General features: G+C 32.9%; 10 protein-coding genes across 23 annotated transcripts in view; 4 read left to right on the top strand and 6 right to left on the bottom strand.

Annotated features, from left to right (window-relative positions):
- Positions 1 to 7483, bottom strand: part of LOC123717255 (Krueppel-like factor 3) — a 31109-nt gene extending 23626 nt beyond the window's left edge. The window contains exons 1-5 of one of the 3 annotated variants that reach the window (XM_045673150.1): positions 7431 to 7483; positions 6908 to 6932; positions 6273 to 6438; positions 5925 to 5967; positions 100 to 150 (exon numbers count right to left, since the gene is read on the bottom strand). In XM_045673150.1, coding sequence (XP_045529106.1) covers positions 100 to 150; positions 5925 to 5936 — 63 coding nt within the window. In that variant the 5' untranslated portion in view covers positions 5937 to 5967; positions 6273 to 6438; positions 6908 to 6932; positions 7431 to 7483. Of the gene's footprint in view, positions 1 to 99; positions 151 to 5924; positions 5968 to 6272; positions 6439 to 6907; positions 6988 to 7430 lie in introns of those variants that run through there. The other 2 variants (XM_045673152.1, XM_045673151.1) reach the window with 2 other exon arrangements.
- A 1064-nt stretch (positions 7484 to 8547) lies between these two features.
- Positions 8548 to 12382, bottom strand: LOC123717162 (tRNA pseudouridine(38/39) synthase). Its single transcript, XM_045673021.1, has 9 exons — positions 12184 to 12382; positions 11987 to 12111; positions 11459 to 11660; positions 10623 to 10792; positions 10328 to 10530; positions 10054 to 10201; positions 9548 to 9697; positions 9164 to 9360; positions 8548 to 8645 (listed from the first exon to the last, which is right to left on the bottom strand). The coding sequence occupies exons 1-9, from the start codon at positions 12271 to 12273 to the stop codon at positions 8578 to 8580; spliced, it is 1353 nt and encodes a 450-aa protein (XP_045528977.1). The 5' UTR covers positions 12274 to 12382; the 3' UTR covers positions 8548 to 8577.
- Positions 12383 to 14364: 1982 nt separating this feature from the next.
- Positions 14365 to 47530, top strand: LOC123717475 (anoctamin-4). 2 transcript variants are annotated; one of them, XM_045673476.1, is made up of 26 exons: positions 14365 to 14508; positions 25662 to 25896; positions 27002 to 27123; positions 27662 to 27802; positions 27878 to 27910; positions 29423 to 29569; positions 29643 to 29726; positions 30067 to 30201; positions 31164 to 31340; positions 31537 to 31688; positions 31752 to 31854; positions 33833 to 33940; positions 34530 to 34735; positions 35759 to 35925; positions 36010 to 36086; positions 36702 to 36842; positions 37489 to 37653; positions 37832 to 37975; positions 41351 to 41520; positions 42422 to 42561; positions 43024 to 43183; positions 44262 to 44307; positions 44583 to 44688; positions 45463 to 45638; positions 45712 to 45889; positions 46113 to 47530. In XM_045673476.1, the coding sequence occupies exons 2-26, from the start codon at positions 25695 to 25697 to the stop codon at positions 46214 to 46216; spliced, it is 3384 nt and encodes a 1127-aa protein (XP_045529432.1). In that variant the 5' UTR covers positions 14365 to 14508; positions 25662 to 25694; the 3' UTR covers positions 46217 to 47530. The 2 variants fall into 2 exon arrangements, with proteins under 2 accessions (XP_045529432.1, XP_045529433.1); XM_045673477.1 differs by lacking the exons at positions 14365 to 14508; positions 25662 to 25896; positions 27002 to 27123; positions 27662 to 27802; positions 27878 to 27910 and adding an exon at positions 29100 to 29149.
- A 5508-nt stretch (positions 47531 to 53038) lies between these two features.
- On the top strand, positions 53039 to 70009 carry LOC123717081 (lysosome membrane protein 2-like). Its single transcript, XM_045672879.1, has 12 exons — positions 53039 to 53289; positions 61400 to 61491; positions 61862 to 62025; positions 63753 to 63891; positions 64180 to 64289; positions 64753 to 64852; positions 65691 to 65818; positions 67219 to 67339; positions 67849 to 67999; positions 68326 to 68476; positions 68754 to 68850; positions 69130 to 70009. The coding sequence occupies exons 1-12, from the start codon at positions 53061 to 53063 to the stop codon at positions 69334 to 69336; spliced, it is 1689 nt and encodes a 562-aa protein (XP_045528835.1). The 5' UTR covers positions 53039 to 53060; the 3' UTR covers positions 69337 to 70009.
- A 150-nt stretch (positions 70010 to 70159) lies between these two features.
- Positions 70160 to 73820, bottom strand: LOC123717082 (40S ribosomal protein S3a). The gene is made up of 8 exons (XM_045672880.1): positions 73699 to 73820; positions 73301 to 73397; positions 72794 to 72879; positions 72431 to 72526; positions 71797 to 71944; positions 70908 to 71069; positions 70463 to 70523; positions 70160 to 70261 (listed from the first exon to the last, which is right to left on the bottom strand). The coding sequence occupies exons 1-8, from the start codon at positions 73758 to 73760 to the stop codon at positions 70179 to 70181; spliced, it is 795 nt and encodes a 264-aa protein (XP_045528836.1). The 5' UTR covers positions 73761 to 73820; the 3' UTR covers positions 70160 to 70178.
- A 928-nt stretch (positions 73821 to 74748) lies between these two features.
- Positions 74749 to 89604, top strand: LOC123717320 (sphingolipid delta(4)-desaturase DES1). Of its 2 annotated transcripts, XM_045673243.1 has the most exons (8): positions 74749 to 75091; positions 83282 to 83458; positions 85601 to 85740; positions 86616 to 86829; positions 87314 to 87379; positions 87680 to 87825; positions 88520 to 88691; positions 88867 to 89604. In XM_045673243.1, exons 1-7 carry the CDS (start codon positions 75010 to 75012, stop codon positions 88658 to 88660), a joined length of 966 nt encoding a protein of 321 aa, XP_045529199.1. In that variant the 5' UTR covers positions 74749 to 75009; the 3' UTR covers positions 88661 to 88691; positions 88867 to 89604. The 2 variants fall into 2 exon arrangements, with proteins under 2 accessions (XP_045529199.1, XP_045529198.1); XM_045673242.1 differs by having other exon boundaries at positions 88520 to 89604.
- Positions 89605 to 92340: 2736 nt separating this feature from the next.
- LOC123717442 lies at positions 92341 to 95202 on the bottom strand. Its single transcript, XM_045673428.1, has 6 exons — positions 94937 to 95202; positions 94596 to 94728; positions 94124 to 94253; positions 93741 to 93835; positions 92948 to 93184; positions 92341 to 92660 (listed from the first exon to the last, which is right to left on the bottom strand). The coding sequence occupies exons 1-6, from the start codon at positions 95002 to 95004 to the stop codon at positions 92565 to 92567; spliced, it is 759 nt and encodes a 252-aa protein (XP_045529384.1). The 5' UTR covers positions 95005 to 95202; the 3' UTR covers positions 92341 to 92564.
- Positions 95203 to 95702: 500 nt separating this feature from the next.
- LOC123717212 (cysteine and glycine-rich protein 1-like) lies at positions 95703 to 97642 on the bottom strand. 2 transcript variants are annotated; one of them, XM_045673097.1, is made up of 5 exons: positions 97451 to 97642; positions 97198 to 97377; positions 96744 to 96875; positions 96258 to 96554; positions 95703 to 96111 (listed from the first exon to the last, which is right to left on the bottom strand). In XM_045673097.1, the coding sequence occupies exons 1-5, from the start codon at positions 97563 to 97565 to the stop codon at positions 95717 to 95719; spliced, it is 1119 nt and encodes a 372-aa protein (XP_045529053.1). In that variant the 5' UTR covers positions 97566 to 97642; the 3' UTR covers positions 95703 to 95716. The 2 variants fall into 2 exon arrangements, with proteins under 2 accessions (XP_045529053.1, XP_045529054.1); XM_045673098.1 differs by having other exon boundaries at positions 95974 to 96146.
- A 622-nt stretch (positions 97643 to 98264) lies between these two features.
- On the top strand, positions 98265 to 131182 carry LOC123716971 (protein diaphanous). Of its 9 annotated transcripts, none has more exons than XM_045672704.1 (28): positions 98265 to 98272; positions 99912 to 99975; positions 110302 to 110472; positions 111028 to 111129; positions 111442 to 111638; positions 112806 to 112971; positions 113650 to 113790; positions 114170 to 114278; positions 114680 to 114791; positions 115446 to 115574; positions 116528 to 116658; positions 116733 to 116914; positions 117725 to 117779; positions 118126 to 118164; positions 118538 to 118576; positions 119081 to 119232; positions 119579 to 119707; positions 120220 to 120320; positions 121030 to 121207; positions 121622 to 121798; positions 122213 to 122365; positions 122444 to 122562; positions 124442 to 124577; positions 125317 to 125481; positions 125969 to 126126; positions 126502 to 126581; positions 128611 to 128689; positions 128945 to 131182. In XM_045672704.1, the coding sequence occupies exons 2-28, from the start codon at positions 99913 to 99915 to the stop codon at positions 128964 to 128966; spliced, it is 3285 nt and encodes a 1094-aa protein (XP_045528660.1). In that variant the 5' UTR covers positions 98265 to 98272; position 99912; the 3' UTR covers positions 128967 to 131182. The 9 variants fall into 9 exon arrangements, with proteins under 9 accessions (XP_045528660.1, XP_045528659.1, XP_045528657.1 ...); XM_045672703.1 differs by having other exon boundaries at positions 98267 to 98373; XM_045672701.1 differs by lacking the exons at positions 98265 to 98272; positions 99912 to 99975 and adding exons at positions 101247 to 101336; positions 103058 to 103228.
- Positions 131183 to 133091: 1909 nt separating this feature from the next.
- Positions 133092 to 143344, bottom strand: LOC123717321 (myogenic factor 6). Its single transcript, XM_045673244.1, has 4 exons — positions 142934 to 143344; positions 137053 to 137184; positions 134692 to 134788; positions 133092 to 133460 (listed from the first exon to the last, which is right to left on the bottom strand). The coding sequence occupies exons 1-4, from the start codon at positions 143138 to 143140 to the stop codon at positions 133384 to 133386; spliced, it is 513 nt and encodes a 170-aa protein (XP_045529200.1). The 5' UTR covers positions 143141 to 143344; the 3' UTR covers positions 133092 to 133383.
- Between the last annotated feature and the right edge of the window lie 835 nt (positions 143345 to 144179).

Raw genomic sequence — 144179 nt, 5'->3', positions numbered from 1 at the left:
ACTTTTCTCTCTTTCCGACAAATTATATTTACGCTATGAAGAAAACATATTTGTACTTTTATAAAAAAATATAGTGTTAATACATATAAATTACATTACCTCCATAGTGGGCAGCATGTCGCATTTGAGCCCTGCGCCCTCGAAATCATCCTGCAACAAATATGTTATTATATAATATATATAGATAATTGTTATATAATTATTATTAACCAGTTTCAGTGATAAATATAGTTAACAATTAGAAAAACAGATATTCTTTAAACACTTTCAGAGATTTAGGGTCTGTTTCACAATGTGTGGATAAAGTATCAAATAGCTCTATGCAACACATAAATCATTTGGAGGATAAAAGTTCCGAATAAGAAACTTCGCGTTTCATCGGACTCATAACTTATGATGGACTTTATGTGACGAATCACGCTATGTGACAGTCGTGAAACAACAATAGCGTTTATCCTACCAATAAGTAATAAATAGCTTATTTGGAACTTACGTAGAACTTATCCGTAAATCGTGAAACAGACCCTTAATGTCATAAATACGGACTGCACACATTCTCTGCGTATATAGTATTGTTGTCTGTTTTAATTGTCGTTTCGATTCAATATAAATTTTGTACTATAATTAATTAGACTGCAAGGTTTTTCTAAATAAATTTATTTCGTTTAAAATATTACGCGAAGGAGAAGGCTAATCATATTAACAATAGTTATGTGTATGACTTTTAACGCAAACATCTTCATTGCGTAAATACAATTATTCTACACGTACTACTTGCCCGGCAGGTGGGTCTTTTATTTATATTTTTTTCACTCTGTTGTTTACATATTATATAAAATTAAGCGCACATTGCAACGCGATGTTAAGGTTCAAAATGTACTCTGTACGGTAAATATTGCTATTGGCCAGGAAGTTTCAAACCAGCTCGCGATTTATGGTATTTGTTTTTAAAAAAATATACAGCAGAGCAGTGTTGGTTTAGTGGCTTCAGCGTCCAACTCTCATCCCTGAGGTGGTAGGTTCGAACCCGGTTATGCACCAATGGACTTCCTGCCTATGTGCGCATTTAACACGCGCGTAAGATGAAGGAAAAGAACGTGAGGAACTTTGCCTTAGAGCCAAAAAATCGAGGGCGTCTTTCAGGCCCAGTTGGCTGATCACCTACTTAGCTATTGACAAATAATCATGAAATAGGTATAGAAATCTGAGGCCCAAACCTAGAAAGGTTGTACAGATTTTTTATTTTTTGAAGTGAAACTTCTTTATCGGCGTTGTAAAAAATTTACCGTCACATTTTTCCGTTACGCGCCATCTTTTTCATGTCCCTACCGCGGTTGATTCGAAGCCATAACAAAAATATATAATAACGAATGATAGTAATAATTCTATTAAAATTAATGAAATTCTGTAATAATCTTAGTTGTAATAAGGTAAAATGAAATAATTGTATTCATGTTATGATAATAAAAGCCTTTTGTTAAACTTTATCTATTTTAACTTTATTTAACCAATTTCTGCATATAGTAGAATATTTTTTGAAAAATAAGATCATAAAGAAGTTTCACTTTTTACGTGTACACTAGTACACGCACACATTTTTCTTATTTCTACTTATGTACCGTTTAATGACGTTGTGGTTTATGACATTTTCCTTTGAACCAGTAATGTAGAGGGAGGGTAAAACTTGCTGAGTTCCTTGCCCGTTCTTCTCATAACAAGGCTTCCTGATAGTTTTGGAATGGAAGGCGTAGTCTTGCTCTTTCGCGATGTTTATAAACCTTTTTGACATTCATAAGCATGCGCTAAGACGCAACTAAACCGAATAAAGGTATTTTGAATTTGATTTTGTAGCGCCACTGATTTATTTTGTAACTAATTTGTATGAATTGTATTGTACATATATCTGAACAAATAAAGAATTTTGAATTTTTGAATTTGAATTTTGAACTAATATGAGTAAGAAAACATTCAACATACAATTCTCAAATCAAGGTAAGAACCTACTAATAAAATCTCCGTCACGCTAAATTTATTAAACAGTTCGATTCCAATATTTCAATCGAATCTTAGACTTATTTATTACGAGGTAGCCATGTGTAGCATCACTTTACATAACCTCCTCAAAACCAGTTAAAGATATATATGTTATTGAATATTAATCTAATAAGTTTTTATATGCAATAATACTGGTCATATCAGAATTATCACGGAAAAAGTAAATGGTTCGGTTATTGACTATAATTCAATTCTACTTACATAATTTATAATCTACATTGTATGGGAAGAGACGAATGGATAAAAAAAGAAAACTGAATTAAGAAGAGTAACTAAGGTTGCTGATGTCACAATGAAGGCTTGCCCAAGGCAAGGATAAGAGCAATAGGGGAAGACAATTCAGAAGGACAAACAAAACATCAGGTGGTACATAGCAGAGTGACACAGTGCAGACATAAATAGTGGCATTTGGAGGAGGCCAATATGAAACACAGTTATCTAGAAATGAAATGATTATAGAAAAATAAATGTATGTAAATGTAAAGTATTTGAAATAAAAGGCTTTTAAAGAAAATACTTTTTTACAGAATTGAAGCTATGTATTATTATAAACTTATATTACTATAAAATAATTATTTTACATAATTTTAAAATTTTCCGACGTTTCGCGTGGTTTACAGCGTGCGAGGTCAAAGGTAAAAAAAAGTGTTTTCTTTAAATGTGTAAAAGCTATGTTAACAAATGACAATACTATAAATGGCTTTTATTACTATTATTTACGGCATCAATTTTTTTAGATGATACAAAACTTGCTAGGCTATAAAATATTGAGATACGAGAATTCCTACAATGGTCCACTATGTTTTAATTTAGCAATAATGATAAGATATTGTTTCTTATCTAAACTCCGTCTACATATTCTAGTGCACCATTTAAAGCGTTTATGGTTTATCCCTACGCATTTTCAGTGCGAGAGGTGGTTGCGCAAGCGCAAGGATTGGAAGAGAAAGGCGACAAATGGGAGCACAAATTGGACATCGCTGTCCTTGTCTGTGAGATCGCCGTGGGAACCTAGCATTTTGCTTTCACTACCCAAATTTATTTGGAGACCCTGACAAGGCCAGAAAAATTGTGTATAAACTTCCTTATTGGTTTAATATGTAAATTTGGATCTTCCTTTTATTTTAATATTGTTCATATTCATAAGTGTACACGATTATTCTTATTATTCGTTTTTGCCGCGCACCGCAGTGGCGGTGGCATCACATAGTGATGTGAAACCAGCTACTGTATTACCAATTCGACTTAGGGCGCTTCGAGAAAAGAGCGTACCAATCCGGCAAAGCACTCAGAGCCTTCTGGCATTGAGTGTCCACGAACGTTGGAATCACTTAACATCACATGAGCTTCCTGCCCGTTTACCAACAATAAAAAAAAATTACGTAAAAGTTCGATCGTATCATTAAAAAAAACTAAACATTTACAAACTCAAAAGTCGCAACCAAAGTCAAACATAAAAGCTGTAACAGGCATTAACACACTATGGCATAAGATGTACTTCATTATTTATAACTCAAAATACTGTAATTATGTTGGTAGATGTAGGGAGACAAGTGTACGTTAATTCATTTTTAATTTATTTGTATTTGTTGGTACTAAAATAAGTCTTTCAGTTATGGACTAAAATAGAATGTTATTTAAATGGAATACATTATTTATTTTATTTAGGTAAAATCACAGGCGGAAGTAAATATAAAAATGTGCAATAGAAACCGTGTGGAATCAAGCAAGATGCTATTAGAGTTGAAACGAAGGTCGACAGATGAGCGGGCACACCTTAACTGTAAGGTTGCCTTCACATATAAGTTTACAATTAAAGCATATATATTTATACTACTAACATATCTTTAGTGATATAATAATACGAAATGTCTGAACATTTCTTTATTGAACTATATTTTTGATACGTGATAAAATCATTTCTAATGTCGTAAAAAACTGTACATTGTTATCGGATATCTAAACACAGTTGAACGGTCTTATAAAACGCGGATTAAAGTTCGTTACCATGGTAACAATTTAAAGGTAACCATGGCAACAGTGTTTGGATTGGAAATTGAATATTAATTAAAAATTTATTTGTAAAGATCTTAATCTGATACATAATGTTTATTATATTGTCATAGTTTAAGGTATATTAACTTTATGAGAATCTATTAAGTTTTAGGCAAGCCAAATTGCGATATATATATATCATTTTTTTGTTTAGTTCAGTGTTTCTCAATCATGATTGTGCCATACATAATTATAGAAAAATTAATTGTCACTTAAGAAACTTAGATAGGTTTTAGGAAGAAATTACTAGGAATTTGTTAACAAAACACAATAAGTAAACTTTCCAAACTACATAATGGAAAAAATTAATTCAAATTCCAAATAATTATAGTAAATTTTAGGATAGGCACTTAACAATCAAATTATCCCCAAGTGGGACATGGGCCCCACGTTGTAAAACACTGATTTATGTAATTCTGCTCCCAGTATGCACGATACCTAAGGTAACGACTAGTTTTTGTCTGTCCGTTCTCACCTCAAAGTCGGTCACGTAATCATTAATCACGATTGTGCCTTTAAAAGGACACGATGCAACTAATTTAAAAATAGATGATTCCGTAGGTTTTTAATAGATATTAATTCTACAAGAGTGCTCTCTTAACTCGTCAACTTCTCAAACGTGGCGTCAACAATTTTGGATTCCCCAATTCGTCGGACTACGAATTGTTATCAGCTACAACATGATTAGATCAAAGAAAAGCTATTTTTTGCTAGGGTTATCTTTCACCAGGTCTATTCATTGGTAAAAATATATGAAATTATATGTATTATTGGATAAATTCAAATATAACTGTAAACTGAAAATTGTTATCAGCACCTTCTGCCTTGTCGAGTTTATTGGCGAACTCATTTCTCACTCTTGACTACAAATCGTCATAGAAAATTAACGAGTGTTTTGTGAAATTTCGTATGGAAGTGAAAAAAAATCGCTACAAGGTCTTAGAATAGTAATTTTGCATCGTAATACTACTTGCTACTGGCTGAGAGCTTTCCTGATGCTCGCTTTAGTATTGACACTGTCTAAGTAATCTGGAGTTAGGTTTTTATATTAAATGATATAAAGTTGTGTAATGACCGAAGTAAATAATGGCTTAAAATGAAAATCAATATAGATATTTTATAGATTAACCAGATGGAGCTGGATGCTTGAAGAAGTTGTTTAAGGATGTCCTACTATAAGCACAAGAACTTTTCACCACGCCAAAATTGACAAAGTTACGCGACACATTTATTAATAAATATATAATAATATAACGGTGTTTCAAAAACTGCCCTCAATGACCTTACAGTGAGGCCACAGCTGATCAGTAAGATGTTAGCCTCAATTAAGTTGCATAATATCTAATGTAAAAGTTATTAGTACAGCAACATAAATATAACTAGACTATGATATAGAAAACCGGTGAGTTATGTAGTATCACAGAAACATGGTTAAAATCCCTAATTTTAATTTGCTTACTAAAATACTTACTAGCCAAGAAGAAATATACAATGAATAAAGTTATGTTATTAAAACTGAGGACTTCTTAGGAAAATTAAATATATATATATGTGTGTGTGTATATTTAATAATATATAGTCACTGTTATAAAAAGAATATCATTATGAGTTTAATATTACAATTTAATTGCCTAATTCTGTCTTCTTCAGCAAAAAAACCACTTAGAAAGTATACATTTAAAATAAAAGAAAGACAAGTAAATATTTTGAGATATTAATCTTTGTACTGTATTTTAATTTTAGCATATTTTGATAAATCATATAAACAAGAAGGGGAAAGGCATGTGCTATTAGAAAGTAAGAAATGTACTTACCATGTAAACCATTAAGTGTTGTTATCAGTTAAGAGATTTGTAACTGCAAAAAATAATATACAATAAATTATATAGAATAGTGTAGTATGTTTCTGTTACTAATTTAAATATACAAATAATGGTTTTTCTTCGTTTGATTTGTTTTCTTAGTAATAGAGAGCTAAAATATACTGTTATAAAGGCAAAACATTTGTATTTGTAATGAATAAACTCAAAAACTACTGGCCTATTTAAAAAATTATGTTATTCTTCCATCATTAATATGCTACATTATCCCTTAGTAACAGGCCTTTTTTATTTTGTAATACTAGTATTTAAAAATATCCAGATTTGTTTAAAAATACTTACAAAGTAAATACTCCTTCATTATCTTCATAATACTATATTGATATACTTAATTCACGAATACTGGCCTTAAAATAGGAATGTTTGTTTAAATTTCACATTTTTATATTCCTTTAAAAAAATAATATAAGTTTGCTTTGTTGACTATAATTTCTAATTTCTTGAGAATCTGAAACAAAGATATTGTTTACAATGTCAGATATATGTTCCAATACATTAAAACATACTGACTTACTACAACTTTCTATATATTGTATCAAGTCTTAACCTCCTCACCATCACAAAATAAAAAAATACCACCTCATTTGCAATGTTTTGGTATTTTTTTATTATAAAATAATCATCATCAGCAAGCCAGAAATTTTTTCATTAAATATGATTATTATTTAAAACAATGATATAACTTAGATTTTTTTAAACTAAGCCCTTTAGATCACATAAGGGGAATATAATTATTATACACCCACATCAACAAGTAGGAAGTTGTTTGAATAGTTTTTAGAAATGTAAAAAGTGTGATGGATATTTCTTACAACTTACTCTGAAAAATATATATTAATATTTATTATTATAATACAGGAATAAGTTATATATAGTTAGTTATGTTATATTATTATCTTTGGATTTAACTATCTTACCCATCTAAAATATCCTCAGTTTTCACTTCAAAATGCACAAAATATGAAAATTAATACATACTAACACTTATTAACGTATAATGATAGATGTAAATCAAGTTTAAATTATCTTTTTTGTTACATAAATTTTATATACTTTTAAAAGTATTTTAACTGCATTCTTGTAAGTTAAGTTCAACTTAGCTAAATGAAATAAATAATAATACTCAAACCGTCATAATAAATATCTATGTCAATTGTCAAAGTCAACAATTAAAAAAATCATCTGAAAGCGATTATATATATATATATATATATATATATATATAACTATGTAACTGAAACGTAAGTATGAAACTTAATTTAAATAATCACACAAGTTTGGAAACAATTATAATTAAAATCCAATCGGTTTGAATATAATGTTTACATTCCTTTTTTTTATATTACGTGCCCAAATATTATAATATACAGCTTACAAAAAAGGCAACTAAAAAAAATATTAAATTAAAAGTATTATAAAATCAAGTGTTTTCTTATATACCGTAATATATTTTATAAACCGGATTTACGCACGGCAAAGACCGTTACGCGCCCGTAGCAGCCTTCTATTACTGCATAACTAATGTTCAGTGCGATAGTAAAATATGACCAGTAGTTAAGCAAGGCTGAATTAACTTTAGTACAACGCTCCGCACATTCACAATGCCAGCAAAGACAATTACATACAAAATACTCAGAATGGTCGGTACTTTTTGCTTTATTAAATTATTTCAATTTTAAATTAGGAATCGTGTCGACCGCTCGCTATTAATAATTATTGCTTATAGCCAATGAATAATTTATAAAATGACTCGGCCCTAATTGTACACTATAAAATTATAATGGATTAGTATTTTATGGATTTAAGTTATTGCTACGTTTGTTGATAGCGCCCTCTTGTATTGCCTAGAGAAATTACTTGTTTTTGAGAAAACCTTACTTTTGCGTTTAGATGTTCATTATATTATATAATATATTTTTTATCTGTAGACATTCTGACAACGTTACATATAACAATCAAAAATACAAAACTCCGCTAATCTTATTATAACAAAAACTTGCAACTGTGTACAATTTTAGATGGCGCTGATTGACAAAAAGTCCATCAACCAGAATTAAACTGTATCGATACAATCAGTGATATACACCTGTGAAGATTTAAATCTGGACATGTTAAGCATACTTCAATTATTGCTTATAGCCAATGAATAATTTATAAAATGACTCGGCCCTAATTGTACACTATGAAATTATAATGGTTTAAGTTATTGTTATGTTTATTGGAAGCGCCATCTTGTATTGCCCCGAAAAATTACTTGTTTTTGAGAAAACCTTGCGTTTGCGTTTAGACGTTCATTATTTAAAATATGTATTATCTGTAGATATTATGACTACGTTACATATAACAATCAAAAATACAGAACTCCGTCAATCTTATTATAAAAAATTTACAACTGTGTAAAATTTTAGATGGCGCTGATTGACAAAAAGTCCCTTAAGTCCCCCGCCTGGAGCTTTATGTCTGGTGTTGGTCTATAGATGTCTTTGGATCGCCCGGAGATAAAATATACTTGTTATGATTACTGTTTTTCTGTCACTTATGGGTTAATAAAACTAATTTAATATGTATATACATATATTATGTTACATTATGTACCAATATTATCATCACATTTTCTTTTCTTCATATAATGCTCAATCCGCTCTTCTAAGCTTGCTAAAATAACAAAAGGTATTAATTCAGATGCATATTAGTATTAACAAACAATTTAGTACAGACTACACATATTTAGATTTTAACATCTACAGTACAGCACAATTGACGAAACTATGAGAGTACTTAAAAACACTATAAAAGTGCTGGTATTCAAAATGCAACTAAAATATATAGCTACTATGAAAAAATTATATGCTGCAAGGTTGTCATGAGTTTGCCAATTAAAAATAAATTATAGGTTTATATGTGTTTTCAAATACACAAAGTAACTCTATTCATTCAAGTTGGATTCCCATTCAAAATTACATATCAGTCGTAAATTTTCGTTATATGTAATGAGGGAATGTTGCGAACTACAGAATAAAATATTGTACTATAATGTATATATGTGGTACCCAAAATCTAAACCATACCAATGGAATAGACAAAAAAATGTGTCTGCAACTGAGGAATTTATTCAAAATTATCATTAATTATATAACTTATAACTTGAATAAAATTTTAAAAAATATACTTACAACAAACTTCCCTTTTCAACAAAGGTACATATTTTCTGGGTTTAACACCTTGAGTTAAACCATCAGAATACACCATAATGCTATCTATTCCTACAACATTTGATTCACAATTCTCCATCTCTGTCACACTCTTATTTTTATTTATTGAATAATGTATATTTTCTAAATTTTCAATACAGTCCTTTATCATTGTTGCTCTGAAAAAGAGTAAAACATATTATTACATTTTTTTTTATAAATAACATATGCCCTCATAGGTGAATTAATATTTATCATCAAAATGAGAAGGACACCACATATATTAGCTAAATGAGTTGCGTATTATAAGAGTTAGTTAGATCCAAAGGCATCAAATAATCTTTAAAAAGTAACATGAGTACTAACTTTACATTTTGCAATGCCCACATCTTTTGCAAAATCTCTATAACAGATTTTAATTCATCTGTATAAACCCAATTAGAAGCTTTTTCCAAATCATATGTGCATTCAAATAAATTTAACGGCACATCTATAGCCATGTTGTACTGTGGTTTTCTGAAAAAGAAATAGTGTTTATTTGTAAAGTAGTCCGATGATGACAAATTAAAGAAGTTAAGAAATGAATGTCTTTATTATTGATGTAATGTCTTTTACACAAAAATATAACAAATCTTTGTTAATTCTGATGTAAAAAAGAGATTAGTGAATATTAATTAATCATTAACTGAATGTCCCGATAATATATATACATATATATAACTGTGTTCTACATGGCATTAAACATCTTGATTTTTTTTCCACAACTCAATTATTAGGCAATTATGGTAAGTTGTCATTCTGTTTCAATACAAATAAAACATATATTTTTAAATGTACATTCTAACATCAATATTGCTTCTTATTATTCTAACCTTTCATTTGTTTCTACATCAAGTAGGTCATTAATGACCCTTGGCTCCTCTTTCCCTTCACCTATAAGTAGTAAGACACCCATGATGCATCTTATTTGATGCCATAAGAATGCATTGCCTTCTAGGATTAATACATACATAGAAGTAGCTAAAATGTAAGGTTTTATTATTGTTTAAACTTATACTATTTGACACTATTGTAAAACTTTTGGTAACCATTATAAAAGCAACTTAAAAAAATGTATTTAAGAAATCGCAAAAAGAAGTCACTTACGTTCACCACCTTCATTCACCGCTACTATATCAGCTGTCAAAATTTCCCGTCTAAATTGTGTAACACCATTACCAACGTCCATTTTACAAAGATGGCGGAAATCGTGAGAACCAATCAGGCGTGAGCAAGCATCCCGCATTGCAAAAATATTTAATGAAGATTTTGGAAAATAGTATTTATATTTGCGTTTTTTGCAGTCGAATCTGTAAAAAGGTTCCAATCTTAGAATAAGTTCATAAGGCATAAATAGTATATTCATCAGACACTTAAGTTTTCATATTGATTTTTGTATTACCTGGCACTGTAGCTTTCACAATGATCTGGTATTGGCATCCATGTAACAGCTCTAATATCTTTAGGCAGTACTCGATTCAATAACTTACAATACTCTATCTCAGTTGATAATGATTCTGCCAGATTTTGTATATCTGATGGGTGTTTACTCCTTACTGTTATTGATATAACCTGAAAATTATAGAAATAATTGTAAGTACCACATAAGAAGTAACATTCTTCTTTTATGATTTTTTAAAATATATTTATAAATGGTTGCATAGCAATTGTTTTTAAGGTTATATCTTAAATTCAATTTTGAACTTATGGTCATTGCTTTTGAAGAACAAAATTACAGTGTAAACTCTATATAACAACACTGAAGGGACTATGCATTACATGGGGTTATAGAGGGTTGTCGTTAAATGGAGACAAGAAACATATAGATAATCCATGCCTCCTACTTATAAGATGGTCAAGAACAGACTACATGTACATCTACAAGCAATCATAATTTGTAAACAAAAAAATTAATTTCTTAGACAGTTTGTATGCATGATTCAGACAGTTAAATTATTGCAGGCTAGGGTAATAAAGCAAAAAAAAGCATCATCTTAATATTACTTTATTAATAAGTTGTTGGCGTTATTGAGAGAGGGTGTATTGCTTTGTAGAGTGTATTACTGTGTGAAAGACAAGCTTAACCAACCAAAGCCAATTGATTACGACTCTCTACAGTTCAAAGTTAAATCAAGGGATGTTACCTGGAGTTTACACTGTATATTTAAAGTTAAATTATACATAATATAATAATAAATTGCAAAATAATATAAACTTTTTCTATTCCTGTACACTCACCTGACCAAAAGCACTAACACCCTTATCTGTCCGTCCACATCTATGATATTGTGATTTTTCTCTACTTTGTATAAGACAGGTTTTAACTAGAGCTTTGAATAAATGATGTTCTATGGTCTGTGTTGTATCTTCCTGCACTGCTAAGCCATGGTAATCCCACCCAAAGTACAGGAACTTTAGTAGTATCCGGCGATGGTGGCATCTATACAGAATAATTTTTAGTTATAGTTGTTTGTTGAAAATAATATTTGTAAATAGCAATTAAAAATGAGATAAGTCTTCAAATCGTTTAATATAATGAAGGAACTAAATGAATGAACAAACTTTGTGATTTAAAAGAAACTTCATGAAGTAAAAAAAAAGTTTCTGCAAACAATTATTATGATAACACTTTATTTTCATTAATTCTTCTTTGAAAAATTTGTATCATAAATAATATGTTTATTATATTTTAGCTAAAACAATGAAAGCTTTGCCGACACTAAACCATAACTAGTATATTTTATATTTGCAAGAAGTTAAACTTACTTTGAAAAGTCATACTGCTTTTTATTTTTATTACCAGTTTCATCAGTTTCAGAAATATTTTTACTGATAATATTCTTTAATTGTGCATTATGAGCTTCCAACTGTATTATTCTATCAACTAATTCCTGAAAGTACAAATTTGAAATCTTACATTTTGTTAAGGTTATGTTATTAATGTTAATCTCCAATTTTTTTACTTCTTTATCCAATTGTAGAAGTTCATCCTTTGTTACGTTTTTGGTTTTCTTTAGTTTTGGTGGTATTTTGATAGGATCGTTATTTTCCATTTTCTTGAAAATTGTAATTAGCTATATATTTTTAAATTTTAATTTATCAAGTATCAACATACTTCAACTATGAGCATCAACTTTAAAGTTGGAAATAAATAATGGTCAATATACAATTAATTGTTTGTCAAGACTTAACTGACGAATGACGTTAGACGTATCGTCGCCGTCATTTATCAGGGCATCGTATGTCAAATTGACATAAATATTATTCCTACTATAAAATTAATTGAATAGGCATTTTATAATCTGTACCTTTGTAATTATAGCAATATGTACCAAGCAAGTCTGCAAGTTTATTTTAATAATAGTATTTAATTTATTAAAGTAACATAAATTACCAAAATAAACCATAAAGCTTAATAAAGCTTAGATTTTCTAAAATTTTATTACTGGCAAACGGATATATTTTTGCAATTTTGCTTTAAATCACACGTCAATTAATCAGTGCTTTTCGCTGATGGCGATGCTTTAGATATCTCGTAAAGAGATACAACGGCAACAATTAAGAACTTTTCAACTAAAGACGTGTTTCCGCGACTAAGTAATCATGCTCCTTATCACCAGTTCGACTAGCACACTAGGTACACTTGGTACCTAAAATTTCGCCTTAAAGCACTCAACTAAGTGAAGTATATATATACTTCAACGCAATTTAATAATTTCAAAATTTACAACCTCAGATTAAACACAAAAGTTCAAATTGCGTGTCATAAAAATTATTAAATGCGTGCTTAAAAATAATTTAACTTATTTGATAAATTAGGCGCCGCTTGCCTGCGTAAGTAGGTTATGTTGATTTCCTAATACCTTAATTTACATAATTTGAAATATAACATAAGTATTTAAATAAATAGCAACATATTCAATATATTCTTTGGTAATTAAAAGTTAAAGGTAATTACTTGTTCTACGTTTTGTTTAAGTCACGTGCCATTTTTTAAATCGCGTAATCATCCCATAAATTGGGAGAAAAATAAACGTTTAAATAGTACCTTTAACATTTAATACTTATTTTGCTATTACAACACGCCATATAATATACGCGTACTGTTAGTATTCACTAAAAAATGGTCATTTAAATAAAAAAACAAGGTTTGTAGAGATGATTAATAATTATTATATAAAAGATTAGATTAAAACAACGAACACAATTTGAAACAAAGAACTATATAGGGTTGTCGAGCCAGATAATTATTATTAATTTGAGCTGTATTATCCTTGCGGCGTGATCGTGTTCAAACTCCGTAAAATTTTTGTATGTGTGCAATTACTAAATACCAATATGTTTAAGGAAAATCGTCCCAGACCCAAAAATCGACGGCGTGTGTCAAATTGACCATTGTTAAGAAAGGAATATTATCAAGGAGACTTCCAAATTCTAAGGTCAAAATTAAAGGTCACTTGGATTTTTTATACAATTGTTTGCAATGACAAACCAAGTAAAACGTTTATCAAATTTAAATGTATAATTACCAATTATATTTTATTTTACCCAGGATTCGAATCTATATATTTCGCTGCAATATACGTGCAGTTATAAACGCTTTTAAAGGGCTTTTTCAGGCATGAAATAATTTATTCTCGTATCGTGCCATCAAGTCAAAAAGGCTTTTCCGATATCCATTAATAGTGGTGTAACAATGTCGATAAAACACATTTAAACATTAAAATATTTAGCTTTTTTATATAATTAAAGTTAAATATTATAACGGTTTTTGTACATTGCAACAAATTTTTTTGCATAATACCCCGTGGTAAACGAGCAGGAGGCTCACCTGATGTTAAGTGATGCCACCGCCAATGGACACTCTCAATGCATGCATGCCTTTAAATTGTATTTGCGTGTGGATTTTTTGTATAAACAAATAAATATGATAAAAGAATTAATTGTTAATTTGGCATCCTCACTGAAATTCGTCACCTAACTATAATTTATCATCTATCTAGTATGTTTGTATAGCAAATCTCTCTTCAACCTTGTATTTAAAATCTATTTTTATAAAAATATCGACATATACGTAATAGCAGCACTAGGTCATAAGTGCGGCCATATTGAATGGTTTATTTGAAAATCGAATTTCATCGGAAGCGCGCGTTACAAAATCGCGAATAATGTTTTGTTTTTCTCATAGACAACTTGATTTATGAATACTTATATATTTAAAAGCATGTGATTTATAATCTTTATGGTGAAAAAATTTTGTTTTTCTGTGATGACGAAATAAGTTTTGTGTGAGTATTTATCATTGCGTTTAGCATTTTTATCATTGTTTTCTCATGCGTGAAATATTATAGCGCTTTGGTATTGTATTAATGTAGTAATCTAAATAATTAGGACTGTGCGATTTTAGTAACAGAAGTTGTTTTATTTCCAACACACAAATAAACAGTATTTACAATATTCTTAACCTACATTTTGACAATAATAATAATTAAAAATTTATAAACAACGTTGACTTTGTTCCCTTTGCCGTATAGACTCTTGGGCCGTGGGTTCAAGTACACAGGTGCTAATAAACGATTTAAATTGGCGCCTGGTAGACAGTACCGGTGACAACCATAGCTGGTGCTTTCCTCGCTCAACGAATAAATGGGGGAAATGCAGCTGCATTAAAGTTGCACTGCCACAGGGACCAAACTTTTCCTATTATCAAGTTTAATTATTAATATTACTATTGCGATTTTATTCATAATTTCACTTACAATTTTAGTAATATTAACGAAATTTCAGTGCGTCTTAATCGAGATATAGTTAATCTGGGATATATGTTTATGTGTACTGAATACTAGCAATGGAGACTTTTATCATTATCTTATATGTACAATATGATTCACCAAATTGTTTAATATGAATTGTAGTTCAATGTTAAAAACGTACTTTAGCATCTTATATTATATAATCAAGCTTTAGGTTTATTATATTTACTTTACTTTCAAATTAAATGCTGCTAGATACTAACAAAAAACTATTGTTTTAAATCGTACATTTGTTAACTCGTGTGTCAAATAAAAAAAACTGTGAACTATGTTCATGTCAAAGTGTTGACAATTCAAATTTCAGCAATCATAAAGCGATTTTTTTCCATTCAATCTATTATTGAACCACAACATACAGTGTAACGTCTATATAACGACACTGGGGACTCTGCTTTTTATGGCGTTATAGAGAGTTGTTGTTAAATGGGGAGAAGAAAATCCATGACTCCTACTTATTTGCAATTGTCAACAACAGTCTACACGAGCAAGCAATTCTAATTTGTAAACAAAAGAACGAATTCCTTAGAAAGTTCGTATGAATGACGCCGACAGTCGAGTTTATAGCGAGCTAGAATAATAAAGCTACAAAGCTGTGCAGTTTTAACTAACTTTAGCAACTTAAAAAGGACTTTATTTCCCAAGTGTCGTTATTGAGAGTGAGTGTAATGCAATGCAGAGTGTATTGAAGCCAAGCTAAACCTTTAGGGAGTTCGTCGTTAAATCGAGACGTTACATAGAGTTTACACTGTATTTCTTCATAGGGATGAGAACAGAAGGGTTTCCTTCTGTTCTCACCTGATAACCCTTAACGGGCAGGAGCTTTTTCTCACTTAACATCAGGTAAGCCTCCTTACCGTCCTTGGACACCCACATTGCCAGAAGTCTCGTTGCCGGCCTTATAAGAATTGGTACGCTTATCTTGAAGGTTTTAGTGTTGATGGTTTTTATTTTAGCTTATCTATTTTGTTAGTAGCCGTAAATTAGTTAAAACATAGTTGAACATAACAATGCGTTATGTAAATAATTATTTTTAGAACTACACTAAAACTTGTATTGAATTTAATTGTATCGATTTTACGATTTCTCCGATGTAATCGTTAATACTGGGTTTACTGTTAGACTAGCCTCGCGTCTGATTTTGACGCAATATAAAAACATATATTTTTCGTAATGTACAATGTACATTTAAAATGAAAACATTCAATACCAGAGCTGAACACGTGAAACACAATTAATTATTTACTTCATAATTTAAAAATATAAATTATTAAGGAAATTTACGTTCTAAGGTTGATTTCTGTTAATTTAATGATTAATGCCGTAGTATATTTATTATAATCGCGTAAATGAATACGCGTGAAGTGAATTCTGACAATTTTTTTGATAATTTTATGAATTCTTTAAAACCAATGTGCACGCCCAAACAATGAGTATTCGGCGATAAAGATAATAAGATTTTTTTTAATTAAATTAAGTTACAAATGTAAAAACCTAATAACGTGTGTGACCTTTTGCCGACATCACAGCTTGAATCCTTCTGGGCATACCACGATGCTTTGAGGAATACGTACCCACTCTTCTGTAATTACTCTTTTTAGAAAAGAAGAAAGAAGGTTATTTAAGAAAAATCAATTAGAAGTGTGGATTATACACATTACAGAAGCCTAAATAAAACACCAGCGGTGCTACCACCACTTAGTTCTGGGCGTCATATTTATGTATCTGTTACGTGATGATTTGTGTTTTTCCAATAAAAAAGTAGGTCACCTGCCATTGAGGCCAGTCTCACGTCGTCGTTATTTTGGGTATGCCGATTTCTTCAAGACGTTTTCCTTCACCCACCGTTCCCCACACGATTTTCAAACCGCACATAGACACAAAGTCCATTCGAAACTCGAACTCAAGGATGAGAGTCGCTCGCTGAAGCCACTCCGAAGCCCAAATTCTATTTAAAAGAAAAATTGATAATTTCATGAATTGGCCACCAATTTCACTATAAATTCTATTAAATCTAGTTATGACCGTATATGATCGTGGATAATTCAAATTTTTGAAATTTCATACATAGGACTTAAATTAATAATGCCAATCTGAGCCAGTCTCAGTAAACTAGCCCAGACTGGCACAGTCCCTTGGGTAGGATGCCTGACGAACCCCGAGGGCCCATCTTAACGGCGTGTGAAGGTGGGGTGGGGTGGGGGACCCACTAAAAACACCTCAGCCCGCTACCCGTCTGAATAGCAGAGGGATTTGAGTGTAAACCCAGCCCCACAGACCCCGCGTCAAGCTCGACATCCTTGACGCGGACCTGCGTAAGCGGATTTTCAGCTCATTTTAAAAAAGTCTCAGTAAACTATGTGGAACTATCTACAAATACTTCCCTCGTTCACAATCGTCTCATATCAAACATTTAAGTTTCCACAAGACTTTTAACAAATTATCAAATTTAATTAGGTGGATTCGCCTTGAATGCGAATTTACTAACACTCCAAATTTCAGTACATGTTTGATCTATTTTTATGAATTATAAATTGTGTAATATAATTTATTTATCATTTACATAGACGTGCAGATGGCCCTATATATCTAATACTGAAAGTGCACTAGATTTACCTCGGAAAAGTGCGTCATTCCACAAATATTCCCGCGGCTTTTATCTAAACCTGGTAAACGGCCATGTCGTTCTATATTCAAATTGCCATAAAAATAGCCTGTATTCGAGTACAACTGTAGTATTAAATACATATATTTATTTTTATATTATTAAATTATTTAAAAAAACTAGGTAGATGTAGAGGTAAATGTAATCCTGATACATTAAGTTTGTCATGTATACGACCTCCAACAGAATGAAGGCATTCTCCAAATTCTTCCACTTGTATCTAATCCTCTCCACCATTTTTCAATCCTACCTCGCTATATCTATTCCATCTTTTAACGTCTCTGGTAGCCGTCCTTTTTTTCTTCCCACTGAGCCAAGTTAGTGTATTTTTGACCCATCTGTTACCACTAACGCGGGCAGTGTGACGGGCCCATTTCCACATTAACCTTTTGAATGTGTTTCGACTTCTGTTTTGTTTGTAAGGCTTCGTATTACACCGTTTTCAACTTTGTCTTTAAGTTTCAACCAAAGAATAGAAAGCTCCATAGACCTTAAGGATACTCCAAAGTGTAATAGAAAAACAAAAACATTAAAACAACCTTGTCCGACTTATCCAACCAAGATATAGATTAAATTGAATACGGGTCGTAGCTGTAACGACTCGTTTTTTAGATATAAAAGGCTGTAGGTCCATTTTAATTTTGTAAAACCTGGCGTCAATGTTGGCAGGCATGTATTAGTAAACACGCGATGTTATCACTCAACAATAATTATGCACATCCAATACTAATTTAACTTTATGCCTAGTTTGTAATAGGTTTCATTAGTGTTCGGACTGAAATATAGGTCGACAGCTCATCAATGATTGATGTAATTTAAAACCTTCCTAGTGTAGTATATATATATATATATATATATGACATGCAGATTGCAGACAGCTTTTTGCTATTTCTCAGTCAACTTTAAGCAACAGAATATACAGCTTGTTTTATAATTTTGAATTCACTTTATATATAATAACTGCCCCCGGCTAACTTCGTTTCTCCTTAATATGATTTTACTTAGCCTATCTTTGTAGTTCATACCAACATGGAACATTTTGCTTTGCTACTCGAGGTACTGTTTGGTTTTCCGGTTGTTCTTTTAATTTTTGAGAGTTTTATTATTTATTAAAAATAGGGGTTGATCGTAGAGGGGTGAAGTTTTTGTCTAAAAATAAAATATAAAATTTAAGAGTGGACCGACCACCCTTAACATATTTATGGATGAAAAATTTTGTAGATAGATGTTGTCCGATTCGACACTAAATTTTACTAAAATCAGTCGAGCCATTTCGGAGAAGTTTAATTACAAACACCGTGACACAAGAATTTTATATATTAGATTACATTATTCTATATTTATCGTTAGTTTATATTAATGACTTATATATTCTTTTTTCTTGATTCGCTACCTCTAACCAAGTAATAATTTATAATATATGATATAATAATCATAATATAAGCCTTTATTCAGACAGAACTTTACACAATTTAAATCTTAAACTAGTGTCTCTAGTGAGTTGGTGACACCGACAACCCATCTGTTTGCCCAACTTTGGCAAAGGCCTCCTCCATTTCTTTCCACTCTGCTATGTGACTTTCCATATTTTCCCAGTTAAGGTTTTTATTTCGTCCCCACCTTCGAAATTGACTACCTCGTTTTCTTCTCTTATTTCTTGGGTACCAATATATGATCTTTTTGTTCCAGTATTCTATACCTCTTATTATATGACCATCCCATTTCTATTGGAGTAGGTTTCCTGAGCAAGTAATAATTTAGTCAATCACAAATACTATATATTGATGAGGTCCGAGACAACCTGAATCGGTGATCAATATCTTATCAAGTAATACCTTTGCTAGTTAAGAATACTAGGTTTCGTTGATAAATGTATATTGTTGAAATATGTAGTATAAAAATTAAAACGCATGTGTAACTAATACTTTAAACAACTTCGGTCACGTTCATCGGGCATGATCTAAAGAAAAGCGCTGAAAAACTAGCTGAAAACTGTCTTGTCGAGCTTTTTACTCCAGGAAGTTATAATAATGTAATTTAAAGTTGTTCTTAAAACTTGTAAACTTCTAATTGTAGTTTGATTTCCGCTCAATTCTTAGGTTTTTATTATTCTGTGGTTTTTATTCAATTAACCCCTTTCGATTTTAAAGACATTATTCCAACAAAACATTTATTGCACAGCAAGTTAACATAATGATTGTCTTAGAGAGATGCGCTCAGGCATTGCTCCATCATCATCTAGTGCCTATAAGGCGGTGGTTGACAGTGCCATGGGCAAAACGTTTTAATTAAAAAAACACAAAAAATGAAAGGACGATTTTCTTTGGAACATTTATTTCTTTTGAAACATGTTCAATATAATGTACCCTTTTATGTTACTAACTACTTTTAGCTAAATATAGTACAAAAAATAAATTTTATAAATAAATGGCACCACAAGCTTTTTAGGTCTAATCCTCAGATTTATGTATCTGTTTCATTAGAAAACTCTAATAGCAACCTACCTGTGCTTGACACACGCCAGGCCGTCGACTGTTTGGGTGTAAGACAAGCCAGTTTCCTCACGATGTTTTCCTTCACAGTTCGAGTGAATGTTAAATGCTCACACAGAAAGAAAGTTCATAGTGCGCAACCGGGGATTGAACCTAAAACCTCAGGGATGAGAGTCACACGCTAAAGCCAAGCCCAAAATATAATATAAAATCTTTTCTCTATTAGTTGTATGGACCTCTTCCTGTTCCAGGTTTTATGTATAAATTTTCTAAAACCTATTGAAATAACAAGTAGTTGGTAATACTTAATACAATTCTCTTCAAGTCGTGTGAACCGAACATACGCTGTGAAATGCCACACCGCGCATTAATATTATATTATTTATCGATTTTTCTCGGCTATACTAGTCACTAGAACTATTTTCGAAGGCCAAATATCGAAATAATTGTGTTTTAATTGGTACACTTAGTTTTAGAATGAGAGGTATGGGACGATAACTATATTGTTCTAGCCCTTGTGCCCTTGAACTCATAAATTTTGTGTACCTCTTCAAATACTGTTAGCCTATAATGTGTGCAACGGATGAGTCTGAGCTCTCGAAATAAAAGTTTATACGGGCATACCACATCCATTATACATGAGGTATATGACTGTCACCTGCGGAATGGCACTGCGCGTGCTAAGTCTTTATTTTTATTTTTATGAAGGAGGTAAAAATGCACAACTGCAGGCCCGCGAGTGCATGCAGTCGCTATCGCGGGGACTGTGGGGATGGTTAACTCTTATCCCTCTGCTAATCAGAGGGGAGAAACCCGACCCAATAAAATTTCCTCCTGAGCCCTCCATATCGCACACATTCATTCTAAATGAATGACGTCTGGCACCGCATTGAGTTCCCCGGGGGTTGCACTAGGCATTCAACTCAGGGAACTCAGGCGAATATGACTGCATACGGCCGCAGCGACGGCGCAGGGGGATGCTGTTGGGCAAACGCTCCTCGCGTCTTGCCCCCGCACCCCCGCCTCGCCGCCGCCGAGCACAACCCCTCCGGCCATCGCCACGCACCTCCCGCTGACGCTCGGCAGCCTCCTTCTGCAGCAGGACATGCTCACAGAAGAAGGCCACCGCACGCCATGCCTCTTGGCTACCAAGCATTGCTGCAACAAGGCTCGGTAGCGAGAGGTCCGTCCCGACGACCGAGACTAGGTCATGGCGTTGCCTCGACCAAGTGGCACAATCGGCCAGGGTGTGCTCCGCCGTGTCCTCTGGGGCACCACAATGGTGGCAGATGGGAAGGGTTTCCCGCCTCGCCACCTTGTGCAGATACCACCCAAAGCACCCATGCCCAGACAGTATCTGCGCTATCCGAAAGGACACGACTCCACTCGGGCGATTCACCCATTCCCGCAGGCATGGGCGAATCGCCTCCACGGTGCGTACTCCCGCCCTAGGCATAGCCAGATCATGGGCCCATCTATTAAAGGTGGCCTCCCTGGCTTGCCTCCTTGCCGGTCCGACCAGTTCTGCCATCGGCCACCTGCCCTAGTCTCACACTTGAGACGATACAGGTCGCCTAGGGCCAACGCCTCTAACTCCCAGGGGGGAGTCCCCGCCAACAGGCACGCCGCCTCGAACGAGACGGTCCGGTAGCATCGAGCCGCCCGAACCGCCATCACTCGCTGTGGCCTCCTGAGTAGGGTGCGGTTCCTCGCCCTCAGCCTATCATCCCATATAGGGGCCCCATACAATGCCATACTGTGATGTGACCATCATTCCGCAGTACAGCCTCCGCACACTCTGCTTAGGGCCCCCAATATTCGGCAATAGCCTTGCAAGCGCCCCCTCCGCCCCTACAACCTTCCCCGAGAGCTTCAAAGTGGGCCTCGAAGTTCCAGCGGCCATCCAAGACGAGACCAAGGTACTTTATCTTGGACGCCACCGGAACCCCCACTCCTTCTACCATCAAGACCGCCCCAGGAGGTAGACCATTCCTAGGGCCATGGAACAATAGGGCGTCCGTTTTTTCAAGAGACACCCTAAGGCCCAGGGCCCTTATCCGTCTCACAACAAGAGAGGTGCCCACCGTTGCGAGTCGAGCCACCTCCCCATAACTTGCCCCGTTGGCCACTACGAGGGTGTCGCCTGCATAGCAGAAGACGCGCAATCCCGGAAGAAGCGCGCCCCTCAACACCCAATCGTAGGCCATGTCCCACAGAAGCGGCCCAAGGACTCAGCCTTGAGGAAGCCCACACCGCACAGGATGGTAGGAGATCGTGCCCTCCATGTTGGAGTAGATCCATCTTTCCATAAAATAGTCCCCCACTATTTGGCGCAGATACAGTGGGACCTCGAAAAACTCAAGTGCCTCTCTGACCACACCAAAAGGGAGACTATTGAAGGCATTCGCAATATCTAACGATACTGCCAACAGTCGTCCCGTCTTCCAAGCCACCGGGAACCGTCCACTGCGTAAGCATGCAGTGTACAGCTCCCTGGGCGCGTGCTAAGTCTAGCGAGAAAGCGGCAACGCCGTATCATCCTTTTCTTGAACCTGTTCAGGAATTTTCAGTTACTAAGTTGTATAAGCACTGTATATATAAATTTCATTCAATTTGAACCAGCAGTTTATGAATTATTTTATTTATTTATTAACTTCGTTACACTACAGAAAAATAAATAAAAGAATTGAACATAATTAAATCAAAAGGCGGCTTTATCGCTTTCGAGCGATCTCTTCCTGGCAAATTATAAGGATTCAAATTTCTTAATATTAGGTCCTTACATATGAAATTGTCGTTTTATATGGGAGGAACAACAAGTCGAATATTTTTAAATATAATATATTTAATCTAAATAAATTTATTAAATAATATTTTGCCATCTCATAGGTAGTTCATTGATCCCTTTACTAAAAAAAACCAGTCGGACGGGAATCAATAAAATCTGTGAAGGCGATTTGTACTGCCCCATCAGAGTTAAATTTTTTCCCTTGCAAGAAGTTGTCCAAATTTCGAAAAAAATGGTAATCTGTTGGAGCAAGTTGGAGTACGGAGGATGTCTTAGACATTCCAATTGAAGCTCTTCTAATTTGGTAGCCTTCTGTTGCGCAGTGTGTGGTCTAGCGTTGTCGTGAAGTAGCAGTGGCGTGGAGCGATTGACCAGCATAGGTTGTTTAGCCGCTAGCTTTTCCATCATGGTTTGCAATTGGATTGCTGAGCCGTAATAGTCTGGCCAGATTTGAGAAAAATGCAATGAACAATACCGGCACTAGTCCACCAAACGCTTACAAGTAACTTTTTTGGGTTAATTTTCGCTTGGGGCAGGATTTGGCTGGCTGGCCAGGATCCAACCATTGCGCTGAGCACTTCCGACTATCGTAAAGAATATTTTTCATCACAGGTAATGATTTGGTTTAAAATACCTACCATTATTGTGCCGGTTCAGTAATGTAACGCAGCAGTCGATTCGCGTTTGCCGGTTTGCTTCAGTCAATTCGTGAGGTACCCACCTTTCAAGCTTTTTAATCTTCCCAATTTGCTTCAAGTGAAATAAAACAGTTTTATCACTAACACCGCAGCCTGCAGCTAACTCGGACGGGGTTTGCGATGGATCCGCTTCCACAATAGCCTTCAATACTTCATTATCAACTTGGGTCTCAGGCCGTCCACGGGGCTTGTTCTGCAGGTCGAAATTTCCAGAACGAAAACGTTGGAACCAAAAACGAACTGTGATTTCTTTTGCAACATGAGCGCCATACACATAGTTCACCCTTCGAGTCGTTTCCGCAGCACTAGTGCCACGGCGGAACTCGTACTCGTAAATAACGCGATATTTTAAGATTTCCATTTTGTAAAATGAGTGACGCAAACCGAAAAAAACAGAAGAAAAAAACAAATGAATGACGGTCATCGAAGCACAAATACATGAGTAAATAGCTGTACAAATTTGAATTTGAAATTCCTAACCAAAGAGGAGGTATTTGAGGTCAAAGTGGCCAGTACGACAAAACGCCAATTTCATATGTAAGGACCTAATATATCACTCACATATATTCTATGTGTCACTCACTGACTGACCGATCATAACTCTAAGGCACTTCTGGTAGACATAGACACTTTAAATTTAGAATACTTACTAACATAATGTATAAAATTATTCATTTGTAATTGATGTGTATGTGTATTAAATTGGAGAAGTCATATTTTCTTGTATTTTTAGGCATACGCATTGTTTTAGAATATATATGTAAATAAATAAAAAAAAGGAAAATCTAAAATATTATGGCATTTTCAGTCCGGTAAAAAATTAAATATGTATTTATTGATAATGTAAAACATTAGTAATATTGATATGGATACTATAAGGCCTTGTTAAGTTAACTTATTTCGTAAGGCTTGAGGCGTACGGTCCTTTATGTAGGGAAGTTTGGACGGTAGAAGTTGTGAGACTAAGTTAAGTTGTGAGAAGTTAAGTTTTTCATGGCATATATAATGAAAACATTCACTCTTATGTTTCTATTACAGTATCGTATTGACATACATGTGATACACACGTGCGTAAAAATACATAAAATATTAGATGTTTCTAAAAATAGGCAAAGTTGTTATAATATTGATTGGCTATTAAGGACTGAATCTAATATGTTCGTGACGTACATGTCAGCATTTTGAAAGTAATTTGTTTCTAATATTCTGTACTTATTGTTACATAAATAAAGTATACAACTTTTTACCGCGCCAAAATAGCTAACATTATACAGTCTACATTCGGTATTAAAGGAAAAATATAGGAATTGATTTTTTTTTGTATTTAAATAACAATAAATAGATGACCAAAGTATCGAAGGGTCCTCATCAGAATCAGTACTTGATCGTTACGATAAGTGATACCGCCGACCACAGACAGTCACATTGCCAGATGGCTCACAAGTGTTGCCAGGCTTTTAAGAACTGGTAAACTCTTTCCTTAGTCGAATTGGTTCGGAAATAATTCAGTGGGCAGCTGGTTTCACATAGTGGTGGTGCGCGTCAAAAACTGCCTTAAGAAACACTCAGTTGTGGACGGTGGCCTTGACGTCATATACATTACCATAAAAGCCTTATTCGTTTCTTCCATACATCTCAATTCTGAACAGTGTTAGCCTAGCTGTGTTGGCTTCAGCGTGCCACTCTCATCCCAGAGATCGTAGGTTCGATTCCCGGATGTGATCGAATTTCTTTATTTGTGCGCTTTTATCATTCGCTCGAGCGGTGAAGGAAAACATCGTGACGAAATCGGCTTGCCTTAGATCCAAAAAAAGATAACGGCGTGTGAAAGGCACAGGAGTCTCCTCACCTACTTGTCTATTAGATTAACAAATTACATTAAACGGAATTAGAAATCTGAGGCCCAGACCTAAAAAGGTTGTAGTGCCACTGATTTATTTATTTTAATTCATGCCTAATCTAAGACAAATTATAACACTTAATTTCAGTTGCTGTAGCGGTCCGGCTCTTATTCCAGAACAATGGATGGTACAGCTGCAGGAAATGCTCTGAACTATCTTAACCGCCATAAAGGATTCAAACATGGAAAAAGCAATAGGCTGGAACCTAATTTGGATAGAATTACCTTTGAGAGTGAAAAGTTTAAAGGGACACAGAGTGAAACGTCGTCTAGAAGAAATAGTGATGATGGCGGAAGAGCGAGACAGGAGGGTTTTAGACAAGGTATTGCCTTAGAATTATGTTTATGTTCTGTTAGCGAAATCATATGTATATATGTCTAATATTTGTAGATCTATGTATGTTTATAGACAAACTTCACGAAAACTATAAGTCATATTGAGATGATCACTATTGATTATTTAGGTAATAAAAATAGAATAGAATATTTAATTCCAAAACACAAATATACACTATTTACAATATTCCTAACCTACATAGTATTAATAAAAATTACAAATTGATAAATTTAAAACAAATTTAATAAGTCCCTGTGTACACTGTAATAAGGTACACTACGTACATTTAAAGCTGGCAGCATTCCATTTTCCATAGCTGGCGCTGTATTGCGTTACTTATAGTTAGTTGAGCGTGGAAAACACCAGCTCTGTGGTCATCGGTACTCTATACCAGGCGCAAACTTAAATCTTTAATTAGCACCTGTGCATTTGAACGCCACGGCTCGACAGCAGAGTCTATACTATGAAGGGGACAAAATAAAAGTTTGACTTATATTTGAGCCGTTTATTACTTTACTGATTTGTGGCCGCGCCATCCTTTGTGCTTGTCCCAGGGTGGTGAGACAGGGCTAAGCTCTCCGCATAAGTAGCATCCCATCCGGCCGCTTGCCATCGTCTCCATAGATGCTTGTTGGCTCCAAAAATTGTATTTTTAAATTATATTCCAACTTAGGAGACAGCCCATTTTTATCCATTATTTTATTTATGGTAAAATCATAACCTGGACCACATTCAGGATGTAATTCAAATTCAGGTACTAGAGAAAGGACCAGCTAAGAGTACCTATAACTGACGAGCTTGCATGAAGAATGTCATGAAAGTGGAAGAAGCGAGAGAGGTATGTCAGGATCGTAGCAAGTGGTCTCTGTCTACCCCTTAGGGAAAAAGGCATGACGATATATATGTATAAATATTCTTTTCGTATTTACACGAAATTTAAGCTCAATCGGGAGAAAAATCAAGTTAACTTTCGGTCTTAGTACTTTATTAACGGTCATTATTTTTAATCTATCCCAAAATCAGGTGACTTATATGTCAAACCGTCAAGACTTTTTTATGTAGACTTAGCGGTAATCTGAATTAATTTTCAGATGGAACAAGTTCCGAGCCACCAACCGCTTACATCACGACTCAGAATGTGTGGAATGACCTGGGCAGCTCAACGTCCACAACTAGAACTGAACTCAGTTTATCTGACACTGTTGACGAAGAGGTAATTAAACCACCTTAGTCAGGCAAAAACTTACAAATTTCTTCAAATTTATTACTTTCACATAAAAAACTAACTCCGTTGGCGCAACAATACAAAGTCTTGGCTTCCGAGACGAGACAGAAAGCCACCTACGATGATTCTGCTGGCTAATCAGCCACATGTAGCATAAGAGAGGTAGAGAGAGAGATTGACATGAGGAGATAGAGACGATGGTACCTGAAACTAATATCATAGGTGAACCCCGAACCTGTAAATATCTGAGAATACTTACCAATTGGCCGTTGGACGGTCGGCCTGCCTAGAATCACTAGATTGAAACCGTGGAGTGCCTATTTTTTTACATAATCACACAATTGACATTATTTAATAAATCGGCCGTAGACTTTTAACTATTTTTTAGTTTCAGCTGGTTCACTGGTGCACTTATCCTTTGGGTATTTGGATATCCCTGTTAATTTATTTTCCTATTCCTATTCCTATTATTATTTCCTATTATTTCTATATGAACATAGTTCTGCTATTTTTTTTATATCTTTAGGTCCACAGACGTCGGAGTCAAGACCTTACTCTCCCAGGTACACCACTGCATCCTCGAACACCGTGGAAGTCAGCCGACAGCTTAGCGTGCGATACTGCTTTTGGAACACTGGCTAATATTATAGAAAGTCCAGCTAATAAGGTGACTGTGAATTTTTGAATTTTTGAAAACAATAAATGTTTTAAAGTATTTAAGGGTATTTTTTATTATTTTCAGAGCGTGCCCTATATTGAGAGATGCGATAAAAAGGTATATATTACGTGGGTAACATTGAATAATAGTTAGACCACGTTTAGAAGTAGCCAGTTAGAAACATTGCTAATGAAAACCTTTTTCGAATTTCAATTTTAGAACTCTTTGGTAACCTAATGTATATTGCATTCATTTGTCATTTGTTTTTGTGAATTGGCGGCAAATCTAAAACTCTTGTTACACGAGAAAATTTTCGGTCAATGATTTATTATGACTTTCGTTGTGGGCTTACTCAACAACAAAGCTATGATAGGCTGCGATTGGCATTTCTTAATGAAGCCCCATCTCGTGCCACTATTCACAATTGATTTAACCAGTTTTAGCGTGGACGTAGCAATCTTAATCATGATCCGCGTGAGGGACGTCCTTTAACAGCGATTACTGAAGATAACATCAGAGCTGTGCGACGCATGATAGAGGAAGATAAGAGAGAGACCTATCAGCAAACACGGGCAAGCCAATGCCCATGCTCAATGTATGAGTAAAGTTAAAAAAAATACACGAACATTTAGGCGTCAGGAAGCTTTGTACAAGATGGATTCCCCATACTTTAACCGACGACCAGAAACACCGTCGCATGGACTGGTGTCGCCAAATGTTAGATAAGTTCAACGGCGGTGACTCAAATGCTGTATTTGGAATGCATGTCACAGGTGATGAAAGCTGTATATATTGCTAGGAACCCGAAACCAAAAGACAATTAACTCAGTGGGTGTTTCCTTTCGAGGATCGGCCAACTAAGGTAAAGAAAGGAAGAAGTTAAGGAAAAGATGATTGCCTCATTCTTTGGTCGGAATGGTTTGCGCATTTCGCAACAGTTGTGTTAGAAGATGAAAGGACAGTTACTGCAGACTGGAATGTCAATCGCTGTTTTCCTGTTGTCTTGGAAAAAAACTCGACAGCAGCTCCCTCGAAGCAGGATCCTCGTTCACGACGACAATGCTTCAGCGCACTCCGCAAAATGGACTGTTGAATATTTGACTACGGCAGGTGTCGAGATAATGAGTCATCCACCATACAGTCCTGTCCTGGCGTCCTGCGACTTTCATTTATTCCCAATAACTAAAGATAAAATTCGAGGTATTCGCTTTACGAGCCCTGAAGATGCGGTGAAAGCGTACGAAAATGCCATAGAAGAGACCACAAGAAAGAATGGGCCCACTGCTTTTCTCGGTGGTTCCATCGAATGCGACGATGTGTACAGAAGAACGGAGTTTAGTTCGAAAAACACTAAAAGTATTGTCAACTTTCTACCTTAAGCCGTTTTTCATTGTCTAAACATTTTCAGTGCCACCTAGGTAACTGCCGCGACTTTTGTACTCTAGAATAAAATTGCGGTATAAGCCATCTTAAATAAATATTATAAGTAGTATCAACTAAGTGGCTTAGGTGTGAGTATTTCCAAACAAAAAATAATATTCTAAACTGTTAGATAACGGACATATCACACATGGACTCTCACTCAAAACGAACGAAAATGAACTGTTCATAAGTTGAATTACATTGCAGATGTCTCTAAGAGAAGAACTTTCAAGGGACAGTCCAGAAAGGCCAAAACGCGGATGGAGGTTAGTTAGAAACGTGACATCAGCAGCTAGTGCTTTCATACCGAAGTTCAAGGAATCTGCTTTGCCCGGGACACCACTGCCTAACCAGGTACTAATTCTGAATGTATTTGAAAATATTTCTATGAAGATTTTTATAGTTTATTTTTCTCTTAAATCACTAGCACAACACAGACCATGAAAATAGCAAGCCATCGCTTCCGAGTTATCCAAACGAAAAAGAGAATGTTGGCGAGACCAGTCTTGATGTAAGTAAGCTTTATTATCAATTAATGAAGTAGGCATTTCATGGTTTTCCCTTTCATTAGTCTGTTTATTTACGGGGATTTATAAAACAGAGTGCTTCTCGCCCTTGGTATCGCAAATAAAGAAATAATATATACCTGTAGCAGCCAACTAGCTTAATCAGCCATTCAAAGTTAAATAACGCTGTACGTTAAATAGCTGTTAATTAACGGCGCCGTTTAGTTAAACGGCTAGGCTGTTAATTGAACGGCTAATTAATTTAGTTGGCTGCAATTTACATATATGGTATATCGTAATCAGTTAAAACGCTTATATATGTGAAAGATTTTTAATGGGTTTTAGGGACTTGATCCGGATTCGCTGATGTTCAGAGATGGTAGGAGAAGAATAGACATGGTTTTGGCATATGAGGAAGAAGACTACGGCGTGATGACGGAAGCCGAGGCCCGAAAACGAGAGCACAGGAGGACATTTCAGGTTTGATTATTATTTGTATCATTTGATTTTTCTTCTTATAAGTAATCCCATTTAAAATGAAGAATCTTCGTCTTATCGGTTATTGGTAATCAGATACGCGCTGTATATTATCAAATATCTTGAAATACTATAACTAAATAATAATACAATATAAAAGTTATTAATATAAAATTAAACTAAAAACATAATATAAAAAAAAACAAGAAAAGATTTAACCTAAACCTTTTTATAACTAATCATAAATAATGCAATTCTTGTGAATTCAGCTAGTGTACACCTAATAATATTCAGAGTGCGCAAGACACGCGTTAATGGCGCTTATCTGTAATTTAAATGCTATATAGTTGATATTCAATTCAATGCACTCAATACCGAGCACTACCTCTTTGTTGAACCAGCTACCAGTAGAGCTATTCCCAAACCTAAACGAAGAAGCGTATCAGTAGATAACAGCCGTTAGCCCCCGGCGTTGCAGAGGACCCGCCTGATCGTTTGCCTCCTGTCCTATGAATAACTCACGACGAACTAATAGGCTTAACCAGTAACTTCAATAGTGTCTCCGATCAAAATGTTTTGTATGTTATGAGTTATCTTAGAAATTCAAATATTGTTTGTGTTAAGTTTACTCTGTGGAAAGTGACTTAGACTTTTTTTTAATTTAAAAAACAATACATCGCCTAGTAATGTTCACAGAGTAGGTAGAAGGGCAAAGATAAACGAGAAACAGACTTGACATGAAGTCAATGAAGCGAAAGGCGCGAAATGTAAATATTACAACAGTTTGACATTGAAGGTAATAAATCAAAATTAGGTTGCATTGTTATGATGACGATGGCCGATATAGACGACGTCGTAATTAATTGTAAACGTTAAGCCAAAATACTAAAAAATAACATTTATTTATTACGTTGAAGACAATGTCATAATTTGAATAAGTGTAATATATGTTTTATGTTTTTCAGGAAAACCTAATAAAAGAAGGCCTGGAATTGGAACTGGAAAACAAATCCCTGTCTTTCGATGGTAAGACCTGGTTTCTCAAGGTCCACATTCCTTGGAAGACTGAGATGAGACTGGCTGAAGTTATTGGAATGAAATTACCTACTAAGCGGTTCATTACGATTTCTGTTAGAGCTTGGGTAAGTTTACGCAATTTAGTAGCATTCATACAAAACTTTCTTTTGAACTATTTTCTCAGAGCGAATTCGCAAAATCGACTTTAAATATACTATGTTACGATAATTATGTTACACAACTATATAATAAACAAATTTCTCTAAAGTAAAATGTTTCACATCCGAAAGAAATGTCTTACTAATTATTTTTGATGTTTAGAGTGACGAAAAACTAGCGGAGAAAGACAAAAAGTTCTATTCAAAATGGCGTAAAAAATGGAAACAGCTTTACGAATACGACCATAGTAGAATAGAACCTGAGCCCTCGTTCATCACATCCACTGAACGGCCGGGAGTTAGGAGGGACGAACAGTAAGTCAAATTATCATTTATATAGCTGTACTATAGCGCACTTATAAACTTTGTTTTTCGCAGATTTTTGGTTAAAGACAGACACACACAATTCTCACCGGCGCAAAGAAGCCTGCTTGTTATGCAAATATTACTTCGAGCGCGATATGACAATAATGAAACCAAGGTATGTCTCTGAAAGAAAAAGAAGTAGAATACTCTAGAACGAATATGTGGCCTAAAATAATCATAAACAAAAGTCCACTTTCGATAATTTTCTCTCCTACTAAACAGTAAAAAACATCTAACTTCAGGTGGTTATTGACTCAGAACGCTTTGACGTTTTAACAAAACTTTGTTAATTTTATTTATGCTCTCAAACATAACACATCTTATAACGAGGACAATCGATTATAAAGTATTTATGAAATAAGATATACGTCTGTAAATGACATGAGAACTTATGAATAAGGCGCAGCACTAACCAGATGCATGTAACATTCGCGCAACATATCACTGTATTGACATTATTAGTATAGAAATTTGATCGTATTTATGAGGAAATCGTTTTATTGGTTTTATAAACCTAGTCCATGTTACAAATGAAAATGAATTTTTAAACGAAATAATGTAATATTATAAAAATGTATGTACATAATTATAAAAAGAAAAGTCTTCATGTAACAGTATTTATGGCCTAGTTATTTTGTTACCAATAAAACAAATCCCTTTCCTAAGTGATTTAGACGGCTATAAGTTTATGTGACGGTCAGATTTGTAGCATAATTAGGTAGATAACAATATAGTATTGTCTTTTGTTAACATAGCTTTTACACATTAAGAAAAGATGACGGGTTTTTGCAAAAGGACACCGTGAGTCACTTTTGCAAAAACCCATAATCTTTTAGTCGATATCAACTTCGGGGCAATAAATAGAGATAACACAACTTTCTCTGCAGTTGTGATACTTTTGACATTTAACACCTTTTGTCTTCAGTCACCGTGACCACGCACGCTGAAAAGCACGCGAAACGTCGAAAAAAATTTAAAATTTAAAATTATGTGATTAATTATAAGTTTTTAATAATAATACATAGCTTCAATCCGTTCAAAAAGTGTTTTTCTTAATAGATAACAATATTTTTGTTAAAATATTGAGATAGGTCGTAGATTCGATAACCGGTGCATTGGCAATTCGACTGACCGACCGATGACTTTCTTTCTATGTGCGCATTTAACATTCGCTCGAACGGTGAAGGAAAACATCGTGAGGAAACCGGCTTGCCTTAGACACAAAAAGTCGAGTGTGTGTCGGGCACAGAAGGCTGAACACCTACTTGCCTATTAAAAAAAAATCAATGGCGCTACAACCTCTTTAGGTCTGAACCTCAGATTTCTGTATCCGTTTCATGATCATTTGTTAATCGAATAGGCAAATAGGTGATCAGCCTTCTGTGCCTGACGTACGCCGTCGACTTTTTGGGTCTAAGGCAAGCCGTTTTCCACACGATGTTTTCCTTCACCGTTCGAGCGAATGTTAAATGCGCACATAGAAATAAAATCCAATGGTGCACAGCCGGGGATCGAACTTACGATCCCAGAGATGAGAGTCGCACGCTGAAGCCACTAGACCAACACTGCTCAATATTAAAACTGGTAATTTTATAAAACTTATTTTTAAATCACAATGAATTAGCCAATTTTGCCTATTAGATTGACAAATAATTATGAAATAGATACAGACACCTGAGGCCCAGACCTAATAATCTTTTAGCGCCACTGATCAAATTTATTTTTACTTACTTGTTACACTGTACATATTTAGAAAATTCTGGCAACATTAGATCGAGTCTATGCTAAGGTGTTTTATTTATAGCATAGGCGGCAATCGAGCCTACGAGACGCGCAAATAGGGCAGTCGTCGCCATGCACATTTTAGTGAGTGCGTTGCTGGCCTTTGAGGGACGAGAATGCTCTTTTTTTAATAGATGGAGGACGGAGGTATCTCCTAGAAAAAATCCCCACCGGAGTCGATTCAACAGTTCACTAGTTCGTAAAAGACAATATCATGTGAAGCGGACCGTGGAAGACCAGCCATCTAGGATAAAAATTCCACTAATAAATATTTTTAAACATTTGTTTCACTGATGATGAATGCTTCTTAGATGGGTATACGACGGCTCTTAAACGATGGGACGTATCTGGCATGTTTCCCTCTACACGAAGGCAGATACAATACGGATAACCCGGATAAAACACAGACAGATAGACGGGTGAGTATATAGTTATAACTACATAAATACAAATAGACTATATCCTAGTAGTATAACAAGGGTTAATATATATTTAACTAGCGGACCCGACAGATGTTGTCCTGCATGATATTTAAACGATTAGGATTTTAAACAAAGTATGAAAGTACCGAGTGCAGCGCCATCTACCGGGCTGATTTGTGAATCTAAACAATCTAGGGCGCGACCCAAATGCCTACAAAAAATTCATTCAAATCGGTCCAGCTGCTTAAGAGTAGTTCAGTGACATACACACGTACAGCATATACATTTATATGTTTATATATATATATATATATATATATATATATATATATATATATATACAATTTAACGGACATTATTTCTCAATGAAGAAAAGAGCACTCCAATTCAAAAGGTCGGCAACGCACTTGCAAACCTTCTGGCAATTACGCTGGGCGGCACTATCACTTAATATCAGATGAGCCTCCTGCCCATTTACGTAAATATAAAGTTACTGAAATTGTTAAATGGCTAGGCTCTTGCAAAAATATAGAGAAAACACCTTAACAAATATTAAATAAAATGTATAAAAATAATATAATTCCAGCTCCTTTACCTGGAGTGGGCTCGTCCCGCCAAATGGTATAAAAAGCAGCCATTGTGGTTAGTAAGGAGATACTTCGGGGAGAAGATAGCGTTATACTTCTCCTGGCTCGGATTTTATACCAAGATGTTATATGCGCCTGCGATTGTTGGGACACTGTGTTTTCTATACGGCCTGGCTAGTATACATTCGGGGGATAACATACCTAGGTAAGTGGTTGTTTGTATTTTTATTTATTTATATCAGAAATGCATAATATACATTATAGTTATAGTTTTTCGTACTCTACGATAGCCAATTATGTTTCCTTACGGGGAAAGGCTTTCCCCATTGTAATCCATTTTTCCTTATTGTATACCAATTTCGTCCAGGTCTTAGTCTTTCCAGCCATTTCCATAATTTAATTGGACTCTGTTTCTTTTATGGCATCTTGGTTGCCATAGGTTGTTCTTAGATCCAAAGTTTGTAATCCTGGCTAAAAAAATGTGTGCGTGTACTAGTGTACACACGTAAGAAGTGTTGGTTAAGTAAAGTTAATTAGATAAAGTTTAATAAAAGGCTTTTATTATCATAGACATGAATACAAATAATACAATTATTAAATTTTACCTTATTACTACTAATATTATTACAGAATTTCATTAATTTTAATAGAATTATTACTATCATTGTTATCGTAATTATATATTTTTGTTATTAATGGCTTCGAATCTCTTCAAATCAACCGTGGTAGGGACAAGAAAAAGATGACGCATAACCGAAAAATGTGACACGTAACGGAATAATGTGACGCGTAACCGTAAAATGTGACGGTATATTTTTTTACAACGCCGATAAAGAAGTTTTACTTCAAATAGATGGTCCTTGTGATGGTTCTTGCCCAATATTATTAATATGCCGTTTGATTTGTGTTTCTCTTATTATTTATAAGTATAAATTGATATATATATATTTTTTATACAAAATGCAGCCTTTACTGTTTGTTATTAATATTAATGCAGAGAGGCTTCACCAGAAACAATGCGTACAAATATAATAGCTATTCTAATAGTGACGATAAATGTTTATCACTCAGAACTGTCAAAATGTTAAATTATTTTCATTTAATACATTGCTTAATCTGATTGTAAGCCCGTTTAACTAGTACTATTTTGTTTTTGATTCTTGTAAATTGTTTTATACGTTAAATTGTCATCGGCGTCAGTTCCGCTTAGTTATATAACAATTTTCAGTAAAGAAATCTGCGATCTGTCAGGCCCTGGTAACATTACACTATGTCCGCTCTGTGATAAAGCGTGTCAGTACCAGAGTTTATCCGATTCGTGTCTCTTCGCCCAACTAAGCTACCTCTTCGACAACCCCGCGACTGTGTTCTTTGCTATATTTATGTCGTTTTGGGGTGAGTTATTTTCAGTTTATTGTATTGATATGTTTTAGTTTTATTTTTTTGGAAATCCAACAGACTTTATATATACATTTTCAGCAACAACATTCTTGGAGTTATGGAAAAGGAAACAGTCTGTTCTTCGGTGGGAGTGGGACTTGGGAGGTGTTGATCAAGTAAGGAGTCCATAGGTTTTATGAATTGTTTAAATTAGGTTATATACTACCGCCTACTTCGTGCCGCCTAACAGTCAATGAATGTCGTGTACAGATGAGATGAACTTCATTTATAAGAGTAATACAATGCATGCAAAATAAATATTTATTTTAATAAAGCAGCAGAGTGGCAACGACTTGATTTGTTGTATCTTTAAGGGGCTTGATATATTTCCTTAGTGTACACAATATAAATTTCTGGACGCAGCCATTAATATTTGACAACCAATATATCTGTCAATCCTGTTTCATGACTGACATGCATACATTTTTTAAATCAATACAATTTTACGAATATTGAAGATATATGAAAACTTTATTTAAATATATTCTTTTATTGAGGGTACAGTTTACTTTATCGATGGGATGGCCATTAAATATTTGGCAGTTGCCAAACTCATGAATAGATTGGATTTACTTTTTCGTAAATTTTCCAATGTTTTTAATATATATTTTAATTATAAATAAATAACAATTACAATCGGTCCCTCCGTTCTTAAGTCATAAGTGTTTCTATAATCGGGGCTTTGTTCTATATATGAGACACAGAAATGCATATTCTAATTATCTGTCTAGGATGAAGACATCCGCCCAGAGTTCGAAACCTCGGTAAAAACATTTCGCACAAACCCGGTCACGCGTGAGAAAGAGCCCTTTCTAGCACCGTGGCAAAAGACCATGCGTTACGTCGCAACTAGTTCTGCTGTGCTGTTTATGGTGAGATTTTGTGTATATTCTCATTAGATTTAAATATATGTATAGAAATAACATTTATATTAAAAACCAGTGGCACTACAACCTTTTCGGTATACATATATATATATATATATATATATATATATATATATATATATATATATATATATATATCAGAACAGATTCCCGTTAACAAACACTTTGCGCTTACTGATTGCTGTCTCCGGCACTATCGATATCTTTATATTTTCAAAGAGTTTACAGTAGCGATATTGTGTATCTTATGTATTTAAGAATTATAAATCCCTTCGAATAAGAACATTGAATATTGTAATTTTTTTTGTTATGAGTTGTCAATATAATACCGGGAATAGACGGCGTGTTTGACATTGTTATGACGTCTGTTACAATCCCAACTCTCCAATAGAATCAAACGGGTTATCATTCGTTTTATATTATCACCTTTTTAGGCTCATAATTACTTGGACCCAAAATGCGTGCAAAAATAATGTCAAAAATATCGTTCCTACCTAAAGGACCATGAATACCTGAACAGTGCGATTGCGAACTTCTGTAACACTCAGAATTGTAATTTTTCTCCTTAGTGAACGAATTATGTATTAATTTCGCAAAAACATTGGGTAAAATATAGCCATTTTGCCCACAGATAACGGTAGTAATGGGTGCAGTGTTAGGCACAATAATCTACAGGATATCTATGGTGTCTGTTATCTATGGTGGTAGCGGGTTCTTTCTCAAGAAACACGCGAAAATCTTCACCGCCATGACTGCAGCGTTGATCAACTTGTCAATTATTATGATTTTGACAAGGGTAAGAAAAAAGACGTAACACTTTTAAAACGTTAATTTTAAATATATATTGACTATTATAAATGAATGAGTTTTTATATCAGTTTTATACAAAGACAAGTTTACGAGGAAATAACTTATTTGGTTTTTGGTACAGATAGGACGATCGCTTAATTAAGTATATTAATCTTATTTTTTAGATTTACGCGAAAATAGCAGTATATCTTACTAATATTGAGAATCCGCGGACACACACGGAGTATGAGGATTCTTATACGTTCAAAATCTTCTTTTTTGAATTCATCAATTTTTATTCATCCCTCATATATATCGCATTTTTTAAGGTAAGATATATTTTTTATTGGCTATATATCAACATTTTCTTTAGGCCCCAGTGTACTTTAAAAAAATAGCTAATAACATACTGACAGGCATTAATAAAAAGTAAATCTCTTCCGTTTTTAAAAATAGACTTCATTTCTTTGCGTCGTCTCGGAACGTGTTTTTATAAATTTATAATTTTGAAGTTCGCGCAGTTATTAGATACAAACTGCTTGAAAAAGTTTATGACGGACCTGGTAGATTTATGACGGTCAAGACTTTAGCAACATTGGGAGTTCATGCTCTATTATATTCTACGATCGCGCGTGGAAATTTTTCCTTTAACGACGAACCTAGAACGGCACGCCTTACATTGGCAAATTGCAGACGCTAGACTGAACGAATGATTTGAATGCTGTTTAAAACATTGGCATTACGTATCGTCTGTTATGTTCGTATGTTACTGTTTTATAGCCGAAGGAATGAAGATATCTATGGGAAGTGTCTATAATATTATACACAACTGAAATGAAAAAAGATCCGCGGAACCCAGAATAGTGATATGTGATATTCCTGTCTCTTTTGTGTTTGTTATGTGTTTGGGTTTATTCATAACTATGGACAAAACATGTCTTCTACATACTCCGGGTATCAAACAAATTGTCATTTGGAAGGGACCGTAATCTCGTCACTTCGAAGAAAGTTAAAGTGATTCCATCAGCCGTTAGACCATGTATATTCTGAGACAATTTTTGGTAATGATCGAATACTTTAAACATGGAACCACTATTAATACACACGTCTAGAAAGGACTAATAAAAAAATCGAATAATTTCCGGGAAAACCCTAAAAACAGCCCTTTTCTATTTCCCATACAAACGTTTTCTAGAGTCAATTTGAACTTTATTGCTATTCAATAAAGTTCATATTAAATTATAATCACTCACTGTTGTCTAACCAATTTAGGTGTGTTCCTATCGTCAAAGAGTCAATTTGCAATTTATTACTGCTAGTTCAAATTCAATCATATCTATGAAAATAGTCTTCGCGTGCGCTTTGGAGGATCTAATGTCGCGTTCCGAAAATAAACAAAAGTGAATCGCGAACGCGACAAAAAATGTAATAATTCAGAACACCGAGATTTATGGCTTAAAGGTAAACTCCAAAAAAATCAGAACACGGAAAAAGTATTACGATTGACGATATTGTGTTACGATCATGTAACGATGAATGTTATTATTTGCGATTGTTGTTGGTGAATGTTCGTGGTCCGACATCGTTCAAACAACTGAGAACAGTTAAACAGCTGTGTGCGACTCACCGTGAGGCATGCCAACAATTACATTTATTTGAGAACAATTCGCACTGATACGCTCAAGGATTCCGTAATATCTTCATCGCCGCATCAAATTCATACATTGTTTGCGATTATCATATCGACATGTTTCCCCCCGAATCCAAAAGATTTGTGGGTTACGTATAGAGATGACATGTCTGAGAATGTTTTGCATCGTGTGCGCCGTGAAACTTTGAATCCTACACTACAAATGACTAAAGAAATTTACAATGAGACATTGATCATGATAGAAGATATGTGTTTATTGATAGCAAATAAAGTATTGTCGTGTTTGGGAATGACAGTACCCAATCGTCATATGCACGATGCATTAAACCACGAGTTGCAAAGGGAACAACAGTACGACATTGAAGCATTGGCCGAAACAGTACGTACAAATGTTCCACAATTAAATCAACAACAAAGAATTGCGTACGACACTTTGATAGAAGCTGTGAACAGTGGATCTGGAGGAATTTATTTCCTTGATGCTCCCGGAGAAACCAGAAAAACGTTCTTAATTTCATTGCTTTTGGCGAGGATCAGATCGCGAAATTATGTTGCTCTAACGTTGGCTTCATCTGGAATAGACTCTGCTAGAAGACCGACGAACTGCGCATTCTGCCTTGAAATTACTATTAAACATGCACATCACCGAAACATCAATTTGCAACATCGCCAAAAATAGCGCAATGGCCAAGATCCTACAGGTATGCAAATTAATTGTTTGCCATGAAGGCACAATGGCCCATAAGAGGTCACTGGAGGCGCTGGACAGAACATTGAAAGATCTTCGTGACAACCAAAATATTTTTGGTGAGGCCATGATTCTGTTGTCAGGTGATTTTCGTCAGACTCTTCCAGTTATTCCCCGATCAACTGTTGCTGATGAACTAAATGCATGCCTAAAATCATCGAATTTGTGGCAGTAAGTAAAGACAATCCAATTAACAACTAAAATGTGAGTATTTTTGCAACATGATGAAACTGCAAATGTGTTTGCGAAGCAGTTGTTAGATATTGGAAATAATAAAGTTGCAATGGACATCTCGACTGGATTCATCACATTACCCACAGATTTCTGTCACATCACAGATTCAAAAGAGGAGCTTATACAGCGTGTTTTCCCAGATATAGCGCAAAAGTTCAATAACCATAATTGGCTGGGTGAACGAGCAATATTGGCAGCGAAAAATAAAGATGTCGAGGATCTCAATGCGAACATTCAGAATTTTCTTCCAAGACAGTTGGTTTCCTTCAAATCAGTCGACACCGTTATGAACCAGGATGACGTAGTCAACTATCCCACGGAGTTTTTAAATTCACTGGAGTTGCCTGGATAACCTCACAATTTGCAGTTAAAAGTAGGATCAGTTGTCATCATGCTGCGTAACATTAATCAACCTCGACTTTGCAATGGAACAAGACTGGCTTTGAAAAAGCTGATGAATAACGTCATTGAGGCAACAATCATAAAAGGAAAATACAAACGAGAGGATGTCTTGATCCCGCGAACACCGATGATTCCAACGGATTTACCATTGGATTTTAAACGCTTACAATTTGCAGTACGTCTGGCCTTTGCGATGACGATAAATAAATCGCTAGGACAGTCTTTAGAAGTTTGCGGAATCAACTTGGAGTTTCCCTGTTTCGCGCATGGACAATTATACGTCGCGTGTTCGCGCGTCGGAAAACCGTCTTCTTTGTTTATTTACGCACCACAAAACAAAACAAAAAATATAGTAATATAATATATGTATCATAACAGTGTGTGTCTTTTAATAGAAATTTAAACCTTTTAAATAGCCAGTATTTCAGGAAAACTCAGTTAACTCAAGTCAGCTAAAACAGTTAAAAAGTAAGCAACATGATGTGTCGAAAATAATAATAAAACTTCATGCTTCATTAAAAAAATGCTTTTTTTATTCAATACGTCAACATATAATACAACTATACAAAAGTTTAGTTTAGGTCGATTAAGGCAGTACGAAGTCTGCCGGGTCAGCTAGTATATATATATATTTATTTTTGATAACTATTTTTTCCTGAAATTCTTTAGGGCCGTTTCTACGACTACCCTGGCGATGATCAAGCCAGAAAATCTGAGTTTTTCAAATTAAAAGGTGACATTTGTGACCCTGCTGGCTGTCTCTCTGAATTATGTATACAATTAGCAATAATAATGATTGGAAAGCAATGTTTTAATAATTTCGTGGAGTTGGGTTATCCGTAAGTATGCAAAATGTGTTTTAAATACTATAGCTGTGCTTATTATTCTTCGAGTGCATATACATATATTTCCTTTGTATATGGCGAAACGTATCTAAATACTGATTAGAACAACAGATTTTTTCGCTTGCTTTTCTAAAATTTTCTTAAGTATAGTAATAATAATAATAATAAAAATGGATTAATAGAACACGTCTTAGTAACTAAGTATAGTCCTTATACAAGTGAAATGTAAATGCTAGTGTGTTTAAATAGTTTTAAGTAGCGGTCATAAGCTATCAGGAGGATGATTTTAAAACTTTAGTTTTAAATTTATATTGACTATATATATATGTATATCTTAGTTGTGTCCGAGGCTAGTATCCTGGAGTGACGCAGAGTTTATAAAGAATAAAATATTTGGTTAAAATTAAGGATGGACACACGAACATAGTGTCAAAACGTTATAGAACACCTAAGACTGTTAGTGAATAATACGTTAGTTTAAGCTATTCTCTAGTATTGTAGAAAATTAAGTCAACACAATGTTACTTCTTAACTATAATTATTGTATAGACTAGATTGTGATTCATATAAAGAATCAGACTTTTTTTTAACTTTATTGTAGGAAAAAAATAAAGAAAACAAATACAAAGGTGTATGTATTTGCATCTGCAACTTTTTCAAGTTCATACTGTTATGTAGGTTGACACCTTCAATGTTCAAAACAATATTTTTAAATATCAGTTGCTCTGAATTTCTTTGAGCTTTCTCGATAAACACAATATTTACGTCTTGTAATTGCTACGTACCGTAAATTTTTCATACTAATTTGGAATCGAATCTATAATAGAATTATGTATATAAAGTGTGTCATACTAGTTATTTTGAATAACAGCTATTTAAACAAAAAAATCTTTAGCAAACTCCAGAACTGGTGGCGGCAGAGGTCTCACAGAGCGGTGACCCGGGACCCCAGTAAGCCCCACATGGCCTGGGAACAGGACTACCACTTACAGGACCCTGGTAGACTTGCGCTCTTTGACGAGTACTTAGAAATGAGTAAGTATTGACCTATAATAGACAAGTTTATTAAAAACTAGCTACCCCAGGGAACTTTTGCCTCAATATATTTTTTTATTATTTAGCCAACCTCTTTTGTCGCTACACACAAACATATTAGACACGTTGCTCTGTTACCCCATAAAGACTTAGATAAAGAGAGGGAGAGAGAGTTTTTTTTTTAATTTTCCGTCCACAAAAATCTTCATTAAATAAATAAAAAAAATACTGTAATTGGTCCAGTGGTGTTCGAGGTTTGCGCTTAGCAATATTTTGTTATGTTTTATTTATTTATATAGGTTTAAGGAGGTTGATCTGGAAAGGAGACGATTCTCACATTGGATTTTGGGGAATATTTTGACTGTTCTTTGGGCATAGATTGAGACTCTATAACTGTTTTGTTATTCAAGTATACAAACTACGATAAATGTCTGTTTGTAATTTATGCTTTAATTTTTTCAGTACTTCAATATGGCTTCGTAACATTGTTCGTAGCTGCGTTTCCCCTGGCACCTTTATTCGCGTTACTGAATAATATAGCTGAAATTCGTTTGGACGCGTATAAGATGGTCACACAGGCGAGACGCCCTCTAGCGGAGAGGGTGGAAGATATTGGTGCTTGGTAAGTGCGTTAATAGTGACGTTGACATATAGATCTCTCTATTCCCTCTTGCTCTTTCTTTGTGATTTTTGGCAAAGCCTCATTGGTGCATAAAAGTAGGCATTGTGGGGTTGCGACGCTAACAGAAAACTAAGTTGTCATTTTTAAGGGCTCTTAAATCTAAATTACATTTCAATATAAGTGTAGTCGACCTTTTTGGACATTATCGGAAACATGAATGCGATAATTGCCATTTACGGTACTAATTATTAACTAAAATATATATATTTTATACCTAGTCCAGCCATAAGTTCTGTTACAAATAAAAAAGCATTTTTATTAAATATTATGAAAATGTATACCTACATATTTATAAATATTTTATTCGAAATGGCCACCTTTGGCCATATATGACATACCAGTCTCCAGTAACTGTCCTTCCATATTCTAGCACAACTGTCGCGAAATGACCTAACCTAACCAACCAAAGAATGAGTCAATCATCTTTTTCCCTTGACTTCTTGTTTGAACTTGACTCATGCCGATACCTAGGCTTGCCCGTATCTGCTGAGAGAGAGCTCTCTTATCTTCCTCTATAATGCGTCGCACATCACTGATGTTATCTTCAGTAGCCGCTGTTAAAGGTATAGCTTTGTTGTTGAGTAAGTCCACAACGAAAGTTATAATAAATCATTGATCGAAAATTTTCTCGCGTTAGGTTAATTTTCACGTGTAACAAGAGTTTTAGATTCTCCGCCAATTCACAAAAACAAATGACAAATGAATGCAATTAGGTTACCAAAGGGTTTAAAATTAAAAATTCAAAAAAGTTTTCCTTAGCAATGTTTGTAACTGGCCAGTTCTAAACATTTTCAGTGTTGCCCACGTAGTTGCTAAAACTACACAAAAGGATACACACCTAATAAAAATAAAACTTAAGTGCCGGTGAAAACTATAAACGTTAATGCTAGGTTTATAAATTATTTAAAGACCTGAAGTGGACTTTAAATCATCACATTACCATAAAAGGGGAAAAATAATAAGATAAGTTAAATTAAAAAAAAACTTTTCTTCGAACTCTTTTTCGATCTTTTTTCAGGTATGGAATTTTAAAAGGGATTACATACGCAGCAGTTGTTTCCAATGTAAGTTAGAAAATGAATGACTTTATAACACTTATATACTTCTCATATCCTTATTAGTAGCGAGTAGAATAGTCTAAAAATATATTTTCTACCGCAAAATTTACTTAAAGCGTAAACTTGACGCACACCGCAAAGATGCATGACTGAAATCTCTTTAAATTTATGAATAATGAAATCCATAATAATATATATTAAAAGGCCATTTGCAATATAACTCAAAAACCTGAACCATTTTTAAATGATTAATATGAAACTAAAGATCTTTAATTTTCCAGGCATTTGTTATAGCTTACACAAGTGACTTTATACCTAGGATGGTATATAAGTATGTATACTCGCCAGATAATACCCTGTCTGGCTATATAGACCATTCATTGTCATGTAAGTATTTAAAATAATAATAATTTTCACCAAGGCTCTTAATCTGTAACTTCATAATAATGTATTTTTCTATCGCACGATCCCGACATCAAGCTAGAGACAAAGTCGTTTATCGACAGGCGTGACCAACTAACGAGAAACGAATTTGTATTAAAGTGGTCACGTGATAAAATGTGAGCTATTGACATGTCAAGCCCCAGCTCTACGAATACTCGGCTAGGTTGGGCTTGGTATTACTGACGTTTTTAAATGTTACAGAGAGCTCGATGCCGGTTGTTATAGATATGTGTCAGATATATGATAAATAAAACACTTTGTTTGAAGTTGAGTAACAACTGACTTTTATGGTTTAAAACATGAGCTTATACAAGAAATAACTAAGCTTATTTAAGGGTTCGTAAATCTAAGTGATACTTCAATAGTAGTCGAACTTTTTGAAACTCGAACAGTGACATCTATAATTAGATTATAATTCACTAGGAAAATGCAATGCATGACCTTACTCACGCATTTTCTTTGGTATTTTTCGATTTATAATTCTTATTTAATTAGTTCGCAACCACCTTAATTACCAGTTACAAAAACACTATCCTATTTCTTTACATTGATTTTAAATAAATAGTGTCTTTGCCATGTCTATTTATTATTAATATTATGACTTTGCTATACATATTACGTAATAAAGATATATTTTAACACAAGTACGCAGTTACTTTCTCTAACTTAATCAAGACTCCGTGTTTGATTGGCTTGATCTTTTTCACAATTTTTCAGTATTCAATACATCAGACTATCGCGAAGATTGGGGTGCGGATGAGACTGAAATTGATCCGCCCACGTGTGCATATCGGGGATATCGTAACCCCCCCAGTCATAAGGATCCTTATGGTCTATCCCCCCACTATTGGCATGTATTCGCCGCTAGACTTGCATTTGTTGTTGTTTTTGAGGTAAGTTATGAAGAATATATGTCCAGAGTCAATTTGCTAGTGTTGCTCAGATAAACATATATTTAATTTCCAGCACGTCGTATTTGGTCTAACGGGTTTGATGCAGCTGTTTATACCAGATATACCCACAGAACTGAAGACGCAGATACAAAGGGAAACTTTATTGGCCAAGGAGGCTAAATATGAACATGGGAGACGAAGGCTTAGTACTGAATATCGGCAGCTTATCAATCAGAAAGGAGAAAATTCTGGTAAATTTACATTAAATAGGTAGGGAGGGAGAGAGTAGAGTCACAGTTCCAATTAATAAAGATTTTTTCACTATAATACTAGAATTCCATCACAATCCGGCGATAACGATAATTCTTTCGTATAAATTAGAAGAATTGACATTTTCATTTACTAAAAGAATGGTCCATGAAACAAAGCAAGCTCTTGTCTTGTACTCTACTCAAAAAGCTTTATTTCTCTTAGAACGCCAAGGTCCGTGGATGAGACGCACTTCCCGCGCTTCAGACGGCCTTGACGCACACGTTGCGGTCTCACAACGCCCGTCTTCACCACAGATAACAGACTGATGTTGACATTTGATAGAATGATATTTGACAACTGATGTATAATATTAGTCACTTCTTTGAGATAAACACGTAATTTCATAACATCATTCAACAATTATTATATATGTTGTCTGTGTATAGTCATAAATTATTGTAAGTTAATTTATTAAAATGACCGTGAATATGTAAAATAAGTATTAAATCGGGTCCAATACCTAATAATTATGTAGCATATTTAGAAAATAATTGTTTTTATTTTTGGGTTAAAATGGATCAGTGCTATGTATGTATCTACTGTAGGTTCAAATATTATAATTAAAATTATTATATAAAAGATACGGATTACTAGATTTTGTAAAGCATTTATTTCTGCACAAAAAGAATCTCAATAAACAGTTGTTTCAAAGAGAGAACAATGCCAGGAAGAAAACAAATTTACAGTCTTTTCTGTATATAGTTGTTGTAGGCAGTCGTATATGTAAGAACATGACCATATTACAAATTTTCAAAGCGTCAGTCTCGCTTGTCGTTTTTTTAGCTTCGGGCGCTTAACAAAATCACTTTACGACAGCCGTGTTCCACTACCGCCAAAGGAATTTGTATAAAAAAACATTAGCTCGCTTTTTGTCACGTGATCTTTTTCATAAAAACTCGTTTGGTGTTAGTTGGTCACGCTTCAAGCAAAGGGATTTCGTCTCAAGCCTCTGGCCCATTTGAAACAATAATATGTAAATCCTAAGACTTACGAATTTTACACATTTAAATATAAACTTTTTTACTAATTATTAAATTAATAAAGTGTGTAGTAGTGTGTGTGATGTCAAATTGGGGTAACTATTTGGTAAACTCCCAATATTGAAGATATTTAAATTAAATAGGTTCACAATGTGTTGACTACCTTGATGTATGAAAAAAAAACAGATTAAACATATTTTAGAATCGATTTATTTTTTTGTTATACATCTCCTTCATAAATATTAATAGACGCTATTAATAATTCCAAGTGACGTAATTAGATATCCTTCAAATTATTTTGAGTTGTCAAATGTTCTTAAGATATACGTATGTCTTTCTTTTTTTGACAGCAAACAACAATAAACAAGGGCAAACTGTCAAAACAATTGCGTCACATATTAATTGTCTTACAGCTCCTCTCGTGGCTATGAACAAAACTAAATTTTTATACAAATATTTTAAAGAATTTGGTAAGAAAATGTTAATCAAATACCATAGAATTTTTAATATAGATGTCAATTGGTTCTATATTAAAGAGTGATGTAATTTAATATGTTTGTACTTTGTAATAAATGTATGTGAACGTCCAAATATATGTGATATTAGTTTTACGCACGTGTAATACTCGATGTTAAATAAATTCTGATGTTGATTATATTTGTTCTTTATTATACGTTATTCTCTATTTGCTAAACAATTCATCATATTCGCAGAAAATATACGACTCACTTAAAAGACAAAACACAAATACGGAATGTACTTTGTTTAATATACCTATATATTATAATGTTTTCCACTCCTTCCTTCCTAACTTCCAATAACCGACAGCGATTCAGATTTTTTTTTAAAGCGCATTGTAATAATAATAATAATTTATTTGCAAGAATATAGTTCAATCGAAATTTCGCACTGCCACACGTATTTGTCTTAAAAGGAATTTTACATACTTTGAAGTAATATACTTTATGAGTCATATCAATTTGTCAATTCTTATATTATTTTTAGTGATAAAATAGCACATTAATAAAATATATAATAACGTTATCAAATAATGTAAGTAGCATAGACATTTAATGTACCTATATTAAGAGAACTACTTCGAACTTCTAAACAAAAACTTTGGACACAGTATCGCCATCAACCCAAGATCTTATGGTCTGCAGTGAAACTTGTGTTACAGCCCGCTGGCTGGGCTCTGAGGCTTCCACAAAAAAAGGCTTATTGTGAAACCGAGTGTATATACACTTACTTTGTTTCACAATAAATTATTTATTTGAAAACTCGACTGCAATTTATTTTTTCCTTTTTATTTGGAAAATAATTTGGGCTCCACTCATTTGTTGCGTCGAGGTCTCTTAATACGACATTATCTTCAACGTCATAGTAAACAAGAAGGTAGAGCACTTATAGCTTTATAATAAGCGGCACTGAACCCTCTTAAGTTCTCCTGTCATTTTCATACGTATATATCCTTTCTATAACATATTTGATAAGTAAATGATTGTCCTCATTTAGCAGGTTTAATGTGTGACAGCAACTAAATACAGACTAAGAAAAAGTAAATGCAATCTGGTCTTATGATCTTTTTATCAATTGTAGATTTTTTTTGTATCCGTCGTTATATGTCGAAGACAAAGGATCTGAAACAATAATGTCAACGGGCATTGACCTAAATGTTAGTAATGTGGTGCGATTGTGAATTTCCTGTCTTAAAACCTGGATTATACTGGTGTTTGAGTTAACCTTTGCGCATGAAACATTATTATATTGTAACCTTGTCCGTTAAATTATTATTAGTAAAGATTACTAATTTATCTTAGGTATTATGCAACAAATTACAAAATAAATCGACTGATTATATTTAAATTTATTTTGCTTTGTTAAAGACTCTGAGTAGAGTAGAGTTATTATTCCTAATAAAGCCCTGTTAAAAATGGGTCAGTGTTGTTCGTATTCGTGTATTTTAATATTAAATAATTTTCCTATTCTCATGTTGAAGTAACTAATAACTTTTATGACGGAGTCACGGGTTTTAACTCATTTGTCCTTGTTTTGGAAAATATTGACTTACACACCTACCTGGAAGTCTTTTAATATACTAAAGTCACACCTTGTTCTTAAAGAATATATTTGTCTAAAAGTTTGTGCTTATATAACGATTTCGTTGAGAGGAACTTTGGTAACATTTCATATTTTATTTTAATTGTTAAAATTTTTGTCACTGCAATATAGCATGAGACCACTGAAATGTGTTTCTGGTGACAGCTACTTAAACTGATTGTGTTTTTAATTTTTCTATATAGATGGATGTGTGATTTAATAAAAAAATGTGTTTTCTTACTTCTTGTTCTCTGTTTATTTATACAATATACAACTATGAAGACTGAAGCTAAGTTAAAAGACTCCAAAAATTCAAAAGACAATTTTGTTCCGAAAGTTACGCTTAAACGTTTCATACGACTTATTCTTTTACGAATGTATAATGTTTTTACTTTCGTCAAGTTCCGAACACGGCCACAGGGCGCTGTAAGTATTCCGTACTATTTATTGTACTCCATTAACTATTTGATTTTAAATTCACAAAAATGGATGTATCTGGATACATTTGAATTTTTAAATATATGTCGATTTTTGTGTGCATAACGCAACGCACAGAACTATTTGCGATTTATTTGTCAAGATCTATACCATGACAAAAAGATTTATGATAAATTTTATTATTTTTATTAAATACTATTATACTCGCCAATAGTATTTTGAAACATAAGCGTTACCTTTATGGCAAAAAGATTTTTCAAATATTCATCATTGCTATATGTGAAAAATAATTCATAAAAACGATGTCAACATATTTGCACGGGTATCTTAGACCATAACATACGAGTATATTATTAGATCTAGTACAAAAAGTTAACGGAGGACAGTGCCCCGCTTTTGATAGTTCAATTCAAAGTAATTATAGTAGGTTGTTACTCAATCTTGTTGTATTCTTTATCACAAACTTTACGATAGTCGTCGTGTATCTTCTTTTGTTTTTAAGTCGAAATGCATGCTGTACAAAAATTAATTATTGTATTACGAAAAGCCTACGGTTCAGTGAAATTTCCGCAACACTCCCTATAGCCCCCGGGGCTGCAGTCTGCTAAGTTCGGTTACATCTGCTCGTCTGACCTAGACCCTTAAAAATCTAGATTTCTTCAAATTGTTCAAACTAAGGGTGCTTAATCTTCTATGATATAAAAATGAATCGCAAAATGTGTTGGTAAGCGCATAACTCTACAACGCCTGGAACAATTGTACCAATTCTTTTTTTTAAATGTTCGTTGAAGTCTAAGGATGGTCTTAGGAAGTCTTTTCTTTTTCCCATACAAACGTTTTGTAAAGAAAATGTAGAGTCAATTTAAACTTTATTGCTATTCAATAAAGTTCATATTAAATTACATGCACTCACTGTGGCTGGTTGGCTTCGCGATATTATTTCTTTTATTTCAGTTTCGGCATGCGACATAAAATGCAAATGTTTTCACGTCATTACATCTGTCAAACACATCGCGTTAAAAAAAGGATTTAATTTTTGAATTATTAATTTAATATCCCTATCTGAGCAAAATTATTTGAATACATACTAATAGGAAAATATATCAATGAGGCACACAATATTTAAATATTTGTCAGTTTTAGAACAAAACACTGCCTCATTTCAAATCTTTTTGACAGAACGAAGTCTGTGGTGTCCGCTAGTATAAAATACAATATAATTTGATATTATTTTTCTTCTTACGAACATCAGTAAATCATGCTTCTGAATTTATAAATCAAGGGCGTAAAATGGCATGGAATCGCTTTAATTTTTTCCAAGTTTCTATTAGAATTAACACTACAAGAAGTTTATTACTCGTAACTCGAAGACAACTGGACCAATGCGGGTTTTTTTTAATTCTTTGAAATATGAATTATGTTATTCTTACGGGGAGGATAATAGAAAAATGGCTTTATTTAGTACTTTATTCCGGAAAAGCTATAGGCTCAATCTGTCATTCCACAACTGAGCGTTTCTAAAGGCTATTTTTTGCCGCGCACAATTCGACTTAGGGTCCTTCAAGAAAAGAGCGTACCATTCACTTCTGGCAATGTTAGTGTCGTTTAACATTATGTAAGCCTCCTATTACATAAAAATGGGGTAGCATATTGTGTGATACATACATGTCACATAGGTGATTTAATTTTTAAGAGTAAAGTGCCTTTTCAGCGAAGTATTTGTAGTATTTGGTTCATAGATTTGAGACCGATTGTAAATAATTTAACTTTGACATTTTTATATATTCTTAATAAGATATTGTAAAAATGTATATGACATTTGCATGTCTATTTAATTTGAAATTGATCGATCTAATCACTGTACCACTATCTTGGCAAATAAACGATTATTATTATTATTATCAAAATATTCCATATGTTAAGTATGTACCTACTAAAAAGGTAGGCTAAATAAAGCAATCATATTAAGTCGCTAGCTAGTACTATATGCTTTCAAAACCACTGCTATATAATAGAACGTCATCTAATACCACAATTAATACCGGTCTTTAGGTTCATAACATAAAAAAGTTATAAAAACATGTCATTCTCAGATAAGAAGTTCATATGTCAGTGGTGCGGGAATATTGGAAATCTTTGTTTAGCCGTTGTGTTCGTTATATAAGATAAATAGATAAAAAAATAGCTATTTTTTTATAATATTGATTTCATTAATAGAGCGAAGTTTAAATTACATAAAACATTTGTGTAGTTTTTACAAAAAATATATATTACGCTAGCTGGCCCGAATGACGTTGTCCTGTAGACACATCTTACGTATCACAAAAATATCTAATAATGCAAATCACAAAAAAAATTCATTCAAACCTGTCCAGCCATTGAGGAGTTTAATTACGAGCACAGAAGATAAATAGAATATTTAAAGCAATCATAGGATTTTGTTTGTTTTTAATTACGGTCCGTTAAGACTGTAATAATAATTATTAAACCTCATTTATTCTTTGAAACGTCTTTACAACTGTATAACGTCATTACACTTAAAATTTTACACAATTATATTCCAAGGACTTCTTATATAGGCCGTCTCCAACAGACTCCATCTCTCTCTATCTTGAACAATTTCATTTCCATCTTTCCCACCAATTTCTTTAAGCTCGCTTTCACTTCTCTGATGGCTCCTTCCACCTTGTTACCAATCTGATATAGGTAATGCGAGCGGTGTATTTCGCCCATTTTCACTTAAGATTTATAATGAAATATAATTTGGCTGAGAACAGTGTTGGCCTAGTGGTCATCATCTCATCCCTGACGTCGTAGGTTCGATTCCCGGCCGTGCATCAATGGATTATTTGTATATGTGCGCATTTAGCATTCGCTCGCATCGTGAGGAAATCGGCTTGTCTCACACCCACTCGGGGTGTCAGACACAGTAGACTGATCACACTTGCCTATAAGATTGACAAAAATAGATATCTGAGGCCCAAACCTAAAAAGGTTGCAGCGCCACTGGTATTCTTTCTTATAATTTGGCTGATAACAGTTACTAAATACGTAAAAACCTTCATGAAATGGTCCCAAGTGATTACTGAAACCGATCCATCTTCCTTTGTAGGTCATAGGCCTTAAAAAAGGCCAAAAGAGAAGCATAAGAGTGTCTCGTGATTATGGAACAATACTTTATGGTTTAATTTTGTATCTGATGGCCTAGTTCCATACAATGTAAGTATATAAATCTTCTGTGCGTTTTGTCTGTAAACCTGGACCGATTTTGATGAAATTTGTGTGTGTTCAAGTAGTTTTGTGACCTGCAAAATATGTGTATCATCTGTACGTGTTACTTGTCATAACGTTTTTTTAATATTAAAGACGTGTGGACTGTCTGTCCATTAGTCTGCCTACAAATTCAATATGACATAGCGTACCTTGCCTCCATAGAACCTAATAAAAAATCGTCTAATTTTCATAAAGCATAACAGTATCATATAAATTTTGACCCTACACATCTACACCATACTTTGATAACCTCAACGTACTGATAACACAGATTTTGACCCCAGTCTTCACCCAACCGCCGTTGCGGTTCCACGTCAAAATGGATCACGAAGTATTGGATAAAACAACATCTTCATCATTAATTCTACCAAAAGATGACAATAAAGTAGTGATAATATCTCCTAGTAATGGAAAAATATTAATTCGTGAGGACACTGTGCTACAAGGTTGCGTGGGCTGTGGAAGAGCCCAATTTACATGTACGGGTATCAAAAAGCAATGGTCTGTTTTGTGTTGGGGCCAGCAGATGGACAGGAGATATTATTTATGTGAGTAACATTGGCCGGAATCGGAAAGATATTTCAAATATTTATTTATAACTCCGATTAAGTATCGGTGACTCCAGAGCTGGGCTTTCCTCGCTCAACGAATGAGTATCTCAATATAGCGAGGAAATGTAAATACTGTATATTTGGTTGTTATCATTACTAATAAAATAATGTTATTCCGAATAGATTAGAATAAAATTTTCGGAATTTCAAAATTCGCGTTCGTATGGCGGTAATTGATTTCTATGTGCGTTTATAAATGTTTGTAAACCAACATAATCTTACAAATACAACTTTAAATTCCAATAACACACGAACTTATAGCAATTATTTTTGTAGTAGAATTAAAATAATTAATAGATTATTTATTGAAGTAAAAATAAATCAGTGGCTCTTTAACCTTTTTAGGTCTGGGCCTCAGATGTCTGCATCTGTTTTATGGTTATTTGTCAATCTAATAGGCAACTAGGTACACAGCGTGTGCCTCACACACGCCGTCGACTTTTTGGGTCTAAGGCAAGCCGGTTTTCTCACGATGTTTTCTTTCACCGTTCGAGCGAATAACAAGTGCCCACATAGAAACTTCATTGGTGCAAAGCTGGGGGGATCGAACCTACGACCTCAAGAATAAGAGTCACACGCTGAAGGCACTGGGCCAACACTGCAAATTTGATTAGTGCTGCACAGATAGATGGATAGATAGCACAGATTATTTATTCGTGACTATAAAACGTACACAAATTGACATAAAAAATTCATAGAACAATAATTTTAAGACCCCGCCAAATTTCTACGCAAGATGGCGTCGCACCAGTCCACATGACGTCCTTGTAAACACAAATATCAACGTGTTAATTATTATCGTTCGAAAATGACACAAACACACATATTTTTGGATCAATAGTCTCCGTCAAATGAAAATTAACTTAAACATTAGACATGCAAAGAAGTATTTGTGACCATTTTGTGTCACATGACTGACATGTATAAAATAAATGTTTTTTTTTAAATCAATGATTATTAACAAGTAATTTTTCTTGCTTTTTAAAGCCACATATTACTCTCAATAACACATTATTAACTTTCAAAGGGCTCATTAAGGGTTTACGAACTACATAAATATTAATCAGCTATTGAATTTCCTTTGAAAGTAACTAAAGGACAAAGCATTATACATAAACATTATTTTGTAAATTTATAACCAAGTCGTGGGCTCAGACTCGTCAACAAAGATTTAGGAATCTAAAGCAAAAATAATTGTAATATTCAAGCCGAAAAAGCAGACGGAAAATACGTATTTGGTCGTGACGTTCAAGTGTACAGGCGCTAATTAAAGATTTAAATTGGCGTCTGGTACTTATACCGGTGACACTAGAGCTAGTGATTTCCTCACTGAACGAATAAGTATCGCAATACCATAACGTAACCAAACTTTTTAAATTTGTGTTAGTTTTCTATTTATCCATTTTAAACTATTATTACGTTGGTTAATAATATTGTAAATCTCTATATTTGTTTTTAATGTTTTAACGTTCATAAAGCTGTTCCTATATGAAGAATTGTGTGTAAATAATTACATATACACTTACATTATACCTAATACAAGTGTATATGTGTTTACTAACTTTGTCCCGTCTTTACTACGAACATTGATTTCGAATTGGTATAATTAATAATAATGCTTTATAATATACAAAATTCTTTGTTTGTTTTTCTGGCGCGTATATAGTTTTGTTGGTATTCCGACATATAACTGGACATGTGAAAAAAACATGGTTTTCGTGATTAATGCCACAAACAATTAGCGACTGTAATTATTTTATATTTTATCAATATAATAACTCCGATCGAAGTATTACTTTTAATGATTAATTAATATGGTGGTTAAGTATTCTTAATTTATTATTTTTATTAATTATTTCTTCTTCTTTTCTTCTTTCGTGAGAGAGAACCTTCTCCTGTCAATAACAAACACAACAAAAAAGAATAAGCGAAATTGGTCCAGCCGTTCACGCGTTATGCCGTGACCAAGGGAAATAGGGGTTCATTTTTTTATATATAGATTATAATAATAAGGGCGGATTTTAGTGACTTAGATAAAAATATTTATCAATATATATAAATATAAATCAAAGTATTAGTTTATGGCGACATCAAATTTCTTCAATCTTCAAAACAATCACAAAAATTACTGTTACTTTGAAGACGGCTTTCGGCTTTTATTTATGTATTAAAGAACACCACAGCATATATAATGCATTTTCTGTAGTATATCTATCTATTCTAAACATTCATATTCATATACATGATAATTACGGTGAATATAAATTTTTCAGAAAAATTTAAAATTATTGTACTTGTAATTTTCATTTAAAAAATTAATTCGCAGGATACTTATTGGCTTAATAAAAATCATCTTATAGGCACTTAAAACGTTTTTAGTTAATAAATGAATAGCCCGAGGTACATAAATCACTACATTAGATAAACAGTTTGACGCCTATTTTTTATATTCCTAATACATTTTAATAAATTTTTAACTATATACAAAACCTTTATAAATCGCTTTGTCTCAAGAACTATCAATGCCAATGTCATACTAATTTTGTTTCTTTTGTAATTGTCGCGTGACTTAACATAATTAGCTTCAAATGGATACCTTTTTCAGACATATGTAATAATAGAGTATTAGACAAGAGGTATTAAAAAAACCGAACAAAACCTGTTTATATTATACGTTCAATCTTTATTAGCTTTAGAATAGGAACCTTTGCGCAATATCTCTCCATATACATATTAAGTAAGAGAAATTTTCGAGTTAGCATTGTCCTAAAAAATATTTTGTTAACTAAGCTACATGTGAAGCCAGAACAGAACGGGGCAATAATTAGTCTTAGATATCGTTAGCTTATGACAGATATGATATAATTTTAATCTATATAAATAACAATTAATCGCAAAATATGGTAAGCGCACTCAAAGACGGCTGGATCAATTCGAGTATTTTTAATTTATTCCTTGAACTATGAGAAAGGTTTTTATACAGACAAATATTTAAATTTATTATATTATAAAAATAATTAGCTTTGTTCAGTACTTAAAGTGTTATTCTGAAAGAGCGAACAGCCTCTTAGCAATATAGTCTAACAGCATAGCAAAATGTTCCACATTGGTATGTATGGCTTCTAAAAATGTAGGGTAAAAAATCATATTAAGGCGAAATAAAGTTATTGTAGCTAGTGTTTAATAAAAATAAAATCGCGTTATTTAAAAGATCGTTTTTTGATAGTAATTACATTTTGGTTAACAATAAAAATTAGTTTGTCGCTTATTGTTGGCGTTTCCCGCTGTTTCCTGACCCTTGAACGTAGATAGTGAACACACGAGTTTGAAAAACCGCTATGACTGCATTATTTACTAGATACAGTAGGAATTAATACTATGAATTTTGTGCAACTTATTCTATCTTTTATCACCTTTGTAAAGTCTTCCTCAAATTGTACATCCTTTTAACTTCGAGTTTTATTATATAAAAAGCGTATCTAAATTAGCGTAATTAAAAAAGCGTAAAAAAATTAAATTAAAAGCTATAAAAACGCATTATCTTGATATACCTAATGCGATAGTGATCCCAGTCATAACAAATAGTGATTATATATTAAAGACTATCTTTCTAAATTTCACCTAAAGATCTGATATTTTTCACCTAAAGATATGATCTGATAAAAAAATTGTACAAGAAAAGAGCGTAACAATTCTCAAAAGCAAGGCTTGGTACTTGCGAGTCCTCTTTCAATGCGAGTGTTACAAGTTAGGTAAGCCAGAAGGCTTAGGAAAAGGAAGCGGGCAGAAGCCCGTTTACTCCCAGTTATATATAAAAAATCGTGTACGTTAGAACTCAGGGCCTGTTTAAGTCTTCGTTGTTGATGTCAAATGGGGTCAAATTTTGTATACATTACACAAGGGTCTTTAAGATTTTTATACATTTAAACCGAAGGTTATCTCAAACACGTGATTAGGTGACGTCGATTTATACACACAAATCATTAATTAGTTTTCTTAATATCGCGATTCTTAAATAAATATTGACTCTCAAACATTATCCATACTTAAACCTCAACCTAATTACGTATATTGTTTTATGAAAACTATAAAATACGTAAATAAATATACTATTGGACTGTAATTGTGTTGGTAGAGGCTTCAGGGTGTGACTGTTATCCCTGAGGTCGTAGGATCTATCCCTGGCTGTGGATAAATGGACTTGTGTCTATGTGCGTTTGACACGGTGAAGGAAATCATAGTGAAAAATCGGCATGCCAAGTGGCGCGTGTAAAAACAATTGATCACGACAAAGACACCGAAATCTCATTTGGGTCTCAGATTTTCATTCGAAATAAATAATAAGATTGTTTTTCTTTATTATAAGAAGCTAAAGCTTATAGCGTTTTTTGTATATATATTTTCCAGTCCCTTTGGTTTTTTAGGCGTCTCGATTAAGGACACATTCATAATAATATTGAATACGTGTATGAACATTTAAAATTTAATACTCTGTGATCTCACTCAGCTCAGCTCAGGTGGTCTCTTATACTGTATTATGTCTGGCCTATGCATTAAGTAGACGATTACAATATACCATTACATATGAGCGAACTTTATTTCACCATTCGCATTTTTTTGTACGGCTTTATTTGTTGAGTATGTTTGATTACTATAAATTTTAATTTCCTTATTTGTTATATATATACGTGATTTCGATTCTTATATAAATATTATAAATGTAAGACAATATAAATTTAGGTTTAAATATACGCACGTGAAACTCATGGAGCGCAATTAGAATACTCATATATATTTTTTTAAATTATAATTCTAGATAATTCCGCGACTATGTAGTCGTCGGAGGTATTAAATAGCTTACGTGGGGTATTGCTAACCAGAATGATTAAACACTACTATCTGTTTCTATTAACAACTTTTGTATGACTTTTACAGCAAATCCCAAAAAGATGCCTCCTAACCTATTGTTGAACATAATTGTCCTTAAATTCGTCGGTTCCTTTTATGCCCATAGCTTGTTCACTGTTATATCTGTCGTATCCATACATTGGACAGTCGGTCAGAACATGTAACACCGTCACTTCAGCTGTATTGCTAGGACAGGCAGCACTTTGTCTAACCCTGAACCAGTAAAGATACGACAAGAATCCACCGTGACCTATCAACATCTGGGTAATCAATCCCGTTGGTTTTATTTGTTTAATTATCGAAAAGGCCGAAATAACGTTTGGAAAGAATAACTTAATTATTGCAGCTGTTTCGCTGTTTCGATATCTGTAATTCCATTTTTCTGTCGTGTTTCCACGTAGACAGTCCTTCAAATGCGATATGTGGAATATATTGTACACGAGCGCCTCTTCTAGATGCGCAGCTTCCTTTGCCAGTTGGTCTGCTCTTTCATTCCCCTCCACGCTCGCATGCGCTTTAACCCAAAGAAGATCATTTTTTTGTTGATGAAACGCGCTTTATTTATATTCTTACGGATTTCAACTACAAGGGGATTGAAAGAGCGACCATTCGCAATGCTTTCGAGTGCACATCGGGAGTCACTATATACGCCGTAGGTGGCTTCTGGGTGACAAAGTCCTTTAAGTTGCTTTAAGAATAGCCACCAGTTCAGCTTGATGCACGAAACAGCGTAGTTTCAGTCTATAAGTCTCAAATTCGTCACCAGTTTTCCATAAGGAAACACTGGCTCCGACCAATTCGTCTGCTTTACTTCCGTCCATATATATCTTTACTGCTAGTCCTATCCCAGGACGGTCCTGTTCTCTATATGCCATAAATTTGATATCAGGGATGAGGAATACGCATCCACGATACTCTTTGCTCTAGATCACCTTCCAATTCAGACTGAAATAATCCTCACTTTGCTTCGTAGAGCACAGCTGCCTCTGTAATGCTGCCGAAGCAATATTCGAACCATGGCCTTTCTCACAATTATCGTCGCAGCATTACTGCACTAATTAGCATTAGGCAAATTGATAATATCTTATAAAACTTAAATATATTTCTAACACAGAAATACACATTATGTACAATATACTTAACTTACATAGAATAATTATTAAAAATAGAAAAATTAAAATATAAAAGGTTTGGTCCCTGTGGCTGTGTCTTTATTGTATTATTATTATTATACTTAATGGATTAGCGAGGAAAGCACCAACTCTGGGATCACCGGTATTAGATTCCTAATTGAATCTTTAATTTAATTATTAAATACATATATATTTAAAAAGATAATGTCACGAAATTCATCTACTAAGTCTTAGATGGGCTAAGTTTTATTAATAGATAATGTCAATAAATACATGTTCAACTGTACTAACAAACACAAATTATTGCAACATTTATTATTTTGCTTTTGATGTCATTTATCAACGGACCCCGTTTTTAAAGTGTGTCATTCCGTAGCATCATTTCAAACTTAAAATAAATATAATTAGGGTAATTTTAGGGGATAATTTACTCAAGAAATGTATTTACTATTTCTTAAATAAAACCGCAAGGTTCTATATACGTAATATACATTAATCCTCGTACCGAAACAGGTTTTTAATCGATATTTGAAGTTAGTCCTAGTCCTAGTCCAAATTTCGTAAATGTTGGTACACTGCACCAGACAATTTGTACAAATCACTTAACGAATGTTATATAAAAACACTATTCAATACAAAATTTATCATGGTCAAATGTGTCGTAAAAGCTCATAATGACCAGATAATATTAATTTTTTGTTTATAACTGCTTCGAGATAAGGCTTGTATAGTCTAGATAAGACATAGTAGCTTTGATAAGAATATCAAAACATGGTTGGGTCATTCATATTATGGCACAGACATTTTTTAAATTAAATTATTTAATGCATTTAGAAGACGCTTGAATATAGGAAAATTAACGTTAAACGGACAAGGAAGAGAATGTTAGGATTCATTTTGTGCAATAGCATCTAAATATATGACATACATATATTATTATTTTTATCTACTTCCACATATATGCACTTACGAAACCATTAAAAAGTTGGAGGAACATATTTTAACAAGGGTAGCCATTTCGATTGAACGTAAACAATGATTGTGTGAGAACAAAAAAAACATTAAAAATGATTGAAGTTTGAAATTAAAATTCATTGAAAGTGAATTTGATAAGCGCAGGTTGGCTGGAGGTTTACTACAAAAAACTAAATACGAAGTTTCGGTTGAGGGAACGTACATTCTCCTATTAGGAAAGTATTTCGGATCTGATGATGGCTGCGAAGTTCTCAATTATCCAGTTTGTTTTTCGTTTACCTTATTCACAAATTCGTTTTGCAATTTCTTTATATCTATGGTTCCGTTTCGGTGCAAAACTTCGGCGTTCGTTTTTCTTAATAGACCTCCTGGTGTCTATGTAGAGCCAACTAAAACCAACGTATCCCTTAACCAAATAAAGCACCAAACCACGTATAAAGTATACTATATAGCTACGAAGTGCCCGGTCCAAAAGTCCTAGGTCACAGAAGGAGGAGCCCTACGTCTTGATTATTAGTTGTGCGCACTGTCTTAAAATCGTACCTTGTTACTGATAAGGCTTTGAATACGGAAATGTAACGTTACGAGAATTCTGTAAATCAATAAAGGAGAAAAGGACAATTGAGAATAATAACACAATGTATATGCATACTATTTTAAACTTATAAATATGTCTTTGTTTTAATTTTAATATGTCAGTTAATTTTAATGAAAACATAATGTGTATAAATTTAATTACTTGTATATTTTATCACCTATTAATTGATTTAATTTACTTACAAGTAACTTAAAAAAAACAAAGAGAAATTATTCTACAGCTTATAATAGATTTGATACTACTTTATAACACTAATACAGATTTCCTTGCTGGCAGCACAGCCCGAACTGTCAAGGTCAACAGCAAAATTCCATTCCCAAAAAATAAATGCTGGCCGCACTAGCTTAGTTGTGAAATAAGCACTGTTTAAAAGAACCACAATTCCAAAATAGTAGGGATATTATGGCTATTTTAATTATGGTATTTTTTTCAGTTTTAACACTTCTTTCGGCAACATTTGCACTTAGCCTTATAGGAGCCATAATCTTCTGTTTTACAAACACAATCAACGATGCTATTTTATCTGTAAGTACTACTTGATAGAGTATATGAAGTAATAAGTCTTTTGAATACCTTATAATTAAGACTCTTATTCTCACTCAATCTGTATCTTCGTTTAAAGTTACAGAGTACCTCTGCAGTCCTTGTACTACACTAACTTGTAACTATATATACCAAAATTAATTGAATACTAATGTAAAAAAAATCATTGTTATTAATATTTCATTTTTATTTTTCTTATTATGTTTGACAAAAGTATTTGTGCCTAATGAGTATTTGTGTAATTCAAACAAACTAAATTAACCTACAGTTTTTATTAAACAAAAACAAAATTCCAAAACTAATAAACTAAATCCTTGATGAATGAATGTAAAATATTTATCATATGTCACAGAATATGGCGATCCGAAACAACTCGATCGCATTCTCCATGTGGCGTAGACCGACGGTGCGGCCTATAATGAAAGTTCATCTCTTTAATTACACTAACTGGGAGGACGTACGAGATGGTAGAGCTAGTAAACTTAAACTTCAGGATATTGGGCCGTATGTTTACTCGTAAGTAAATACTTTTCTTTTATTTCAGTGCATGCTACTTATTTTAATAATAAAATCGATCAAATTTAATGTAGTAAGTTTAGTAAGCAACTGTAGATGGCACTGAGTAAACGTTACGCGAACTGGTAATACACTCTGTCTCTGAAAAATATTTATAATAACTATTATAGCATAATCGCATGTGTTCCCGCAAACACATAGCCGCCGTTCGCATTAAGGCCTCGTTAGTCCTCTCTCATCTCTACTTACTCCTGAATAAAAGAAGCCCGTTCCTTGAACAAAGGAGACAAGGTGACAGTTCAAGGCGAAGGCTCCTCGCCCTTCGTCGTTGTGCCCCCTTCCATATCCACCGGCTACAGGTGCTCTAGGCGTGATTCATAAAAGTCGCAAACGACAACCTGGAGCTCCTTACCTTAGCCCTATGGAGTTTGTGTCCAACAGTCCACACGCCACTTCGACAAGACTAAACACTAACTAATAATAATAATCGGTGCGCAAAAGCATCAATTACTATCCTTTCTACTAGTCGCCGGAAAATCCCAAGCAAGCTTCGCTGGCGAAACAAGCCCGAGCTGAGCTGATAAGGCCCCTCAGGCCAACAGCGAGATTACATTAATAAAAAAAAATTATAACTATATATAGTACACCTGAATTATCTAGTAACACTAATATTAATTTAATTGGCCCGTGCATAGTAACAATTCTGATGGTCCTGATCCAAAGAAAAAATATTGAAATCTCAGTGCAACGAGTGCAGTAACCCATATTGACATTTATCTGTAAGGTGACAATACCAATAAATCGAACAATTGATTCTTTAAGTGCTCCGATTTATTCATGTCAATGTTTTCAATTAGATAAGAATTATTTTTCAATATGTTTCGATGAAGACATTCGTAAATATAAACATTTATGTTTTGCCCGAAACGCCCTCAATGTAAATAACTTGGCCATTTTATTAAAATACATGTGTCTTCACTGAAACATCATGAAACATAAAGATCTAAAGACTAGTAATTAATTTACTAATAAATTTTTAATATAAGAAAATTTTCAATAATACTACTTACAGTCTCTGTTAAAGGGGATACACTCTGTTCTTGTGTTCAATTTTTTCACTTACCAGTGGTATTTAGACCACAACTAACATGCACTAACACACCTTGGTTGTGAGAATGTAAAACAAAAGTTGAAATGGGACACGTTTTCCTTGTGATTGGTCGGTCATCTTGATAGACGCGATACCTTCCGTTTTTTTTACTGTGATAAAAGAATTCCATCCAAAGTTTGATCACATTAGAACATGGAATAGAATTTAAGAGGAAACTTTGATGTACAATTTATTTTCTAGAAACTATAAGCTTGTATGGATTACTCTAGGGTTATAGGTCGGCGTGGCGTTAAGATAATGTTATTAGAATTCTCGGAAGGAAATAGTTTATCCATTGACTTAGGAAACTTTATTACACTTGTTTATCAACTGAACTATTTTTTTTTGTCTCTTAGATATATTTATATGTTTAAGTATGTTCAGTCTAAACACAAGAATTTGCAGCAAACACTTTTTACAGCAATAAGTAGTATATTTTGTTATTATTGAGTAAACAAGATTTATTGTAACAATTAATACATTTATTGGGAAAGTTATTTGGGGGACGTTGAAACTCATTAAATCCCTATTTATTTTTTATGGTTAAAGTCGGGCCTTTAAATAAATATATTTGCAGCCAGCAGTTGGAGCGAGTGAACATAAAATTTGAGGGAGACAAACTTACATATCAAGAGAGGAACAATTTTCAATATTTGCCAGAAATGAGCGCTGGACCACATTTCGACCAAGTGTTTGTTCCTAATCTACCGTTAATTGTAAGTTTTTTATTTCTATTTACTGTTTCTTATATATGGGGGTGTCAGTCTTCGCAGCCCATGCACCCATTTTTGTGGGTACGTTGCCGGCTTTTAAGGGAGTACACTCTAACTTTGAATACGTACGTCGTATCTCTCAGGGAAGACTAGGAATCGATTCCACAGTTCGCTAGTTCACAAAAGTAAGTTGCCTTGTCAAACAGACTGTGGACTGCGGAACACCAAACTTAATTCCCCTCATGAAAACAATTAAATCTAAAACTTCTTAAAGTGTGTTTTGCTTTACAGGGTGTTATTTCCAAATCGCTGGATCTGCCAAATCTGATTAAATTCCCATTATTAAACGCATTGCGGTTCACGAACCATCATGACGCATTTCTCAAGTTACCGGTTCATAGGTAAGAAAAATTATATTTGCTATTGAAATCAATTTATTGAATTGAAAGATAAATTAATAAATTGCATAAAGTTATAGCCGCTCTCATTGGAGCCCGGGGATACCCGGGGAAATCAATTCGGAATTATTAATATTAGTAGGTTTAGAATTAAAATATATATACATTTTTATGACTTTATCGCATTAGTTATGACTGTAAAGAATATTCGGCCTGAAATTAAATATGAAAAAGGTTTCCACACACTCATACATTAATAATTTACATAAAATAATATGCTACGTCTACTGTGCGAAAAATATTGACAAACGAATAGAAAATAATCAAGAAAATTATGGATGAAAAACTTAGATCCAACTTTAGATATCAATTTGAACATCTCGTTCTTCGGAATGGAAAGACATCAAAATACACGGATTGCCTACAGTTTTTCTGGATTAAAAGCCCAAACTAATTTTGATTTCAGGTTCCTATGGGGCTACGATGACGACATTATAAACACAGCTAAACCGTTTTTGAGTTTAAATGGAAAACTTCGTTTTGACAACTTTGGGCTTCTTGTTACGGTAAGTACCTTATTGCCATAAACAGACTGAAAGATTTTTCGTACATGTGTCTTTACTAAGGCATCATGGGATATTACGATCTAGCCTAACTTAAGACTAATAAGTTATTTAAGACAAACCTAGTTTACTAATAAGGATTTTTAACATAACATTGTAATATTAGTATTTACAATATTCATCAAAGTAATAATAATTTATAAATAGAAAACTAAAACTAATTTAAAAAGTTTGATCCCTGTGGCAGTATAATAACTAAATATAAATTGAGTGTATGACCAACCAGGCTCTAGAAGATAAACCACTCCATTTTTGGAAATTGTAGTCGTTTATACAACAAACTCCCAAGGGAAATTTGAGAACGATCACTAAATAAATTGAAAGCCCTCGTTAAACGTTAATTAATCAATAAAGCTTTTTATAAATTTGACGAATATTTAAGATAATCTTAATCCTTGGGATTGATTTGCTCCAGTTCAAACAATTTGTATGATTCAATACTTGGCGATTAAAAAGAGTGGCGAAAAGTTTCTTGTTAGTTCTTCTTACCCGCTCTACGCCCTTGAACTGGTAGTAAATGTAAATTTACAATTAATTTAAAAAAATATATATATATATATAAATTTTGAGTTTGAGTTATACCTTTAATGGCAACATTTCCTCGCTGTATTGCGATACTTATTCGTTGAGCCAGAAAAGTACTTGAAGGGAATATTGTTATGTTGTTACTGCATAAAGAAAGGCAACAATGCAATCTTAATCTATTTTCCAACATATGAACAAGTTGGGATTCTTTTGTTAGGACACTTCCATTCATATTTCAAATGATATTTGTTTACAGAAAAACGGCACCGTTTCCGACAGGCTGACGATAAATACCGGTGAGAATGACAAGGACAAGATAAATATTTTGGAAAAATTCAATGGTGATACTAAATTACCGTATTGGGGCAGCAGTGAGTGCAACAGGTACGGTGTACAGCGATATGCAAAACGAAACCTAAAAATTCCGATTAAGTAGAGAATCGTATTATATTTGTTTTCTATTAACCCGATTTCATACAAATGAAGTGAGTTACAATGCAGTTTTGGTCATCGAAAGTGTGTTGTGTGATTGCTTGTCGCTGGCCAATTAAGGGAATTTATTTCGTATTTCAAAAGTGTTTACAATAACATGTTATTGTATACGTCGTGGAATTCCGATCCCTTAGTGTTGCTTAGAGAAATGGGGTCTTCGGCATTTTGTACCGCATTTACTGCAGAGAGTGTTCATCGGACGTCGTGGTAGAATACCCTAACCTAACCTACCAACCGTCACCTCGACGTCCGTCAATTGGAGTTTTTTGCCTTGCATTACCACTATATGGTACCAGCTGCCCACTAAAGTATTTCTTGACCTAAGGCCCTTCAACAAAACAAAATACCAATTCTTAAAAAGACTGGCAACGCACTTGCGATCCCACTGGCAACGGTCGGCGGAATCAGTTAACATCAAATTGCTCCCAATTAAATGAAAATTTGATTTTTAAGTCCGTTGTTATTATATTTCTCGCTGTTACAAACATATAAGAAACAAGGGTTAATGGATACGATTGCGGAGAAGAAAACACTATTAAAAAAAACAAATCAGATTTTTTTATTCTGCCTAGGCTCTAATATTTAAAGCAAATGCTATGATGTGATTCAAATCAGATGATAAAGATTTTCGGTTAGACATAAATGTTACAGATAACATACATAATTACTCATACTCAACACGTGATTTAAAAATATGGAATTATATTTACAACAATTTTTACATGGAATTTATCCCTTATCATTGTATAGTTCAAAAGTGTATCGTGTATGGGTGACGTCTAAACACATCATCCAACATTATTATTCTTAAAATCAAAATTAATTACTTCCGAGGGTTCTTTACTGTGTTCAAGCTATTTAAGGAATAGAGAAAAACCAGATAGATTTTTATGTGCGCAATAAATATTCGCTCGAACGGTGAAGGAAAACATCGTGAGGAATCCGGCTTGCCTTAGACCCAAAATGTCGACGGCGTGTGTCAGGCAGGAGTGTCCGGAGGCTGATCACCTTGCTTACCTATTAGTCTGACAAATTATCATGAAATCTGGGGCCCAGACCTAATAAGGTTGAAGCGCCACTGATTTATTTATTAAGATAAACCATTCGCTATCTACTTTATGATTAACACATGCCCTACTACAGGACAATGTTTCGCATGAAAATAAATTATTTAGACTTCGCTGAGTATACCCAGTAAAACAGGATTTATTTCTGCCTCTTTTTTTATGGTTAGAATTTTAATTAGGTATTATTGGCAACGTAAAAAAGTTAAAATATGCCTATTGTTACAGTATTGAAGGATCTGACGGAACAATATTCCCCCCCGCGATGTTGGATAGGAACAGAACAATTTATATATTTTACGGAAACTTGTGTCGGCGACTGCCTTTTAACTACGTGAAGGATGTAGATGTAAGAATATGTTTTACTTAGAAAGATTTGGTAACAATGCTTTCACTTTTAAACCCGCATAGACACTTGACACGCACACTGACACGAATTGTACAATGTACGATTCCACATCTTTTCAGGTTGCGATATCATCACCAGTCATGCTGGAAATTTAGAAGAGAGGCTTGTGTCCATCAGTGGACATCAACAGGCTAAAACGAAGATATCAGGGTGTTACATCAAATATTCAGTTTGAAAGAAAACACCTTTTAACCGTACATAATTTTAAATTTAAATAATTATAAGTTTATAATAATAATACATAGCTTTAATCCGATTAAGAGGTGTTTTCTTTCAATGTGTAAAAGCTATGTTAACAATATTAAATATTCAGTTTCTACTGTTACTGAATGTTATATCACAGTTTTTGGAATTTACACAATTTATTCAATCACAATCGATATCGGGGGATCTTCAACCCTAAATTTATATGTGTATATATATGAATAAATTCCTTGATAAAAATGCAGATTGGCGATGGAATTGAATTACTCCGTTACTCAATGCCTCGAACAGTCTTCGATGATCCTGATCACTATTCACCGAATCAATGTTATTGTGACATTGATACCGCTAGCTGTCCGCCAAGAGGAGTCATTGATATTACCAGTTGTACTATGGGTAGGTTTATTATTTGGCATTGATACGCATGCATAATGTCGTTTAACTTTAGGCAAGCAATCGACCCGTCTTGGATTCGATCCGATTTGATTAAAGGTTAAACCAACCAAAACCAAACTTTACAATAATACATGCAGGCGGTTCAAATAAAATAACATAGTTACTGTTACGGTTACTGAACGGCCCTTTTTACAATTAACATAATTATTACGATTATAAATATTTAAGAATTCGAATAGTATGCACGCGTCCTAGCAATGATTTCCACGAATATAACCGATTATTCAACACGCAGGAAAACTCAAAAAATTTCTTTCTATTTCCAGGTGCTCCATTACTTGCGTCCTTCCCTCACTTCTACCTCGGAGACCCCAAACTCCGTGAGCCGTTTGAAGGACTGGAGCCTAATCCTGAACTCCACGATTCGTACCTTGATATTCACCCAACTCTGGGAATTTCGCTTAGTGGAAAATCGAGGTGATTAAGTTTTATTGAGAAGTGCATATTACACAACGATGCCTCCTTATCTCCTACAAAAAGAACGAACTGCTAAGATACTCAATATTATAATCTCCAAGTCCAAACAAATCCGACTTTTTAAAATAAACTACTCACCTGTCTATTTTCATCACAACTTAAATACAATTTGACTGAAAAAGACAAAAAGTACTTTATAATAACTCTGATTTAGTTTTTAAGAATAATTTCAACAATTAAATACAATATAAGTAAATGAAAACCTTCTTATTTACAGTTTACAACTCAACATAATTGTACGAAAATCATCATTGATTAGTACACTAAACTTTTTGGAGGAAGAAATGATTCTGCCAGTTGCATGGATTCAAATGGTAAGATTGAAAGCCAAACATGAATTGATTTATTAGAAGTGTCAGGCTTTATAGTAACAGTTTGCAAGACTTCAAAAGAATTATAGCAATTCGAAGTTATTACTCGTCATAAAATAAGAAGTAATAATTTGTCCATATGTAATTAGCAATCAACTTTTTAATTTAGTCAGAAGCCTATATAAGCATTCTTGCTACATAGATTTGACACAAAAAAGTGATAAAATTAACTCAAGATTTGCAGAAAGCGGAATGTTCCTATGACATTATTCTTAATTTCAGACGGTTGAAGAACTCCCTGAAAGCCTCCGATCGCTCGTGTATCACGGAACTTTCTCAACGGCGGCGGCTCAACTAGGATTAACTGTATTTTTCATACTAACATTGATTATTTCTGGTCTATGCATTCTCATAATGTTGGTAACTCGAAGGAAAAAGCCATGCGCGACTGTGAAAATTCTACCAAATGATGAGGTCAAACTTAGCTGATAATGCATTTATTTTGGGCTAGTGCTTTAGATTACATATAGGACAACCAGAATGACATTGTCTCGGAAGTTTACCTTATAATTAAACATAGGTATTGTAACACATTTTAATTCCATGTGCCATTTCAATGTTTAATGTCCTAATTGGTGTAAATCCCCTTTCCCACTGAATAATACATTTGATTTTTCAATGTACAATTTTTAATAGTATTTGTTGTATAAATTTTTATTTTCAAGGTATAGTAAATTGGCTGTGCCAGTTTTGCTTCATACATGACTACTTGGCACGATACTACTTAGGATTTCATAAATTTAAGTTCATATTAATAAGACAGACATTCCAGAAGTAACTTTAATATTTTGGTAAGATGTTTAGATTTTAAAAAGTTCTATTTGGAGATGAAAATCTCTTTGAAATAAAGCCTTGTTATGTAATATTATATAGATTTAAAATTAACTGTTATTGTAATATTCACAAACGTTTTTATTGTGAATCGAGGAAAATAAAACAGCAATCTCGTTGGCAGTTTGAGTTTCGACCAAAGGTCTTAACTTACGCGCTGTACAAAAAACATGTTGCATTTAATAAAATAAGAATTTTTGTTATTCGTATATTAATATTTACATATAAACATTTATAACATATAACATTGGCATTTTTAAAACATATGTTTTAGGTTTGTTATTTGTTCTATCTTGAATGTAATTTTTTATTGTTAATTCTATTATTTATTTCATTCAAAGATATTGGAATAAGTCAATTAACGTTTTTATATTGTATGTATTAATGAGAGATTTCGAACATATGAAATAAAAGACACATATCACTTTAAACGTATATTCTTATACACTCTCCTGTACTGGAGGCTCGTATCCCTCAGGGCGCTCGCCTTTCTCTCCTACTTCACCGCGCTTGCCGCCGCCACCTATAAAAATAAGGAAAATATTGAACATTGTTCCCTATAAAGGACTCATATTAGAATAATAACTCTAATCTAATCTAATCAGTAGTAAAATCAAAAGGGAACAAAATTTTTCATCAGTTTTGTTGTCATTGCGAGCTAGGTGGATCATCATTTTAAGTTTTAAAATTTCGTATATAATTAATAAGAGAGCAAAAATCTAACCTTCTCCATGCAATTCCATGAGTTTTGCAATTTCGAAGCGCGGCCTCTTCAGTACTTTTACCTGTAAAATAAAGTTTAAAATGTTGATTTCTAGACAGATATCTTCAATTGTTACCCCTCTGGGGATTATTAATCTAAGAGTGACTGAACACAGCTATTTTACTGTTTATTTATTATTTATTAACACTTCATTACACTACAATATATAAAAAATGAACATATCTAAATCAAAAGGAGGGCAACCGGCAGCCTTATCGCTTTCGAGCGATCTCTTCCAGGCAACCACTAAGTTGTAAGTTAATGACAGTTAAACATTCAAGTTATTCTATGTCAAATTACATATATATCTTAGCTGTATTTTCTAACCGAAATATCAAAATCAAATACCACTTTTTATAAATTTTCAACATTATTATTGCTTGAACATTGTCATTTAATTACTAACCTTCCTTATACAGACATCTCTAAGTGGGTAGATGCTGTGACATGCCTTTTCAATGTCCTTAGCGATGGAGTCAGGGATTAGTTTGTTGACAACCTCTCTAAGCTCAGAGCTGGCAACATCTCTGGTGATGATTTCACACATCTTCTTTCTGATTGCACGAACCTGCAAATAATATCTTTGATTAAAACTTAGATAAAGACTATGCAATCTTATAGAAAAAACATAAAAGATTTATTACTACAAATTTAACTAATAAAATGTTTGTGTTTCAGACAACTGTAGGTAAAAAAAATTATTGAATTTTTGCTTTGGGTGGGGATTTGAGAGCTGTCTCGCTTTTAAAATTAGTCTGCCAATAGCAGGCTTGGATTTTGTACATATAAAATTAAGCTTGTAGCAACGACATAAAAGACCAAAAATAACGAATATTTAAGGCACATTATAATGCGGTCGCGTTTATTTCTGCAGTTTGAAACGATATACAGGTGATAGACAACTTGTATATAGCTGGACTGCAGATTTAATATATAGTACAGTATAAACTTCATCAAACAATCACATGATTCTACATCAAACTCCCTGAAACAACAAAATTACTCAACTTGTTGAAATTCAATTATTCAAAACATCAAGTGCATCAGTCAACCAGTGATGACAGGACTGGCTGGGACAAAGCAAACAGAACTAATACATTAAAATAGTTTAAGCTGACATAGACTGACTGATATAAAATTTATTTATATATATATATATATATATCTCTCTTTTAAACTGAAAAATCAATTAAGAAAATTTTAATAGAGCTATGGCTCCTATCATATTGAATATTATCCTGAAAACAAGCTATGTGAACCATTATTAATTGTTTCGCAAGTTGTTAACTTCTTACCTGCGTGTGCTGAGCGTAGCAAGTCTTGCGCTGGCTAAGTGAGTCCTTGTTGGTAAAACCAATGCAGAACACTCGCAGAAGGTAGCCATCTGTGGTCTTCACATCAATGTTGGCTTCAATTAAAGTTTGCCATTTCTTTACCATCCATCTGAAATTGCAGCATTAAGTTTAGAAGAATGTTAAAAAAGAACAGTAGAAATTCCTCATATTGATATTCAATAATTAAAAGCAACAAGAATGTTGCAATAACATGAATTCATCAATGAATAAAAATTGATGTGAAATCATATTGTAGCATTAATATTTGCAGTTTGAAACGATATAAAGGTTATGAAAACACCCCCATATAGCTGGACTGCAATCCTATATTATTACACTTTATGATTTATTATTTATAACCAGACATACATGACAATTTACATTACAAAAAGGACATTTATTTTAAACCATTATTGCATATGATATTACAGTTGATCTTCTAATCTTTTCTGTTATCCTTTTCAGTTTAAGTATTGGTTTCCCTAAGATTTTAAAATGTCACTTAAAATTTGTTTCATCATTTCTGTACAATATTTTTTTGTAATTTGTAAAGTTTAAATAAAATTTGCAGACAAATAAGCCGAGGACATCTCACCTGAGCTTGTCAGTGGTAAGGTCCATGCCATGGAAGTTACAGAGCACATTACGTCCCTGAACATCCTCAGCAATCAGACGGAATTTACGGAAAGACCTGAAATAATAAGATATCACTTTAAGTGGGTTTTTAAAAGAAATAAATAAATATATATTTACTTTCAAAAAAATGTCAGTGGTAAATCAAAAGGGAACAAAGTTCTCATCAAATAGTTTCATTGCGAGCTAGGTGGATCATCATGTTGTTATTTATAAGAGTTCCGATTAAATAAAATTGCTTACAGCTGAGATAAAAATAATAACATATTGCAAAATAAAAACAATTGTTTTCAAATTAACATGTTAACAGATAATGTAATTATACCTTTCAGCATCTGTGTCTGCTTGTAAATCTGCAAGGGATACCTCAAATACACGACCTTTTAATCCTTCAGAAGCAATTTTGGTGCCCTGAAATAAATAACACAACATTCCTGAGTAAAATATTTGAATCTTAAATTTATAGATGTAGAATAAATAAAACTGTTATCAGGAGTAAATCAAAAGGGAACAAAGTTCTCATCAGGTTTGTGTCATTGCGAGCTAGGTGGATCATCATTTATTAGTTAAATCTAAGGTCTTCTGTTAAATATTTAAAATATGCATGTAATAGGACTAACAAATCAATTAGTATTTTTATGGATTTTTAAGTATTCTACCAACTGGAAAATGTTTGGAATTTGAGTACAAAATCTCAATAGTTTCAACGTGTTATTTACACGTGTCTAAGTTTGTAAAACACTAAGAAAATCTTAAATAATACTGTTTAAAGCTAGCGGGTCTCTAATAACTTAACTAAGCCGGAAACAAATAAATAACATAATTGACATACCTGAGTACGGTTAACAAGGGTGGTTCCCACTTGTCTCTTCGTGAACATAGACGGGGCTTTGACATCATACCAATCTTTACGGGTGAAGGGATCAACGCTGAAAATAAAACCAAATTATTTCATATAACCTCAAAATACGTACCAAACATTACATGTGCACACAATCACTTTCTTAACAGCAACGAAATGAACTCGTGATACAACTGTTAAACAATGAAATATATCGGGGAATATATATAACAAATAGTTGTATTGTAAGATAGGTTCAATAATATGACACGAGATAGTTCTTTCATCCACTTATATTTGAAACATCACTTTCACTAGATATAAAAGAAGAAGTTAACCATTTTCAGGAATAGTTAGGTAGCAGAGTTTGTAACTTATTTGGGACTTACATCTTCTTCTTAACACCCTTTTTACCGCCCTTCGAGAGGCCTTTATTTTTACCAACCGCCATGTTCAACCTCAAACTTGTGAAAGAAGGCTATAAGTTGTTTATGGTTCGAAGAACTGTCAAAACTATAAACTGTTTGATGTATATTGTCAAATGTCAAGTTGGGATTTTTTTAGTCTTGATATAAACAAACGTTCTGTTATTTTATTAGTAAGGTCTATGGTATCATATAAAAATCTTATATTTACAAATTTAAAGTATTTTTAGCGAAACCTAAATTTTGAGTCTACAAATCACTACAAATACGCGGTAATAAATCTATTCCGAATGCTAAGAATATACAACTTCTCGACCTTAGCCACAGATTAGAGTGAGTTCTCTTCCCCCCCTCACATGAACATCTGGAAGTGTTCATAAGATAGATGTGGAAGGTACAGTACAGACTCCGTCCATTTGTTTAACATCATTAAAGAAATATGGAATAATTTTCAAAATTAATTGAATCTATGGGATTAATCTATTGTTCACTGACTTTATCACAAAATCAAGCTGCTTGGCATTCTCACTACCCTACCAAGAAAAGTTCTTATTACCCATTCACACTCTCCACTCGCCTCGCCTTGAGTCGCAGCAGCTTTGAACACGGTATGGACGCGTTCCACTAGTCAACGTTACTGACATCGAACAGTAGATTATGTTACACCTCACAAACATATTGTAGTACGCTACTTCAAGGCAAATCTATAGAGTAAACTCAAAAAATATATATTGATAGAAGACAATCGTTTTTCGCACAACTTCTTGTGTATTATAGCGGACTTGGGGTTTGAAACTAAATCCTCTTTGAGAGGTGTACGAATTTGAAAATGACACATTTTAAATATGATTTAACTATTATTTTGATTTTCTTTACAACAGTAACACAAAATATTTATATTTGGAGACTCTTTCTAGTCTTTGCATTCCTCCAAAATGTTTACTCCGTGCTCGTAATCACGTCGGAAGCTATGGTTTAAAAATTTTATGACATTCCGCATACATCAGATTTGTTTGTGAAATAATAAAGAGTCGTAGTCTGTGGTTAAAAAATTAAGTTGAATAATGACGTTAATCTGAGCGGTCGTGCGACTAATCTACCGCTTCGGATTTCTTTCGTCATAAAATTAAATAAGTGCCGGCCCGAATCGCGAAAAGTATCAGACATCGGTTACAGATTACAATCTAGTGTTTCAATGAGAGACGTTGCTCTTATTCTAGTTCTGCACATTTAAACTTATAATTCTGTAACAAGTAATATTAATTTATACGTAAAATGGGTGCACACGTATCGAGAAATGATTTTGAATGGGTCCATACTGAGGAGCCGCATGCCAGTCGACGAAAGATCATTTTGGGTAATAAATTACGTCATTTTTATAAATTATTAAACCATTAATTAGTTACGTTTTACAGTTTTAAACTAAAGCTAGTTAGCGTGACATTCAAATGATCACAAGATGTTAAATAATAGGTCATAAGTGCCTTATTATTTCTTGGTACGTTCTCCGTTATTTGTAATGAACAATAATGAACATGACGTACAATTTGAAGTGAAACATTGAAGACTATGTATATCTCAATTTACCTACTAATGGTCAAAAATAATCTACTAAAGGCACTAAGACAATTGAAAACTTTATTTAATAAGAAATCAGCCTGTCCCAGTCTTATTATTTGTTAAGAAATTAGTAGTTAATAATATGGTGAAGGACCAGTTGTTCATATCTATGAATTGAATATACATTTTTTTGTTAAATATTTATGTAGGGCTATCTTTTATTTCTATTCTGATAAAAAGTCACATTCTTGTTAAGACACAACTTGACATTTATTTTTCTTTATATGTTTTACAATCTAATTTTATGCACAGGCAGTACAATAGTAAAAAAAGTGTAACAAATACTTTATAATATTGTATTACTTGCTTAAAAAAACAAATGTAATATTAATTACAATTATTAAATTGTTATATCCCCTGTATCACTCGGGATTTATGGGGCTTTCTGCTAAAAATCTAATGCCTTTAAACATTTATAAAATCAAGACATATTTTTGAAGCATTGTCAAAGTAAAAAAAAAATTATAATTTAAATGGGAATTGAAATATTAGTACTTTTATCTGAAAAGGCAGTAACAGCTAAAAATATGTTTAAAGATAACCTTTTTTATCAAGTTATTATTTAATATTAATTATGATTTCTAATTCATTGTAACACAACTTCCTAATGCATTAATGTAAATGATTATGTAAAGTTCAAGATAATTAAAGCAATTATGTAGGAAGGAGCTTCTCAATTATAAATTTAGCAATAATTAATACCTTTTAAATTTATTTGGTTTTTGGGACTCTTACTATGAAATTGAAATGTTTTGAGTAGATTATTTATATTATTCCTATTCATATCTATATATAATATCTGTATTATTTTTTTTAAACATTATCTTTAATTGCAAGCAGTGTTAAACAAATGTCATTTCTTAATTAAAAAAGAAGTAATCAATTGGTCATGAATTTTCATGAAATGAAAATTTATTGTCAATTTCAATGTAATTAAATATATATTGAGTTTCTAAATTTGCAAAACATTCCTTAAATAAAGAAATTGTTTTTATTTTCAAAGAGAGTGGTTCATTCAGATTAATAAACTGATAAGGCTGCTAGCCAGTTCATAAAAGATATTTGCTCTTACTTAATTTGTATGAGTAGTAAGATTTGTTTGACCATAATAAATATTAAAAACTATACTTGTAGTAAAAACAATATTAAATTATTACAGTATTATAAGTGTCAACTTGACAAGTTGAATGTTGAGGAAATATAACATTACATGTAATTCAAAGTTTTTAAATTTTTTTAAGTTTTTAAATTTCTGCGCCTGTATCATATCTTATTTTTTAAAGGGTAGTAGGTGACCAGTGTCTTATGTCTGACACATTTTGTCTTTGTATCTACAACTGCTTTCACTAAGTTTTTCTTCACTAGTGGTAAGTGTTGATATTGCGAAAAATTTGACAATCTGTTGGTGCATAATAGAAGTGTGAAAACCCACTGCTTCTGGAATAAAAATATTATATTTGGACATAGATTTCAATTTCTAATGCTAGTAAGAGGTTAGTAATAGATAGTGACATGGTCTTATTTCATTGGGGTTAAAAAGAGAATAAAGCATATAACTTAAAAAAATGTAAAGGTTATTCTTTGCTGTTCACTCTTTATGGCTAATAAGAATCTGTGAATGTGTCTTATTATCATAGTAAACTCCTAAACAAACAGATAAGCTACATTGTTGATTAAGATTGGTGGCTTATCAAGTTAATTAGTACCTCATCACAGTACCAATGTGGTTGCTTTGTTTACATTTCACAGGATTTTCCATAAATCAAACAGTTTAATGTGTCATTATATACATAGTTAGGGTATTACCCTATCTTTGTGTTGTCCTTTAAAGGAATAAACATGCTCATTTGGCATGTCTATTATTCTTTAGGAATTGTTACTAATAGGTTGCATCTTTCTAGATATGACAAAGGCTTTTGACTTTGTATGTCATGAAAGACTTTAAAAAATAGAATGCTACGGAATAATACATACATAAATGACCTCCCAGATACTATAACACCAGAACTCTATACTATTTGCTGATGACACTACACTTATAATAAAAAGTGAAACAATCAAGATTTAAAAAGCAACTTAATTTACTCTCTAGACGACGCCAACAACTGGGTGAATGCAAATAATCTACAAACAAACATGACCAAAACTAACTTACTCCATTTTCAGACCTACAACTGAAAAACACAAACTAACTTACTAAACTAATGTGTATTTTTAGGTATAACGCTAGATAAATTTTGTAGTTGGAAGCACACATTGAAAAGTTACAGAACAAAATAGACGGTTTCGTTTTTGTTTTAATACGACTCGGAAACTGTTAACCATGATACGGTATTGGCTGCTTATCATGCATATGTTTCATGGGGAAATTCAGTTGAAGTAAAAAGGCTCAAAAGAAAGAATTTGTGGAGAAAACTGTCTTGATAGTTGCGTACCTTTATTTAAGAAGCTCAAAATTGTATATCTTCCCTGTATTTGTATTTGAGAAATGTCCTTATTCGTGCACAGAAACACACATATTTTTAAGTCGAATATAGAATTCGAAGTAAGAAGTAGACATGGGGAGAAATTGGCTGTGCCAAAAATCTATCTGGAACTGTTTAGGTACAACACCTTTTGTGTGGCAATCAAGGTTTACAATAATTTACAAAAATAATTGAAAGGTCTTCCGATTAGTCTTTAAAAATCGACTTGGTGTTTTTTGAAAAAATATATTCTTCAATAAATAATTATTTGCGTGAGACGCATTGATATAAATTTAATAACGTTTCGTTAATTTAATAATTCATATGACTAATAATGTAAAACTCCTTTAAGGACAAATTTGCGCGCCATTACGTGTGGCAGAATATGCGAACTTACTATTGTATCACCTTACACATTTTTGTACCATATTCTTGCAATAAATTATTATTATTACTATAACCCATATCATAAAATGTTTACTTCATAGATTAAAATTTTATCTATTTACGTCTACTTCACATACAGTAAAGTTAGACGTTGTAAGCCTGAAATAACAGGCTAAAATTTGTGCCATGATACCTACCCTTACATAAGGCACAAAAACACATGTGCAATGCCTTAATAATCAGATTTTAGACAATAATAGTGTCTTGTTAAGGCATGTTTTGTAATATTTTAAATTCAAAGTCAGAAAAACTGGATCCAATCACAGAATGTTACGCTTTCTCTTAATTCCATAACAACGTTATTGAAAGTACTTAGGATATAGTTTTACGTTAAGTTTAGACACTGGGTTTATTTCAAAGAATGGATAATTTGTTTGTATAGCCATTAGACAATATATTATTTTATATAGAATTTATTTCTACGAAAAATCTAGCAGCTTGTTTTTTTTTCCTTCATACATTTAAAATAGTTTACAATTGCCACATTAACATCTTGTTGCCGAAGGTAGTGCAATTATTATTAATTAGTCGTTTCGGACTTCAGTACTAATAGTTATTAGTGTAGCTATGAGTAAGCGCCATGCATAACGTAGTTTTGGCCATGTTAATATGCGTATGCCCATATTAAGTGATTATTGGTCGTGTACAACTAAAACTAACTAAAACTTTTAGAAATGCTATAAACATTTCTTTATAGAACACAGTAACTGAAATAGGGACTTCGGAGTTTGCGCTACAGATGTGGAAGCTTAATCAAAATAGAGTTACATTTGTTTTATGTCGTCATAATTATTGGAATCGGCACTTTGTTAGAGAGTGCTAATTTTTTGATATCTGTATCAGTTTTACACCGTAGTAATGAGGGAAACTTTGAGGAAATTTCCGTCTAAATTAATGTATGGAAATTCGAAACCATAAAACAAATGTGTAGCTGCTGATTACCTGATAAAAACAATGAGTTTATAAGCCGTTATGGCTTCGCGGAAATCAAGACTGATAGTGAAATTTGGAATTAAAAGTAGTTCTAAGAATTATAACTTAAAATGTGAAGTTTTGTCGCGAATACAGACAAACAATCACTTAAGTACATTGTTGGGCCGTTTTTATATGTCTGATGTTTTTGTACATTATTAGCAAATTTTCCCTAGGTTTATAGATATTTACTATATATAGACTATAGTCGATGATTTCACTAAGAAAATAATGTTTAAAAATACAAAATGTTCGTATATTATATGCCATTTTGTATGATAACAATATCATATGAATAACGTTGTGCTATTGTTTGCAGAGACGTCATTGAAGGTCAACTGAGTTATGACTGTAGTCTCACAGAAATTTTATGAAAATTTGTATCGTATTGATTTTATGTTGGTATCGTTATGAAAATTTTTTTTTAGATAATTCAATCTATTAACTGTTACATAGTCCGCTTTTATATCGGACCGTTAGGTTCAATTGTCGAATATTTTGGAGATCCTCTTGTTAAGTTTAAGATATATATTTATAGAGACACGCATGAGGCTAGTAGATAAGAGGTTTGATGTCTCATATGAGTCATATCCATACTTTATACATTTTATCCTGAGTGCAAGATTATATAAGGTGTTACTTGCTCGGCTAAAACATTTTAGGATGCATCCCATTGAGAATCCAAGATCGTAGGCGAAAATAAATTCAATACAACAACGCAATGGACAGGTGTAGATTCTGAATCGTGTCGGGTCCCTTAAACTTACAAGAATAATAATAATAATCTTTATATTATTCTCACAAAAACTTACATGCACAAAAAATAAGGAAATGCTTGTTCGTGTGAGATGCCTGTTAAAGGTAAGAAAGAGTACCTGTATTACAGAAAATAGTGTGCTATATTACAAGCTATATTTTCTAAAATAAATGTCCATTATGTTATAAAAAAACTAAAATATTACACTTCCAATAAAGTCTAATTTACTAGTAGTTTGTTGCTTAACGAAGCGTAATAGGTTCCAGATAGTCGCTTAACAATGCTTTTTTTAAATTGATAAGCCTTCTACCGAACATATCGAGCTCTGTATATGTAGTGTTTATTCTGATATATTCGAGAAGAATTAGAATAACAGGTTCTCCCTCTAGGTTGTTTTTTGTAGATGTAATTTGGAATTGATATAACTATATATATATAGAGAGTTATAGTATTTTAAAATATAAATGTTATCGTCGTTGTGTAAATTACTTGTTTATATTTATTAATATCTGCACATATATACTATTAGCGAGTTGGAAAAATGATTATCGTCCATTAGAAATTCTGTTTTCCTCGATATATTTCTGAGTACTGTTATCGGTAATAAATGTTATCGGTTTTCCGATACAAATTTTTTATTATATGTTGTATTTTATTGTTTGCTCTCGGCGATAAGAAATACGTAAATACAAATCGATCTTAGATGTATTAACAATTTTCTATGTTCCTACTTATTAAGACGAGCGCCGGTACTCTGTAACTTCAAATACCTATCCCAAAGTTTTTGTATGCAAGGTCTTCCATACAAAAACGTTAAAGGTCAAATTAATTATTTAGAACAGGATCGCTACTGGATGTTGCAGAGTAAGGGCCCTTATAGTTAAATAAGCCTCAGTCCTTACCAGGCCATAAACTCCAAAGAAAAAGTCTCCGTCCTTCAATTAAGTATATAATTTTCGTAAATTAAGTAGGTTTCGTAGTAGTACCATACATACTGATTGGTAATTTTTGCTACATATCTATTCTAAATTCTGTAAGTAGTATACTTTACCGTCGTTCGAAGACTATATGCTGTTGCTGTATTATTCTGGCATGTTTTGCGCAATCTCAACTCACTTCTGAATAAAATATTTAATAGTATTTGTTGGAGACAGTAGCCGTGTAATAATAGTTATCTATCATCAAGTCATTCGGACTTAGTAAGCTCTTCACAATGAGAGACAATGACCACTCAAGATAATGTTGTCATTTATTTGCGTGATATGAAATGAATGTATAGTTATTAATTAAAAAAGTCACAGTATTTACTTATAAAGTTAACTAAAGTCTATACTGTGCACATATAGCTATGTTTTTGACACATGTGTATTAACAAAAGATATAAACACAAGGAGGATATTTAGAAGATTTCATTCCACAGGTATGTCAGTAGTCCATTCCTATAAAACTTGATTTAGCCGTTTCAATTATTATTTTAGAATCCTCGAGGTATTTTCGCGTTTTATTTCACTGTACGTGTAGTTATTACACACGCCAGTACTTCGAGAGAAAACTAGGTATGGTAGGAGAACGTAGAGGTTTGCTGCTGCGTAAAAATTACCTGGTCCGTTATTAGATAGCTTAACGCAAAAACGAACCGCTCGTCTAACAAGACATATATACATACAAACATACATGAAAAATCCAGTGCGCTTTTAGTCTGAACGATTTTCACGATGATCTGTGAGACTGATTGAGTTTTTTTTATAATGTGGGTAATTCACGCTGCTGAGACGGAGTTCTGCCACTATCAACAGCATTTTACTATATTGTTTCTTGCCATGTCACGTGGGGACACATAATATCATACATACAATAATATACAGCTTAGTGAAAAAGTAACTGGCGAATAAAAAGGTAGGAGGAGTTTCTTGACAGCTCTTCTAGAACAGATTCTATCAGATGCCATTGATGACATGGTTGCACACGAGTCACTAGATCTTTTATTAAGTTTACTCTTATTAACAGAAGAAACCAAAACTTTTGGTTCCAAAACCCCTTATCGTGTTGCAAAGAATGATGTCTAATTCCAGCTTATGGAAAGGAAAAATAAAAACTATGTATATGTCGCAGCCAACTAGCTTAATTAGCCGTTGAATCAACAGCCTAGCCTCATTACGTAACAGCGCCGAGTAACTAGCGGCCTGAATGATAGCCGTATCATTTGATACATCATTTTATAAACTGGCTGGCTAATCCTTAGGCCATTTGAACGTATTTCTGTCACATGAAGTAATAAAAGATATATGAGACTTAAAAAACTTAATATATTTAAAATTAAACATACTCTTTGAAAATCATGAGCGAGACATTGACAGTTCGAAAAGTTTTAGCGCTAGGTGGCAGAAACAGGTAAAACTCGATGTTGTTTCTGTACTTATACATCATCGATCCAATTTATTTGATATTTGCCTAGGTGTCTGGTCAAATGCCTTAGTCTCATTCAGGCCGCGTGGTTTGTGTTAAGCGGCTAGGCTGTTTATTGAACTGCCTTTCAAGCTAGTTTGCTCCGAGATATATATGACAAAGAAAACTCCATATTGTTTGTTTAATTACTTAATAGATCTCTTTCAAAGAAATGGAATTATTATAAGATATTCTGATAAGGATTACAAATAAATGCCAATATTACATATTGATAAGGCCTTCATGTGTAATTAAAAACACATACTCAATACATAGAAACACAAAGGTCACAAATAAATTTAACTATTAATCTAAAGTTTAATTTTAAATGTCAACAACAACAAGAAGATTCTTTTAGGTACTGGTAATTTGCGGTTGCTTGTTTATTTGCCAATATTAAAAGAATTATGAAGAAAGAAGTCTATTTTATTATATTTAGATTATTATTATCTTGATTTTGGAGTCGCTAGTCGTTTTGTCTTACGCAACACAAGGCTTTTTGCTTTTTAATTCAAAGAAAATACAAAAAAGGCGTGCCCCTGTAAAAACTGAGTATCAGATTTTTTATTTATTTCGTGATCATTTTCTTATAGCAATTAGTACAGCCTTCTGTGCCTGACACGTGGACTCACGATGGTTTTCTTACCGCACGGGCGAGCGTTGAGCTCCACCTCAGGGATGATGCACGCTAAAAGCTGCTCTTATAAATCTACATTAATTTTATTAAGATAGACTAAGGCTTTTTAGTGGTCTATAGACAATTGTATTTTGTTTAAGGTCATATTTGTGTTTCCATGCGCCCGAAGCCCTGTGTTCTTATAAAGTTTGGTTTTATTTTCAGAAAAATACCCAGAAATCAAGAAACTCTACGGCTATGACCCGAATTTTAAATGGGTGGTCACCGGGATGGTGTTCGCTCAGTTCGTAATGCTGCCCCTGGTGCCGTATATGAGCTGGCCCGTGTTAATTGTGGTCGCGTACTGCTTTGGAGGTGTTATTAATCATTCCCTAATGTTGGGTAAGTTGTATTGTCGATTGCCATTCTGAAGTTTTACAGTTTGGCAGTGGTCAAGGTGTTAGGGTAGGTTAGGTTATCAATTATATTTTATTTTGTTGACCAATAAGTCCATAATGATGAGTATGTCGAACTCCGCTTCTGCCATTCGGATAGTTGCAAAGCACTTAAGGGAAACGAAATACTTTTCGTGGGAACCCAGCTCCTTTATTATAGTACCTAGTCCTCTCTCTACAAAGGGAGTGTTGATGCGAAATGTATATATTAGACATTGTTTCTTAACGATTAGAAGAACATTTTATCAATGGAAATAAATGTTTTCATTCACTTTACATTATCAATACATTATAGCCATTTGAATCAATACGTGATGTATATCACGCGATAGCTTATCAAACGAACCGATTACTTGAATCTCTGTAAATCCGCGAATGCTCCAAAAACAATAAAATTTGCCAGAGCAAAAAGCATTACCAAGAAGACATTTCGTACTCACTGTCGTATGGTCTCGTTTATCAGCACGGTAATACATAGTTACTATACAAGTAATGGTATAAATATCATAAATATATAAATATATATATATATATATATATATATATATATATATATATTTATGATATATATATATATATATATATATATATATATATATATATATATATTTATTTAGTTATTTATATATATATATCACAACAGACGGCTACCAAATTAGAAGAGCTTCAATTGGAATGTCTAAGACATCCTCCATACTCCCCGGACCTTGCTGCAACATATTACCATTTTTTTCGAAATTTGCAAATGAAAAATGCAAGGGAAAAAATTTAACTCTGATGGGGCAGTCCAAATCGCCTTCACAGATTTTATTGATTCCCGTCCGACTGGTTTTTTTAGTAAAGGGATCAATGAACTACCTATGAGATGGCAAAAGTGCATAGAAAACAATGGTTCATACTTTGATCAATTAAATATATTATATTTAAAAATATTCGACTTTTTGTTCCTCCCATACAAAACGCCAATTTCATATGTAAGGACCTAATATATCAAGCGCAAAATGTGTTGCTAATCTCAAAACTTGAAGACGGCCAGACCAACTAGATATTTTTTTTATTCCTTGAACCTCTGAGAAAGGTTTTTATAGAGTATGTGTATGTATGAGTATTTTATGTATTTTGAAAAAAGTGTAAAACATCATATTAAGGAAGTTTGCGGGGAGCAGCATAAAATAAATATATTTCCATTCTACCGTCATATTGGTAATAAAGAATATTCTTGAGCTCCGAGCTCTGCTTAAATTAAATTCCGTATTTTAATTATTTTTTAAGAATTTCCGGTAGTTTTTATAGTCAATATTGTCGTGAGATATTACATAAATAAATAATTACTAGAGATTTTAATAGATTTTGTAATATTTTTTTAATCTTCCTCTGAGTTTATCACGTTTGAATCACGTACACGGAATGTTTCATGGCGTAATTTAGTCGTGTTAATCTTATACGAAATACAAATGCTTTTTATCAGTGTCCTTGTCCTGACCGGCTTACGTATTTAAAACTTGTCCCATATTAATCTAAATTATTATCTAACACCTGATATTTTATTTATCTAATCTTGAATGACAAACTTTCTTAATCAAGAAATGTTTTTAACGATAAATATCTAAATAGTTTCCCTTTACCAGGACTAATAGAATACCTAGCAAAAACCGCGTCACTTAATCTAAAAAATTTAAACCAAAAGATGACGCATATTGCTTAATTGTGATTGGTCTGACAGAAATAACGATTGTATAGCGTGTCTGATTGGACAAAAAATGTTGTTGATCTTTTTATTTTTCCGTGGGGTGCATAAATGTGTTACGCAATCCCGCGGCACGGTTACCTCGTGCTTACCCACTTACCACGGTATGCAGCATGCCACCACGTGATCAGCCGTTGAAATCACGGTCCTCTATGGCCACGAATGATGTTGAATGTACACAGCAAGGACTATTCACATCTGCCAATTCGATATATAATTTACAGTTCTTTTGGAGTATTATTTTTCTAATTTGATAATCACTTAGGGCTACACTATCGCCATATATATATTGAATATACTGAGTGATATAGAATAATATGTGTATAAATTTTCTAATTTCAGCAATCCATGAAATCGCACACAGCCTAGCCTTCGGTCACAATAGGCCACTACACAACAAATTGTTTGGCTTCTTCGCGAACCTTCCGATTGGAATACCTATATCTATCAGTTTTAAGAAATATCACTTGGAGCATCATAGGGTAAGTGTAACGGTGTATGTCATGCACAACATAAGTATACGCGGCCATATTCCATGTTTCTATATCTCCTATCTTAATCACATATATAGATTTAGGTATATACACTATATAGTGTAAACTCTATATAACACACTGAAGGGACTGTGTATTTTTTGACGTTATAGAGAGTTGTCGTTAAATGGAGACTAGATAAACGTATAGATATTCCGTGACTCCTACTTATTAGTCATGGTCAACAATAGTACACGTGCAAGAAAACCCAATTTGTAAACACAAGAACGATTTTCTTAGAAAGTTCGTATGCATGACGCAGACAGTGGAGTTTATTACGGGCTAGGATAATAAAGCGACGAAAGAATGTACAAAGCTACGCAGTTTTTACTTATTTTAGCAACTTAAAAAGTACATTATTACTCAATTGTTGCTAAACTAAACCAACCAATGTCAATTGATTTCGATGCTTACTTTGTCGTTAAATCGAGGGATGTTATTTATTTATTAACACTTCGTTACACTACAATAAAAAATCTGAACATAATTAAGTCAAAAGGACAAAGCAACTGGCGGCCTTATCGCTTTCGAGCGATCTCTTCCAGGCAACCACTGTCAGTAAAGAAAAAATGAATAAAAATGTATTAAATTACATGAGATTGGGAAGTAGTGCAAAAATACATGTTATACACAGTTATTAAGACAAAACTAAACAGAAACAAAAAAAAACTAAACTAAACTAAATAGATGATACATTAAAAATATAATACCGAGAATACCGTCGCCAATGGACACACACATTGGACTTTAGAACTAGAGCTACATTTGTCTCTATTAGCGATTTTCTATTAGCGAGGTTACATTCTTCTAATATACAATTTCAGTATCAAGGCGACGAGAAGATCGATGTTGATCTACCGACCTTGGTAGAAGCGAAGTTGTTTTGCACTACTGGTGGTAAACTGGTATGGCTCTTCCTGCAACCGTTCTTCTACTCGCTAAGGCCGTTGGTGGTGAGACCCAAACCACCAATGCCAATGGAAGTAATCAACCTGATCTTACAAATCATGTTTGATATGCTCGTCGTGAAGTTTTTCGGTAAGTTTGCAATTGTCTTTGGTAACTTTAACTAATAAATAATGAGTTTCTTATTAAGAACTTAACGGTTCGAAATTAAATGCTAAAATAACAGCTATGGCAATAAAAATTATTGCTAGCCGCGGCTAAACTCTCGGATAACGAGCGAGCTATCCGCCTCTCCTCGTATAAGTTACGATATGCGTACAGCATCATACAGCTCAGGCATAGAGAGACGTTTTATTAAAAAAAAGGCAGTGTGTAACGTGTTTGATTGAAAATTTATATTAATCTCATTTTGATAAATTGCATTTGTATTACAAAAATGCTAGTTTATAAGATTGATGGTTTTCTTTGTTGCGTACAATTTTTTTTTTATTGACACGATACGATAAAAAAACTTGTGAAACCTGTAAGTCTCAAAGATCGGCGTGGCTGAGGCTTAACAGCTAATGGTCTTGCTGATAACTGTTACAACAGAATTACTGATTAATCAATTTTTCAGGAGGCAAAGCGTTGGCATATCTCCTTATTGGATCTCTTCTTGCTATGGGCATACACCCTGTTGCCGGTGAGTTAAGCTGAGCTAATATTATAAATTTTAAAACGAGTATTGTAGTTTTCCTGATATATGTTAAATAAATAACAATTCATGTAAACTTAAAACTCAAAATTGTTTGAAAAATGATTGTGTTCAAGGTATAATGACAGATGGATAAAAGTCTCGTAAAATCCATCTTTACGAGACTTTTATAAGTTGTTATATTCTAAAAATCTGCTATACAACATAAAAGTAAGAGAGAGATTCGCGCGTTCCAAACACTAGCTTTAATATTTGGTATTTTTTAATATATTCTCTTAAATCTTTCAGGCCATTTTATATCAGAGCATTATATGTTTAAAAAAGGCTTTGAGACATATTCCTATTATGGTCCTCTTAACTGGATCACGTTCAATGTGGGTTACCACAATGAGCATCATGACTTCCCAGCGGTACCTGGGAGTAGGCTGCCTGAGGTTAGTATAAAAAGATATTTAGCTTTTTATTTATAACATAATGGTGTGGTGACAACATAAACTAGATATAGTAACTTTGTTTCTTTATTGTTGAAAGCTAACAGATTATATTTTTTGTAATTCTATCATGTAAATTCTTTTTGGAGCGTATAAGTATTATTAATTGATTTTATTATAACATATCATAAAATATATTTTAGTGCTAGCTTTAAACACTTAAAAGCAAATTATTATCGAGTAAATAAATCAAATATAGCATTCTATAGGTTTAATGCTTTACCTATCAAGCATCTTATGTTTGATTTCCGGCTAAACAATAGTTGAGTAGGCACGTAGTTATCAACAAATTTTCGCATTAGAGGCCCGTGTATCGTGCGTCACTTCCTTTAGTAAATAGAAAATTGTGCATCATAAACCGTGTCACATTAACAAATAAGTGTCAACTGTCATCGACAATAAAGTTCGTAGAAAAGTAAAAAAATCTTTATAGAAATGAAGTAGTCTGTGGAAACAGAACCGGCGTGGCAGTTTTGTGTATAGCCAAATAACAATGCCGGTTCTCTTTCCGCACAGACTACACAAAAATAAAAATCTATTACAGCATTTATCTGATAAATTTGTCTGGTTCAAATATTCGATCGATTCTGAACAAAATTATGTTTTCATTGAGAATATTAATTTATAAAAATTTCAGGTGAAACGCATAGCACCAGAGTTCTACGACAATCTACCACATCATGACAGCTGGTCGAGCGTCTTGTGGGACTTCGTGACGGATCCCGACATCGGGCCTTACGCTAGGATCAAAAGGAAGAACCAGGGACTTGACAGTTAGGTTTGCAAAAGATAGTTAAATTGTCAGTCAAAATAGGTCTGATTCAAAGATATGTTTGTATTTTAAAGGCATTTTTTATGTCACAAAATTTAATATCATCCACGAAGATGATCTTTTTTATATATATTTAATCGGCGTTTAAGTATTCAAAATAATACTGTAATAAGGTTCTTTTTCCTATTTTAGCTGAGAACTTATCAAATTTTAATAAAAAATAACGCAAAAAAAATGATTGGCGAATGTAGCTTTTCCGATACTCAATTTGGATATATGTATATATACAGTCCATAGTTATATTACAAGAGTGCGATAGACCGTAGTTACAAGTTTATTATAAATGTATTTTTTATTAATTGTTTACGAGTATTTTTAATATCATACGGGTATGTTTGTTAAACTCATATTATATATTTTTAAATGATATTACCGAAGATATTAAAAAGAAAAATATTTAAATGTAACATTTGTTAACAGTCATTTAAAGGAATTAGTTGGAACATTTTTATGATAATGCATTTATAAAATATGAGCTTAATTGTAATCGAATTTCATGTGAAATAATCTTAGAAATAAGTTATAGAGAACTTAGGCAATTCAATTTTTTTATTATTAATTAATGGTATGAAATTCGGTCAGTGTTTGAATTGCCTAAGTTTCGTCAATTACTTTCCTATGTGTAGTTTTTGACTATTAATCGTGATCCTATGAAGTGACCTTCTGCGTTCTGTATACTATTGTTTATTACACATACAATGCCATCTGTACTATAATTATGCAGCGTATGATGTGACGGACTAAGGGCGAGTTTCGTAATTAAATATCTAGTTCCACACATGTATAGTGGCCCTAATTTGCTTGTCACAAACAAGTTTAGAATAATGTACAAAGATCTATGTTGCATATTGTATATTTCTGTAAGTTGTTGTAATAAAATGTATTAAATATGCTGTGTTTTAATAACTCGAGAAGGCAATCTTATTTAATTTAGTCATAGTTTTACTTGAACAATATTTCTTCGTGGAAGTTATCTTGTACAGCCCCGTACAATTATTTGGTGAGAAATTGGCAACAAAAACTAAATATTAAGAGTCATTTATAGTATTAAATTAGTAATGATAACAATTGAAGAAAAAAAACATCATTTAAAGAAAACACTTTTTTACTGGATTGAAGCTATGTATAATTATAAACTTATAATTATTTTACATACTTTTTGACATTACATTTGACAAATAGGTGTTTTCTTTAAATGATGATTTTTTTCAAATAGGTTATCATTACTAATGTAATACTATAAATGACTCTAAATATTTAGTTTTGGTGTTTGCGTTTTTAAAATTGTATGTAAATACCTAACTAAGATAAATGTATCTTTGTAATAAATTAAATGTGAACCATGTTGGAATACTGGGCTAAATCGCGTTTAAGGGTGTGTTTAACTTTTTTTTTATTCAGAAGATGTTCAAATCCACACTAATTTAAAGTATATACACTGTATAATACTTCCTATCTCATTTTCTTCCACGTTAAATCTTATGAATTTATGTGTCTGTCTCTTTTTCGTTTCGAGTTTGAAATCACAACGATGCTAAAGTTTTCACTTCAAAAAATTTCAAATCTAATTTTTCTGCAGTAGCAGAAAATACACAAATAAAAATAATATACATGAAAATTCCGTCAAGAGAAGCTAGCACTAGACTTTGTCAAGGCCACCTCTTTTTTATAAAATTAATTAGTCTAAATAGAAAACAAACTGGTTTAGTAAATAAAAAAGACACTTTCCTTTTAATATATAAAGAACTGATTACCTTACTGAGGAAATAAATTGAAGTCCTCAAATTTTTAACTGTTAACAAAATATCAAGTATAGTACAGATAACGGCAAACATATTGAACAAATGTGCTTGCCTGCGCAGAAGCGATTTTTAGGTATCATGGGGAGGGGGGCACATGCACAGACACGCCTACATTTTAATTATATTTCAGTAGGTTAGGCTGTTTATGGCGTTTTTGACATGTTCATTAATACTTGCATACTTCATGATAGACTGAGAACTGAGTTAGTAGGGCTATAGTAAGAGTATAATAAATCAAAGAATCGTCAATATTTTTCTTTTTTGCTGTTTTGTGTAGACAAGACGTCTATATAATCTTTAGTGAAGGTTATTCCGTGTCCGTGATAAATCAGAAAAGGGTTCAACGATTTACAATCTGTTAGGCCATTGTAACTAAATGTTTATTCGTTTTAACAACAACATTGTAGTAAGAGTACAATTGATAGTTCCAACTGGTAATTCTTACAAGAAACGTAACAGTTTTGTCTTAAGCTTTTGCGCGTAAAGAAAGAAAATATCGTTATAGCATTATATTTGATATTAATATTAAATTACATTCGTCTCATAATCATGAAGCCAAAATTTTTCACTTCAATCACGTGTTTTTTTTACAATATATTTCTATTTTGTATATACTCAATAGGTTTTTAATAATAATATAGCATATATAGTAAAATCGTTTATTAATCAATTGGACGGTTTACATATTAGTCTTTTAAGTCAAATATTTACAGACTAAACAAATATTAGATTTTAGTAACAAAGATGTTAAAATTTACTTGTCTTATTATTTTAACATTCTTATTACCTAAGATTAAGAAACTGGTGGGTTATAAATTATTTATCATATGGCAGTTGTAATATATATGTAGGAATGTTACAAGTTTTGTGCAAACATATATCTAAATACAGTGAAATCTCGATAACTCGAATGTCAAGGGAACGCCAAAAAATCGAGTTACTGAGTTTTCGACTTAACAAGAACTTTAAGATAGATCTGATTTAACTGCTGAAATTTTGACTTACAGAGGCGCGATTTCGAATTGTAGAGTCGAATTGTTGAATAACAATGTTTTGTTTTATATATTTTTTATGAATGTATTTATTCATATCACATTGCACATGCACAAGACAAAAAGAATATATTAGAAGCCCCGAACCCGAACAATCGTTTTGGATTTTATTGGTATTATTTCGGGGAATTCTACGTAAGAAATTATATTTTACTATCTACGACTTAGTCTCCTTTTTAAAATTCGAGTTATATAGTTATAAATATCAATTATCAGTACTTCGTAGAGAAATAACATTTTGTTCGAGTTACAACGTCTTAATAATTCGAGATACCGCGTATTCGGGTTCAGAGGAAGGTAATGGCTATTTTTTTAGACTCACTGAGGATTTCGACTTAACAAGGTTGGAGTTAACGGGATTCGAACCTCGTTAAGTCGAAATCCTTCCACGGTCAGATTCCACTGTATTATAAAAAACACTGAAAAATTACTTCATGCAACTCTATAAAATAAACAGTCTTATTAAAGAAAAAGTAATATTATTCGATCTTTTAAATATGCACACATATTCATTTTAATAAACAGATCTGTAATCATAACAATAGTTTAAATGCACAAACATGTTTATTTTAAAATGAGATTCCTGTCTTAAAATATAATACTAAAATAAAGGACGGCGAATCTATACTAAATAAGGGCTTAATTTTAAACTATACTTAAAAATGAAATAATTGGCAAATATATTATTACTGTCAATTGTCCGCCACTTGATTTTAATGTAAATTTTATAAAAAAAAGTACTAGTATATAAATGTAATTCAAATCTAACCTACACTCTTATTTAAGATATTTATTTTATTTTGTTTTATTGACCCAATTAATTAAGGCACATATTTTCAATATAACTTGATAATATTATTAACTCTTAAGATCCTAATCATTGTAAATTATAACATGTTACACTTTATTTAGGTCCATTCAGACTGGAGTTTCAAGACTACTCTCATTTGCATCATTAAGCATTGGTTCCATTTCAAGAGTAGGCGTTATTTCATATCAAATTTGTGAAGCCGGCATGGTAGATACTGTTGAGTGTGGAGTTGTGGGTCTTGAACCAGCTAAAGACGCATTAAGAGATGCCATGGTACCCATCTGAAAAGGTGACATAGTAGTAGTGAATGTTCAATAAATATGATTTAAAACTTCATAGATAATAGTTTACTTGAATTAAGTGTTTTTAATTGCAACCTACTTAAAAAAATTAATGAACTTTTTAATCTAAATACTAACATTACAGTAACCCAAATACTGTCCCATTATAAAAGTTTTTAACGCAGAGAGAGTAGTTTTGCTAACTACATTTTAAATCTTGTGTTCCAAGTTAATTTTCTAAAGAATGTAATATTTCATTGAAAATAATATAAAATGTTACTACTTACTCGTAAATGTGCCAAATCTTCCAACTTTGTCAAGTCAGCTAGTTCCAAATATAAACTATATACTAGTAACCATCCATAGATGCCACTGACAGTAAAAACAATCCAAAAAAGGCACATTAATATATTGTATGCAAATATCATGTCATTTACTATGGAGGCAAATATAAATGCAACTGCACGAAATAATATAAATACTCCAAAAGCATACAACCAAGGGACGATGCGCTTTTCATGTTCCTAAAAGAAAATCTAATATTAATAACTGCTATTCTAAAACTACATTAAAACAATCAATACAATACACATACATTATGTGGCTCTGACAGCAGTTAACCTGCAAATGACAAAGCAAGTTCTAATCCTAAGCAAAACTAATCTCAAAACAATGATAGGGAATGCTCTCCTAATATACATGTTTTTGCCCTTGGTGCGACAGACAACCCCATGTGCAAAGGCTGTTTACGCACAGAGCAATCAGTCACCCACATAGTCCTGGAATGAGAGGCTATGGCTAAACAACATGCAGAAATTCTCAGAGCAGTGAGTTGCTCTGTGAATCCCGCAAAGTGCCCAGGACACTTCTGTGCTTATGGATAGAGATAGGCTGGCTTAGTTAGACTTTACATACAACAGACCAAGTACGAGTCTAAGTTTGGAAACTTGAGTCCAAGAACCATACCATACCATAGCCTGTATGTATGTGTACATGATGTTTTAAACATCTTTCTTATTTTTTTAAGTTTACAGAGGCATTTTGAATGTCTTACAACTAAATTAACATTTGAAAACTTACTTTTCGCAAAGCACTTATAAGCATAATACTAGTGACTAATACTGCAACAGATCCAATCCAGGAAAATAATGAAAACACAATGAGAACATTGCGAACTGAAACAAGTATTTCAAAATAAATTTGAAGGGAATTTTAAAACATATGATAGTAAATTAACTGACGGTTAAGATAAACACAATTTACTATAAACAAGATCTTTAATAAGACAGTGTAATTGAACTAATATTTGAATTTCAAGAATAAAGTTTAATATATTGTACCCATAGTTTAAAATTATTGGTAAATAAAACTAATAATTAAAAGGATCATTTCAACTTAAAAAAATATTCATGGAATTCTTTTGTAATGATGATGTATGTTACAACACATGAAAAGTTACTTACCAGGTGCACTACCTACATAAACAAATTGATAGCTCATCACATAGTATCCATAATGCACTGAACCAGGTGTTGCCATTCCAAGGCAATACAAGTCAAATATACTCTGGGCAAATGTAAATAAAGCTATAAACTGAAAAAAAGATACATGCGCATACATTTAAAGATTTTAAACATTAACGTAAGATAAAAGGTTACACATAATAAATGTTTTATCAAAATAGATTTGTAGTCAAAACTGTTTGTGACAATATTGTTAAGAACAACATTCCAGTTATATTGACCAAAATTAAAGGTGGCTAAATTATATTGTATTATGTTCTTCATAACAACATCATCAGCTGTTATGATCATGGGTTTTTACAACCAAATATGAATAGTCCATACAAATTTATAACTTAGCCAATTAATGTTTTTTTTTGTTATTTTATTATTATTATAACTTATTGTTATTTTTTGTTTTGATTATACTTACCACAGCCAGAGATCCTGTTAGTAATGAACCTCTTTGCAAGTCCAAAACAAAAGCATCATGAAGGATTGGCTTCTGGTACCATGGTACTCGTAGAGATTTAACGGATTTTGATGAGCGAAGATTTGTAGATGACCTAATATAATTTTATGTTAAATCAGACTAAAAGTTCCTTTTTTTATTTTGATCTATCTATAAAAATTATTTAGCAAATATGATACGTGAATGGCATTAAATCTGCACCAAGTAAATTAATAAGCGTATATACTATGGATTCTCAAGGGAATAATTAAAGGTTAAGTTTAGTTAGGAGTATAAGAAATATTTATTATAAATTAACTTACTTTCCTGTATAATGTGAGTATACAGAAGGCGTTGATCTATAAGTCGAAGGAGCTTTTTTTCCGTACATTGCTATTATACTTCTTTCAAAATACCTCGGTTAACGCCCTTGTTTACGCGACACAAAAACAGTCGGCAACTTTAATACACGTCAGTTAGTAGCATTTATGCACGCTTAATAATTGGCGTAAAACGCAATACAAATTAAAATATAGTTATGAAGTTTTAACTTAAAAAGAGACAATTTTCCTTTATTTTATAAATCCAATCTATGTATAAACTATAAAATGATTTTTATAAAACTTCAAATTCCTTTGGCAGTTGCCCAGTGTCATAGATAAGCTAAAAGTTAAAACATATAATAGGATAAATCTAGGATATAAAGGAAGAAAACTATATAGCAATTAGGAATTAGAAATTATTATACAAAGCTGATTTATTATAAGTTTACGAGTACTTTCTCAAAATATTGTTACTCTGAGTAGCTTTAGTAGACATAGTAATTGCGAAAATGAAATAAGATACGTGAAATGTTTAGTCTATCTACGTATCCATGTGTATCTTCATGTGCCATCATTTAGTGATGACTGTTGCAAAAAAACTCTCAGCAAGTAAATTTAAACATTATTTCAAGTATAAATCCTCATTATGAATACGATAATTCATAAAAGATCAGGTGTTTCGTAATACAATACACTATAAATATTACTTGAAGTATAAAATATAATAAATCCGATTCATCAGTTATTAAATTAGATAAAAAGAACGTAACGTGTCACAATTTATTCAAATTTTACTTCACAAACTTTTTTTAAAAGTTCCGCTCTAACATAAATAGGACCACACTGCCACAAACATTTAGGACACTTCAGTGCATTACGTTTCATTTTAGGCTGTTGTAAATCACACCAATAACTAGTTGAATCTCTCGAAATCATTGAAACATTGTCAAATTCATAGTTTTTCCATTTTTTCTCGTTTTTGTGGTTGTATTCAAACCGTTCATGTAGGTATTTAGTTAGCTTTTCGATTTTTTCAGCTGCAGTCAAAGAATTGCTATCTCGAATCGTTGATTCGTCAGTAGATTCAAGAATATCAGATATTTCCGTGCGATTTTCAAAAGATAAATCCCAAATATGACTGTCCTCCGCGATTGATTTGGTCGCTGGTGTCGCAGCTGTGAACATTTTCGTTGAGTCAGCTCTTATGCACCTAGAGAAAAACGTTAGTAAGGTTGTTTGGCAGGCCAAGATAGTTGAAACATCAAAAGTAAACAGAGTTATAATTCATTAATTTTAATATATATTATATTACAGAACTTACATTTTTTTGGTTCATTCGGTTGAAACCATTCCTGAGGTCCTGTGCCACATCTACAGAAAGGTGGTTGTTGTCCTTGCATCATGAAAATGAATGGGGCTTGATCTTTACTGGTAGTCATGAAATCTCGCATGTTTTCCGCAAATTGTGGATTACTCTGCCATTGCTCAAAGCAGTTTTTGAAGAATTCTGAAGGATTGTCTGTATTTTTATTCAAAACATGGCGATGAAAGCAATCTTCGCAGAATACTTGTCCATAGTAAATCTTCACATTTGACTTAGGAACGTTCTGACAGACATCTATAGAGCAAAATTAAATATTATTGTAATTATATTTATCATATCGGGTTAACGAACTCGGTCGAACTATTGATATCGCTAGGAAAAAAAATAACTTATCATATTACTTGCAAGACGGTTTAAATTTAAGAGCAGACATTGTTTAATATCCTATAGCAATTATATATAGCAACATTAAAATTATCTTACAGCATCGAGCACAGTGTGAATGAAAACACTGATCACCAATACATATTTTGTCGTCACCAATTGCTTGCAGACATCTCGCACAAAAACAGCGCTTCTGCATATCTTCTGGTGGATTTTCAAAACTCTTGGAACCTGACAGACATAAGTTCAGTTAGATTTAAAACAATCTTCTTTACGCTTTTGCAAACCATCCACATTATTATTATATGCGTACTTTCGCAGTTTATACAGATGCATACAGTAAATAGTAACCGGTTAAAAAACGTGGCACAATAACTAAAGAATATATTTATAAATAGAGATAAGTTGTAATCCGACGCCTTGTATCATAAGATCACATTTTGACAGTAGGCATCAAGAGGCAATGTAGTCAGCAACTACTACACGAACAATAAATATTTTAAAACGATCTGGAAATCAATAATTAAGATTAAAACATGTTGGTTTTTTTTACCAGTAGTTTCCATATTTCCCTGTGGTTTCGAACCCGGAGCCCACTGCATCCACCAACTATTTGAGTGGATACGGGGGTTCTCTCCTCTAAATCTCGTTAGTACGTGGTTTTTAAAGCATTCGTTACAAAATACATGACCATAAAACATCTTCAGATGCTGAGGTACCGTTCTGCATATACCTGATATCAAAGAAATTTTCTGTAGTATAATTTTTTTTAGTTAAATAGAACACCTAAATTTGAAACAACTTACAGCACATGCTGCATAATCGGTGGAAGTTTTGGCCTTCAATGTCAACTTTATCCTCTGCATCAATGGGTAAAAAGCAACGCGCACAGAAACATTTCTTGGATTCTTGATTATCCATAGTGAATTTCTAATTTAAACCGAATTAAAATTATTTTATGACAAATTTTGTAAGCCGACAAGACGTTATATGACAACGCTGAATAAGAAACAGAAGATTAATAGTTTCAAAAATAGAAAGAAAAGTTAAAATAAAAATTTAAAAAATGGATTTACATTGATCAAAGAGTATTTACGTAAACATGAATTCCAATCATTTTATTAATCATGGTGGTTTAACGTATTTTTAGTATAGTTGTACTACCATAATAAGCGTTAAGATATATTTCTTAACGCTTGTTATGGTTTATATTCGAAGCAATTTTTTCTCGAATTAGACCATTTCTTGTATCCGTATTGGGTGCTTTTTTCATACAGACAGTTATTGCAAAAATAATATATCTGCACTTGAAATCATTATAAAATTTAAGCAACAATTGTCAACACAGTTCATGTAAGCGTGTACGACTAATACTTCTCCAAAAGCGCTTCAATCGCTTGTCATTAGGAAGCATGAATTACGTGAATGTTGACAATCGCAATTGATGAATCATTCATCGTCCATCCATAAGGACCCTATCGTAATGAGATCTTTACGATTATGGCTTTTTGACATTCATAAAACCGTTAAATCGTAACTCCCAAAATTAAAATAAACAACACTACGATATAAAACGTTTGGTTGTGACAAGCATGAGATGACATCACTAGTCAGCTATGTACAAATGCGTATGTATGTGTTTTGTTCAACCGTTGTTTGTGTTATCATGTTTTTATCAAATACTTGTGTTTGTGAAGTTATTTTAAACTAAAATTATCTCTTTTTGGTGGTAAAGTATACCTGTTATCTTATCTTAATATTTAAATTTGATACAGGAGCCTCAATACGAAAATTTATTAGGTTAGAACAGAGTTACTTGATTGAGCAATGGAATCATGTTTTCGCGTTTTTATGATAGAAAAATAAACATTTATAACGGTTCGAGGCTGTAGAAAGAAAGCTCTAGGGCGTATTCGTCGGACATTATTTTTTGTATTTCTTTATTATGAACAGTACGGATACTATGTTAATAAATGTTATCGTCCTCGATATAACTTTTATTTACCAGCGACCTCGATTTAGCTAATAATTTGGCGCGGATTGCATTGCATTCAAATGCTCAAATTATAAGTAGTGTCGCAATGAAAAGCCATCAATAAAATATTATAATTATTCATTTAAAGTGTATGGTTTATCAGAACCCAGTACTGGAATTGTTTGTTACTTATTAGGACTTTATCTATTTCGGCTTCCAGTTTTATTTGTTACATTCAAAAATAAGGTATTTTCTTTTAAAGAGGAAGATAATATGCAATTTGGATACTCAATCTCTGAATTTATTTAAATGGGTATCATTAATATAACTTAATCTTAAGAAGTATTAATGAATTAATGGAAATATTTCAGAAATACTAAAATGTATTGTTGTACCATTGTAGTATAATTGTGTCAAGAGTTTTGATGATAAATTTAACATAATATGTTACCTTAGTACCATATATATGGAATTTTGATAATATAGTTTTTTTATGTAGTATAATAGTTGTATAATAGAACTGGATTCTATAATGTACAATAATAGGGACCAGCAATATATAAATAAACAAATATTGCTTAGACATGAAACATAAATAATTGCAAGGTAAAATGGTATGAAAATCCAATTGTAGCTATTGGATTTATATTATAACAGATACAGTAATACAAGGTTGATTACTTACATGCTTCTAACTTTAAGAAAAATATCCACAGAATGTGTTTACCATTTAAAAGCTTGAAAGACAACTTCATTGTCATATATAATCAAGAAATAGCTTCATTTTTCATCTTCATTCTTCTACAGATTTATAATGACCTAAGGCATTAATAGTTGGTAAACAATCATTAGAACTATGAATTTGTGGTTAATATGGATCAAGTCAATCAATCAATTCAGGTCAATTGATGAACATGATATGTCTGTATATAGTATCTATGAGTTTCCATACATAGATAGTTTCTTTATTAACGTCTAAAAAAATCTTACATAATATAAATAATTACAAAACTTTCTTTATATCTGTATCCGCAGCCAATAGTTATAGATTTAGAAAAATATTGACATGTTATAATATGTTCAGAATACTACTTGCATATATATTAAAAATGCAATATATAATTATTAAATAATAAAAGTTAGTTTGTAAATATCTAGATACAGCTTTAAATTTTTTGGGTAAAATGTTACGTACTTCGCCTGTTGTACATAATATTAAATATTTTGACAATTAATATATATCTCTCGCTTTTAAGTGATAAAATTTTAATATTCTCCGTAATTTGTTACAGAATGGTGCATCCGAATGTGAATGAAGGCAAAATGTCTCGCCATGAGAAAGCAAAAAGTGGCTTTGTGAGTAGATATTCAGATATATTCATTAATAGTATAAGATAATTGTTACTTTACAATTACTAAGTGTTTAGTGTAACACAAACCTAAATTAGTGTTTAAGAAAACTATATTTTCAGAGTGTAATACTTAAAATAGCTACCAAGCATATTTATATGTATATTAAAAACAAAACATGACTTGACTTTGGTAAACAAGTATTATGTTGCACTGGTTTCAAGGCTTCTGGCATAATTTTGATTGCTATATGCTAAAAAGAATACTATCTTCATCGCAAAACCTAAGAAGAACCCAGGTAATTGTGTTGACAACTTGCCTATGAATGTTTACAATCAATATTAGAACCGTGAAGACGTCTAGATAACGTGTAAGGTGAGCAAATTAGGCATTGTTTTAACACGTTCTATAAATAGATAATAAGTAGGTTGCTCAGTGTTAACGATAAAGAACTAATAAAAAAAACACCCAAAAGATCAAGTGTTTAGGTTTGTTGTTTGAAGTCTGAAAAACAGAAAAAAATAATTTAAAGATATTTATATAGTTCGTCAAAACCGGACGATTTACTGCATTAGTATTTCTTTGATTTGGTTTATCACGAGCCTTAGCCTCACCCGAGCTGTAACGCAAGTGCGACTCTGTACTTCGAGAGCAAACAACGTATATGGTGAGAGAACGTTGAGGTATTTGCTAACGCAGCTAATATCAACTACTACCCCGTCAGTTACGGAAGTATTATGTAACTAATTTTGGAGGGTGGGGGAGGGGGTCACTCTTGTAAAGTAAAACTTTACGATGCGGGGCGGGGATTGAATTACACGTTATTGTTATTATTATTGTCGACTTTCTTGTACTTTACACCACATAATGGTAACTTTTAGGTATAAAGATTGGTCACGGAACTACGTTTACTATTGGGTACAGAAAAACGTTACGGCGCGTTCCCTTGTTAGATAGCAAAGCAATCTAAAAAACCAGTTTCATGAACACAATAATTACTTTAATATTCATTTGTCACGCTCCTAACAAGACTTCTGATGTTACACTATAATATAAACCGCAGTGGTTTTCAAATCTAATATACCATGATTTTCATGTTATTATATAACATTGTATTGTATACCTACTTTACGGCGTGGGTATAGGCAAAACTAGCACTGTTTTACTATATATTAATCTGCATAGTTAAGTTACTATTAACGTTTGTCTTATTTTGCTATCGTTACAAATGAAGGTAATTGAATTGTTATCTTTACGAGTTTTCAGTTTTCAGTCGATAATCTTTGAGAGTGCACGATTTGTACAGTGTAGTGGTGTATTTACACGTGTTAAAGTAAAAATAATACAAGTTTCTAATTAGTCAAAGGGTAAAAGTTTACCTACGTTAAAATTAAACCGTATCTGTTTTCTGGTCTTCACGTCGGTTTTTATTTCCTATGTAGAGATGAAAGAAATGTACAATAAAATTATCTGCGGCCGCATTATTAAAAATTTTTTTTTTTGTCTCCAGATAAATATTTCTAAGTGCCAAATAAGTGCACTGTTCAATTGGTTAGAAAAATGTATTTGGATTAAAACATAGAAATCAAAGCCTCAGCCAGGCACGTAGTCTAGCGTCTCCGAACGTTAACGAATCGGTCACCTTGACTAGTTTAACAATATTATATTGTTTTCCGGATTTTATAGATTTTCATGGTTACGTTCAAGACATAACACGAAAAATATCTTTACAAAATTATGTCTTTGCTTATTAAAACTTTTTCTTCAAACATAAACTCCTGTTTATGTTTAAAATAAATATGTGTTCTCATACATAAAGGTGAAATAGAGATAATATGTAATTCATTCCGCAAATATAAGGGAGATCTTACAGTAGATTTTGTAAATGTTTAAATATGTAATAGATCAGTGTAGGCCTAGTGGCTTCAGCGTGCGATGCTCATACCTGAGGTCGTAGGTTCGATCTCAGGCTGTGCACCAATGGAATTTCTTTATATGTGCGCATTTAACATTAGCTAGAACGGTGAAGGAAAACATCGTGAGGAAACCGGCTTGCCTTAGACCCAAAAAAGTCGACGGCGTGTCAGGTACAGAAGGCTGATCACCTACTTGCCTATTCAATTTGCAAATGATCATGAAACAGATACAGAAATCTGAGGCCTAGACCTGAGAGGGTTGTAGCGCCATTGATTTATTTATTTTTATTTTATATATGTAATACTACCAGTTCCTCGTTTCACGATAATTCGTAGCATGATATAACATATAGTGTATTTTATATAGCATAAAACAATATTTTCTTTAATACGAAATCGTACTTCCTTAAGTTAACCTTTCAATCATTTTATCTTTTCACAAATAATATTACACGGCGATAGCAAATTACCATCAGGCCTTTTTTTCTTTAGTGTGTGGTATTTAAGATTTTTCTAGAATTGTTACTGAAATTTATATGATGCAATGCTGATGTCACTTGTAGTATTATAGTTTGTAAACATAATTGCCTAATATCTGTAAACATACGTATTCCTAGTACTAGACCAAATGGTTGTGTATCTGGTTTTTACCATTCAAAGTCAGGTCTCAATAAGCATCGTAAGAGTTTACAATAGTGTTTTTACGGCCCTTCGGTTATTTGAGTTAGATAAAAATAATAGTAAGAATTTTATAAAAGACCAATCTTATACGTTTCTGACATATGGGTGTGAGTTTCGACTCTGAATCGTGTGTGTTGACACGGTCTTTGTGGTTATTTTTAAAATTAACGTTTAAACAGATATTATGCCTAACATATATAATAAATATATCTATTATGTTCTGATAAACGCGTCTATATCAGGAACTGTTAGTTTGATTTGAAAAATCTCTATAGTGGGTTAGTGCATTTATTGAGGAAGGCTATTATTACATAGCGAAATGAGACTGGGAAAATAACGGGAACACATAAAAGCGTAACAGTTCAATAGATATGTATTCTACTTATAAAGAAATGATGTTTTGTAAAATAAGATTGTGTTCTAGTTGAACGTGTTATCAAATCTTATCATCGCGATTACTTATCAATGTGCACTTACTTTGGAAATTTCAGTCGTAGATGTTGTGTTAAAAGGTTTAATTATAAAGTTTGTGTGAACCATATGTAAATGAACTTATATAATAATAGTGTGTAGAGTGAGATGTTAGTGTGGTGATAATGGAGGAGAACAAATATAATAGTTTACCACGGCTCAGACGCAAGCATACATGGAGAAGATCAGGGGTAAGTAGAAAAGAGATGTTAGACTAGCTAATCGTGACTCTCAGCCCTGAAAAATCGAATCAACGTTTTTGTTTTTCGAGAATTCAAGTCTTTTTATGTGTATTTTAAGAATTGGTACGCTTAATTCTTGAAGGACCCTAAGTCGAATTGGTTCGGAAATACTTCAGTGAAAAGCAGGTTCCACATAGTGGTGGTGCGCTGCAAAAACTGCTTTGCGAAACGCTCAGTTGTGTGGACGTCGAGGTAATACGGATGGTTTTGCCTTGACGTCCAATAATGAAACTCAGCTGCAGGCATTAGTCTGAACAACTCCTCTAAACACTCCATGGTAAATGCGGATGCATTCTCTACGCAACGCCAAGGGATCAAGCCGCAAGGACAGTGACTGGTCGTTAAATTGAACTGGGCGAAAACTGGAAGCAGTTTGACATTGCTAAATTAAAAACCATAATCTTGTTTATTTAGGTAACCCCGCCCACGGAATATAAAAATAAAATCAAACGTAAATGCTAGATGATATCATCATGATATCATTGAGGATCTTTAATATGAATACTTGCATTTTCAATATAAACTTGTTGGACTTGATATGTTTGAAGTCGTAGTACACTTTGTTTCGGTGCTTATAAAAATATTTTTCGTAAGAAATATAATGGCTAAGAGATATAGTATGTTGCGTCCATACAATAGCTATTATTAAAATCCAAATAACAATAACGTTTTTAGACAATTTATTAAAGAATTCAATTAGATTTCGTTGTTGTATAACATTTTTAATAACAGCGTAGATGCAATTTGACAAAGACGACATGAACTTTAAAAATTTTCTTTCCGGCCAGTATTCAATCGAAGACTGAATATATATTATAGAAGTATTTGTGCAATGATATCACAAGTGACAATATAAATAGTATAAAGCCTTGACCGCGATCCTTACACATCTAAAGGCTGACCGGTCACGGAAATAATTTATCTGTACAAAACCATATTATTGCACTCTTGTATGCTAGGATATTTCATTTCTATATTGTGTATGTCTACTACGAGCTATCTGTTCCAGCTTCGCATGGGTGGGCATGACTTTTTGGGTATATATATTTTAGATAAAATTGTCATACTGTTAACTTTATTTGTATTTAGTTGAAAGCCGTAACAAACTTGTTTGTAGAAAGTTTCTGTGTGGGGTAGTAACAACCCTACAAAGACTCATGTTAGTTAGTTTCCCCTTCGTCTTCCATGAAAAAAGATACGACCTCCAACTGTTTAAAAAAGCACCCACTAATGTGTCTATGGGCTTTTTGGCGCCCAAAATGGCGCAGATTATGTATTGAGTTGAATGTTTGATTGATAAATAATTGTTATTAATTATATTAAATTATTATTATTTTCCTTAAAATAATCCTATTGTTAAATGTTGTAATATGTTTCTACTGTAAACTATAGTGTACGTATCAAGAGAAATCATGTATGTTTGAGAGATGCGATGCGATCCAAGTGTCTCATCTCATAGTCATCCATTAGGACTTTTATAGATTGAAACGTAATATTGTTCTTAGTCGTGTCCCTGAATGTCATTTCTGTGTATTTTTAGTTATTGTTTTTATCTATATTTTTTTCTATTTGGATAGAATCTATGCACTTGTTTTCCATAAGTATAAATAGAAAATAGCAATTGAAAGTCCCAAAGAGGTGGATATTTCGTCATGTTCTTTTAGTTTCTAGAGGTTATATATAGGTATTTAACATGTCTTTATCTTGGCTTGGGCAATGTTTTCTACAATTCTTAGTCAACGCACGAAGGCGCGGGCATCGGCGGTTCAATAAAGCAAACATCTCTAGGTCACTATCACGCAACCTTGGATGTAAGCCTGCGCGTGAGTCGGTCAATGTTGACATAATATTGAAGAAACTATGTAAGGATTTATCATTTATCTGTGTTATTATACAGATATGTACTTATATAGGGGCATGAATTTTTTGCTGTGCTTTTCTGAAGAACATTTGAATATGTTTATAATTTAATTTAAATTTAGTAAATATTATATATTAAATAATTTATTTAAAGATTTAATATTTTGTTATCATCATCATCATCAGATTAAAATTAATTATATTATCACATATTAAACGGTCAACGTTAGTTGTAGATTGAACGAAACCTCGTGACAGTTGAAAGAGTAACTTACAATGATTTAGTTATTAATTTTATCATATGATAGGCGCACTTATTTCCAGTTAAGTGTTATTTTTAGGAATTTATTTAGAATATTAATTAATATAGTTTTGTTAATTTCAATATCCAATGTTTATGGGCCGCTCCAGTAATCTGACAGAACGGTGTCTGTAAAGTACGACCATATAAATGATGGGATGACATTTAGGTACATGATGGGAAATATACAGCGACGCATCGCGCGCAAAAGCGAATGGAGAAGAGTGGAGCCTTTGATAATTGGCAAAAGGATTTTCATATTGTATAATTTATTTATTTATAATTAAGCTACACGTATCTATATTATAAAAGAAAACCCTTATACAATATGCAAAGCCAAAATAGATTACTTTGATAAACAAAATATGTGAAACAGAAAACATGAATACGTTATAGATAAAAAATAAAACTGAAATTAAACATTAAACAAACGACAACTTAATATTTTAATGTCAGCCTTCCCGCCTCTCAAAATATTTCCTCGCACCCTCTTTGGTAACATGAATAATGTCAAAATCTTCATAATATGTGTTATAGTCTGCTGAAACCCGAAACATTCGCGAATTACACAGATACATTTTTACAAAGATAAGTTCGTACGAGGTACATATATCTTGCCGCAGACGGGGGAGGGATTTTAGATAAATTAAGGACATCAGATACGGAGCTATTTATCCGCTCATTAAAATTGCGTCATAAGAATAAGACAATACATTTTTTTAAACAAAATGGCAGTATCACGTATTGGTTTAAATAAGATTAGTGTGTGATGTCATACTACACTCAATTAGTGGTCTTTCAGAGTGAATGAGTAAATATACGTCATCATAATGACATAATATAGGAAATTAGCTGCTATTAATAATAATATCTCTCAATTTTCCAACGTACATACAAATTTTAATTACACTGTTTTCAGTAGAAATCCTTCTCTTTCTGTTAAATTGAGCTTACGCAATGCTGAAAAGGGACATAACAGTGTGACATGCACACTGTACAATTATTCAGACAAAAACATCTGTGTTACGTTATTGAAGCTTTAATATTCTATTAAATTATCTGCATAGGGTCTGCAGTAAGGCTACATATAGGCAAAGACTAAATTCTCAGATGAATGCTGTCCCTTTTTATCATAGTGTTAATTATATATGAAAGAAAGAGACGACTTAAAAACATTGTTATTATATAGGTTTCCAACTATTCTGCAACTTTTATAAGTTTATTTTACATATTTTAATTAACTTTCAAAATATTTAACATTGATTCTGTTTTTTTTAATACGAGGGAAGTATTCTTAGTATAATGCAAAGATTATGGTATGGTATGGTAAGAGATACAGGAGAGGAGAAATTCTTGTTGTGGATCCCCCGTACGATGATGGGGCTGCGTGTCATCCTGGGATGGCCCGTAGGTGACTTGTTAGCCACATATAAATGTGAACCCCCTAAAATGATGAATAAATGTCCAAAAAAATTAATTCGAAATATTATAATTTAGTTTTTTGATAAAATACATTGCTATACAATCTTTGGTGTTGGCTTCAGAGGCATCTTGATAATTCTCTTTATAAGCAGGTAAGAGCCTTTTCTTCCTGACACACATCGATTATGGTCTTAGACGGGATGATTTCCTTCCGATTTCCCTCCTCGCCGTGTGCAGTGTTACTTGTGCAATTACATAGAAACATTTATTGGTGCAGTTTTGAAAGCTTGATCTTAGTGGTGAGCATCTATCCAATGAAATTTCCGTTCAGTCTGGTCAACTGTATATTGAATATTATGTCAATGTGTTAATAAATAAAAATATAAGTGTTTCTCGGAATATGAATCAGAAATAAAGGAATCATCGCTAATTTTATTTACTCGTAAGATCTTGGCCGAGATCGTATGAATAAAGCATGTTATACAGTGCAAGCGTTTTTTTTGACTCTACTGTCTACTATATTAAAATTTGTCATATAGTATTTGTAATGTAACAAAAACTTGGCAATTAAAAGGAGTGGCGGAGAGTTTATTTCCAGTTCTTCTCTTTCGTTCTACGCCTTTGATTTGAGAACTGCCAGTAAATGTAAAATTTAAAGCATTTCACATACATTTCTGTTTTTGACGTTAATAAGTGTAGGTTTTACCTATATGAATAAATGATTTTGAATTTGAATTTGAAAATCAATGTTTTTAAATAATTTTAGTAATCCCGACTTTTTAGTAAACATTTTATACTCAATTTCGATCTCACAATAACGGCTCTCTCGAATAAAGCATAGTCTCTCAAAGGCCAGTAACACACCCACTAAAATGAGTATCCATGGCCTGCCACGACTGCCTTTTTGGGCTTCCCTTGGGCTGGTCTCCCCCCCCCCCACCAAAAAAAAAAACCAATGATGTCGCAATCTTGAGATCGCGATTATATTACTGTTATAATTTATAAGGTAATTCATTAGCCTTCTGTATTAATCCGAAAGGTTTCGCCGCTAATTGGACCCAGGCTCTTCGGTGTATATCCTAACGAAAGCTTATTTCTTTCAATTATATATAACAGGCTGTCTTTGCATTTTAGTTACGGATTTGCGATCGGTACATCGGGTATTATATAGAGTTTTTATCCCGACAGGTCAAATGTGTAGGGAACTGAGGGTTTATCTACTGGTTATATGTAACCAATAACAATTGCAAAGTTCAAATAAAGTATCTGCACATCGTATTTAAAATATATTTAATAGCAATATAACCATATATAAATTCATTATGTAGTAATAAACACTCATATTTTGTTTAAAATAGTAAAATACATTTTTATTTATTTGTTCAGAAAAATGTATACACTATCGTTACAGTACTAATGCAATACGATAATGTAATACACATACATATCATGTATTAAAAAAAGTTACGGACAGGTTTAGCAAACATATTGTTCGTCAGGTTAATTGTTAATAAAAACGAAATCAGCCTAATTGCACTCTTAACTTTTTCTCAGATGAAAGCATCTCTTATTTATCTCCTTCTGGCAAATTCCAATGTTTTCATGTAAATGGACAAATGAGTTTTTAAGTTCAAACGGTGTTAAATGCACCGTACTGATTGGATTTATGATTCTTTGGTGTGAAAGTGTATCGCCCTAAGAGAATTAGAATGCAGCTATATTTTAATGTTTAGTATGTCCAATCTTAAAGCTAAAAAGACAATATGCTTGGTGCCAAAATACAGTGCCAGTACACTGTCCTACTCCGTCGTGAGAGTACGTACGATTCATACAATGAATCACGTAACCACGGTTTAATACGTCGAAAAATCGTAATAAATAAATTATTATTTTTACTTAAAACAAGCGTATATGACTATAAAAATCTTTAAAACTTAAATCACTTACTAATTAGACAGTGTTGACAAAGTATCGAATATTTTAGTTAGGTTATGAGTGGTTTGGTGTGAGTTAAGGTGAAAAACGTTTCTATGATATATTTAAAATGGATACAATTAAGGTCGTTGGTGATTATGTTAGAGAAAGGTCACCTTTTTCGGTAAGTTTTGATTGATTGATGCGATCAACAACATTACTTGACTCGTCACACTATGTCGTAATTGGCTATTTTTATAAATTAAGTTTCTTCAAGTATTTGCAATTATCAACCATTAAACATTTATGATTTTCCTGTCCTTGATCAATATTGGTTAACATGTTGATAATACAGTGCAGGTAAACATTTAGTAACCCGCATAATATTAAAAAATAAACACACTTACACAAAGACACTGTATGTGACTTAAACGTTGAACATACAAAAGGCGAATAATGGTGCTAATTATGAAAATAACTGCGCCGTTTTAAAAGGTGTAAAAGTTTTTGGTAACAGGACAAATAAAATAATATTAGGTTGGACTTGTGTGTATGAACAAGTGGATGTTAAATCTCGTTATTATTATGTAGTCATTATGACGTCACCAATTGAATTAGTACTAATGGCTGATATTGAAACTCAATGGTTCGGTCGCTCTAAGGACGATTGTTATGCTGATACGTGATTCGTTAATCAAGACATTTCACATCCAGATTTGGAACAGGCATTGTTATATATGATATAGTTATATTTTTGGGTGATGATGGCTGAGAATATAAAAATAAATGATTGAACCGAATACGACGGTGATAATAATAAACACTTTATTTACATCACAAAACAGAAGAAGAATAAAATTTAATCAATGAAGACATAAGATATAAATGGGCGGCGGTCTTACTCCTAAAAGCAGTTACTTCCAAAAGTAATATTATTACCTAACACCACGGTAATACGGATAAATGCAAACGAAATTTTATATTGAATTTTGCTGTTTATAAATGTCCGCTTTCGTTACAACTGATTCTGCATATTATCTAAGATAACTTCTTGTATCAAATGCTGGAACTTCGATTCAATAGAATGTTATATAATTAAATTATGATAAATATTTATATACTCTTAATAATAATAATAAAGCCCGTATACATTTTCAATCATGACAAAAAAGATAATATACGGCTTAGATTTTTTACATTTGTTTATTTATCTTGTTATCCTATATATCCAATACCTTAGCTAGTTCAGTACTGTCGATTGGAAGCTCTTCGCACGTAAAGGACCTCCAGCTTTTTCCAAGTGACTCTGTCCGTGGCTTTCTTTTTCCATTCGCTTCCTGTTACCGCTTCAATTTCTTCTATCCATTATTTAATACCCTTAGAACATAAAATTCGCCCAAGTTTTTACAGATTTTTTGCCTAATAACAAATATAGATAACCCTGTTAAAATGTTCTGTAACGCGACCTACCTATTATTATTATATCAAAAGTTATTGTGACCCAAATATAACGTTCATGTTTCAGCTGGACACATGGTTCGGAAGGCCGAAGAAAGCTGGCGGAGGCATGGAGCGTGGGTACGATACGGTTCCCCGGGCTGAGTTGCGTGGTGATGAGGAGCCTCCTGTGGAGTATAAGAGCAAGATTGACGCCCTTGACGATGAACAGTTGGAGAGCCGATTTGAGGAGATGCTGGTAAGAGAGATAGTGCTGTAACTGTTCAGTGGTCTGATTATATTTGTTAGTAAATGCATAACTGGGATAAAGATTGTATTGAGTGACAAAATGGATTGAAAACGTGAAATTATAGGATATTTAAAATAATTATAAAAAATAAATCAATGCTACAACCCTTTTTAGGTCTGGGCCTCAGATTTCTGTATCTGTTTTATGATCATTTGTTAATATAATAGGCAATTAAGTGATTAGCCTTCGGTGTCTGACGCACGCCGTCGACTTTTTGGGTCTGAGCAAGCCGGTTCCCTCACGATGTTTTCCTTCACCGTTCGAGCTAATGTTATATGCGCACATTGAAAGAAAATCCATTGGTGCACAGCCGGGGATCGAACCTACTACCTTAGGGATGAGAGTCGCACGCTGAAGCCACTAGGCCAACACTGCATAGGACATATAAGGATATTTTTTAATCTTACCTCTCATCATCATCTTCCTGATATGAAAATGACAACCTCATATGCAATTAAATACAATTAAGTATATATTTTAATTAGTTTGTTGGTTTATTTTCAGACGGATATGAACATAGGTGAGAAGAAGAAAGAGCCATTAAGAAAATATTCAAGTGACCAGAAGAAAAAAATGTTGGTCGCGTATAAGTTTGTTAATACACAGGTGTGGTATTATTTATGTTTTATTTAATTTTATTTGACTGTTTTAAGTTCTTAGACCACTGAAATTAAGGCGTTTAGGCATTGATTAATTGAGTTATTTTTATAAAGCGTGCGTGTACGTAACGCGTTTACGCACGCGTACGTATATTTCGTACGCTCCGTACGTACATACTTCGTACGTACACACTTCGTACGTATATACGTTTAAAATTGTTTGTCTTCCAGTTTATAATTTACATAACACCTTTGTGGCTGAATAATAAGTGAATTCTCGTATGTTGAGAAATAAAATGATTTTGGTAATTATTTACAGGAAGGTCGTTCGAAGTTTGAAAAGCCATCAGACTACGTGACCTACCTCAATCAGCCAGAGTTGTCAGTTGGGAAGTTGCACAGTTGTTTGGAGAATTTACGTATTTCACTAACAAATAATCCGCTGTCATGGATCGAGGAGTTTGGTACTAAGGGCATTGAGAGTTTGCTGACAACACTCAATGTTTGTTATACGAAGTAAGTTGGACTTAGTTTAGTTAATAAATTATACCACTGCTTATGCATTATAGTTGGATGTAGGACTATTCTTGAAGATCTCATATATGCGCGGGTATTCCAGTATAGATTTTGTACGAAAGGAATTATCCTATGTGTAACTTAGGACCGCGTGAAAATCTCAATATTGATATCGGTATCGCTATGAACTGAGTGATGATGAACAGTAGTACTTTTTACATAAACATTTATGACTTGAAACCGTACGTTTGATAAACCATCGAATTATTAATTCATTTTATAAAAATGTTATTAGTTAAGGACTGTTGTGTCTTGTTTATTTATTTGCAAGTGATACGAGTGAAATGGACATTTCATAGCATCTATGTGTTTAAGTTGGTTCATTATCAAGTGTTTCTTGTGCAACTATGTAGTGATAGTGTGTACTAATATATGCACGTATTTAATAAATTATATTGATTTTATTGCTGCTAGTGGAAGTGGTTTTTATCGGTAAGTTTTTGTGCTATAAATAATTTTTTTTTAATAATTAACATGTATTCGACAATATTTATGTCTATTTTTTCACACTTCGTTATATTTATACAGAAACAAATAACGTAATATTCATAATTCATAACTTATCGCTAACAAGCGATCTCTTTCAGGCAACTCTAGTTAGGGAAAAAACGAAACTAATAGAAATTTGATGGGTAAAGTGCTAAAAGTGCATAACCAAATCTTATATAAAAAATATAGAACCTTAATCTATAATTATACAAAAAAAAAAAGACTAAAAAGCTAATCTCACGGCTCAACTTCTATACAAAAGGAAAGGAAGTACAAGAAATAAAAAGGTCGCGATTAAGTAGGATAGGATATGGTTAAGAAATTATTATTCAGAAGAGTGTTAAAAAATGTAATATAATGTAAAAACGAAATCGTTTTTTGAATGTGTCAATTGTCAGATAAAATGCCTTAATATTTTGGATACTGTTCCTTCCAATTTATTAGCAGTCTTGACTCAACCCTCTTATACGGCGGTTACACTTTACGGTGAAAGAAAACATCGACCGGCTTTAGACCCAAAATTCTTGTGACCAATTTTTTCCCCCTCAAAAACAATTCCACGCAATCGGTTGGCAGTAAGCTTCGCATGAAAGAGCCTCACAATAAAACTTTTTCCAGTGACTCCCGCTACGATCGCGTTCAATACGAGTGCATCCGATGTTTGTCAGCTATATTAAACAATACGGTCGGTATTCGAGCTGTGTTCGAATGTCGAGAGGCCTTGCCGGTACTGGCTAGAAGTCTGGACGCAAGGAAGCCCCACTGTGCCTTGGAAGCTGCTAAGGTAAGTAGATGATAATAGAAGAGATCCAACCAACGTTTAGTTAGCAAACAGCATACACGTACATACAACTAGTATCATCAACTACTCGAATGCTGTAAACTTAAGGTCTACTAATTCCTGATGCCATCTGGCATTGAGTGTCTATGGGTGGCAGTGTCTTAACATCAGGTGAGCCTGCTGCCCTCTGTTTATAAAAAAAAAATATATATTCAGGAGCCGTCAAACGTTAAAAGCCTACTTCGAAGATTGTAAGGGTAATGTTGGGATTGTTTAATCATTATATTAGTTTTTTTTTCATTTGTCATATATTATTTGTAGTAATTCGAAGGCATTATACGCCTATATATATCCTACGTTGTGTTTATAATCGCATTACAATTTCTATAATCTTTATTACATTTTGTCATGAATTCTTTTGTACACTACAAAACAGCTTGATAGCTTTATGTATTCAAAGTTTATATTTTTTAATAAAAATTAAAAACTTTATCTTCTATATTTTACCTTAATTTAATTTCACTAAGCGTTGGTATCGGTATCGACTATATTCCTATAAGAGTATCGAAACATCCCTAATATTAAGTTTATAAATTCCTTCGGGAAGTAAATGTCTGAACCATTAAGCCACGGATGCGGTAATGTAATTGAAAATTAAAATACTTACAATAATATTTTCAGGTGCTAGCTGCAATATGTTTGATACCGAATGGCCACGAGAAAGTCCTAGAAGCGATCACAATGGCCGGCGAGTCGAGTCGAAAACCAAGATTGCTACCCATTGTGGAGGGACTTCATCCCAAGGCGCCTGAGAGTTTAAAGGTTGGCGGTTTAATCATTTAACTAAATTCACGTGAAAAATATTTCTTAGAGAAAGATACAACGAGACTTGGTTAAATGTTACTTCTGTGTGTCAAATGCAATACGTTTTAGACATATTTTCATTGACCTAAGTAAGGCCTAGACTTTTTTTTTCTAGACAAATACCTTTAATAGGATTTGGTATCTAATGGTCGTTATAACGGGCATGAGCACTAACCTTTTGTTTTTTCTTTAATACATTTTTATTTAACCGGAAGTCAAACCATTACTACCGATTTTAATGCATTGTATAAACTTAAAATGGTATAATCGGTATTTTTAAATTGAAAGAAAATATCTAATTAACCAAATTTTCTAAAGCAATTATTGTTACTTTCAGAATGGCTGCATGCAACTGATGAATGCAATAATAACAGAGCCAGAGGAATTAGAGTTCCGAATGCATTTGAGAAGCGAATTTATGAGAACTGGACTTTATGATCTGATTGGTAATAACAACTTTACTTACATCACAATAACACGATACACGAGAAAAAATAAAGTAAGACAAACAATGTAACGGCTGCTGCTAAATCAATATCTTCAAGAAGGTGTATTTGTGATGGTTTCGTTTATACCAAATCGTATACAAAACTTTTGTAACGGGTCAAACGTTTTAGAAAAATTAGAAATTTATAGATTTTCCATACAATACGTATAGTCTATTTATTTTCCAAATACGTCCACAAAAAGTTTGGAAAATGTATTTTTGTATCCGTTTCATATTTTTTAAAGTCAAGCAACAAAGTGTTCTCTGTTAACAAAGCCTTTAACTTTTTTTTCTCAGAAATTATACGCATTTTTACCAATTGACAACATAAAAATCTGTCACTAAAAATTTATATTACAGAGGATTTAAGAGCCGGTGCAGAAGATGGCGGTCGTCTGATTCAAATGAACGTCTTTGATACTTACGCTACTGCCGACCAAGAGGAGTTTCTCGCTAAGTTTGATGATGTCAGGTAATTAATTTTACTAATTTAACTCCAATATATTTAAAAAAAAATTAAATCTTACATTACACTTACAGTCGGGTTTTCAAGAAGTATTTTAAAGATTATTCATTAATCACAATTAACCAATATGTAAATTTGTTTCAATAGTGAAACTGATAGACAAAAAGACTAGGCAGGTGTGATGTGACCAGTCGAATATGTATAGTCTGCCGAGAGTTATTATAATTTATTTATTTGATTAGAATTTCTATAGATAGTTTTAAACTAACCGAATATATTAATATACATATAAAGGAGCGTTCGAGTATTACGTCACGCAATTTTTGGAGATTCTTGACCCCCCCCCATGAAACGCACCATAACGTTTTCTGTATCTAATAGTAAAACGTTTCGTGAACCCCCCCCCCCCCCCCTTATATCTAAAACTTACTATTGTGTGGTGTAAAGCACTGGAAAGTGGAAAATAATATTATCAATAACGAGTAATTCAATCCCCGCCCCGCATCGTTAAATATTACAAGAGGTCCCCCCTCAAAATTCGTTACGTAATACTTGATCGCTCCCTAAGCCAAAAAAGGAATATCGATTCTATACACAGGTTCGGGTCGGCCCTTAATTATTGAAAAAAAAAATATTAACGTGATATTTCGAATATTTCAGAGTGGACTTCCAAGACGTGAACGAGTGCTTCGAGCTGGTGAAGAATCTGGTACTGGAAACTCCGGCAGAACCGTTCTTGCTCTCCATATTACAACACCTGCTATTCATCAGGGATGACGAGCTTATAAGGTTACTAATTGTTTTGTGTTTTGATAATATTCAAGCTATAAGCAAACCTGCTCACTATTTTTATATTATTAAAAAAAAATCATAAATATTTGTGTGGAATTTGAAACATCAAAAATTAGACTAGATCATAAAATCTGTGTAAAGCCTTAAAGCTTCGAAACTTATTAACTAAATTATAAGTTCTACAAATAATGGCGTGCTTAAAATACAAGAAAAATATGGCATGACAAATTATTATACACACATACAAATTAATTTTAAGAACAACAGAAATCACAATCCATATTCAAATATTCACCCGGTTGATACGTATACGTGACTCTGTTGGTAAGGAAAGATTCGTCAATTATATTTATTTTTAAAAAGTAAGTGAAAAGTTTCTATATCTCAAAAACGACTTAACCGATTTTTATGAAACTCAGTGGCACCTTAAGATTATTTCGACATGACGAGTCTTCGAAAAATTTGTGGACAAATATTTATGGCTATACATAGATCGTTATACTCAAACATTTCTAATTCCAATTATATCCCATACATTTACATCAAACTTTGAAGTCCATTTAGAATAGATAATGAGAGTGATTAAGAAGAAAGAATACTTGTTATACAATTACATTATAAGCCAAAAGCGCATTCAAACATAAATAGAAAACACAGTTAGCAATTATACCTTATACAAAACAAAAAAAATATATTTAATAAATTGTAAGATAAATTGATCATTTAATATGTTCAATAATGAAGAGAAATAATTTAACTTTGATATTGTTTTATGTTCTTAATAAGACATTGTAAAAAAATATATGACATTTTCATGCCTATTCATATATGGCTGATTGTGCGGATATTTGTAATTGATTGATGTAACCACTGTACCACTATCTTGGCAAATATGCGATTATTATTATTATTAACAAATTCCATCAAATAAAATGTATAAATGGTTTCAGACCTGCATACTACAAGCTAATAGAGGAATGTGTAACTCAAATAGTGTTACACAAGAATGGCTACGATCCAGACTTCAGACTCACACAACGATTCAATATTGATGTACAGCCTTTGATTGACGGACTTATTGGTGAGTGTTAAAACAGAAGTTTAACTCATAATGAATAATAAAACTAAGCAATAACTTACGATTTAACTCCACAGAAAAGTCTAGAGCAGAGGAAGAAAAGAAGCTCGAAGAGTTAAAAAGTAAACTGGAAGTGGCCATCTCGGCGCGACAGGAAGCAGAAGCCAGGGTGACGCATCTAGAAGAGAGGATGAAAAGTATATCTACGCCGAGTGGGCCTGGTGGAGTGTCTCAGGGAAATATCGCTGCCATTGCTAAGGTAAAGCAGACAGTACTTAAATCGCGTCAACAGATGGCGTTAACTTCAATCCCGCTTTTTCCTTTTGACCATATACAGTGAAGGGCTTGTGGAATTATCAATCTCCAACGTATAGGCTTGATTATCTCTCTCTACATAGATAGATAGATATTGCGTCTCTACGCGTATCCTACAAAGTGTACTATGGAGAGTTCTGAAGAGTTGTTAGGGTATCCTCCTGCTTCATTTCAACACCGTACGAGCCGTATTGACACATAGTTTATTGATCTTCTCTGGGAGATACGGCCTCCTATTGTTTGAAATGAGCAGATACTCTTCCCTCAAAGGCCAGCGACGCCATAAAAATAGGTATCCATGGGCTGCGATGATAAAATAATAGTAGAGTTGCTGGATTTATTCTACAAATATTTTTTTTGAGCTTAGGTCTACTATTGTATATATGTATACAATTTTTAAGTTGTATGAGTAATTTAAAACGACGTTCACTTTGACTGTGATTGGTTAATAGAATGTAATACAGCATTTTACGTTCTCACCATCTCGTTTTAATAAATTTAAATAAAAATTAATTAAAATAAAAAAATCTCATCGATATTTAACAGTTTAGGTAATCTTAACAGGAAAATCTGAGAGTCTGTATCGTTTATCTCGTAATTTTATACATTACTTTCTTAATTACATATATAGATCTAAAAAAAGTTTTATAATGAAACTAAGAAAACCTGAGTGTTATGTATCGTTTCGGCTCGTAAAATATTAATTTCTCATTTATATATAAAAAATATAAATATATCTCTAAAAAAATTTTAGGCTATCGGCAGCCCCGGAGGTCCGCCACCACCGCCGCCGCCACCTATGCCTGGAGGTTTGTTTTTTGAATTGCATGAAAATTTATTGTTGGGACTCTTCTATGCTATCTATTTAAAACAAAAGTTTTGTAAATACAAAATAATTCGTTTTTTTGTATGATGTTAAACCAGAGACAAATGAGAACTTTCAATGACAACTGGTCTTGGTATTTTGATAGGCCGGAGAGTTTGTCGGACCGTCTCTGCAAATTATACTCGAGAAAGCACGAACTTCCATATGTCAAATTCAAAAGCTTATTATAAATTTACTTAATCTGGCCCAGAAGTTAAAGCAAAGCTAACAAATCACTATCTATCTCATTCGCACATATGCATGTTATTCACATTTCTCTCTCTGTCTAGGAGGGCCACCGCCACCGCCGCCTCCACCATTGCCCTCAGGTTAGTTATGAGAGATTTATATACAGGATAGACATCTTAATTGCGCAAGTTATGAAGAATAACAAAAGAAAAAAACTAAAAGTTTTCTTGATTATTTTTCTATTAGGAGCTCTTCTAATTTTCCTTAAAATGTATGCCATTACCATGCCATATACCTAATAAGTTTATTTCTGTAATATATTTAAAGCTAATAACTCTAGAAATATCATTCATTCTCAATAATATGTATCAAGTAATATACAGTATATGTATTTATTTTATTATTATAGCAATACCTTTCAAGGATTAATGAGATAACACCGCATGAAATACAACTATCTCCCTCACTCACACGCATGTGTTATATCTATCTCTTTCTGGTGTCTGCTTCTAGGTGGTCCCGCGCCACCACCTCCGCCTCCTATGCCTTCAGGTTGGTAAATTATGACTGTCGCTGACAATTATATATGTATTTAGTTAAACGAAGCTTTCAGTGACGTGTACATAAATATTGTTTTTATATAATTTTATTCATATGACTATATTGTAGAAAAGTATATTGAGACTAGAATATATTTTTGTTGAACAAAGTTATGAACATACTATTAGTGTTCAATAATTTTAATATGTGCAACTTTTAAGTATGTTAATGGATGAAAACATTATAGTATTTATTTTCCATTTACGACATTTTACAGTTTACATAAGACTAAGTTAAATGCCATTCGAGGATTCTAATACGACGCAATTCAAGGCAATTTTTGTATGAAATGTCAATGTCATTTGGTATTCTCTTAACAACTTCTACGCGGTTCTAGTGCGTAGTAATGTTTGTTACATTGTACTAATGGTAACTAAAGACTAGAGAAAACGAATAAGTGTCCAAACAACTGGATTTTAATCGCTGTTTTATTAAATTATGAGATTTACTCTTCAGGAGGATCAGCACCACCGCCGCCTCCCTTCCCAGGAATGGGGGGTCCACCACCGCCTCCTATGCCGGGAATGGGTCCGCCGCCACCGCCTCCTCCTCCAGGAATGGGACCAAGACCACCGCCCCCGCCGGGAGGCTTCATGGCGCCTAGGATGGTATGTTTTGATACTATAATTATTAAAATGTAAAATATATGTTGTAATTTGGATAACGTAACGGTACTTATACTTACCTCACTATAAGGACGCAATAAAGCAGTAGGTTACAACCTTTTTAGGTCTTGGCCTCAGATTTCTGTATTAGTTTCATGATCATTTGTTAATCTAATAGGCAAGTAGGTGATCTGCCTCCTGTGCCTGACATATGCCGTCGACTTTTTGAGTCTAAGAGTCTTTTCTAGGTTCTATATGGGAAACAGCTTTCATTTGAAACAAAAGCGTATATTTTTTTCTGTCCCTCATGGCTTCTTTAAAAAGATATTTAAGAGTTGTTTTATTTTAGCCACAACCAGATATTCTACCTCATGGTTTGAAGCCTAAGAAGAAGTGGGAGGTCGAAGGACCCCTGAAACGTGCCAACTGGAAGACTATTGTGCCACAAAAAATGTCTGAAAAGGCTTTTTGGGTTAAGGTGTGTTTAGCTTTTGTACTATTTTAATGTGAATTTGCTGTTTTGTACCCACAAAAATACAGTATATAGTTCCTAATGAGAATAATCTACATATTTTTATAATGATAATAATTAGTACAAATGCAGTAGGTTTTTGTCCGTAGAATTATAGATCACCTTATATTAAAATGTGAAACAGGTTTGAATCTAGACGCGAGATTTATCAGCCAATTGTTTCCCTATAAAAGTTTTAACGCAAGGTACAGAACAAAATTAAAGGAACTGTCAAATACGTACATACAAATACGAGCCGTTAAGTTTAGTTAATTCTGTTTAAAGCATTTTGTAAGCGCGTGTTGAGATTTAAACTCAATTTTCCTTAAGAAGTCCTTTATTATGTTTTTGACACAATATTGATTACCCTACAGTAGGTATTAATAACGACGATTAGAAATTACTTACGTTCATGGTCCAAAAGTATGCGAATGCAAAAATTGTATACGTATTATAAAACAATAATATCTTTTCTCTAGGTACAAGAAGACAAATTGGCGTCACCAGATATCCTAAGTGGTCTCGCGTTGAAATTCTCCAGTAAACCAGTTGCTAAGAGAAACGAGGATGCTGTCGATAAGTAAGTCATTTTTATTATTCTGCTCTTCACTCTTTATTGAAATTTTATTGAGTTCAAAGATGAAATACAAGTTTTTTATTCTAATAATATACTTGTACGGTGTATATTGACCAGTCGCGTACAACAATATAATATAGGCGAAATAATCAAATGTTAATTGCTATGTGTAGTGTAATTGTAAGTGTTGGTCTAGTGGCTTCAATGTGCGACTTTCATCCCGGAGGTCGTAAGTTCGATCCCCGGCACTTGCATATTCCATTAACAAATCATCATGAAAACAGATACAGAAATCTGAGGCCCAGACCTATAAAGGTTGTAGCGGCATTTTTATTTTATTTTATTTAAATTGTTATGTAACGAATGAATGCTGCGTAACTTCGACGGTATCGTCACGCTTATAAGAGAGCAAAATATAAAGACTTGACACGTACATAGGAAATAGTGACGCTTATAAAACTAAGAAAGCCTGGGCGAGGAAAATGTATAGCCTTGGCTTGTACAATACTTTTAACAAAATAATATAAATAGATTTCGAAACATATGTGCATAAATTAAAATATTATTGAATAAGCTACTATTGCTACGGGATATATATCATAAATTTTGGCATTTTTGTCATGTCTATAAGTTCTGTTGAGTTTAAGAAATACTTAATTTGCGTATAAGATCGCCGTGCAAACTTCAAATAATTCTTATAAATATTTTTTAGGGTGCACACACTAAAAAAAGTGAAAGATTTGAAAGTGCTGGATTCGAAGGCTGCTCAAAATCTGTCGATCCTTTTGGGTGGTTCGCTCAAACATATGTCGTACGAACACATACGCACGTGTATCTTGAAGTGTGATACTACAGTTCTCACTGCAAATGTTTTGGATCTCTTGATACAGGTAAATTAATATTGGAATAATTTTATAAATCATTGTTTAGATACGAAATTTCAATGGAATTTATAATCTTAAATTATGAGCAACACGTTGGTAGCCTGCTAGAGCGTTGTCAACCAACTATAATCTATATCAAAAAACAAAGAAAAACGTTCGACACATAACTCAAATCAAAATTTAATAATATTGGTAACTATTTACACTTATTTACAAAAGATGCGTTACCATGGTAACTAATTTATTTTTATATATTCGTAAGGAACATGTGTTAACGAAACATGCAAAACAAAAATATTGTTTTATCATATTTTCATTTTAAATACTTGTATATCTTTACGAATGCTCTCAGTGACATTAGAATCTGAGTTTTCTTTCGTTAATTATTTTGGATTAACGTGAAATATATTTCTCTTACAGTACTTACCTCCAGCAGACCAGTTAAAGAAACTGGCTGAACTTAAATGTAAGAGTCAAGAACTGACTGAAGCTGAACAGTTTGCGGCGACAGTTGCAGATATCAAACGTTTGGTGCCGCGATTAAGGAGTCTAGCATTTAAAGAACACTATAGGGAGATAATATCGGAAGTAAAGCCGGTAAGAGAGAAAGAGATGGAGCTATTTTTTTATCACATTCGTTATGATTGTTTCCTTCTATTTATTTATTAGAGTACGCCACATGTATAAAGCATTTTTTAAAGTTTACGTTCAATATATATATATTCTAGAATACATGACAATTACGAACATAATTTTAACAAAAAGTTTTAAAAATCACATTTTATTTTTGCTAGTAATTTCCTATTTATAAATACTTATTCGTATAACAATGCTAACAAAGATTTTTTTAATTGTTTAGGCCGCATAATTCAAGCCTTGCAATAAATTGTACCCGAACTCTTCTATTGCTATGCAAATTGACGAACCGTTCTGGGAAGCTGAAAGCTAGTTAATGATATAAGTTAACTGTATTTAATAAACAATTTTATAACAGGAAATGTTAATTTCTAGGATATAGTGTCAGGTACGGCAGCCTGTGAGGAAGTGAAGTCGAGCGGCAAGTTTGCCAAAATCCTTGAACTTCTGCTCCTATTGGGTAACTATATGAACACGGGCTCCAACAACGCTGGCGCTTACGGATTCGAGATCAGTTTCCTTACGAAGGTATTTATATTTTCCTTGACATTTCAGAGATACGTTATTAAGTCAAATACTTTTTCTAAAGACTTATTCTTTTTTCAGTTAACAGCCACGAAAGACTTGGAGAACAAGCAGACATTGTTACACTATTTAGTGGATACGATAGAACAGAAATTCCCTGACGTACTTAATTTTGCGGAGGAGATGCCTCATATTGACAGGTATTCAGGACTTTTGGTACATATAAACTCTAAAAAATCAGCTTTCCGTTCTAAAGTCGATTTCAGTCAAATTGATGAAATTTTGTCAAAATTTGTTTGAAATGACGTTGTCTGTATAATGGTGTAAATGAATACGCGTGAAGTGAATTTTGGCATTTTTTTTGTAATTTTTTGATGAATTCTTTAAAACCGATATATGTGTCCTGGCCAACTAGCTTAATTAGCAAATTAACAGCCTAGCCGTTTAACTAAACGGTACCGTTTAACTAGCAGCCTGAAAGAATAAGAAAACACTTTTTAACCGGACTGAAGCTATGTATTATTATTATAAACATAATTTTTATATAATTTTAAATTTATATTTTTCCCACGCATTACACCGTGCGTGGTCACGGTAATAATAATACATAGCTTCAATCCGGTTAAAAAGTGTTTTCTTAATGTGTAAAAGCTACGTTAACAAAAAAACAATACTAATTGCAACAGCCTGAAAGTTATTCAGCCAGTTTTTTAATAGCCTAGCCTGTTGACTGTTAATTTAAATTTAATTTCACTTTCTGCCACTCTCAAACTCAAAACGAAAGTCTTCAAACTGGCAATATGACGTCGGCAAACCACAACTTTGATGGAAGTTTCATGAACAAACAACAACTGCAATGGAAAAGAGTAAAATGAAAATAAATAAATTAATGGCGCTACAACCGTTATAGGTCTGGGCCTCAGATTTCTGTATCTGTTACAGTTGTTGATCATTTATGAATCGAATAGGCAATTAGGTGATCAGCCTTCTGTGCCTGACGCACGCGGTCGACTTTTTGGGTCTAAGGCAAGTCGGTTTCCTCACGATGATTTCCTTCACCGTTCGAGCGAATGTTAAATGCGTATATAGAAAGAAAATTCATTGGTGCACTGCCGGGGATCTAACCTACAACCTCAGGGATGAGAGTTGCACGCTAAAGCCACTAGGCCAACACTGCTCTCAATGGAAAAGTAGTGACCATTATAATGTGAATTTGACTTTTATGTCATATGTTTCATATTTTTTTATTTCTGCTAAATAATGACTATCGCTCGAATGGCACAAGCATTAGCCAGCCAGTATATTAAATGTTGTAACAAACGCTACGGCTAAATATCTTGCACGCCGTTAGTTCAGCGGCGACGTTTAGTTGAAAGGCTAGGCTGTTAATTCAACGGCTAATTAAGCTAGTTCACTGCGACATATTATGACAATGCTCGCCCGTGCATCGTTCTATTTAGATATTTCGCAGCATAGAGAATGCGTCTGGGATTGTCTAAAGATACCAGTAAGATTAGTGCAATCTGCACCACAAAGTATGCAAAAGGGGTCATTACTGAAGAGTGGGAACGTATTCCTCAAAACGTTGCTAAAACATCGTGGAATCATTCATAATCATTCGCGTACCCAGAAGGATTAGAGCTGTGATTTTGGCAAGATATTCACACTCGTTAGGTTTTCACATTTGTACTTTATTTAGTTAAGAAGTAAAAATATCTTCTTGTCTTTATTTCTGACCAATTATTGTTTTTTTGTAATTAAGAATTCACACATACGATTATAAGTGTACGGACTACATATAGATGCAATCAACCAAAATCAATCTTGTACGTAAATTTTCTTACGTGCTCGTTTTTGTTGCAAAAGAGTTTATAATTGAAACTGAATTCACATAAACGTAAATTAGTTTTTATCAGTATATATTGTTGCTTGTAAAATGAAATTCAGAATAAGAGTTGTAATTTAACACGCGGTTCAACCGAGAATAAAAAAAGCTTAAGAATACGGCCGAAATGGTTGCGAATTAAACTACGTATTTTTTACTTTAAATAATGCTTAACGCGATGCTTTGCTTTTTAGGGCAGCGAGAGTGTCAATGGAGAGTCTACAAAAATCGTTAAAGAAGATGGAAAATGACATTCGCGCTTTGGAGACGGACCTGAACAACTCGAGGGTGCAACAGAGCCCTGACGACTTGTTCAACGAGTGTATGAGCGTATCCTTTGCCCTAAAATTAATTTAATAATAATAAAACTTTATTCATTACATTAGTGTTACATCTAATAATAAAAAAGTCGTCTAAGAACTTAAGTATGCGTGAATGTGTGAGTTTGTGAATGTGTCTGTGTGTGTGCGAATGTGGGTGTGTGTGCGTACTCTGTAGCTGAGAATGTATACGTTTGAGGTGGCGTTGTGTGTACAAATAAAGAGCGGACAGTATCTCCCTCCATTCTGGTTTCTTCTATCTATCTTTGCCAAAGTCATTTTGTATGATGATTTGATATTTAAAAAGAGTACCGAGAGTTTTTTTTACGGATTTTTCTCTCGGCCCACACCCTCTGTCTTCTTTGCTGATGAGTCGGAATGTCCGCGATACAAGTTTAATGACATGGAATAAGTGTTACCTGTATTTTATATTCCATAATAAACTTATTTTTATCTTGTTGGTGTGAATAAGATTTTCTTTGTAGTTTTAACAAAATTGTGTCAGTTGTCACACTTTAATATCTGTATTTTGCTAGGCATGTTAATTGAAAGTTTTGGTAGAGAAGAAGAAAAACGTAAAACCTCTTCTGAAAACAGTTTAACACAGATAAGATAAAGTTCTTATCTAATCTGTGATTTGACGTAGAGTACTTCAGGAGTCCGTCTAATTGTCGTTGTGTTTAACACCTTGTCAGAAATGAAACGTGAGACACAGAACAAAAATATTTATTTCCTTAAACAAAAATCAGAGTTTTGCCGTTGAAGCACGTGAGCAATGCGATCTCCTCCACTCGATGTTTAGGAAAATGGAGGCATTGTACAAGGGTATAGCAGAGTACTACGTGTTCGATCCTCAGAAATATACGCTAGAGGAATTTTTCTCGGATATCAAGACGTTCAAGGATTCCTTTGCGGTAAGTTACGTATATACGTTGTAAGTAAAATAATTGCAAATAATATTTTGACATTACTTGTCAAATATGACTAATGTATTCTTGTTTCGCGTTGTTATAACTTAAATTTTCTTCGTCGTTTATACTTATAAATATATAATATTTTCATAATATATCACCAAAATTATTATCAAAAAAAAAAAAAAATACTCGGGGCATTACCCCAATTGCCAAAGCAAAATATCGTACATAAAATATATCTTAACACAATAAAGTCGTAATTGCATTGACCAGAATTCATAACATTACAGCAATAGTAGTCATAACTCCTCCCTAAAAGACCGACCTGTAAATTGAAGTAAATCTCCTTATGTAATAATTGAACGGCCCCAATATAAAAAAAATATAGTACTAGAAGTAATTATCTTTTAATTTTCGCCATTATCCATATTTGTAACCGTGTCATCGCTATTTTAATATTTTAAAGTTTTTCTTATAATTTTTCCAGGCGGCATATCAAGACAACGTTGTAATAAGGGAGACGGAAGAGAGAGCTAGAAGAGCTAGAGAAGCTCGTGCTACCGCTGAAAGAGAAAGAAGAGATCGCCAACATCGGTACAAGCAGTTTGTGGACATGGAACATGCCCAGGACGGCGTTATGGATAGGTACGTTTAGTTTGCAAGAAGTTTCAAGAAGGGAGTAAGAAGGACAGCTGTATAGACTTATTCTCTCACCTTACTAATGTACTCACAACCGACGAGCATGCAAGGGGCTAGAGAGGTATGTCAGGATCGTAGCAAGTGGAGATCCGTGATATCGACCTACGCGGGAAAAGGGTGTGATGATATAAATAGATGTAAAAAAAACCTTTTAAGGTATTAAGGTTAAAAAACGGGAAGCTACGCTAGAATGAGTTTGGGACCAGAAAGTAGATTTCCTGCGTTTCTTCTATCATAAGTGGAAGCGAGAAAATCTGTCTAAAGGGAGACAATTGTACCTGTATTACGAAGTAATGTAAATCTTGAATTTTTCATTTTCAGCTTGATGGAAGCGTTACAGAGTGGTTCAGCGTTCAGCAGAGAGCGGCCCAGAAAGAAAGCTAATCCCAGAGTTGCAGGAGGTAATTTTTACATTATTACAAACCTGATCTTTTAACCGGAAAACAAAATAAAGTCGTATAGATTTCTTTTAACAAATTTTTATTATAAGAAATTATTTAAGTTTTAATATGTTTTGATAAAAATGATTGCAAATAGCATTTGTTCAATTTTTTTCAAAGTAAAGCTGGTTGTGGTATAATAAGGTTCATGTTTGCACGCACACATTTAGAGGACACAAGCCAGGAGGAGAGTTTAGTGCAAGCGATATTGCACCGTATTGCAGGTATAGCACATTAGTATGCAGGTTCGATGTTGGACATTTACCTAATTTTACGATCTCTTTTCTTTCGAATGATGATAATTATGTATCTTTCTTTATCAATTTCTCTTCATTTACTTTCACCGTACACGCTTGGTAGTTCAGTTTATTTCATCAATATGTTACGTAGGTTTTAGTGCGTTGGAAAACGTATACAGTTTACTGACCAAAATTTCACAATCTGTATTCTGATTCCGTGTAAGGGAACGTTCAAGTTTAACGTCACGCAATTTTTGGAGATTCTTGACCCCCCCCCCCCTCCATGTAACGCACCGTAACGTTTTCTGTATCCAATAGTAAAACGTTTCGTGACCACCTCCAGTGACTCTTTATACCTAAAACTTACTATTGTGTGGTGTAAAGTACTGAAAAGTCGAGAATAATATTATCAATAACGCGTAATTCAGTCCCCGCCCCGCATCGTAATGTTTTACAAGAGGACTACTTCTACTCCCAAAATTCATTACGTAATTCTTGAACGCTCTCTAAAGTGATAATTACAAATTAATCACGTAGTCATACGGCAGGTATCATAGCCGGATTATGCAACTACAATTCTAATCTTAACTTCTTCATTTATATTATCTCTTCCTCTCCATTCACTCCTTTTCACGTACGTACGTTTTTGTACGTTTAAAAACGTACACCGACGTCTAGTAATTACAATTTCACAAACTGCATTCTAATTTCATCTAACGTGATAATGACAAATGAATAATATTCATGATGGCGGGTATCAAAGTCGGGTCACAACCCTAATCGTAACTTCTATAATTCGTAAATTTTTATATAAAAATAGTTCCTTTTTGTATATGACAATTGTAAATAAACAATGTCCTGGTTTAGGATTGTACCCGACACGGAATAGCTAAAAACTTTAATCTATTACGAGATCAATTTCGAGAATCGAGATAAATATACACTACTAAAAGTTGGCAAAATATAAACGTTAGAGAAGTCCGTGTGCATTATGTCATATAACATTTATTTCGTCAAAGTTATGATAGAGCTTCTAGAACTAGTTTCCGCATTTACACCTATTCTTTATATATATGATCATTTAATTGTTCGGCCTTAGAATGCCTTCATTCCATTCTTCTATCACTTTCATTCTAAATATCATTTACCTAAATAGGTGTGGTTACTTGAATTCCAAAGAAGTACTGTAATAAAACTACTGGTGTAATTATAATTTCTATATAGATGTGTCGATTCGATATGGAGGCAAGCGCGTGCGACGTTCTACTTCACCAAAACTCGAGACTTACAGACAAGTAGTATAATCTTAACGCTTTAGATATTGTATCGTGATATAACAGTTTTTAAGACACGACATACATGTTTGTTTAGTTCTTTTAGTGAGGCATTGGTAGTCTCCTACGTGCTATTCTAAATGTTGTAACAATACGTATAACATGCCCATAGCTTGCGGGTAACTTAGAAGCCGTTTTAATATATTAACAGTTCTTAAATATTCTTATAACTTCGATGTTGTATCGTGTAAATGTATGTAAATTAACATTACAGATGTGTAACTTTCTGTCAAATATTCAAACACAGGTATTGATTTGGTGTATTTATCTATGTTTATTAAAACATGCACAGTCGCTATCTTTGTAGAACTGGCTTCATATAATTCCAATAAAACAGTTTAGTTAATTTAAAACCTCATGTGTCTGTCAATTTAGGTCGCTAAGGCAGTTTCTTCATGTATTTTTTAAAAATTTCAGCTGAGCGAAGAGCGCAGTTGAACCGTTCAAGATCGAGGTCTGGTCTAACCGGACCGCTTACGACTAGAGAATTAACGAAGTAAGTATTATGTTCTACATCCCTAGTTTAGCACGATATGGCTTGATAACAGGAGTTGCTGGCTTAGAAAGCACAGTGCATAGAACCCCGAGTTCATTATCCGTAGTACGTTAACTATAAATATATTAATTATCACACAATTATTACACGTTGCGAATTTCCGATTTATTGTTCGACCTTATTTTGAGAGGTATTTTTCTTTGGAACTTAAATTTAGGACCCTTCATTACTTTTTGTATGTATATATGTTTACAGTGAGTTGCTGAGCAACGCGTGATGTCATCAATCAGTGATATTAGTGTATTATTAACTAGTTGTTAAGATAATCGAATGTCATGGCCTACTTGTACTTTTTAATATGCGTACGCGGTTCTATCTGTCAATGTCATTTTTAAAAAAATCTTAAATGTGATAGATTTTAATAATTGTAGAAGACATTAATAACAAAAAGATATTGGAAAAAAATTAATTATTTAAAAAACATTTGATTTTCTGTTTTTGTCACGTAGAAGTAATGTCGAAACGTTAAAGTTCAGAACAAACATATCAAAGACAAATAGAAGCGCGTACTCGCCAGAGGGCTCTTCCAACAGGTGTATTATATTATTTGTCTTAGACTTGTAAGACAAGAGAATCAGTAAACATTAGATTTTATATATTACGAAAACTGTCAAGTATAAAATAATAATAGAATTTTTTTATTGAACAAAATGCTAGAAAAAAGAATTACGAGGAAAATAAAGTCAAAGCCCACAAAATAATTGCGGAGATTATGAAGTAATTGAAATCTTGTATGGGATATTTGTATACAAAAACGTAAGGAATTTATACATTTGTCTAATGGTTACTGACTCGACTCACTATGAACAGTCTGTATAATCAAAGTTTTTTTGTAAATCTCGCAGTAATGTTTAGATGCTTGTATAGGCTGTATTGAAGCTGTCTATAAAATTGTTTAGAATATGTACTTGTCTAAATAGTTCATGTCTATGCCCAAAAAAAATTAGAATCCCTTAGAAATCTATTTGCATTTGTATATTTTGGATTTTTCGTATGAATCTCATTATTTTGTGTAATATTTTATAGACAGTTCATTTATTTCGATGCAATTTAATTTATTACAGTAATTAAACTGTCCAATATGAAATAATAAGTTCGTCCAACGTTCAAATGTACGCACAAAAAAGCGAATTATACACTTTATTTATTTTGATTTAATAACATTTATACAAATAAGTTATAATGTGTTTCAGTTTTACATACAATAATAGACATATGAATTTTAGGGGTTGTTATGTGATGTTATGTTTTTAAATGTAGCATTTTTATCGCGCTTTGAGATACACAAACACATTATCTCTTAGCTTACAAATAAATTTCTCTTAAAATATGAGTTTTAAATATAAAAAAAAATATTGTTCTGTGTTTAACAAAGGCCGTATCGTGAACCGGCACAGGTTTTATGCTAATTGAAACAGGACTTAAAATATATAGGACGTGTTTGCATGGTCACGTAGTATTATTATTTTGGTACTTTTAATTTAGTTATAATATTCAATATCCACAGCAAAGATATTTTTTTTAGTACGTATATTCTGCAGTTTAGTTATATTTGATTAAAAAAGCTCTTAATAATTAGCATCTAAAGCAATTTATGAAATTTAATTTTTCTACTTATTTATTTCTACGAATTTCCATGAAATGTGATTTAATTTGTTCAATTCTAATTATTTTTACACAATACCTTTATAAACATCGTAACATAGGCATTTTGTATGACTTAGTAAAAATAGCAGTCGCACAACACGTGTGAACTAACGAATTCTGTATGATTCCTGGCCTAATTCATAAACGTAATATTAACAACAATATAGAATTAAAAATTAATTAAATATGAATCATTATTCAATTTTAACACTGTTTTATTGTAACAAAAGATAATTTACACTTTATTTTAAAACATGAATTGTATCATGGTTACCATACTTATATGAACTATGCAACCGTGGTAACACAAGGTACTACTTTAAGTCCACTTTTTATGATAAGGCGAGGCGGCTTATACGTTTATGAATAAGCATGAATTATAAGTGTATAGTTCGCTCAAATGTATTTAATATAAATTAATAAAACAGTATTTATAATAACTGGATATATACAGCATATTTTAAGGTTCTGTTATTTTGTTTTACTTAGATTTTCGTCTCTAAATTGAAAATTTTGTCTTATTAAAAATGTAATTCTAATAAAGACTGTTATTCTAAAACGGCCATATGTCTGCTTTGACTGAAATTCGCGTCCCTTAATATTAAAAACACCTTGGTCTTGTACGCCTAACCATCGAAGACCACGTGTAATTCGAAACTGTTTATGAATTTGGTCATTTTGTCGTAATCGCTTTTGTAGATCGTATGTTATATATTAATTATATAATGTAAATATATTTTTGTAAAATGTTACATTTTTTGATTAATTACAATGTTTTTAAAACTATTTGGTTTTTTATTTAAATATCTGTTATACGATGTTATTGACCAATAGAGATTGAAATCTCGACTTTCTAAATTGTATTGGATATCGTTTGATAGACCGTAGCTGTCTGAGGCTACAGAGTAAACTCATTTAATAGACAATTAGTGTAATTTACTGATTTTAAGGTAATAATACTTCTGTGTCTACCAAACCTAAACAAGCGACATGTATTGGTTAACCACTGTTTTGCCAGACACATAATATATTTTTCTTAAAACAATAATTATCTATTGGCATCGTCGCCACCTAAGCTAACATTGCCCTAGTCCACCTGAAGACGCAGATACAAACAATTCTATAAATAAGGGACGTGTTGAAATTAATAAATCTAATCAAGACAAGCGTGTCTACAGTGAATGATGAACGAATGAAAATACATTGATTACTGACTGATTTGTGTTCCGTGCTATGATTTATTTGTTCTACCTATTTGTTTTTCAAGGTTTGTTCATGAGATCAATTTTTTTTTCATTTGTCAAATTAGATAACAATTACGCACGTCATTTGGTATTTAAAAAAAAACTAATCTGGAATTTTGGATATAGAAACTTTCATACGACCGACGAATAAAATGTCAACCTACAGTTGTTATAACTATATCTAGTAGCCCGAGGAACAAAATGTTTTCTGAAAGTGTAAAGTTTCAAGTGTGTAATATGTGTGTGTATATTAGAAAACCCCAATATATGAGGTTATACCCGCTATACACAATTTGAACATTCTAATCACGTCTGAATTGAAGTCTCACTCGCTAAGAGTGTAATATGTACGACCTGTATAATCATAGCTTCCTGCGCGATTTTATAAATGTGGATTCACTCTTATTTGAAATTATATTGGCGTATTATTTGAAAACTTTTTAGTTATACTCTAGTGCTCGTCTTTGAAAAATTAATCGACCCAAAAATACATATAATTGCAAGAATTAATCAAAGATTGTATATTTGCGAGCGCCGCTAGGCGTGGTTTGGCGCGCGCGCAGTCTCCGCCCACAAATGCTTCCTACTTTGTACTGTGAAGACATTTGTCATAATTATCGGAACTATTAATAAAAGGGACAGATTTATACAGCGTGTTATCAAAGGAATAAATAACGAAAACGGTGTGTAGAGTGAGGGACGCGTTTGAAATGTACCAACACAAGCTCCAATTAAAACCAAAAAACAACAAGTTGTTTTTAGTAAGGTTTTCGGATGAATCAGTACTGTGTTAGACTAGTGGTTAAACCTGTAATGCTCAACCCTGTGACTATGGGTTCGACTTGGGCTGTTCACGACAAATCATTTATCTACGTGCGCTAACACGCGTACGGCAATGGAACTCGGTAAGAAAGCCAAAGTCAGTATTTCACCAAAATTTTGACGATTGATTGATTTTTGATTTTTTTTTTCAATCAGCTATATAAAAACAATATTAAGTATATTGTTTTTAGGTTAGTATTGAAAGAAAAAGAAATTAAAAGTTTTAATATTTACAACTTATTTAAATAATATCGATTACTATATTTATTATATAGTTTGATCCTAGTAGACTGAAAAACTTTTTGGTCTATTGTACGAGTATATATCTTGTTTACTTTATTTTGAAATTGAAAGCAATAACTGTAATTATCGTATGTAATTATAGTATAATTTATTTTAATATCACTCTTTATGTCTTAGTAATATTATATTTATGTTGTTTTGCACTACTTGCGCTCGCCTTATTATTTAATAAGGTTATTTATGTAATTACAGCGGTTGCCTGAAAGAGATCGCTCGAATGCGACGAGTTGCCCTCCTTTTTAATTAATATTTTTTTAATTATACTGTATATAAAAAGTATAATAAAACAAGTATTTTTCGTAAAATAATTTAATGAGCCTATTAAGCCATATTCGAATAACAAATAAAATATTATGTAAGGCACTATACTGAACTCTAATACAGTAACACTTTGTAGTTTATTTTTTGGTAAAATTTCTTTGGCTTCCCATGTAAGAATAAATTATGAAAATACAGTTGTATGAATTACCAAGTGTTTTTTCTACCATTTCCAAAAATAAAACTATATTTAGCACGATTTTTACAATTATACAAATAATTTACACAACATGTTTATTATAATATTTGGCTATTTTCTTACGCTTATTAATTTTCTAGTAAATAAATAATCTAACTAAATTACACATTGTCTTTAGCTAATGCCTGTACTATACAGCGAAGTCTTGCCAAACTGTTAAGGCCGCACGTCGACTCCCCTGAAACAATAATATTAAGAAAAGCCTTAAAAATATGAGTCCAACCCATAGACAGTATAAAGTCCGAAAACTCTTGAGGTACACATTACTACGTTCGTTTCATTGGTGTTGTCAAGGACTTCGAAACAATAAGGGTTCGAAGTTGGACGCGGGAGACACTGGATAGGTTGCGATGGCGAAATGGGCTTGAGGAGGCTAAGTTCCATAAAGGGCTGTAGCCATTGGCCATTTAAACTAGCATTTTCGACTTATACAAACAGATACATTTAAATATATTCATTTAAATTTGTATGCAGAATTCTTTATATTGTATTTTAATATACAGTCGATAATCAGTATTCTTCCAAACAATTATTCACCGGACAAGGAACCTACTTATTAGTGTTTTCAAGCAAACAGAATGCTCTAAACCAGTGTTTCTCAATCTTTATTATGCCGTGCCCCAACTTAGCCAACATGTTTCATACATTTTATACATAATTTATACATCAAAAAATGATTTGTTCACTTAAGAAATTTAAATGATAGGTTTACCAAGAAGTCACGAGGGAATTTTTAACATAAAACGAAATTAGTAAATTTTCAAAACATGATGAAAAACTAGAATTCAAATTCCAAATAGTTTTAATAAACATTTTTCTATATACATTTAGTAAGATCCTTGCGCTTGCTACTCAGAGATTTTATATTGGGTTCCAATTTGGTTAGCTTCAGTCTAAAGTCTACACGTTATCTTACATCCAGCTGAATTTGATTGCTCGCCTCAACAATATAGCAATATGCTCAAGAAACCTTAAGTGGAAATGGGCGGACCAGACTTCTCGCATGAACAATGGCAGATGGACATGGTAACAAGGTGGAAAGAACCACAAGGGAAAAGAAAGAGCACTCTCTTGCACGAGGGGCTGACGAGCTACGATATAGAGCCAGTTGGAGGAGTATACCCTATAACAGGTCCTTGGAAAAAAAACTGTATAAAATTTTAAGTAATACATAGGTACACATAAATTTTTTTATTTTATAAAGATGGATGAATTTTTGCGGAATAAATGAGGCTTAGTATTGTCTTTTATTAACATAACTTTAAATGAGGTTCAATTATTATTCTTTGTTTGAATAAAATTATTCATACTTGACTCAGAGTGTTTCCCGCTAGTGTTAAATAATTTGTAAATGACAGCTAAAATAATAATACTTTTACTACTACAGTTATTTCCAACATCTTATTTACCATTTAAAAAAGGCTTCTCCCAGTCGTTCTTATTGTCTCTGATTTCTGTTCGCGAGTTCGGCGGCTCGACGTATCCTTTGCAGCTCTCTGTCTCCAACTAAAAAATATTTTCCTTTCATGACAAACAGCAGAACTTAAGAAACAATAACATGACAATTTTAAGAAATCATAAAATTATATTTTTGCTATTTTTTACTTCCCGGGTAAATGATATTAAAATGCTCGTTAACTAATTTTGTAGGAAAAGTGTTGGACATTTATGACTATTTAAAAAATATTGCTGGATATAGATAAAGATCGCTGGTCGTGTCCACATGCTATAGGGACGGCACTGCTTTTTATATATATATATATATTTTTTTTTCGTATCTATGTCAATTTATATCATGTGTTTGTCCTAATTATGTGGTCCTAATAAAAAAAGAGTACTAAAAGTCGAATTATATCCAATGTTATTTTAACGTCCAATGCCACATACTTTTCTTGGCCGGCAAGAGTGTCGCTGTCATTGATATAAGTATTGCCAGTAAACAAAAAATAACCATTATAAGGGGAATAATTTAATACTAGCTTAATATTTCTGCAAATATCTTAACAAAACATTATATTCTAGTAAAAACTACAGTCCTAGGCGTAAATAAATGTGACACAAACCTAGGAATACCTGATATGATAGGTTTTGTTACCTATAGTATTAAAATATAAATAAGTATGAGATGGTCCTTTTGTGTCTGACACCTGTCATTAATTCTAAGGTTAGACTTGGTACGCATCACGTCTTTCTATTTAAAAAAAACATAGACCTCAGAGTTGTGAATCGCACGCAAACAACACAAATTCTGAATATACTTCAGTTTTAAATATCTTGAGCCGTTCTGTCTGGGTATCATATCCTATGGATTACATAAAATATCACCAATTAAATGTAGCGTCTATTTGTGTGCGGGTGCACGTGTAGCTATAAATCGTGTCTGGCGGGAATTAATTGCTGTTTAACATCGCGACATCTTTCCGCGACTTATCGTCCATCAGTTATTTTTGGGGCTCGGATCTTTTTGCTTTGATGATAGTAGGAACAAGAAAATATTAATTCAATATGGGATCATAAAACTATCATACAATAAATATTCTTATGAAAAATTTGACCAGGAATTTAAAGGAGCTATCTTTATTGAGCTACGATTTTTTTCAGTAGATTCCAGCAGGAAATGTATTTGCATTTTTAGTGTTGAAAACAGCGTTATAAACATCTATAGATCTATCATCTACACATATTCGAGTAGTAATTTATATTCATTGAACTAAGAAAAATAAATATAATTAATTTATTATTATTTTGGGTTTGTTGTTTTAAGAGAGATCAAGATCTCCGATTTCCATAGTATTTGACACATTGAACAGATATCGCCACGAATTTAACGAAATCCTTTATCAGAAATTTTAGATTTTTCCAATGATTTTAATGGTCGTAACGAGACCGCGGACTTTGACTCGGGATTTAATAGTTTTTGACTTATTGGTAAATGGTTATTTGCGCGTGTAAATAACAATCCATTGATATAGCATCGGGTCGAATGGACACTAATCCACTAGCCTAACACTAAGCAGTGTATCTGTTTATATAAACTACAAACAAGTAATTTATATTTCTAAATCTCTTACTGATGGGAATTAAGACTGGCCTAAAAGTTTAGTATGAATTGTATTAACACATTTGAATGCACAACTTTTGTTATACATGAAACAGTACGGTTAATATCAAAATACCTTATAAATAAGAGAAAATAGGTGCAGTGTATTTGTGGAATCGGGAGTATCGAACGAGTCAAGTGAATTAGCGACATCTGTCGAGCGCCTTGTTTTATTTTAATTCTAAGTAAATTAAATTATACATTAAGGCGTGTTCTAGATATTTTACTCGTCTATCTTGCATTCTGATAATTCAGCACACTTTGATATATTTACCTGCCCATTACAAGTAAGCTATTTCTGATGTATAAATCTCTAATTTAGAGTAAATATATTTATTATATTGAAGTATTACTTATATCAGTTTCGTCATTGCAGTTGTAACCTGAATAATTGAAGAGAATGATTTCTATCCACAATCTTATCATTATTTTCTTGCGATTCAAGAGTTCAGAGAGTGCCCCACGCTAGAAGACTACGTTAAACAGAAAGAAGATGGTCCTCCAAGCTCTGGCGTGAAAAATACAATAATAAATGTTATGTTATTGAAATACTTTTAAAAAATAAACGACTCTGTTGGGTCTAGCTCTTCAACTGCGAATTCCATTGCGATATCTATAAATAATCTAAGTGTACATTTTAAGTTAAAGAGCTTTAGAAAGTAATCCTTACAACAGCAGCAGCTCTTAGTGCAGCCTGCAGCCTCTCTATATGTTGAATAGCAGCTCGGAGTATCTCCAGCTTTGGAAGCCGACCACTGCCAGCCCTCGCACGAATTCTTAACTCTTCGAAAGCTGCGTTGACCTGCAGAATATTTATTATTAAAAAAGTCATTCACAGGTCACGTAATATCATGGGATTGATAAATAAGGAAGGGAGATATTAGGCGCTAATTTGTTTCTAGTACAATATTTGATAAACGTCCATTTAATTTTATGTTCTGTGAGAAATGTGGTACACTAAAGAGTCTATCGATATGAAGGTTTTAATGACATAAAATGTTTAAAGAACTTTATTATAATTTAAAAAATGACACTTGTTTTCATGAGAACCTAATTATGGACTGATTGCATTTTTCATGGAAGTACACAATTTGATTCCGTCATCTCCTTTTAAACAACGCTCATCTAGAATCGCCTTCGTTGTAGACATCCTCAGGTGCCGCAATGCACGATTTGGTTCGTCGTTTATTTTAAAAACTGCAATGGATATAATCTCCTTGCCCATCCATCTTCTCGAGAAAATATAATATAGGTTGATATGAACAGTGATAAAATATTCATCTGCTACACAAGCGTGCCCGGCCTCCAATAGGCCTCGTCTCACTTAACATCTGAACCATTTCGACGTAGGGTCCACATAGAACGAGCGTACCAATTCTTATAGGGCCGGCAACGCACTGGCGAGCCCTTTGGCATTGAGAGTGTATTGACACTACATTACATACATACGCCAATTGGGGCGGCGGTGTCGCTTAACATGAGGTACCCTCCTGCCCGTTTGCCTCCCGTTCTATAAAAAAAAGAAGCAAAAAGGTTGCATTGTGGCCAAACGTCAGTCCAGTTGGAGTTTAGTCTTCTGGGGTCACAAATGTGATTTTAAAGTCCTTTTAATTAAATACAATTATGTTAAGAAGTTTTGATTAAATTTTTACACACCCTCTGGTTATCTATAAGATCTCAAACCAAAAAAAAACAAAAGATATTAAGATTAAGATTAAGGTGTTCGCTACACCTTGGAGATTAGAAGGTTTACATCACTCGGTCGTAACATACGTAATCTACCAAAGAATCACATTAAAAAAAATCAGTGGCGTCTCAAACATTTTTGGTCTGGGCCTCAGATATCTGTATCATGATCATTTGGTATCAGCCTCTGTGCCTGAACACGCCGTAAACTTTTTGGGTCTAAGCCAAGCGGGTTTCCTCACGATCTTTTCCGTTCGAGAAAATGTAAACTATAGAAAGACAGTTCACTAGTATACAGCCGGGGATCGAACCCGTGACCTATAGAATCTCATATACAAATTTTTGTGAGTTTCGGTTGAGTTGTTTTGGCGTAACATCCACAAAATCAGTAATTATTGCATAGCCCGAATTGGTACAGTTAACGATTAGTCTTTATAAAATAAATTCCACAGAGAAATAGATTTCCATAGATATAGTTGTTTGTATGATTATTTTCGTAAAAATCTCAAGGCATGCATTCAATGTATAAATGTAGGCTATTAGTTTCGCGTCATTTACTGAACAAACCATCTGAAAGACGCACATATTTCTAACACTGGCTTTATATTATTTAAAATCATAGATTTTTTAGTTTATTATTTGGCCTCATCCAAATCTAAATAACAATTAAATATAATTAAAAAGTTATTATAAATGGCTCAACTATTCCAGTGTATAGTATTCTAGTGCACAGGCGCTAATTAAAAATGTAAGTTGGCGTCTGTTGAGTCCAGAGCTGGATATTTGTTCGCTCTCCAAATAATTCTCAATTTTTAATTATTATTATTACTACGTTGGTTAAGAATATTGTAAATACTGTTAATAATATTCGAATACAAATATCTTAATGGTATAAAATATAAATTACTGTTTACTGTTGCTTCCTAAACCGAGTTCATATATGAGATAGTAATGATTAATTTAATTAATATATTTTTTTCTCATATTTTGAACCAAGAATCCTATTCATAAAACCAATAAAGATGTCTCATTATACGGAAATAGATATACATGTTATTTTCACATAAAAATAAATTTATTAGTTCACTCAAAGAGAATTTTATTTTATGTTCGTGTATCGTTTTGTAAGTGTCATTAAATATTATGATTGTTTAATAAATATGTCAAATACGATTTAGATATTTTTATAACATATGAAGTTGTGAAAACTTGAACTTATACTCGTTTGAATCTATTATTATACTTGATAGGTTTTTTGTGCGTCTGAGATTTATGTACATGATTTTTGTTGACATATCAGCATGATTAATTTTTCTAGACGCTTTGAAATTGGGTATCCCAATGTTTATATCAACAAAAATCTATTATCTATACCTAATCTGCTTTTTTTAAAAGTATTTCGTGCTTAAACTGTATACCTAATATTTTTAGTTAATTATTAATAACGAATTATTTATTCACTTATTGTATTCCCTTTTAAACGACTAAGAGTAATACTAATGAAATAGTAATAATAGCGATATACAATGAGTTAATAACATATGAACATTTTAAAGCATTTGGATGTAAAACTAAATTTTGATGTTACAATAATTCTAGATACTTAGGACGTATGGGGGCGAATTTTTCAGTTGTATTACTGAATTATCATGCACTCTACATGAAATTAATTGTGATGTTATTTGACCTTGCAGATGTTTTTTAAATGGAAGTTCATAAATATAAAAAAAAAATCACGAAGTTAGATTTCCCTAAGGAGTATCCATTAGTTGTGTTGTTAATGTGGCGCGCAATTTGTAGTCTATGGCCGCGCCAGATTTGGCGCCAGTTTTGCCGCATTTCATTCGTTTTATTACGTTATCTAACTTTTATCTTGTCGGGTGATTCCCAATTTATAATTAATAACACCAATTACATAAATATACTTTAACTCGTCAATGAGAATCAAATTTAAAATTTTTTTGACTTAGTCTCAAAGATTACATTAGAAGTACATCAAGACGAGAATAAGACGAAAATAAAAAATGTATTTTTAAGTATTTAAAAGCCAACATTAAGGGGAGTTATAAACGAGCATGTCACACGTAATAGCTTTTAAAACGTCCGTTAGAATTCCCTTGAGCATACGTCAACTGTAATTACTGCCGTGTGTTGAGATCTTCAGTTTCGGATTCTTAAGAAAAAATACTATCGCCTTCCTTAGGCTTATAGTCCATACATATATTCAACGTATTCCACATTATTATGTAGCATAATATAGAATACTGTTTACTTCTTTTATTTAAAAACATATAAACTTTCAATAATTTAAAAATTTACAATTAAAATGACTTCTTATCGATTCCGTTTTATTTATCTTATTTATAGTAAGGATTTTTTCTGACATAAAGCCCCATAGGTTTCAAGAACTTTTCTTATTACTTCGACTTAGGGTACTTCAAGAAAAGAGCGTACAAATTCTTAAAAGGCCGGCAATGCACTCGCGATCCCACTGGCATTGAGAGTGTTCATGGCAGGCGGTAACAATTAACATATCCTAACTGAACTACAAAAAAAAATGGTCTTTAAATTAACTTTAAAAACGTCCTCTACAATGTTATTAGATTTTGACATATATCTGTTGTGTAAGCCGTAAGCAGATAAAGTTCATCATCAGTACAAATACTATAATACTTATAATAATAAGAATCACCAGAGCGCCATCTCAAAAACATCTTATGTTTGATACACATATTCCTTTACACACAAATCTGGCGATATAGTTTTATGTTTTAAGATTGACGTAGTACAATTTTTGATATCAAATCTAGTTGTGCCTGCTGACATCTCCGACACTATCGACACCTTTATAAGCTCTCAAAGTTCACAGTAGCGATATTATGTTTATTAAGTATTTAACATTATATATTTTATTACATTTACTTAATAAGTAAAGTAAAGATAATGTAGGTATTTTTGTAAATAAATAATGTAGACCCAATCATGGTTCCAGCGCGAAAATTATTTCATAAATATGCTGAAATAAAATATTAAGGAAAATAAGATATCAGATCTTAATACCATTTAATCCTGCCCCATGTGACAAGGAAATTTAAATCCTTGTCTTATTGACAAGGAGTTAATCTGGTCTAAATATGTTTAAGTAAATGCTGCGACATCACGTACGTTGGCTTAAGCAATCAATCAGTTTTACATATATTTGTTTCTTGTTAAAATTGTTTTATTTTTAACTTTTGTATGACTAAACTTTGACCAAAACTATTATGCAATAAAGTGATTTTTATAAAATTACCAGAAAGCCTTTTGCTGTCCATTAATCTTTTCTAAGTACATTTTTAAATCACAGTGTATTATTACCCACATACAGTCCACTCTCCGGCGAAGAAAACTATTAAGCGAGAGTAAGCAGGGAGCTTATTGACGCTGGACTGTGCCAATCAAATGCAGCAAAAAGGTCATGTTTCCGGCAGCGGTGATAATTGTCTCTAACTTACAATCTCAAAATCTCGCCAAGCATGTTTCGTTATTATCTTCAAACCAAATTTGAGTTAAGCTAAATCCCTATGTTCTAGTAAGTCATACCGTAAATTCCCATCGTGACCTTCGTAGGGTAAAGGTAAGAAGTTACTTATATATTACCTATATAAGTAGCGTATATAAACCCTTTTGGGCCGCGGGGTTCAAGTGCACTTGGACACAACCAGGGATCCTAGAACTAGTGAATTCCTCGTTCAACGAATACGTATCGCAATACAGCGAGGAAATGCAGAAAATAAACTTTTTAAATTTGTTTTAATTTTCTATTTTTCCTTTTTTTATTATTATTATTAATACCTAGGTTAAGAATATTGTAATTAGTGTATATTTATGTGTTGGAAATATGTAAATTTATTATAAAATATTGTCTGGATACAGAGCATGGTACCGGGCCAAGTCGGCCAGCATTTCAAGTATTTTTGTTCTTTTCTACTTATATTAGTCTGAATTTTCTGGTTACAGGAAACTAACCAGGTTACTAGACGTTACCTAATTTATCGGTTTTTAGATTATCGTCAAAGATCTACTATATTTTTGTTAATTCTATGTAGAAATTCAACACAATAATAAATTAACATAATTGTTATACATAACCCCTTATTTGTATGGCTTATTACTTTACCTATTGTTAACATTGTGTTACTTATAAACCTGATTTAACAAGTCAAATGTATTTAACATTGTCACCCTTTTTATATTTGAAACGGAAAAGCGAATTGTGAAAATAAAAATACTTTATAACAGCCTATTTATGGACTTCTAATAAGAAATACAAATACAATTGAATTAATTAACGAAAAAGAAACCATTTCTAAAAAGTAGGGTATAGTAAATTTTCTATAGAAATCTAGGCACGCTTCTATTTTGATTGTTCGTTTCTCGTCCGTGCTCTAGTTTTAAAGTATGTATAAACCATTATGTATGTAATACGTTACAAAAGGCATTAAAACAGTAATGTTTTATATTATCTAATTGGCTTGTAGTAATAAACTTTGATAATACATATTTGAATTTTTTGAGTAACATTTCGTTCTGCCATATTTATTTATTTCAAATTTTCACACACAAACAAACATAGACATCGATTCCAATCATAGAACTTAAGGCTAAATGCAAATGGTCGCTTCTACGCGATTTCTTTCAGGAAATGCGTGGTCATGTATAAAAAAAAAATATGTGCCTCAGAATAATATATGCGTGCGTAATTTTAATATACAAGTTTTGTTGAAAACTTAAATAAAAGAAAAAGAGATTCACTATAATTCATCTTACACCGTGATTATCTTTTAAAAGAAAGAAATTTCCGAAATTATGCCTCCTATACCCACTTTTCTTAACCGTCGCCTTTCCCGCAATGTTGCCGCTTTTCTTCTGTCAACCGCTGCAGTTTTCCTCTTACAGGCCTTGCAGGCCCAGGCCAAACACCGTCTACTTGGACCCAAAACATGAACTTCTTCCCTCTCTTCAGTCTGTGTTTCACTTTTAACATCACAACAGTTTTTATTCAATTCAAAATCCGCGTATCCATAACTCATTTTTAAAAAATCACATGACACTCGAGGTAGAAATAGAGAGGTTACAATCACAATTTAAAAAAAAACACAAATCTTTAATTATTTTAAAACATGTATCATGTACAATGTAACATAAGGATTATATGAAACTTATTGCAAAAAGGTTTCATACCGTACTCTATGGTAAGAAACTTTGACAGTGACGTTTCGCGCGCATTGCGCGAAGACACGCGTCGGACTGAAGTCGAGGGTTGATTTGGGATTAACAAAATATGTCCTCTAATAATAAACTGTGGCTGTGTGCGTCTAATGTCGTTGAGAGATGCCAATTTATTACTGTTTGGATTAAAATTGATGCTGACAATATTTTTTCTTTCAATTTGTGGAGCTGAAAGCGTGTTTATGCGTTTGTTTTTTGATACGACGTTTTGATGATCGAGTTGGCGGGAATTTCTTTTTTTTTAAACGGTGTATAGACAATCTTTATAACTTACGTTATGCGATTCAAATATATGAAAAAAATTGTTTCTATATTAAGCATTATTTTATTTTATGCCAACTGAAAATCATTGGCCCATAAATAGTATAGATACCTATTGACTTCCCGGGAATTAAAGGGTGTAAAAAGTGAGTCTTTTTTACATGTGCCAGCTATTATTTTGTTAATAGAAACATTTCTTAATATAATAAACTCACGTATATATTCAAATATTTTATATATTTTCACTACAGATGACAGGCCTAGTGTCTGACAGGAAATCCTTGAGGTCAATTGTGCGCGTTCAAATCGCGTCGTGCAACATAGGAATTTTCTTTTCATATTTTCGTTGGTACAAGGAAAACTTTGTAAGGCTGATCACCTCTCCGATTAAAAAAATGAAAGAACCAGACGCAATCCGGCTCTGAGTCCAAGACCACTCTGGTATTACTTTTCATTCACCACTGAGCAATAGTGGTTTAAGAACTAATAATAGGCGTTAGGCATACTATGTGCATTTAAATGGAAAAACGTTTTTGATGTGTCGATTCTACACGCGCATGCGCTTTGTTCTTGGCGAAA

The sequence above is a fragment of the Pieris brassicae genome, chromosome 12 (genome assembly GCF_905147105.1).
Source record: "Pieris brassicae chromosome 12, ilPieBrab1.1, whole genome shotgun sequence".
In the NCBI taxonomy this organism is placed as follows: domain Eukaryota; kingdom Metazoa; phylum Arthropoda; class Insecta; order Lepidoptera; family Pieridae; genus Pieris; species Pieris brassicae.
Note: the sequence above shows the minus strand (reverse complement) of the source record. Positions and strands in the feature narration are given on the sequence as shown.

Coding starts and splice junctions, on each gene's coding strand:
- LOC123717081 (XM_045672879.1), top strand. CDS start 53,061: ATGGATCACGAAGTATTGGATAAAACAACATCTTCATCATTAATTCTA. Junction 61,492..61,861: donor TCAACGATGCTATTTTATCT/GTAAGTACTACT, acceptor CATATGTCACAG/AATATGGCGATCCGAAACAA. Junction 68,000..68,325: donor TATTACCAGTTGTACTATGG/GTAGGTTTATTA, acceptor TTCTATTTCCAG/GTGCTCCATTACTTGCGTCC.
- LOC123717320 (XM_045673243.1), top strand. CDS start 75,010: ATGGGTGCACACGTATCGAGAAATGATTTTGAATGGGTCCATACTGAG. Junction 75,092..83,281: donor TCGACGAAAGATCATTTTGG/GTAATAAATTAC, acceptor TTTTATTTTCAG/AAAAATACCCAGAAATCAAG. Junction 83,459..85,600: donor TAATCATTCCCTAATGTTGG/GTAAGTTGTATT, acceptor TTCTAATTTCAG/CAATCCATGAAATCGCACAC.
- LOC123717442 (XM_045673428.1), bottom strand. CDS start 95,004: ATGTACGGAAAAAAAGCTCCTTCGACTTATAGATCAACGCCTTCTGTA. Junction 93,836..94,123: donor TTATGTAGGTAGTGCACCTG/GTAAGTAACTTT, acceptor TACTTGTTTCAG/TTCGCAATGTTCTCATTGTG. Junction 92,661..92,947: donor AAGATTTGGCACATTTACGA/GTAAGTAGTAAC, acceptor TCACCTTTTCAG/ATGGGTACCATGGCATCTCT.
- LOC123717321 (XM_045673244.1), bottom strand. CDS start 143,140: ATGAGTTATGGATACGCGGATTTTGAATTGAATAAAAACTGTTGTGAT. Junction 137,185..142,933: donor AAAGGCGACGGTTAAGAAAA/GTGGGTATAGGA, acceptor AATATTCTGCAG/GTCAACGCAGCTTTCGAAGA. Junction 134,789..137,052: donor CACTAAGAGCTGCTGCTGTT/GTAAGGATTACT, acceptor AATATTTTTTAG/TTGGAGACAGAGAGCTGCAA.
- LOC123717162 (XM_045673021.1), bottom strand. CDS start 12,273: ATGGAAAATAACGATCCTATCAAAATACCACCAAAACTAAAGAAAACC. Junction 10,793..11,458: donor GTGTTAGTGCTTTTGGTCAG/GTGAGTGTACAG, acceptor TATAATTTTCAG/GTTATATCAATAACAGTAAG. Junction 10,202..10,327: donor GGTGAATGAAGGTGGTGAAC/GTAAGTGACTTC, acceptor CTTACATTTTAG/CTACTTCTATGTATGTATTA.
- LOC123716971 (XM_045672701.1), top strand. CDS start 103,163: ATGGAGGAGAACAAATATAATAGTTTACCACGGCTCAGACGCAAGCAT. Junction 119,233..119,578: donor GCTTCATGGCGCCTAGGATG/GTATGTTTTGAT, acceptor GTTTTATTTTAG/CCACAACCAGATATTCTACC. Junction 122,563..124,441: donor GAGATGCCTCATATTGACAG/GTATTCAGGACT, acceptor TTTGCTTTTTAG/GGCAGCGAGAGTGTCAATGG.
- LOC123717212 (XM_045673097.1), bottom strand. CDS start 97,565: ATGGATAATCAAGAATCCAAGAAATGTTTCTGTGCGCGTTGCTTTTTA. Junction 96,876..97,197: donor GGGAAATATGGAAACTACTG/GTAAAAAAAACC, acceptor TATGTCTGTCAG/GTTCCAAGAGTTTTGAAAAT. Junction 96,555..96,743: donor TTCACACTGTGCTCGATGCT/GTAAGATAATTT, acceptor TTTGCTCTATAG/ATGTCTGTCAGAACGTTCCT.
- LOC123717475 (XM_045673476.1), top strand. CDS start 25,695: ATGGATGGTACAGCTGCAGGAAATGCTCTGAACTATCTTAACCGCCAT. Junction 30,202..31,163: donor AGCACAGGAGGACATTTCAG/GTTTGATTATTA, acceptor TATGTTTTTCAG/GAAAACCTAATAAAAGAAGG. Junction 31,341..31,536: donor CGATTTCTGTTAGAGCTTGG/GTAAGTTTACGC, acceptor TTTGATGTTTAG/AGTGACGAAAAACTAGCGGA.
- LOC123717082 (XM_045672880.1), bottom strand. CDS start 73,760: ATGGCGGTTGGTAAAAATAAAGGCCTCTCGAAGGGCGGTAAAAAGGGT. Junction 73,398..73,698: donor AAGGGTGTTAAGAAGAAGAT/GTAAGTCCCAAA, acceptor TTTTATTTTCAG/CGTTGATCCCTTCACCCGTA. Junction 72,880..73,300: donor CCCTTGTTAACCGTACTCAG/GTATGTCAATTA, acceptor TATTTATTTCAG/GGCACCAAAATTGCTTCTGA.